The sequence below is a fragment of the Thunnus thynnus genome, chromosome 3, assembly GCF_963924715.1.
Source record: "Thunnus thynnus chromosome 3, fThuThy2.1, whole genome shotgun sequence".
Lineage (NCBI taxonomy): Eukaryota > Metazoa > Chordata > Actinopteri > Scombriformes > Scombridae > Thunnus > Thunnus thynnus.
The window spans coordinates 29196048-29340226 of record NC_089519.1 but is presented as its reverse complement, the minus strand read 5'-3'; the positions used below and the strand labels follow the sequence as shown (position 1 = coordinate 29340226).

Genomic DNA, 144179 nt, shown 5'->3' with positions numbered 1-144179 from the left:
AAGAGAAAGAGAGGGAAAGAAAGAAAGACGGAGGGAGAGATGGAGAGAGTCACCAACACAGAGTAAAAGATGAGGATGAGAAATAGAGATAGAGAGCAGAAGGAGCGATGGAAGTTGATTTAAAAAAAAAAAAACTGGAGAATCTGAGGAGAGCAGAAGAACAGGGAGAAACACACTGCACGCAAAGTAACACACATGCATGTACACACACTCTTACACACACACACACACACGCACGCACTAGTCGCAGATCACGGAGCAGTTAAATAGGATCATCAGAATTAATAATTTACAGAAGTGAGTGACATGCCTGCGGTATCCCGATGTGTGTTTCGCTTTGAAGCGCACACTCTCACACATAAATGTACAGAAACCATCAGCTCAACTCTCTCCCCTCTCTGATGTGCATCTACGCACTGAATTCTAATTGCCTCCTTTACCAGCCAATTAAATGGCAGTATCTGTCACCATGACAGCTCATTAGCAAATCAGCATTCAGCTTTCAGGCAGTGTGTTTTCAGGCATCTGTGTGTGTGTGTGTGTGTGTTATTCTGTGGATGCGTGCAGCCCGTAATGCCTCATAACTTTGCCCAGTACGCAACACCCTGACCGCTGACCCGACCGCGTGAACGTCTGTGTGTGTCTGGGAGTGCTGCTATTAGCAGGAAATGGAATTTTTTGTTGTTTTTTGTTTTTTCCTGTGACTGTGCATGTAGATAGACAAGAGAAATGTGAGCTCCGATTGGTGGTGTTTTGTATCTGCAGTCGCTTCTGAATCCATTTTCACTTGTTTGGAGAGAGAGATTAGCTCCATGCCTGGCAAAACATCGCCAGGCAATGCAGGGAGCGGGTTTGACACCCTGCCAGACAGGGAAAGACCCAGTAGAGCATGCTGGGAGTAATGACTAAGAACAATGGCATTTGCCTCATATCTGAGAGAGTTCAATTATGATACTGTACTGCCGCAACTCCGAAATTAAATTGCAATGTGTTTTTCTGCTATAGCCCACAGATCTTCTCTGTAAATGACATTACAAAAATTAATACCCCAAAGGAAGAAATTAATATTCTATATTTTGTGGTTTCATGACAGTGACTACAGTCTCTGTTTATACCAGTTTGAAATCCATGGCATATACTGCACTGTAGCCAGTCAAAACATTTTTGTATTTGCATAAAGCAGTCAGTTACTGCTTTATACTTTCTTATAACTACTTTTCTGGTTGACAGTGGCATTGACTAACTGCCAGACAACCACGACACAACATAAAAAGAGACTTTTAGCCACCATCCATGTTAACTTTCTGGCTTATTTTTTTTTACAAACACAGACACGTTTCTTGCCCTGCACCAAAGCTTGCTGAAAGATCCAACAAACAAACATCCACCTGGGAAGAAGTGCACTGACAATATCATTGTGCAGGCGAGATAAGAGTCATGGATAAGAGTAGCACAGGGAGCAGCTTAAAAACACAAGCTGCAAATGTTAATTGGTGGTCAGTGTGCTGAATGGTCTTCAGAGCTCCTGGATAATTTAACAACAACACAATACGTGGCCATTATTAAAGTTAAATACTTGAAATGACATACCATTTTTAACTCTGATTAACTTAACTTTTAGTATTTTCAATTATTTCAACTTTGTTTCTGAGAAATCATGTCCTCCCCCCCCCACCCCTGTTTGCTATGACGAATGGCTCTAAATACAAAAATATACTAATGTGCATCAGCTTTTGTTGGTTTGGAGATGATGCCCAAATGAGAGCAGTAGCAAGTTCAGAATGCTTTGTTATTGCATTTTGGAAAAAACAAAACAAACACACAGCTGATTTAAACTGCTGAATGTTTTTTTCAGGTTCCTAGAAACAAGGATTTTTAGCTCCAGCTTGCCATTAGTGGCACACGTAACAGTAATTGGAAGTTCAGTATCACAGTGCTCCTTGGATTGGAAGGCATAGTTGTTTTCATGTACACATTGTATAGCACAGTTGCTCATCTTTTGTACTGATGATTCAATCAGAAGAGTTTCATCCGAGCCTTGTTAGTACTCTAACTGCCAGTCACCTATGTAAAAGATAAAAGGAACTTCACTTCTGGAACCCTGAATGCCCAAAATAGCTTCTCTACTCAAATTAAACACTATGTGTTGTGGCTGTTATTACACTGTATTCTGTTTATATTGTGTCTGAGTGCTTCAGTTGGCTCAGCTGTCAATCAAACACATACAGCAGCCTGCCCACTCAGAGGCTTAAAGGCTAAAGATTTTCCAGAAATCGGTTTCTCTGCATTTTAATTATAAAATACTGTTCACAATAAATATGAAAATCACTTTGACATGATTTATGACTGGAAAGGAGTGACTTTTGTAATTTCTTTTTACTATAAAATGCCATGCCATGTATCTACACAACGCTGCCATCGGTTTGACTCTTGTGACTGTGGAGTAGGAAGAGAAGGGTCATCAAGTCCAAGTGCTAGCTCCTAGTCAGCATGAAAATTTTACAAGCTAGCTGTTTCCCCTGTAAGCAGTCCACTTGTTCCTCTCTTGGCTGGGCCTGGCTGCCTGCTCGACTGTTCTCATCTCACTCTGCGCCTCCTTCAGACTGTTTGCTGCAGATTGTTCTCTGTTCTCTCCTGGTAGGTGTTCGCCCCATCCTCCATTCTCCTCTTTAGCTCCCTCTGGATAGACTTAACTTCCACTCTGTCCCAAAGCCCTGAAAGCTCTCTTCTTCCTGTTTAGAAGGGATTTGATGGCTTTTGTCATCTAGAGTTTGTCCTTTGAAAAACAGTTTTTCTGTCGGAATCTGAAGTGTCCACACAGACACTGAAGTAATCCGTAATACCGTGGGAGAGTCTTTTGATGTCCCACAGAGCAGGTTCGAGTCTATGCATTCATTAACAGTCCTGTAGACCGTCCTCACACTCTCCAGAGAACAAACACTCACAGTCCTGACAGAAACAGGCTTCTGCTGATAACCAAAGAGGATCTAGTCTTGGTCTGATTTGCCAGTGGAGGAAAAGGTTGTAGAGGTGTATGTACTGCTAAGACTGACAATTATATTAATGTTCTGCTTTTGAAGGTGCATTAATTAGATCAAGTGCCAATAAAAAGGATGACGCGCCTTTGAAACTTGCCTAGCTGTAAACACTGACATACAGTACATCAGCTTTATAAAGTTGATATAGTCAGATGTTAGTAAACTGCTAACCATTAACACATTTAGAACACGCAGAGCAACATTAGCATTAATTTGGAGCCACTTAACAAATGTCTAAGTCCAATATTCGCTCTGCTTTCAGCTCTGTTTTGGTCTCCACCAACAACTGAGGGAATCCACATGTGCATCAGAGAGCCCCAAACTTTGTGTCTCTGCTATTTAGTGCTGGACAAGTAATTGCATGTGAGGTTGATGAGAGCATTGACAGTGAACCAAAACATTAAAGTCACGTGTTGTTAAAACCAAAACAGAAAGCTGAAAGGTGCTAAAAACAATAATTCTCTGTGGGTTCATCACTACAAATGAGCCCATTTGACATGACAATTATATTATATAATATTTGATGGTGACCTCATCCTGTACTAGTAGGCATGAATATAAAATCTAACCAATCCCTGCTCTACTTTTTGGGGGAGTCGAGGGTCTAAGGGTAGAGGATGTTGTATGCTGTACAGTATGTACGGGAAAATTTGGGATTAGTGATATTGGCCTATATAAATAAAAACTGGCTTGACTTGACAGTTTTTTTCACCCACATTGATATTCCATCGGTTCACACCAGTGCCAGTTAGACGTGGTTTTGACACATGCTGCTTAAACTGACCTGAATCTATGGCTATGGCCAGTAAACATGCACTAAGAGCACTGTAAACAATACACATATTTCACATGGCTTGTAGTGGCAGAACCCACATTAAAAGGGTGTCTACTGCCTCTTCCAACACTTTAAAGCTGTGAAAAGATTAAATTGAAGTTTGCCGCAGCATCTCCAGTTCCTGCTGCTGTTAGATTATAAACTGATAGAGATTTAACACCATAAACCTTACCTTATATACTGCCTGCACTCTGTTTGAACAGGTTTCCCCACCGTTACATGCCAGAATGACAAAATAGAGCAGAGCCAAAAATCCATATGTCTGAATTGCATCTTATTAAGGAAGTAAATGTCATATTTTGTGTCTTTAAACTGTTATTGTTGTTGTTCAGTTTCGCTGAATTTTACAATAACTCAGCATTCTGCATTTCATACATTGGGTAAAGCTGTGCAAAATGAAGGAAGGGGAGACACGGGTGGAAAATGTTTTAGTCCAAACAAACATGTGAGGAAATTAACTCTCAGTCATGGTGACAGCAGGGTTAATCCACCAGTTTAACCCCCTTTCAATGTTGACATAAACCTTAATACTGTAAATCTATATGACACATTATTTAACACTACAGTAAGCGCTATCAAACTGATTATTATTATCAGAGTAGACGTTAAAAACAAGATATTTCTGAAAATCCATTTGATCTGTCCTCATAAAACTTGCAGTTTGCCATGTTATGATCAGTAATTGCAGAATTTATTTCATCCTCCTCTCGTAACATATTAAAACAACTCGTTTTAAACATAAATCACATGTTAAATTACACATACGTCACATACGTTATTTAACAGTTAAGAGCGATGACATTCAGAGGAGTCTGACCGAGGCTGCCATGACTGGTTCAGTGCGCCCTGAGCTTGCCCGCGGCCAACCTAATTTTTTTTCTCCTTTTTTTCACAACAAATCAGATATCCCACACTGCAGACCTCCCACTGATGGAGACCAGCTGAGTCTGACTCACTCACACCGCTCCTGGGCTCGCTGGTCACTGTGTTTTTAGCCTTTACAGACACTAGTCTGTGAGGATAACAATAAACACCCAGCTCCTCTCTCTGCTGTCCTCTCCATTAGCAGTCAAGGGGACTACTGAGGAGCAAATGCACTGCTGATGCATAAAGAATAGCTAAAAAGCGCTGTGTGTGTGTGCGTGTGTGTGTGTGTGTGTGTGTGTGTGTGACAGTTCAGTAGTAGTTTCTATGTTTAGCTAATTTGCCAGCAGTAATGCATCAGAGCCTCAGTTTTTAGTTGTTCTTTGTTTTTCTGCAGGCTTCTCATCCGTCTCTCCCCTCATGTTCTCCTCTTTTGTTTCTCTTTTGTTTCTCTTTTTTTTTTCCTACAGTAGCTACAAGGCCTCCTCTGTTTCCCCTTTCCTCTTCATGCCGCTTCACCTGAATGATTTTGTCGTGTGTTGTTTTTCGGTGAAGTTTTTTAATGTCAAGTGACGTAAATAGCGGCCAAGTGGATGGATGCTAAAAATAACAAGAGACAAAATTGTCCTCCATGGTTCATGGCACAATATGTATGCGTGTGGAGTTTGTCTTCAGCGCCTCCGATGATTAAAAACGTTTTTGATGTTTGTGATGAAAAACTGATCTCCGCAGTAGAGATCAGAGCTCGGGAGTTCAGGGATGTTGACCGAACGTCACACTGTTTGTTCTGTCCGGCAGACTCATAGGACTGTATGGACACACACAAGCACACGTCGGTATCGCTACAAGTGTTAACAGTGTCATTCAGCTGTCAGTAACATTCAACAGCTACTCATCTGTAATAGTTTGCTGTATTGCCTTTTCACTCCTCATTTCCCAGCATCCATCTCTTCCTCTTTCAGCCTCTCTCTCTCTCTCTCTCTCTCTCACTCCCTGTTGGTTCAGTCCATCTCTGTATCCTCAGGCTCAAACAGCTCTCTTGCTAATAAAAAAAAAGCATAGCTGCAGTGTGTGTGCGTGTATGTGTGTGTGTGTTTGTGTTGTTCAATGGTGTCATATGTGTAGCACGGCTGTTTCGTACCATCTTTTTTTATTTCCACTCTTTTTTTTTTTTGATTGTACAAGTAGCAGGAGATTTAAAGGAAATATTTTCAAGTTTATCTCAATACAACACAGCATACAGTATGTTTGTCAGAAGGTTATGAGTTGCTGTGATCATTCCTCCTCACCATACTGGCTGTGAAGTGATGCCGTCTGAGTGTGACTACACTGCATGAAGTGCGGGGGACAAAATCCACAGTCCTTGTTCGATACAAAAATGAATTCTTAACTCCAGTCGAAGCTAGTATGAAGCTTATCTTTCTTCTTGCAGTTGTGTGTAGGTTTATTGTCGGTGTTTTGCTGTGGATATGTGTCCACCAGGAGGTATCTATCTGCTGCGGCTCAGCAAGGAAACTGTCTAATGAAAAAGTAGAATTTTGTATGAAAAAAAAAACTAAGTTTGGAAGATGCCCACTTTCTAACTCTTTCAACCTGCATATGAGTACGAGATTAAGATATATTGTATTGAGATATACTTGGAAAAATCAGAACCTATATCCTTTAATAGATTGTACACCTTGAATATTGAATGATTTGGCCTATGCTTTGAAAGGATGTGGTCTCATCTATATGGAAATATTTTTACAGTAACAAACTTTTAAAGGCCACTAAATGACACTGCACTTCAACATTTTCTTTTCAGAGACCTAAAAACACTGCATCTTGATTGCATTTTGTTTATAAAGACTTACCACTTGATTTGAGCTTATACTCATATTGCAGATTTGAAACCTGATTCGTGACTTGGCGTCAAGAATGACATGTTGAACTTTTGAAATAAACAGTATTTGCATATTTATAGATTATGGAAGGAGAAGGAGGAATTTTGTAATTTTAAGAATTTGTAACAAGATAACTGAACTTTTCTTTGGAAAAACCGTATTAGAAAGAATATTCAAAGCAGTGTTTTTATATGTCTTTAAACACGTGTATTAGGGATCTGTACCATTAGAGATCTGTATGCAGTGGGTTTACAATGGCAAGTGTCAAATCCGAGGGTCCAGAATGAACCTCCATGCTCAAGACTAAGAGAGATTGAGAAACTTGACATGGACTTGTCTCAAAAGACCTAAAAACAACTGTGATAATCAACTAGTGATAGTAAGTGTCACTTTGGGAAACTAGAGACAAACTTAAGATACACATTTGGTGACTGATGGAGCACATGAAACAGATTTTCATGAGAATCAAGCATTTATTTACCCTTTGCCTAAAGATTTAACCATTACCCAACAAATGCCATGTCAGGAAAATGCTATCAAAAGGAATTAACATGGAAAATCTTTGTTGTTGTAATTAGAAAAGATTCATTTTTAAATCAAAGACTGATCTTGAAGCCAGAGTGCTGCTCAGATGACAACCTTTGCTTGTCAAATAAACCATAAAGAGGTTAAGATGGAGAAAAGCACATTGACAGAAGACTAAACTAGTCGGAATAGTGCATGCATTATATAAACATTCATTCAATTTGCATTCAATTATCCTACAAGATAGATGCAGATAATCAGATTATGCAGCTGAAATGATAATGTCATGATTTTTAAATCTAATTTATCATTTTGCAAAAACACTTTGTATTTGGAAATCTGCTGCGGGGGGAATCAAATAACACTTATTAACATCCTGACCAGGTTTAATAGAGTTACTGTTGAGGACGAAATATGATGAAGACCAGAAACAACAACAACAACAAAAAACAACAAAAAAACACTTTTCAGTTTTAAAAGCTCTGCAATAAATGTGCAAGCTTGAGACAGTGAGTGTGTGTTGAGTCTGTGGGTTGTGTTGTTTAATAGGCTGCAAGGAGGAGTGCCTTATATTGTGTGCAGGAGGTGGACAAAATAGCAAGAACACTTCTCAATGAAGGTCATTTTTTACTGCCATTTTTTACTCTTATTGTTTTGTCCACTCTGTATTATTGAAGCCTCTTTCATATCCCTTTAGAGACTAGACACGCACACACACACACACGCACATACAGAGGTCTACTCGACACTTGAGGACGAGCAGTTATGTGACGGAGAGGACAGAGAAGGTTGTAAACTCTCTCTGTATGAGATTGTGTTTTTTCCTGTAAGGCAGAGTCATGAATTAGCTTTGGAAATAGGAGCTCTTTCTCTCCGTCCCCCCTCTCTCTCTGTCCATCACTGACTCGCCAACTGTCAGCTGTAGCTGTCATCCTCAGCCATGCCTTCATCTGTCTCTCTAATGGGAATCCCCCCTCTGTTTTCTCTTCACACAGCCCTTACTTCAACAATCCCTCTCGGTTTTTTTTTTTTTTTTTCCTACCGTGTCCCATTTCCCAGTCTCTCTCTCTCTCTCTCCATCTCTCCTCCCCCTCTGACACACATAGAGCTTTGAGGTGCCCTATTAATTGTGTTACATAAATCAATTTTTTTTTATTATTATTATTATTTAACAAGTTTCACTTTTTACCACAGTAACCATGGGGGAAAAAGCTGAATCCAAAGTTCATTTCTTTCCTGATGAAGCCTAGCTGTCCCTGTTTCAGGCTTTTAATGTGGTAGACTGTCCTGTTTCCAAACGGTTTTCAGAAATCCTCCACCTGTGTCATTCTAACCACGTCTGTCTTCGCCCACCCCTCCCTGTTCCCACTTTCCTTTCTTGTCTTTTGATAGAGAAGTGAAAAAACTCGCCGAGACTGAAGGCTAAGTTGGTTCGGAGAGGTCCTCCATCTGCAAAGGTAAAAAAAAGTTTTCTTCTCTCCTCTTTGCCTCTGCCTGTTTTCCATTCTGCTCTCTGTGTCTGCTTCTGAACGCCAGCCTTTGCTGCTTGATGGGAAGACGTCAGCAGAATATAAAGCATTGCTTTAACAGTCCAGGCAGAAAATGGCATGCAGCAAATATTAAGAATAAACTTTACACGCTTGCATGCAGACGTATAAATGCACACACACACACACATTCACGCATAAAACACACGCATAGACTACGTTGAACAGGATATCCATCATCTGATTTACCCTTTATTTCCATCGAGAAAATGCTCATGACACAAATACATGAGTGGATTTTGCGTGTGTGTGTGTGTGTGTGTGTGTGTGTGTGTGAGAAGGGTGTGTTTCTGTTCCCTTTGTGAGAAATTGTGAGCCGTCAAAGGTTTGAGGGTCACAACCACCCAAGCACGGCAGGATTTGTAACCGAAAAAACAGAGATGCTTTCCAACCGAAATGAAATTGGATGTTTTGTTTCTGCATACTGTACATATCTGTTTTGTAAGTCACTTGTCTCGTTCTCTTTGAACGGATACCAAAAGAGAAATATTCATATTTTATAGTTTTCGGTTTCCTGATGGCTCCCTCTATTTGTACATTGATCCATCAGAATACTTTTAGTTTTCCATATACATAGACGGAGACCTTGTTTAATACAGCCGGTTAAATCGCTTCATTTTAAATCATATTTGCATAAAGCAGTAAAGTTACCAGTCATACCAATTAACAGCCAGACAGCAGCCTCTTAGACAACAAAAGAGCAAAAGACCTTCAACAACCACACACATTAGCTTTTCTGCTAAAGTCTCCTTCTTATCTAACTTGAAAACATTAACACATCTTATCCTGTAACTTAGTTTGTTGAACGAGCCACCGAACTAATATTCTCTGGGGAAAAGTGCACCGTTAACACCAGTTTGCTGACTAGATAATTATCTGTTTAGCTACAGCACATTAAATAGTATGTAAACGTACCTGCAGATGTCACTTTGGGCTGTTCAGATGCTGGAGTGGCTGCTAACAACAAACTGTCCGCCTATCGCAGGATCAAGTTTGGTTAATTTGTCTCTCGTTCACCTGCTAGAGCTCAGCCTGCCATCTGCTGTCAATCAAACGCAGACACGCCCCTATATTTTGTCCCCATCTGTAGTCTGACAGTCACAGAGCCTGCAGGTAGCAATACAATTTTTGAGAATATGTACTCTCAAATCCCTTGATTCATTCCCTCGAACATGCACCGGGTAAGTGTAGCAGTATGATGTGCATTTCAATTTATGATGTTGAAGCCAGCCCGGTGTTAGAAGCAGGTCAGCAGCTGTGTTTCAATGTCAAGGCTCCTACAAATTACTTTAGTCTCTTAAAATTAATATTTTTAGGTTACCAGTTACACAAATTCACACCTTGAAGCACATTCACAACCAGTGTTTGAAGTGTTGGCCACTGAGCAGCTCAGAGCATTTGGTGGATTAAGAAGCTTGTTTAAAGGCATCTTAGCAGCTGTAATGCTGCTCCTTCACTTTTCCTGCCCAGATTTATGCAGCTCGTCCAGGAATCAATCAAGTGGTCACTAACCTACTTTGATAACATTTGGGCCACTGCTGCTACAGTGGATGTCGTAAAGTTTGACTGCTATCAGTTAGATGCAAATGTCATTATAAATGCTTTTTATATCTTATAAGAAAGTGGTTTCCAGTTTAATTTTTGACTGATATTCCTGGATAAACTTTGGGTTTTGGGTGTTAAACACAACATTGTGGTATCTTTAATGTCTCTGCAGAAAATCAGATTTTTTCTGTTTTGTTAATTAGTGTTATATTATCATATTAAGCAATTTAAGTGTAGCCTACAAGTTTGCTTGAATTTGCATACATTAAGGATTAAAAATTGATGCATGCTGTACGGTACACATTACATTCATAGTCCACTGTAGCATAGCTCGGCATATATATATATATATATAAAGACAAAATTAGCAGCAGCAGCTTTTGCAGATCTTATTATGATTAAAACCTACTCGTCTGTGCCATGATCAATAATCTCAGCAGCTGCACCTTGGACTCTAAATTGCAGTCATGGCTGCACTGTGGGGAGTCGTCAGTCAAACCTGGAATTATCACAGAGGCCATCAACAACATTCATGTGCAGCTGGAAAATAGTGGTCTTCAGCACCGAGGGGAGGGACGGCAAAAGATTTCGAGAACATCATCATTATCATTATCATCAGATTCATCGCTTACATTGTCACTGTGACCTTCATCATTCATTGGTTTAATCATTATCATCATTATTTCAACTTCCACAACTGTGCACACCATTGTTACTCCATCCGTCCCTCTGTTATTTCCATCTTCTTCCTGCCAAACAGTGTCTCTGATCTTCCAGAGTCACATGTGGCCTCCCGCCCTCGTCTGTCAGCATTTACACACCAAATGATGTTTGACCAGGATTCAGGGCTTTTCTATTCTCATCCCTAATGCATGTAAATGACCTGTTTGTGCATGTCTGTCTGTATATGTGCGTGTGTGTGTCTGTGGGGGCACATGTATCTGTAAGGGTTTGGGTAATGAGGTGATTTTTATTCGTCCTCCCTGTCCTCTTGCCCTGTCAAGACCACAGATTCAATTTGTGCGTTGAGATAGAAAGAGAGAGATAAGGTGTGTGTGTGTGTGTGAGAGAGAGAGAGAGAGAGACAGAAAGAGAAATTCCTTCCAAAGGATTCTCATCTTTGAGCCCAGATTCAGAGATGGATGCGGAGATGAACGCTATTTTTTGCCAGGCTGTGTGTTTACCTTTGTGTATGTGTGTGCGTGGAAAAAAAAAGATAGAGAGCTCAAATTTAACAACTTGGCACAAGAGTGTGTAAAAGAAAAGAAAAGAGATAGAAGGAGGAAAATGGGACATGAGAGGGGAAGAGGGGTTATTGCGGAGGGACGAGTGATTTTGGGAAAGTGAAACTTCAGATTACAGGAGGGGAAGATATCTGACAGGAGAGACAAGTGTTGCTCTGTGGGTCTTGTCGAGCCCAGCGGGCAGATGAATAAATGATACGCAACAACAATGCGTACTCCACTTTCCACTCAGAAATCTGTACTTATATTTTTCAAAAGAATATGTCTTTCATCAACGCATACACAGATTTCTATTTGATATAGAAGGATGCAGTCCAAGAGGGAATCTGGCCAACCTGTTATTTGTTATCTTAAATGTGCACCGTGAGGTCAAATCAATTTTATTTATATACTGTAGGTTAAAATCACAATCACACATTTGCCTCAGAGGATTTAATATGCAACACCCTCTCCTTAGACCAACAGTAAACTATATGGACAAACAGAATGAAAATACAAGGTATATTAAGGTATAGCTAGCAAGTGGCATGTTTCCAGCCAAGATAAGAATAAGAATACCCTAAAAACTCCTAGAAATTAGGTTTAAATACTAATAATTTATACAACATAATTGGGGAATCAAATTAGTCGTTATTTTTTAACAGACCATGTTGAACAAAGTGACAGGCTAAGTTGCTGCCTCAGAGCTCCCGCTATTGCACATTATCCATAAAATAAATCTTGATAACACATCTCTTACACTCTGCTTTAGCGATGGTGACTGTGCCGCCTGCAGACATGTGAATTAAGCAGAGTAGGCTCGAGTCAGACTTAACTCACAAAAATAACTCGACTCGAGCCTTGACGTGGACTTGACCGCTTCAAGACTTGACTTCTTAATTTGAAGCAGTACACTTATTTTCTGAGGACTGTCATTTCACATGGGGATGTCTCTCAGCTGAAACGACAATTGTGATGAACTGCGAAGAGCACAAACCTTCTTCTTTTGCGATAAGTCATTGAGAACGACTGCTGCTGCTCTCCATGTTTAACAGGTCAAGACAGTCCTCCAACCGATGAGTTTGATAAAGACATTTATCATTCCTTATTGTGTCTTTGTACTATCTTGTCTTGTAAGTAAATAATAATCTTATTGGTAAAAAAAAGACGTCTTATTTGAGACTTGATTCCCCGAAGACATTACTTGAGACTTAAAGCAAAAACATCCAAGTTTGAGACCTGACCTGGTGTGACTCTGGAGCTATAAAAAGCAGCAAAAAAAAAAAAAAAACCCAAACAAAACAAAACAAAACAAAAAAACTCACTACAAAACAACTGTGAGAGGAAAATATTCAGATGCAGTGCTATTTTAATTACCAGCACTCCGAGACCTGAGAGTCTTTCATCGTGATTTGCAGTTTGCTAATGAAGACCTGTGACTTGACTCGACTCGTGCTCGTCTGCTGGAGCTCGAGCCACAAGAAATTCCCGAACCTGCTAATCAACATCCCCACCGGTGGTTAAAAACTCCACAGCACAGTTCCTTTAATTTACACACTGTCAGTCCAAACGTGCAGTAAAACACAGATCGGATCATGAATTATACTCCTGCTCCTGAGTGATCAATCATGAGGCTGTTACAGTATGAATCACGGTATGTAACGCTGCATAACGATACAATGGCTGCTGCAGGAGCCTGTTAGAGGATGCTGACGTTGCAAGAGTGAGGACGAGTCTTATTTTCTGGCCCGTGATGATGATTTAAGTTTATGCTCGGAGCAGGTTTAAGAGGTGTGTCACTGTTCATTTATAGACCGTGTGTGAGCTCTGCATGGGAGGAGCTCATGTGATTTTTTAATGCAAATTTTTTTAAAAAACCCAAAGAAATCCAGTAATTAAAAAGTAGAACAATATCTTCCGCACTGATACTTTTTGCTTTCTCTGTTTATTTTTTAATATATTTTTTTTTACTTTCCTAGAGGGAATCTTGTGAATAATCAGCAGCTCACTAATGTCTCCTCCATGTTTCTCTCTCTTCGCTCTGAAACCTGAAACATTTTATGAACTGTTCTCATCTCAAGAAGACAAAAACAAAAAAAACCCCCCAATGAATAATAGTAGAGTGAAAAGTAGCAGAGAACACGACATTTTTTGGGAGCTTGTGAGCAAAATCAATTTAAACAGATCCTTTTCTTTAAAAAAAAAACCCATATCTGATATCTTTTAATTGAAATTGGTAAAAACAAACAAAAAAAACAAAACAAAACATTGAAACCTATGGGAAATACTGCATATGCATGGCTTTATATTTCACTTGACTCCCTCCTTCTCTTCTTATTCTGACAGCTGGACCAGTAAGCCACGATAAAGAGTGAGGATTTACCTTTGATATCATTCATGTTGATTAAATGAAATGCGAAGAAGTGTGCACAGCCCGATATCACATCATTTAAATCGTCTGATATCTCTCAGGTCGGGTGTAGACGCCAATAAACATCCAAATTAGACGAGACGGAGCGGCGCGCAGATCAGATCCATCTTGATTTATTGATAAAGCAGACACACATTTCAGCACTCAGCCATCATCAGCTCCACACTCTAATTATCCATGTATACCTGACTGACTTAACGGGTGTAAACATCAATTAATTGCCACATCTCGGTATAAATATAAGCAAGACCATTGTAGACACCATCGGGACCCTTATTTTCCTTCTTCCTGTCACTGTTTGTCAAAATTGAGACCACATTTCACATAAATATTGTTGTAAAGATGTTTGTTCCTGTTTTTCTGCCATTCTCTGGTGTATATCTGTATACGTGTATCGGCTCTCTGGCTTTTCTGTGACAGATAAAGATGTTCAAACGTATTTTCCTACAACTATTTCAGCGCCTCCACATTCAATAACAGTAAATCTGTATATGCAGGAAAAATCTCTCCATCTTATTTAGTCATTAATTGTCTTAAAAGTCTTATTTCCTTAAAACAAGTGAAAAATGTGGCTAGATTGTGGTAAATCAACCTGTTTCAGTTTCAACCTGTTTTTTATACATATTAATTATTCTTACAGTTCTGTAAATCAGCTGTGGTGGAAGAAGTATTCAGATTCTTTACTCAGGAATAAGTGCTATTAATACTTTGTCACTTACATTCTTAAGTAAAAGTTGTAGTAATTAGTAAATACAGGTGACAGATAAATGTAGGGAATTAAAAAGTATAATTTGTCTCTCTGAAAAGGGCACAGAAGTATACTCAACTAAAGTGCAAACTCCTCTTTTAAGATTAGCACTTCAATGTACTGAGTTACTTTCCACCACTAAGAATCAAATACACCAGTTTTTGGAAAATTCTTGAAAAAAGTTCATTTATACTGGAAACAGTATTCACTTGTTTTAAATAAAGAACAACTTTAGAGGTCAGTTACAGACAAAAAAGACTAAGATGGAGGTTTTTGTGAGGTGTCACCGTGACAACAAGACCCAGAAGTAGACAAGAAATAGTTACAGCAAGTTAATCCCCATAAAAATAAAAAAATCACAACTTGTTGTTTTTTCATTACTGTTTGTGTATTGATTAACCAAATGAGGCACAATATTTTAATAAAGCTTTAGGTGCTGGTAGGTATATCTTTCAACTTTCAACAAGCAAGGCTTGTTGTTTGCAGTCTTTACCCCAAGGTAAGATAAACTAAAGCCACACGGCTCCATCCGTAAATTACACACAGACATGTAAGTGCTATTAACCTTCTCATCTAACTCTCGCTGAAGGGGCTGCCAGTCCTCTCGGTGATAGTTTGTTTTGTTTACGCTGATTATGCCAACGTCTCAAAATTAAGGTGGTAATGATGTGTTCACTTTCAAATGCTACTCTTAGCAAAAGCAATAACATTTATGTGAGAGAGTATTGTCCCGAAAAGATCCTGTCAACATCCATGTGGCTCATTTGTCTCCGCAGCGTGTGGGTGACAGATGTAGAGAAAGAGACAGACAGAGCAAAAGACAGACAGAGAGAAGTCGATGGAGATCCCGCTGACAGCTGAAAGAAGATCAAAATCAGCCACGCAACTTCTGCTCGCTTTAACACAAGGCCCACACATCCACGTCGCACGTGCACAGACGCCTCCGAGATGTGACAGATGATCGTCTAGCAACTCGACACACGAGGAAAACAAAACGGAAAACAAACAAAACGAATCACAAAGTATGACGAGGTGCATTTTGTATGCACAGTAACTACCAGGAACAAGACAGAAGGATAGAGAATAACAGATGGAGGTGTGTGTGTGTGTGTGTGTGTGTGTGTGGGGAGGGGGGAGGGAGGGAGGGGGGGCTCGGATAAGTTGAGACAAAAGTGTTTTTTATCCACTGAGTTCTGCCAACAAGGAAAAACCAATGAACAAATAATACAAACTGAGTGATAAACAGATAAACAGAGCTGCAGCTGGAAATTTTCCAACTGAGGGTTTACCTTGATACACTTTCATACAGTAAACACACACACACACACACACAGATTTACATGCACTTCAAACACACACACACTTTAAACAGCTATGGTTTATTTTTGAATTAAAATCAGATTTCAAAGTGCGTGCATGGTTTGGGGCGGCAAAGATTAGCCTCAAAATAGCAGATTATCTGTTGGAAATTAGCATCACTCCCTGTATGTGTTTGCAAAAGTCTGTTTGTGTGTTTTGTCCCAAAGCATCTCATTTGAATTCTTCAAATGATAAATTTCCAAGGTGGGACTCACACTCAAAACACGCACACGAAGACACAGACAGATGTCTCTCGGGATTATGCAAAATGGTCGAAACCTTGCTGTAAATCTGCAGCCTTGTCAGATCTTTTTCACCCAGCACCTAAAAACATATTAAATCTCCCCAGTACATTATTTTGGGAAAAAATGACTAATAGAATAATCCCTCGTCATCGCTTTAGAACCTCATTCTAAGCCCGTCACAAATCCAAAACAATGCCCGTCTGAGGCAGAGGGAACCAAAAATAAGCTGTGAAGATGTTGCTTTTGTAGTGGAAAAGGCAGGTGAGGCTGCAGTGAAAGAAAGAGCTCATTTCCAGCATCAAACCGTTTGAGAGATAAGTCCTGTGATAACGTGCATACATTTGTGGTGCTTCATTTGGCGTAGACTTGTAAATGCGCCTAACCAATTTTCAGCAAATGAATATTCATCTAGGAAAGCTCTGCTCTTTACAGTATGCAGTGGAGTATTTCTGGGATTCAGGCGCATTTTTATGATTTTGAAAGCATTTTTGTTTTACTGTACGTTTTCACAGAGGTGGAAAAAGTGTTCAGATCTTTACATAAAGTGGCTATAATTAATATTTGTATATTAGGATCAAATGATTGTTTAATCAGAAAAGAGTCACTCGAAGTGGAAAAATTATCCCCTGACTCTGCAGTTCCCTTTAGCTCTACAGAGCCTTATAGTATCTTTAAGTCCATTGTTTTGGTTCAGTCATACCGTCCTAATAATGTTGTTTCCAGATGCAGCAGGCAGCTGTTTTCAGCACTGCTCAACATGAATATACAGAAAGAAGTATGCGGCTAGCTGGTGAACATAATGAAGCATTTTGCAGCTAAAGAGCCAGATATTACCCTCCAAAGCTGGTGGAGACCAAAAACAGAGTTAAAAACTGTTCCCTAACAAGTTCCCCATAACAAGTTTATACCACAATCTAAAAATACAGATGAAGACCTGCATAAAACACCTTACCAGTAAAAGTACAGATGTATTATCAGTAAAATATATTTAAGGTTTCAAAAGGAACAGTACTCATTATGCAGCAAAAAGGTTTAAAATCAGTATGTTAATTGGTTATTATGGCTGTATAAGGTGAACTTTAATTGCTCTAACTACCTTATATACTGTTAGGTGGTTTAACTTTTATAAACTTTTATAAACTGATCATATTATATATTTACTTTAATCTTACTCTGTAAAGTAACTAGTAACTATAGCTTTCTAATAAACTTAGTGGAGTAAAAGGCAGAACGTTTCCCTCTGAAATGTAGTGAAGTAGATGTATGAATTAGCAGAACATGGAAATTATATCAAGTAATTTACAAGTAAATTACACTGAATTTGTATTTAAGTACAACTCTTGAGTAAATGTACTTAGCTACATCCCACTGCTGCATTTGAATCAGAGCATGTTGTTGTGTTAATAATAGCCACATGTTGAAACATTAATGTAAAGGTCGCTGGCTGCTATAGGAACAGGCTGTTACAGTGATGTGTGTGTGTGTGTGTGTATGTGAGAACTGTTAAAGACAGATTTCTAATACTCAGCGGGAGAATATTTGTAAGGGTCTGTATTACAGCATATCACATGTTTTCAGGAAAATGTGACACGTCAAAGAGAAGAGAAGCATTTTCATTAAATGTAGTGGAATTTCCTGCTTTTCTTGAAGTGTTAGCATCACAATTTCAAGCCTGTCAGAGATGAATTATGAAGAAATATCAGCAAAATGGCCACAGAAACAGTCTGAGGTCTGAGGTCTGACTTCTAAAGGAAAAAAAAAAGTATTTTTTGATTAAAATATGAGCAAAAAACATTGATACATAACTTTAAAGAGGTAGTGTAACTTAACTAAAGAAGATGACACAAGCAAACAATTTGAAATGTTACATCTCATTGTTTTATTTGGTGCTTCTAATTTGATTAAATGTCAGTTTTGGTTTTATTTAATACTCTCAAGTTAATTTTGTGGTTTCAGTGCTACACAACCTCTAATTTCATGGATGTACTTTATCTTCAGTGGAAGTATGCAAGTGTAGCCGTCATCTCAATGTTATGCATATCTGACAGGTGTTGAATGGCCCTTTTAATATGAGCATGTTTGCCAAGTATTCAACTGCAGAGACATAATGCACTGAATAAGAGGAGGTTGGAATAACAAAGAGAGACACGGTGGTGAAATATGATGGTGGTCAAACAGATTATTAGCGGCCCATTGTGTCTGAGTGGAACGTAACCGTGGAAATGAAGCTCTGATGGGGTACCTCGAGCTCACTCACAAATGTCAATCAAAATGTGTTGTGCTGGTTGAGTAAGCAATTCTTCACAGAGCGTTTGCACAAAGAGGAGAGGACAGCAATTATTTCTCAGCTGTTTTGAATGTAGAATTGTCTTATTGTCTTTTGGGTGATTCTTTGAATTGATTTTTCATGAGCTGCATTAATGAACAACCCAAGAAGACCAAAACCAGTAGGCTTATTGTCACCGACCACTTTGAATACACTGCATGACCAAAAGTATGTGGACACCTGAACATTACACCCACATGTGATTAAACAGCAGTAATGTGTAGTGTACAGGATTATAGTAATTACAGGGAATTCAGTATTTTACATTACAGCTACTAATTCCAGTAATGATCCTTTTCTTTGACAATTTGGGTGTCGATTTGTTTTACCTCATAGCTTGGAGCAGGGGCTGGAGGTGATTGGAGGTGGTTAGCGTGTACCAAAAGTTCATCACAGTGCAACTCCAGTTGTTGTCTTGCATGCTCTGTGTTTAGCTGGTTTGCTAACATCTACATATGCAGTTGTAAATAGATGTATAGAAGTCAGGTTAGGACTTACAGTATTTATGGAATAGGGTCACAGATTTGTAATGAAATCTTCAATGACATTTTTACTCAAGCCATCGAATTGTGCTTGTAAATTGTGCTTCAGTATTTTGATTCGGTTATTATTTTCTATTTAACCTGTGGTGCTGTGCTTTTGAATTTCAAGATTGTCTTCTTTCTTTAAGTTTCTTTGTCTTTTAACATCTTGGGACTATTTTGGAATGTGTTTTCACTTTAACATATTATCCCATGGATTTTGTTTTGTTTCTGTAATCCAGAAATAAATATATATCATATATCATAACCACTGATAAGCTTACATTTTGGAATCACCAGGTTTGCGCTGCCTTGTGCAGTCACCAAGACTAAAATAGCTGATGATGGTCAGTAAATACCTTCAAAACAAAGGCTGGCTGCTTTTTAAAACCACAATGTCCCATTTTGTATTTCTACATTAAATACAGAAGATGTGATGTGTGAGGGTGGAGGATTTGAAATGTTTTAAATGAATCTCAGAAGGACCTGTTCTGAGTAACATAAGTGATGTAACAAGTAATCAAATGGATTACTACTACAATATCTCTGAATATTGTCCTCTGACTGTCCATCTGCTAAAATCCAGATGAGAGATACAAGGCGCTGACAATATTGTTGATATAGTGAGGGGTCAGATTGGGCCGAGGCTGTCCAGGGCTCAGCTTTAAGGCAAGATAGTTTGTGGCAGGTTGCCTCCGATCTTTGATAGCTCACTGTTACATTAACCTCGCTGCCAAGCTCTAGTTCAAGTTAAACTGTCAAGCAAGCATGTATTGAAATCTCTCAGCAGTGTCAGGACAATCGTGGTTGGAGCAGAATATCAGAGCAAAGTACCTCGTTAAGCAAAAAAGTCTTGTCTTATTGTGTACCTCAGACCGTCAGTTGATAGCTCAGAGCTGTTGGCCTTCTTCTTAAATCTTCTTGAACTAAAGAATACAACCACAGATTGAATCACTGGTGAACTACTGAACTGCCTGCTGAAACATGGCCTTGATGATGCTTTTCTTAAAGAATGTCTGGTGCGATTCTGCTCGGATTGAGCCTCTGTAACGGTCGGCAAATAAAAAAAGGAGTGTACTCAAAACTGAAAAGTAAGTTCCCAGGCCTTATAGGCTGGCATTATCTGAACCACAGGCTGGATTTGTCTGTATCAGATGTAGTTAAGCACAGCACAGAGACCAACCACTTCACAGCTTTTCTTGACAAGTTATACTGTCTGTATAATCAGTCACCAAAGAGCCTGATGCTGTAGTCTTTGAAGTAGGTGTATGTTTGAGAAGGGTTGGCTGAGTCTTACAGATAAGGTGGGTGGCTTCATCTTTCAGAACAGTAAACGCTGTTTGGACGATACATGCTGCACTCTACAATCACCTTACAGCTGCAAGTAAAGATGTGAACTGAAATTCAAGTGAAAATTATATGTATGAGGGGAAAGCAGCAAAGATGAGTACAATTGCTCATGTTAAAAACCTTGTGCTGATGATGGACACACTTGAGGAGCTTAAAGACCTGTCTGAGGTTAAGCAGTCCAGAGACATTAGACTGTCTCAATCAGTCACTCTGATAAATAAAAAAAGGCACCCAGGAACCCAGACAGTGGTCCATTCTACAAAACTGCATGTGAGGCTGTGCAGCAAGGTGCTTTTAAAGGCATAAAACTACAGAGTGACAGCAGCCAGAAGGTAATAGATGCCAGAATGTTCTATAAAGCACTATGCAAAAGCATAAAGTCAATGAGTTGGATAAAAATGCATGGTCAAGCCCACTACTGTTCATGTATGGGGAAAATGAAGTAAGAGAGCTATGCAATCAATCTGAAAATAGGATTCTTGGTTGTTAAGCAAAGTTATAGAAATTTTCAGGAGAATGCCAGTGTACCAATGCTCACATGCCTTCTGAAACATGCAGTGGAAACCATTGCTGTGAGCAGTGCAGAGTGTAAGACAGGTTTCTTGGAAATGAATGCAGTTTTGACTCTGTTGCTCTCACAACTGAAAATGTCTCTGCTTTAATGTTCATTAAAATGGTTGGACTCTTACCTCTTGGGATGCCAAAAAACATGTCAGGAAGTGTGTAGCTACCAGAAGGTCTGCAGACCATTTAGCGACCAGACTAGGATGCGCTACCACACAGGCTTCCCCATATCAGCCCATCTGGAATCTGATGAACAAATTGGTCTTACGGATACTTTTACAGTAAGATGCTGCGCACAACATTTTTAGGAAGTCATGGAATTTGATTGTGTTTTTACTTTTTTATCGATAGATTATTGTTTGCAAGATTGTGAGGAAATGGTGATTGAAATTTTATGAGCCTTGGAAAGTCATGAAAGGTGTGGAAATTGAAAAGGTGTTGGCAGCTTGTGTATGTAATATTGTAAGATTTAAATTAGTTCCAGTTTAATGTAACTATTAAAACAACTGTTCTCTTTATATTACTTTGTTTTATTATCCTCTCTTTTAGTGGTAACAACACCGTTCCTATATTTGATACAGATACGCAGGAGAGTTCACCAACAGAAAGATTGTATTGTCATCAGTCTGACTTTGATGAGCGTTTTATTGTTCAGAGCAGCTTGTTATATTTTATTTACAGTTTGTCGTTTTGTAGATTTTGTAGTCAATGCACAAATACGTGCACTCATGACAACCTTGAAACCACAGAGCCCCCCATACATAACAAATTCCAATTTAATCCCTGGATATAGTCACCTGAGTTGCCTTGAATTATTCTCCTGCACTCACAGCAACACGCTTAACAAGCAGCAGTGAGTTATTTGCTGACTTTTCTTGCCCTTGGTTTTGCCTCTCAGGCTACATACAGGCTGCCCTGCTTTATTAATGGTGGGTGTTGTGGTGGGACTGTATGCAGCCTGAGAGGAAGTCTGCAGGCATTACTCAGGGCTATTTAAGTACTAAAAAAAGAAATCAATAATTTATTTATAATTATATTTATATTAAATACAGTATATTATTTATAACATTCTCTTAAAAAGATGCTAGAATCCCACATCAAAATGAATGTAGTTAAGCTCCAAAGATGCAAATGCAACCTTAACTTTAAAAGAGTATCAGATCTCTTTTAAGGAAACTAAACCTGATTTTAAGAAGAGTTAGTGCATAAACAATACAGAATACATAACATGCTATTGCTAACATGGAAAGCATAATAACTAATTTCATTATAATCATATGTTTTTATTCTGTCAGGTGTAGAGCTGTTAACCTTGTAACTACGACACAAGAGAAAAGGATTGCGGCTGTGTGAAAACTCTGCAGAGCTGTAAAATCCTGCCTCATGGTATTATAAACTTCTTTGCAGTGTTTTGGCTCTGACAAGCTTTCGGTCTCATGAGTGTGTTACACAAACCGGACTCCCTGGATCGTATTTCATCTTCTAACCAGTGCCAGTAGCAACACATCCACACCTGCGCACAGTTATTTTGTACAGTGAGAGATTTTGCTGTGATATGAAAATGTTACACTACGCCTGCCTTTACTACAGTCATTAACAGTTTTCTTGTGTGACAGTGCCATTCCTCAACGGTTTCTGACACTTGCAAAATAAAAATTCCAAAATCCACAAAAATGGTCTTTTTACAAATACCTAGAAATGTCTACAGTAACAGAGATGACAAGAATATTTTGTTTCCCTCATCTCACTCACAATCTCTTCTTCCCTTCCATGACAAACCTGCCTCTCCTCTCTCTTGTGTTCTCTTTCAGCCTCCTTCCTCCTCTGTAGCTGTGTTTATGTGTGTGAGTTTTTGTGTGTCTATACGGGATGTAAGAACACATTTATCACACTGCGCTAGCCATGGCTTGCTGCCTCCTACTTCTTTTCCAAGTTGTGTGAATGTGTTTATGTGTGTACTCAAGTGCGTGAGCTTGCTGGTGCGAAGGCATTTTGTTTACCCAAAGTCATGTTTTATGTATGTAATGCATGGAAGTGTTGTGGCTGTAATGCATGTCTTAGTAAATCAACAAGCTATGCATTAAATTGTGTGTATGTGTGTATAGGCTGTGTGTGTTTTTGTTACTTTATTGGGACCTTTTCCAGTATAAACACCGACCTTGTTGGAACCGGTACTCATGGGGGCTAAAGCCTGGTCCTAATGAGGCAAAAAGTCATTTCTGAGGTCCTGAGGTCCTGTTTCTGAGGTTAAAGTTAGGAGTAAGGTGTGAATTGAGGTCAGGTTAAGGTAAGGGTTAGGCATGAACTGGTTATGGTTAAGGTTAGGGCTTCGTTAGGCTGTCCACAATGAATAGAGGTGAATGCAAGGTCCTAACAAGGATGGTAAACTTGTGTGTGTATGTGTGTGTGTGTGTGTGTGTGCTGGCGTGAATGTCAGTGTTTTATTGGCCAATTCAGTGAAGCAGTGTCCTTAGGTCAACAGATTTTATGAGGTTTAGACAAAAGGTTTACTGAGTCTCATCGGATTTGTTACACACACATACCTGCAAACACACACACACACACACACACACACACAAACACACGCTCACCCTCTCCATGAAGGGCCATTCCAATCACACCTCTTGAGTCACAGTTGCTATGAAATGACCTTGGCGAGGTTTCTGTAGGTTTGTATGGAGTCGGATGAAGCTCCAGCGTGATGAGGTGTTGACCTCGCCTCCTCCTGGTCGGTAGCTGCTTTGTGTCTCATGTCACACAGCAGCTTTCCCACACACACTCACAATACAAGCTAGGAGGCGGATACACTGTTTTTGGTTTTTTTTTTCCTGTTTCTGTACACTGAAAATAATGAGGCTGCTGGTTCTCATGATGCCTGACTGGCCAGGTCCCCCTCCCCTCATGGCCAATCAAGTGGCGGACACCCACTCATTACAGCTTAAGCAGGCATCCACACATTGATGTACACACACACACACACACACACACACGCACACACACACACACACACACTCAGAGACTCTGACTCCACCTAATGCTGATTTAGCAGCACATACCATCTGTCTAGAATGATTAACCTTTCCATCAATCACTGGTTTCTCCATTATCCAGACACACATTTACAAAGCAGGCACACGCCGACTCTTAAATCTACTGAAAGGGAGCACCAACACATTCATATCAACATGAAATAAGATTTTTTGTTTCAGTCCTTACTCTTTTTTTTTAATCTATTAGCGTCTGCCACTGATACAGCTTTATGGAATTTTTTAAAGGCCTTGAAAATCTATTTTCTCTATCTGGTTTTTAATATCAGTGATGGGCTCCGACATGAACAGACCATTATCTGATGAATTTATGACATTACTGGTTGTTTCTCAGGGGAGTTTTCTATATTTGTGCCTCGTCTGCACTCTTGTCGGTTAGAAGTGGGCAGGGCTCTGTTGTAAATGCACCAATTACAATTTAAGAACATAAGACTCAAGCTGCTCTCATATAGCGAGCTACCGCTGCATCTGTCACCCAGCGACATTTGTGGTCTATATTTTAAATGGGTGACAGCAGGTTGCAATCTCTAATCCTACTGACGACCTTTACCATAAACTACTGTTTACCTTCTGCTGTTTACCTAGTTTTATACTCATAACGTAGCTTAACAGAGAAAAGGATAAAAAAGAGAGCTAGCAATATGACATGACCACTAAAGCAAGTTTAGGTAACTAATATCTTAAACATCATTAATTGGCCCAGACTGGATGATCAAACATTGAAGTTAATTTAAAGTCCCCCTCCACTAAACAATGTGTTTTCACTAGAAAGCTGTTTTCACATTCATCCGCTGAAGGGGGAAAGTTTCTCCGTTCATCTTGCATCCAGCAGTTTAAACTTTTGTAATGAACGATATTTGCATATTCATAGATTGTGGAATTTTAATGAGGGAGGAGTAGATGTAGTTTTAATTAGGTAATTGAACTTTTCTGTTGGAAAACCACATCAGACAAATTATTATTCAGAGTATTTTAAAATGTCTTAAAACATATCTGGAGGCAGCCTTTAAATTGATATGTTTCTTAAGCATGAAGGTTCATTCTTGACCTTGAACAGAAGAATACGTCACACATCTATTTCATGAGACGTGCGCGTAGGAGAAGGGCGAATGGATCAAAAGTTGCAAACAACCTCTCGCACACTGTCTAACCTGCAATGATACATTTATTTGTGATGTTTCGGTGCTAGACTGATGCCTGATGAAGGTCTAGCAATATAATGCTTTATATTTTATAGATGCGAAAGAAATAATTTGTGTGACTATACAACTGTCACTGATGATGCAAAATGACAATGATGTATAAGTGCCCATTACACTGCTTACTACTGAGTGGATATTATAGGGAAGAGTGAGTGAGTGAACAAGACAATGATATTAGACAGCTGATCAGCTGATGGAGTTTGCTCAGTTGTCATGGTGATGGATCTGTTGAGATGCGAGCTCGTCAGCTGTTATGATTTCGTCAGTGGCACTTAAATAACTTCTGGTCCATGTTGGCTTAAAGTTAAATTAATTATTGACCTCGAGCTAGTAGTGCTACAAAACAATCCAAAACTCAAGATCCACTTACAAGCTTTTTCTGGCACTTTCAACCATATCACATGATCTTCACAAGCATTAACAGATGCATCTCCATGACAACTGAGTAAACTCCATCTGCTGATATGAAGATGTTTAAAGATCAACAAAAAGCTAGAAAGTGGATCTTGAGTTGAAATTGATTTGTCAAACATATGTTTGTTCACTGCTGGTAAAGAGGTGTGTAATTTAGGGTACTGTGGTTTCTGTCATAAAGTGAACCATGGCGGCAATCTTAAAAAGTTCATCCAACATCAACAAGGGAGGCAGATAAACATGTTCATCGATGAGAGCAGCTGCCTTCTCTTTACAGCTGCTGTGAGCAGCAGCAGGTCTGCCGTTGTGTCACCCCACCGATAGCTCTGATGATGCAGATTAGCTGAGTTAAACTCTTATGAGATCACAATGGAAGAAGGAAGCGCTGCATGGTTCTGGTGGTTCATACAACAGGTGAAAGTACAAAAAAAAACAAGATCCAGGACATCTTGCTTGATATTTGTCCTGAAGTGTTGCAGACAACCATGGATAAAAAAAAAACTAAGGGACTCCGTCTTCAGGTGAAATGATACTTTAATTTATTCTTCGAGCATATAGACAACCAAGCAGACCAACGTGTATCAACTCAACACTTAAAACTCTTAGGGATTTATAATTAGAGCTGTTTTTTTCTTACTTAATTGTTAGCCATTCACTCTCAAATGTTTAATATTGCAGAGAAATAATTAAGATGCTTTAATTTATTTAATAAATCCATTTGTTCATTCTTCCAGTCAGCACTTACGCACTCTCTTTTACTCTCAGATGAGTTCAGATTCAATTATGCACCTGAAGGTCCTTTGGGTGTTTCCTAAAAGCATGTGTGTTTGTTTGTGTGCGTACTGTATGTGCATTTTCTGCTGACACACAACTGTATCTGTACACATGAGCAACCACAAAGGCATACTAATGTCTCAAGCCTTGCCTGATTATTCAGTGTGGGTGTGTCTGTGTGTGTGTATGTAGTCTATTGTCCTGTTGTGTCATTGAGATTGTAGGTACATTGCAGCTCACTGTTTGTGAAAATCAGCAGAGGTTTAGTGCAGACCAGGGAGCAAAATACTAGATTTTTTATAAGACAGATGAGACACTTCATGAAGAAAATGCTGAATTTAAACCAGCCAGTCGCTGGAATTTTCTTGATAGAAATGTTTGATTACACTGTTAAAGTAGGCCTGAGCAGGATTTTTGTGTATAACTACTGACATTTTACCAGCCTTAATCACAAACTAGAGTTGCATTAGAGATGAAGTTCAAAATAAATGAGACGCAGAGGATTTGGTCTATATTGCTGTTACGGTATCTGACAGGAAACTACTATATATATACTTGGTCTCTTCAGGTGTTCTGATCAATGAGCATTGGAGCTGAGATTCAAAAGAAAAAAGCAAAGTGTTTGTGCCATTAATATTGCTGAGATTTTTATATAATATCTTAATGATTTATGTTCTCCCAGCATGGCCATTTCTATTTCTTTTTAAATTGAATATCTTATCAAAGCTGCTTAATGAAGCTCCAAGCAAAGCATAAAAATTTCTCTGAGATGAGTCAGAGCTCCATCAAGTGAAAGCTTGACTTTACTAATAACTGTTGGCAAGTATTTTCCAGCAGTTTACTGGCCTTATGTTGCATGAGTACTTTGTCCAAATTGCCAGTGAGCAAAATTGCCAAGTACAACTTTAGACCAAGCACTAAAAACTACAGATGAGTTTTAATGCCAGTGCAGCAGAGACAGCTGCTCTAATTTCATTCAGTGGCCAAGACCCGGCTCCAGAGTGAAACTATTGGAAGTGCATTATGAAAAAAATCAGTAGGGCAAAATGTTAAAATAGAACATTAAAGCCAAATTACCAGTTTGACGAATGAACAACAGATGTGGTATCTAATGAAGGCAGACCAGTCCTAGGCTGCAATGTTACTGATACAAAACAAAGGAAGCCTTATTCTAAGCTTTCAGCTCGCTGTGCAACCACTCTCTTCTGTCACACACTCATAGAAAAACACACACCTTCATATTGCGGAGCTGCGACCACCGCTGTGTATGGCAGGGTATTCACAAATCCTCTTCTCTTTAAGAATAAAATAAACACAGAAAGTTGGAGGCAGCGTTAATGCAACATGCTGCAAAGAGAGTTATTACATGTCACCATTGGTTCTCTAAAAGTCAGTTTATCAGTGCACATTGAGCACCCTCCAGGTACTGCCACTAAGCTAACTAATATCAACACATTAATACTTCAGCACGTAAGATATCAAATAGTGCTTTTATTAAAATGGACTAGATTTACCACTGTTGAAAAAAGAGCAACAGTCCTGATTTAATCTAGACACACAGGATTTAAGCATTTTGTATTTTTTTTGTACAGGGGGGGGGCAAATCAGTTTACAAAACAACTTAAAATCCACCTACCTCCATGCAATCGTTGTAGCCAGGATTTTAGAAACACTGAGTTCACAAGTCACCGCAGTACAACCCTCACGTCTAAGTGAGTTTTGACCAGAAAACATAAAGATCTCTAAATGTTTTTTTGTTGTGGAAATTTAAAGATGAATTCACAGAGAGCAACTTGTCTTTCAGGGTTTTATTGCCGATAACCGGAGTTCACATTTGCGAATGCAGATCTCCCAGTTTGCTAGGCTGAAGAGATGCCTGAATGAATATTCAGTGATTATTTGTACATGAAGTTACATGCGTCATAACACAATGCGTCACCCTGACAGTTGTCCTTTGTCCATTCATAGCTGTAGCTACAGGGGTTTCTGCACCTGCGTCTTTATCTGCTGAGTTTTAAGGTTGAAGGCCGAATCATTGCTTTGCCTTTGTTAACATTGTGGGAACCGGCAGAGGAAGAAAACACAGAAGCCTCACACACTGATTCTTAATATTTTACTTATTCAGTTAACTTTTCCATCGTACTTCATGTACATTTTATTTCCCAACATGAAGGCCGACTGTAAATGCAAAGTCTTCTCTGCCATATTTGCCTTTATTTATTTATGTGTCTATTATTTGTGAGCATAAAGTAATGAACTTTAAACATGTTGGAAATATGACATTCCCATCATGTGGAAGTTTCAATAGTGGAATATAAACTCTCTCCAGGTTGCTAATCTTTCAAATTCAAAATTACAGATGACATGACATCAATGTTAGGTACCACTCTTAATCTAATAAATCATTAAAAATGTCAAAAGTCAACACATTTTTTCATCATGGAGTGTCTCAGTACTTTGCCTTCCCTTGCTGACTTGTGCTACGGTATGATATTATGATATAATATTGCCTCAGATATGTTTGACCTGTCCTACTTTGGCTCTACCAAAGGAGTTTTTACAGCTACAGAAATGAATCATGAAACAGTCTCCTCACTTATAATCATCCATTTAGAAAACAACAGGTGAAATCACACCAATTTCATATCTACTGTTATTTACAGCAGAATTTTAAAGAGCTGTAGCATTTTTGTAAAGTCAGTTTTCAAGATGTGTCACTGCAGAGGTGTTAGTCTGTGTTTTTTCTAAGGTATGTGTGACAGCGATCGTACAACTGTGAGAGATTTAAAAAAAAAAAAAAAAGTTTATAACACGGTGGTTCCATTATTTCCATCATTTATCTCAGTTGTTGTTCCTACCATCACAGCAGAGGTTGTCTCTCTCTCTCCGTCAACACAACAGCAAACTAGATTGCAGGTGAGCAACATTTCCATTACGTTCCATCTCCTAAATTCAGTCAACAACTCACTGTCTGTCACACACAAACACACACACACATGCAGACACACACAAACAAAACAACACATGCTGGCAGACATGCAGAGACACAAAAACACGACGGTGTTAAAGGTCATATAAAATATTTTTAACCGTAATGTGTTCATCAGGAAGTGGCAGTGAAAAAGTGACTCGTCTTGTGTGTTTGTAATTCCGCACATGCTCAGCCGACACACTGATGTTGCTTTTATAACATTTTACAGTTGGCTGCATGTATCGAGAAGGAAATGAATAGCTTGAGGTGTCTGAGTGATGCTTCTTTGGCTGCTGCTAGCAGAGTGTGTGTTTGTGTATGAGAGAGAGGGAGAGAGAGAGAGGGAGAGACAGATAGAAATAGAGGGAGAGAGAGAGGGAGAAAGAGAGAAGCTTCCCTCTATGAGTTATGGTATGTAGCCCCGGTCATTTGTCTGGTGAAGTTCTAAAGCCAAACTTTGCAAAAGTTTTCAGACAGGCCATAACACGGTCCACCTACCAGAGCACATAAGCTCTGCCTTCTATTACTAAGAAATATCTCTCTCTCTCTCTCGCTCTCACTCACTCTCAGTGTAGAGGCCCCATATATTACTGTATGCTCTGAAGACAACAGATAACTATAGTAGAGCTGCTTATTTGGAAAAAAAAAATCAGCCCACTGTTCAGAAAACGCTGGAGACTATTTTTCTGGAGGTACATTAGATTGATCCATATCCTGCCTGACTATTATCTGCCTAAACAGATGAGCTCTTAAAGGAATAATTCACAGAAAGTCCATCTTTTGAGTATCAAATACTCACCTCCTGTTTGTTTGAGTGGTGTGCTCAGAAGAGTTTGTAGCTTTCTCCTTCAAGCTGTGAATCGTCAGCTTGGATTCACAGCATCCTCACAAAATAAGTGGTCCTAGAAACTTTTTTGTGTAATGAGTACAGGACCAAGAAAACACAGTTCACTCAACTCAAACTTCAGCTTTATTATTATACAGAAGGAAATCTGGTTTGCAGACGGGCATAATACCCATTTATTTTCAAGTTCATTAAAGGCAACGTATTTGTTTCACAACCAACTGAGAACCTTGTCACATTTTCTTTTGTGGAACAGTTTATACTCAGGCAGAGAGGGGTTATATGAAATTGGATGGTACAACACAGTTAACCGCAATCAACCCCCAGACATTGCAATTACACGGTATGCGTCAAAACCGCTGGGACATCAGGATGCTCTGCGACACTGCTAATATGGTAGCTTCTTTCATTTTGGGCTGTCAAAGATCAGCACTTTAAAGAAAGTTTGCGAGAGCTCAACAGTGTAACTTCACACATCACCAAAGTTCACCAAAGTTGGATTCTGCCTGGAGTGCGAACACCGATAGTACCTTGCCCTCTATGAACAAATCCACTGATCCTCACAATTCCATTGAAATGTATTGATCTCAGTCTGAAATGTTAGCCTTTAAAAATGCTGGTTTGACTGGGCCTTTACAGCTGATTCTAACAGGAAACGAGGGAGGCAGAGAACATCCACAGAAACGCCTGGAATGACTCCTGCAGCATAATCCATTTCTCTGGCATTGATCTTTATTGTTCAGAGTGCTCTCAACACTCGTTTCTCCACAACTGCAGCTAAACACTACTTTTATGTAGCACTATCGCCTCCTTGTACTGTAACTCTGAAGCTCTGCCAAAAGTATTGTATTTAGTCATGTACTGGCAAAGTAATGATTGTTTGGAGCGTACTGAACACACAAATCAACAATGGAGAAATGGATTATGCTGCAGGAGTGGTTTGGGAAGTTTCTATTAGCGTTTTTGACACTTTATGTATTTGCAATGACTCTGGGTCTCCATTGTAACCTATTGTAACAGCTTTCCAAACTGACTAAAGCTGCCATTTCCTGTATTAAAAAAGCAAGCAACAATTTTTCAGAGGCTTAAGGCTGCAATTATTCTCTACTCAAAAGAAAGATTTTCACTAGAGTGCTCCTTTAACACCACCTGAAGAGTAACAGGTCACAGTGTCCAGTTCAGTACTAATGCAACATTGATGCTGGACAGACACATAATGGCAGATTTGTATGGAGGACACAGTGTCTGTGTGTTTGTGTTCCCATTCTGGCAGGTGCGTAAGGCTGCGTCTTTTGGAAATGAAGGAGTAACAGTAATGTTACTGTGTGGATATTGGAGTCCATTAGTTTTGCATGTGTACAATGTGGGAGCCTGACAAATCCTTTTATATCAGAGAGTGTGCATGTGTGGGTGTGTGTGTTTATTTGTCTGGGATCACACATAGCTTTCAGACATGTTTATCTTCAACATTAGTGTGTGTCCGAGAGTGTGTACGCGTGTGTACTTGGGAGTGTGAAATCCCATTAAGCGTGTTAAAACCCTCTTTGGCCTACTGCCTGCTCAGAGAGGAAGAGACAGACTGCACACACACACACACAGTTATCACACCTGTGTACGTGTTTGTTTTTCTGTGCAGGCCTGTGTGTGTGTGTATGTGTGTGTGTGTGTGTGTGTGTGTGTGTGTGTGTGTGTGTATCAGCTTTTGGAAAAAGTGCTATGTCAGGTGATGGTGTAATTTTGCAATGTACATTTCACACCATCAATACAGTTGTCCGTCTCGCACCTGACACAAGTTTTACCTCACTCTGACATCTCTTCTATGGAGTCTTTAGGGTGCCACAAATATATAACTTGGTGTTATGTTACAAGCAAGTGATACATTACATTTTGTCTTATTTTGTCTTCATATGATGATTTAATACATACACAAAATCACAAAATTAATTTTAAAAGGCTTATAATGCATTTTCTTGGAAATGCAAAATACCAGGCAGACAGTAAATTAAATAACAAAAAGAAAAATGTAAAAGCTTTTTAAAAATAAAAATAACACTTTGCATTTTGATTTTTAAGTTCCCTTTTTATATTACTAATGTGAATAACTGAATTGACGTTTCAGTTCAATTTGCCAAAAGTATATGGATACTCAAATATTACAATGTGACTATTATGGACATTAATACAGAGCTGCCTTCCCCTTTGCTGTTGTAACAGTCTCCACTCTTCTGGTTTCAGGCTTTTCACAGAATTTTTGGAAGCAGGATGCAGGGATTTGCTCCCATTCAGCCACAAAATCATTAGCGCGGTCCAGCTCTGATGCTTGGTAATAAGACCTGGCTCACAATCAGTATTCCAGTTCATCCAAAAGGTGTTGGACGGGGTTGAGGTCAGAGCTCTGTGAAGGGTTTTCAAGTTCTTCAACACCAAATTGGGAAAATCATTTATTTACGGACTTGGCATTGTGCAAGAAGGATTTGTCATGTTGAGAAAAGAGGAAAAGGGATAAACACAAACTGTTGACACAAAGTTGGAAGCAAACTCTAAAATATCATTTAAGCTGTAACATTAAGATGAATCATTAATTTGAACTATAAGGGAACGAGCACACAAAAGACACACAAAAGTATGTGGAGTATGCTTTGTGTGCTTTGGGGTGTCTGTGGATAAAAGGTAGAGTGAGTTGTCTGCTAATCATAGGGTTGGCAGTTCGGCAGAACACAAATTGCTCCCGATGGTCAGGCCAGCACCATGCACACTAGCTTCTCTCCATTGATTTGTGAATGGGTGAACGAGCGGCAATTTGTTGTAGATAAAAGCTATATAAATACAGCCACTTGACTAGCCATTTATTATTTTGGCCATACAGTGTAGAATTATTAAATTTACATTAACCCTACATTTACATTAATTTACATTTCAAATTTTACATTATATTTTGAATTAAATGAACTTGTCTTACTTTTTTTTAAATGAATTTAAATGCAAGTTTTATTAATCAATTTATTATTTATAACCTTTTCTGAATTCATCATTTATTTATTCATTGATTAGAATGAAATACTGACAAATTAAAGTAGTTGAGGTTCATATTTCATTCTTGACCTTGGAAACAGAAGTTGACATAAACAATTTCTCCTCAAAGTCCATTTAGTTGATGTTCTGGAGCTTTCGATGACAACTGAACAAACTCCACTCGCTGATGAGGATCATGTGATGATGACCAAAAGCTCCAGAACAGCCACTAAATGGAACTCGAGATGAAACCTTTTTTGTCGACTGTACAATATTTACTATAGTACAGGGATACTCGAGTCTTAGAGGTCCACTTAACAAGTTTTCACCGCATCAAAGGTCAAGTAAGGCTGCATTACATGATGATATTTCAGTACAAAAACTCCAGAGCTCTGTACACGAACAGCATTTCTGTATCAATAGAAGACGTGAGACCTTCACTGTGTAACCAACTCTTTAAACTTGAACATAAAAAGCTGCGACGGTCAGGCAGAGACACTGGTGTTAAGTGTTCATTAATGAATCTGCTGCACTACGAGCTCTTCACTGCATTCATTGTTGAAAATGATTCTGCTGGAATCTTGATATCAGGACATCAACTGGTTCATTTTTGTTGTTCTTCCCTTCATGTTTTTGGGATCGTTCTGTTCATAACAAGCATGTTTGGTGTCATAGTGGCACTTTGTGTTCCCACTCTTCATTACGGCCACTGTTTCATTGTAAATCAAGTACAACAGTCTTGTACTACCCCTGGGTGAAATGAATGTGTATTTATCAGTCCAGTCATCCTTAAATGCATGTTGTTAACTATCAATCTTTCTTTTTTTTTGCATCAGCTAGTTTTGACATTTTACTTTATCAACTGGAGCTCCAACACTCCACAGCAATCTTACTAACTGATGCAACTAGCGGGTAGCTGAATGATGACAGCCTAAGGTGACGTGATAGTAATAAGCAGTCTGGATTAAATTGTCATTCGTCTGGATCCAGACCAGAGTCTGCCTATTGAGTATGGTATAGTATATAGTATATATACTTATCCTGGTGGAACACTCTACTCAATGCTTACATTTTACTGTTAATTCAGATGACTTGATAAGTAAGAAGAAAGATTTACACCATAATGTGTTTGTCAAGGCCAACAAATGAAACTACATGACATATCCTTCCATTGTGGTCTTTGCTCTCGTTTGTTTGACTCTCTTTAATGTAGCACTGATTCATTCCACCTCTGCTTCCCATCTTTTCTCTGTCCCCGTTCTCTTCTCCTTTCTCCTCTCTGAATACTAAACGCATTATGTAACCATACATCGCTTCGCCACAGAGGATCATCCATGGCATCTCACATGTTCACTTCTCTCTGCAGGGGAGTGACAAGTGGAGCACCACAGGGCCGATGGAGGAGATTTATATCAACAGTGCCTATTATTCTGGCATAACCCCCCCCCCCCCCCACCACACTGCAAAGACAGAGACAGACAGACAGTCAGACAGACAGACAGACAGACAGACAGGGAGAGAGACTCTGCCACAGAAAAAAGACAGAGACAGATGAGAATCACATGTTGTACTGTGAAAAATAAAAGCTTGTATCAAGCAGTGTTGTTATTTTCCCAGTTTTGTCCCAGTTGCCATTCCATACAACACAGCAGTGAGTGTCTCTCTCTCTGTCAACAGTACAGGCTGGATAGCAGGCAGTGGAATATTTCTATAATAGAAATGTCCGTCACGCTCCGTGTTTCCATATCTCTTATAGAAACGTCCATCACACCAAGTCTGGACGTCAGCTCTACCCCCAAACTCCCCCCACCCCTCGCTCCATCACCACCACCCCGCAACCCCCCCCCCAGTTAAAGCTCCCGAGGCGGGAGGAGGAGGGAAAGGGGGACAGTGGAGGGGGGGGGGGGCAACGTAGGCTTTCGTTCCCCATCTGGGACGTGTGATGTTTTGTGATGTTGAAGCCTTATTTCCGTAAAAGTCAATCACTCTGATAGAGGGGAGGGAGGGAGTGTGTGGGGGTTGTGAAAACGGACGAGTGAAGAGAGGTGGGTGAGACTGAGAGTCAAAACAAATTACATTCTCATGGATGTCTCTGAACCGTGCGGACGTCAGACAGACGCACTCCCGCTCTGTGTCTCACGGTCGTGAAAGATGTAGTTGTACTAGCTGCTTTTTGATCTGACTCTTTCACTCCTGTGCTCTCCTCTCCTTTCTTTTTCTCTCTTTTCCCCCTTCCTCCTTACTTCTTCATGTTCCGTAATCTAATCAAATCCAGATGACTCACTTTCATCGATTGCACAAATCTCATGTGTCATTTCTGCCTTGTAAAGTGTGTGTTTGTGCGTGTGTGTGAGTGTATATACATCAGTAGTAGAGTAGTTTTGTATTGCCCAGAACACACTGTGTAATAGTGTTTGATGTGAAGTCCCAAGACATTGAGAAAGATTAATTCTTCACAAGCTCGTCCACAGACTGACATCTCTGCGTCCTGGGGAATCAATAAGCTTCATAGTAAAAACACAGGCAAAGGGAATTCACTCTTCTTTTTTTTTTTTTTTTTTTTAAATCTATATTTAACCACATTATACCTTCTGAGATCCAAAATCTGCAAGGGAGATCTCACCAACAAGGCGGCCACATACTGTAGATGAAGTTTTAGATAAATAATACAGAAAGAAAGAAGGATCTAGGGACAGATAGACATATATGCAGAAGCCTAGCATCCAAAAAAAACAACTTATTCAGAGCAATGACAACTCCCATGGATTCATCTCGCCCAGCTCCAACGAAGGCTTTGAACTCCACCAGAGAAATGAGTTTCTGAATTTTCAAGCCTTTAAGCAGACAAATTTACACGATGAACTCAAAGCATCATAAAGACTGTCTAGTGCATCTCTGTCAGGGCTTGAGGCAACAAAGGCAAAAACTGTACTACTACAGTAGCTGTACTACTAATGTCCATATTTCTGTGTTACATAAATATCTAAATTATTTGGGAGTAATCCTAAAATAGCTTTATAAATCAACATACAGCGTTGAGAGAGGCTGTGTATGACAGCATCTGCTGAGCCACCAGAGAGTGTTTGTGAAGTAAAATCAGGAGCTTTGCAGTTAGCAGAAAGGCAAACATTCAGTCAAGCTAAATCTGAATTTTCCACATTTTTTGTGTGAGGAAATAAAAGGATACTGCAGCTATTGTGCATCATTTCTCAGTTTTCAAGAGAGGATAAAACAGTTTTTTGGGCATATTTGTGGACACAGTGTCTAAGCTTCAGGGTCTGGGGTGCTGTTTCCCTTGACAGTGTTTGACTGACATTTGAGGGCCTGACATTTCAAAGAGATGCACTATCAATCTCTGTGGTGCTACCGACTGGAGCACATCATAGTCATGTATAGGAATGTTGACAACAAGACAGGTTTTCCCCTTTCTCACCAAGCTCACAGAGCACTGGTCTATGAACTCTTAGTGATTTAAGACATCTGTCCCTTTACAACATTAAACATTTGGGACGACCTATTTGTTTTTCACTCATAAAGTAGAAGCAAGTTAGCCTAGCTTGCTATTATTAGTACTGACTCCCACTACTGTAGGTATTACTTTTGGTTAATGCTATTTCAACACCTGCTTTTGTTAAGGTGATGGCAAATAACTAGCCTGTATCCTAACCACTTCGTACGTTACTCTGTGATTCATATCATGGAGTAGGCTAATTAATAGAGAGCTCAAATACAGACATACAGATAAGACCAACAGCAAAAAGCAATGGCCAACGACTGACCCCAGCTGCTGAAAATCATGTTTCGCCGTTGGAACTGTAGCATAGACTGTAACAACAGTCACCCATTGGTTTGTGGACTCCTGTGTTGAAGCCTTGAGTTCGGCATTTTGACTGTTGCTATCTTTGTTTTTTGGAGCCAGAAAAAAGAAGCCATGCCCCAAAGCATACTCTGCTTTATCGTCTATTTTACTCTAAATGGGACCATAATTTTCAAAATGAACATATGCTGTATTGAAGCAGACTTGAAACTAGCAATTGAGACCATTAATTCATTAGGAAAATGTTTACTGAGGTAATAAATCAAGTGAGAAGTAGGGTCATTTTCCCATAGACTTCGATACAATCAGACTTCTTTTTGCAACCATTGAAGTCGCCCCCTGCTGGCCATTAGAAAGAATGCAGGTTTAAGACACTTCTGCATTGTCTTTACTTTTAAGACACAGAGCTTGCTGCTTGTACTGCAGTGATATTATGAACTATTTTTAATGCCCACCCACACAGATATTAAACAAATCGAACTACAGTAACAACATTGTCGGCTATTTCTGAGAAATTGCGTTTTGTTCATCATTTTGGCATGGCATACAAAAAATACTACAGTACCCATGAGCCACTGCTGGAGAAGAAGCCAGTCAAAAGTGCAAATCAGAGTGGTAATGAATTCAAAATTCATCGTTGTTGCAGTTGTAAATAAAATGCAGCACCATGGTTGCTGAATTCACTCAAAAGTGACTCCGAAAATAAAAGTGGACCGAGTAACACTGTTGACCGCAAAATCAGTCTTCTCAGCACTGAATTTTAGGCTCAGTGATTGGATGTTTCTTGCGGAGATGCACCTTAGGAGTCATAGTTTATGTCTGCCTCTAATTTTTTATGTACATAGCCTTATACCTTTGACTGTTTTTATAAAGAACCAGATATTGTCTAACGCAGTTGTTGATATTTTGTATTGATGATTTAGCTGGAAGAGTTTCATGCTGATCCAATTAATACCAGTGATCCAAATGCAGAAAAATAAAACTTTTTGGTAATGACAATATTGACCAAATAAGTACACAAGACAAAACAAACATATACATACTGGAGGAACATACACATTGATTTAAATCTGTTTGACTTTAAACTGCAGTTAATAACACTGTATTCTGATGCCACATCACAACACATACAATCACATCTTCACAGTCACCAGATGGAGAAGCTGCCATCATTACTTTATTCTAAGGGGACTTTCGCTTATATGCATATATACAGTATGGATTTACAGTAAGTGCAAATACACATATGTACAGCATATGGGCATCATGGGTCATTTGTCTTCCTGCTTTCCCTTCACCCTCATCATTATTTTTCTGTTGGTGGCTGCTCAGGGCTTTGTGGGGTGCTGCTATTTTCCACACAGATTTGGAATAGTAATGGGCAGAGTGTGAGACACCCCACTACTCCCTGAGATAGGAAACTATACCGTGTGTGTCTGTGTGTGGCATTAATGTATGTGCGTACATTAATGTGTGTCTGTTATTAATGTGCTCATATTTCAGCCTCGCTCACAACCTGCCCGGAAGTATAAACCATCTCCTAAGTGCTGTTCATCGGTCACATGGGAAAAAAAGGGTTGGTTGGGTATTGGTGCGGGGTTTGTGAAGTGTCTGTTCTTGTATATGTACAACTTTTGTTGCTGGGTTTTATATTTTAGTGTTGGCCATCATTTCTATCGGCAAATATATTACACTCACCAACCAAATTGCTGAGATTTGGGAATTTTGTGACATTGCGAGAAGAAGCACAAGAGGTCAGATGGTCACTCAGGTTTTAAACAAACCTCTAGCTGAGCCAAACATATTTGGCTTATAGAATACTTCCTGATTCAACTTTGACCTTCTATAATTAATGAGGTGGTTTGAATAATTATCATTTACGACCTGCCTGATTGTCTGAATCCTTGTGCTTCTCACACTGTTGGACATAGTTGTAGCAATGTCACCATGTTCCCATTGCAGAAACTAGTCTGGTGAGTACAAGGTTGTCTTAATTGATTAAAAAAAAGGAGGTCAATACTATGAAAATAAGACCTAAGATATAATAACAATTTAAATAAGACTTAGTTTTAGGCTCAAAGTTAAAGCTATAATTAGGTTTGATTTATGCTGGTTGTGACATAGTGATTACAGTTAAAGGAATAGTTGCTGGATGAAAAGATCGATACCTCATGCCCATATAAAAAAAATAAAGCTACAAGAGACAGTTAGCTTAGCTTAGCATAAATACTGGAAGCTGGGCAAAACAGCTACTGTATATTCTCACTTACACATCATATCTTAATCATTAATCTTTACAAAAAACAAAAAACAAGTTGTGATTTAACTATTTCTTGGCCTGAAGCACCCGTTAAACCTCGACTTTGGTTTACTATTCACTTAAAAGGATTTCTTGATGTAAGGTGCATCATTTATTCACTTTTAGTGATATTGATGCATGACCATTTATGTATTCTACAGAGCCCTTTGACTTTGGGAGATAAAAATCAGCTGCTTGTCAAAAAGATATGAACAGCAGCTATGGGTCAAGTAAGTTAATAAGAAAACATCTTGAAACAAACCACAGCCAATTAGAAAGTGCCAAGAGAGTGCATGGTGCAAATTTGACTAGTGGACCATTAATGCAGTCCATGTTAATTCGCCCAAAAATGCAAAAACATCAACTGTTAAGACGTGAGCTGTAAACTACAATAGCTCACTGGGATCACCAGCCCCTCCTGTTATTGCCTTTCAGTCTCTCTTCCTTTCCGCCAATCTCTGTACGTTTATAATTAATAAAAAGATTCATTCACCCATTTCAATCAGCAAAGACACCACAAGTGATCAAGAATGCAGAAACTTTATTTGATAAGATGTTGATGTCGACCCTTTCAGTTAGAGTAGATTATAGGGATGGAGCCCTATACATAGCATCCAAACACAGATCCCCCAGGAGAGCCATAGACAGGGCCTTGACACTGGTGGCGGTGGGGCGGTGAAGGGCTGATGCAGATAAGCAGCATCAACTTCAATCACAGCAGAAAGACAGAACTGGTATCCTTCGGCTAAGATGATCATTGGATAACAGGTCTTTGGATAATAACTGAAAGGTGGAGCCCCCAAAGTGATGATGAAATAAAATATTAATTGTCCTGCTTGAACTTACACTAAAAGATTTATAAGTGCAAATTTTTTTTGCTCAAATTGACACATTTGAAACCAGTGCGGTCACGTCTTCGCATCATTTATGCAAATTCATATCTAATCTCTTCTTTCCATTAAATGCATCTTTCCATTCACCTCGCATTCTGTCTCTTCTAAAAATGAATTTAGTCAAAGGTCACTGGAGTTTGTTTTTGCTTTTTTAGCAGCTGCAAGTTTAGCTGCTTTTTGCTACGTGTTTGTGCCTGTGTGTGTATGTGTGTGCGTGTGTTGAGAACAGAATAGGGAAGTGCTACAGAAACACACACTCCCGTAGAGGGGCTCAGTACCCTGCTGTATGGCAGACTGTGTGAGAAAGGTGACACACTGCTGTCTGTGCGTATCAGGGGACTGTCACCAAGCCCAGTTCTTAACACCCTCTAGGATTTTTGCCATACATACACTGATTTTTTCCTACAGAACCTGTACGTCAAAAAAGTATATTCTGAAATCATTTTATTCTTTAAAGCAAGGTTCAGTCCACTTCAGTCTACCTCCATATGACAGTTTGTACCCTATAAATCTTTGAGTGTGACATGACTAGAAAGCGAGCCGGTCATGATGCTGAGTGCTGGAATATTTCACGCGGCTGTTCTCAGAGGCAGAGGTAGCGGCATGTGTGTGTACGCACAGAGGACGCGGGCGATGAATGATGCAAAATGAAAACGAGGCCGACAGACTCTTAACAGTTCCTTCTGTGCATATCACATTAGCTGCAACAAGTGTATTTACTACAAAAGGAGGTCAAGTGCAAGCCAGTAACTGCAACAGCATCTCTCTCTGCTGCTGTCCTACACTCCTGCTCTGTCTTCTGGCCCTTCAGCTGATATCACTTACCTTGGTATAAAAAGAGGTCAGGTGGAAATCAGCCGTCTTTGCATATTAACTAACCTGTTTGTTCTCCCCGCCTACTCTGTATCCTCGCCAAAGTCCTGTGTTCTCCGTTCTAAACAGTTTGTTTACTCAAGCTTAACCCTTGGTCAGCAAAATGGACATTTCCTGTGCATATGTGTGTTTGTTTGTGTGTGTGAAGCTGGCAGCAGTTCCTACCCTTTTCCTGGTGACCTAACTGGGTAGTTTGTCTCATGCTATGTGGGAGGAAGTCTCACCATCAATTATAGATTGTGCTGACAGGTTGGAAAAATCTTTGCCAGTGCATACACACACACACACACACACACACACACACACAAACACTGGTGTACGCCAGTGTACATTTGTGATATTTATATAGAAAGAGCCAAGGTGAAAATAACATCCAAGTTCTGTTCCAGAAGTTAGAGAAACACATATTACTAAAATTCCACCCCTGAAATATAATCTTCCTAAACAATATGTTGTGTAGTTTGCACCATCTGTATAGACAGGTGGTAAATAAAAAATAAAAATAAAAAAGGGAGTGTCGAATAGTAGGGGTGGGACATAACACAAAATGAAGTTTCAATCCAATGCAAGTAAAACCAAGACCAGAATCACCAATATTAATATTGATACTTTTTATTACTATAAGTGATTAATGTAGAGAGAATAATATGTCATGATTTGAGGTGAATGCAATATAAATAAGCTACTTCTGAATATATTTTCATTACTACCACGAATAGTTTGCCAAACATTAAGCATTTCCTTTGACCATCCTCTGAAGAAGATATATAATCCAATCCTATCACTAGACAAGAACGTTAATACTGGACGAGTCTGCAAAACTCCAGATTACATTCATTTACATTATGTCCAATGCCGTATTAAAAATCCTCTCTTTCTACAGGATGTGTGCCTGGTAACTACAGCATGGGTATGGCTAGGGAAACATTGTGGTTATAAAAAATAAAATATGGTTAAGTTAAGTTGAGGTTAGGCAACTAAAACAGTAAGTTTAGGGAAAAAGTCTGACGTGCTACACCTTTACATTTTGCCTTGCTACTTATAGGGCACACAATTTCCTGTGTTGGCATTGGAGGGAAGCTGAGTGATTGTCCAAAATGGATATAATTCCTAGGGATATTTAAGCAAGTGCATGTTGAAACACAGGAGCGTTTTTAATGGTAAATAACAGAAATGTTTATTGTGGGTCTTCGTCGTATTTAAGGTATCAATCCAGCCGCTTCTACTGAATAATGTTTTTTAGACAGCTGTAGTTACGGTCAAGAAGTTGGAAGGCTGACATATGAGCAGTGTTGGTGGATGTATTACATCTGTTGCTGTGCTGGGTAAACTTGATTTGAGCTGTTTTTTGGTTGTTTTTTTAATGCTAACAGAAATCGTTGTTTAATTTAGGTAGAATCACAAATGATTCAAATTCTAATAGCAAGAAATTTAGAAGATATTCATTAATCTTAGAATATGGATAGTAAACCCTAAGAACACATTTCATTTCTTTAGAAAGACCAATGAAAGAAATCCCCCAATGATAGATTGGATTGACTTACTAGCACAGATGTGACGTCAGGACTCTTTACAAGGACGCAAAATGTTCAGGGAAGCTTCGTCCCTTTCTTTGAGATCTTTGTCTTTCTTTCAAGATCTTTGCCTTCTCCCTCTTTGTCAGATTAGAGGTGACACATCAGCACATCTTTGCCTCTCTGTTCATCTGTAATCAATAAAGAGGGAGCAGCAGCCAAAAGATGCTTGTGAGGAAGGCCGGCTCTTTCGCTCCTTCCCACTCATTCTCCTTCACCTCTATGATGTCACATCCTGTTTGTTGCTCTTATGGCCCAGAAAGAGGCTCTCAAAGAGAAGAGGGAGCCACTATTCTAGCAAATTCCCCCGACATACAGACAGAGAGCCACTCTACATCCCTTTCTCTTCCCAGCCTCCTTTTTCTCACAGAACCACAGCCTCTTTCTCTCCTCACCGCCCTCTCCCTCCTTCTTTGCTCCATCTCGCCCTCTCTATCCCCTCCCCCAAACATCTCTCCTCAACGCTCTCTTGCGCCCACTTTTTCCTCCTCACCATTCCACAGCTCTTTGCGAGTCCTTTTCTTTTCCCCGCCTCCTTCTGTCTCTCCTGTTCCATCAGACATCAGCTGTTTTTCCCAGGAAGTGTTTTATTTAGAGCAGATTAATTAATTAGATACAGTATCAGAGCCATGGCCATTCTTAGCCCAGGCCTATCAAGGCCCCGAGGCTAATGGTGCGGCAGAAAAAGTGTGTGTGTTTGCAAATGTGTGCACATACAGTACAGCAGCAACAAGCTCTGAGTATTTTTAAGATTTGCAGGTACTCGTTGTGTAGCTGCACCAATGTGCCTTAATTGGACGTGTCAAGAAATGTCTTTGGCGTATAGGAAACATGTGTGTGCATGCATACATTTGTGTGTGTAACTCTGTGTGTAAGTGGGTGTATGTGTGCCAGACTGTTATATAAGAAGAAATAGCTACCTCTATCTCAACATGCTGGTAACAGGGTTGTGTTTGTTGGTATCTCACAAAATAAGCCACCGTGTTTCATTAGCGATTCTTTTCTAACACCCTCCTCCCATCTCTCTCTCTCTCTCTCTGCCTCCAGGGACAAGTTCTCACACCAACTACAGAGCAGCAAGCAATGAGGAAGAAAGAAAAGAGGTGCTCGTCCAATCAGAGATGCAGATGGCCACAGAAGACATGAGTACCAGCCAATCTGGCACCAGGACGACGTCCACTTGCCAATTTATACATAACAAATCAAATGTGAACCCCTAATTTAACAATTGATACAGTTTATCTATATACTGCCAATGAAGGGATACATCCCTCTCCTGTGCTCATTTCTAAATTAAGGAATCCTTAATTCCTAACACGAGTTTAACATAATTTCAATTTGAGGAACAATTACATGTGCTGTGTAATTGCTGTGACTCATGCTGTGACTCAACCTCAAGCAGTACAGACACAAATCTGAAGAAAAAGTCAACACCAAGTCATCGTACAAACCAGACCTCACTCCCTTTCAAATGGCGCTAGCCTGCATGAATAAATGCTAGATGGCACGCATGTCTGGACGGCTTTCTCCAATGGATATTGTGGCAACATCCCAAATGGCCCAGAGGACAGGACTGGGACGGCAGAGACAAAACGTGGCTGGAGGTTCTTCATCAGTGGTCCTGTCCACAGTTAGCTCCTTCCTCTGTTGGCTTGCCCTGCTGTCAATATTCCGGTTGCCAATGGTAACAGCTGACTGCTGGCTTATCGAAGGGGAGAAAGGCTTTGTGTGGCTGGCAATCTGCAGTATGAACCAGCCGCCTTATGAGGCCATCCCCTCCCACATAAACAGGTGAGAAACCTTACCAAAGTTAGTTATGTTTGCATTATTTTGCCTCTTTGCCAAATATCTACAGCTTTCACACTTCTGTCAACAGCACTATTGTGGATCTGAGGCTGAATGAGAACAAGATACGGTCAGTTCATTATTCTTCGCTTAGTCGCTTTGGCAACCTCACCTATCTGAACCTCACCAAGAACGATATCAGCTATGTGGAAGACGGAGCATTCTCAGCACAATTCAACCTGCAGGTGAGTGATGTCATAAACATTTATATACACCCACCGGCCACTTCATTAGGAACACCTGTGCAATTTAATGCAATCCAATATAACAGCTCTGACATAAATTCTACTTTTACGAAGCTTATACACTTTCAGTTTTTGTTGACATTAGGGATGTGCAGAGAGCCCAGTGTTTGTATTTGTATCTGTATTTGTTGAGGCAGCAAAATTATTTGTATTTGTATTCGAATAAAAGTGGGAAGAGGCTTAAAAATCCTGTTTTTGTTTTTATTACATTTTTAATTTTAGAAAATTAAAAGTGTTACAATAAGTTTTCATGAATAAACTAACTTACAAAGGAGGTCCCCACACCAGGTCTCGAACTGGAGTCTCCCAGATCATAGATGACTGCGCTGATTACTGAGCTAAAACTTTACTCATCACCTCATGCAGACAGACCTCTTCCTATTTATACACCCATAACACAGAGACAGCACACCATGTAATGTGTAGGGAAGAACTTCAAAGGCGATTGTTGCTTTGCACTTCTCATTTATTGCCTATTTTTTACAACCTAACTTTGTGGAAAGGAGAAGGGGAACAACAGGTTATGGAGAGTCCCTTGGGAGCACTTAGCTTGTGTCAGTAGCTCAACTTTATCTCTGGGGAACACCCACAACTCCAGGACTGATGTCCAAATTAGGAAATGTGCATCATGTAGCAGGTGGATGTGAATCCCCTCGTTGAGACCTGCTGATAGACGTAATAGTGGAGCAGAAAAGAGACACTGAGCTAGTGATGCAACTGAACTGCACGCTGGTATTTGACATGGTTTTTTTTTTCTTCCCGAAAACAAATAATTTAAAAAATATTCTTATGAAAGAAATATTCGTAAAAAAAAACTATTTGTGCTTTGCCGAATAATGTATTTGTATTTGGGCACACCCTTAGTTGACATTGTCAGAAAGGTGATAATTCTACTTGTGTTTATTATTGAGGTCATAGTGAATGGTGATGGTGTGCTGGAGTGCATTACATTGAAAAGTGTTCCTAATATTTTGCCCCCCTCATGTATGTTAATAACCTCAATAATAAACATAAAGTAGAATTATCACCTTTCTGAAAATGTCAGTAAAAACAATGTATAAGCTTCGTAAATGTAGAATTTATGACAGAGCTGTTGTACTGGATTGCATCAGATTGCACAGGTGTTCCTAATAAAGTGGCCGGTGAGTGTACATGTACATGCATGGATACACTTGTGAATGCACATGCACACAATGGTGCAAAGTAACTAAGTACATTTACCATTGACTGTATATAGACATAATTTTAAGGGTACTTGAGTATATTAAGCTACTTCACAACAACATTTTTTACTCCACTACATTTATTTTAAAATGATCGTGTTGGTTAATGTCACAGTATAGTTAATGTTTCACATATAAAAAATCTGATCAACACAAAATATGATGCATTCCTACACAGTAAACTGCCCTATAGTACTGTATATATATTGTAAAATTAGCTCTACCTTTACCAGCTGCAACATAAAAATGCTACTCACATATTAATGTATCAGAAGGCTAACGATCCTGGGTATCAAACCACAATACATCTTGGTACCAACCAAAATGTGTCTGTAGCACAGAGAATCAGTACTGTCAGTAGTCAGTAGTAAGATTTCTTTACTTAATCTTTAATGAGATATTTAAAGACTTAAATCATAATTTTGTCAATTTTAAACTGTATTTTATTTGGGAAAAGTTCTTGTCTGGCTGCTTGTGCTTGTTTAGACAGAAATACAGAAATATGGCTTCTTCTGTTAAATGAAAACAACACTTTTAGTCTACAGCCGCACTCTGTGGCTCTGTGAGGATGTGCCTTAGGCACAGCAGTGCTTTGAACTAAACGTTAATGTCAGCATGATAATATGCTCATGATGACAATGCTAACATGCTGATGTTAAGCAGGTATAATGTTTACCATATTCACCATCTTAGTTTAGCCTGTTAACATGCTTTTTTTTGCTAATTAGCACTAAACAAAAAGTTCAGTTGAGGATAATGAGAATGTCATTAATTTTGCAAGTACTGGAATTAAAATTTTGACATGATTATAGTGCTAGCTGTAAAGTAGGGATCATGGAATTGATTATAATTCATCCTGTGAGGAACATGAATGTCTGTACCAAATTTCATGGCAATCCATCCAATAGCTCTTGAGATATTCCAGTCTGGTACTTTTTTGTACTTTTATACAAGTAAAGATTTGTAATGAAGGACAGTATTTTCATTACAGTGTGGTACTGCTACATTTACTTGAGTAAAGTATATCTACATTATTCTACCATTACACACACACACACACATACACACTACAGACACAGACACACAAGAAAGACAAGACCCACTCATTACGGCTTCCAGAAACATTTGGAAAAAAAACGTTTTCAACAAACTGAGCTGAACGCGGCCATAATGAGCTGGCGTGCTTACATGTCTACCCCAGCCGCTGGAGCTGTGCCAGGAGGTAAAATGTGAACAAGAAAGATCTGAGTAAATTCAGCACAGCATAGCGGCTTAGATCACCATGTGAAACATGAATTGTACTGAACCGTCGTCTGTTTGTTCTGTATGTTTCCAACTTGTAGTGAGTGATGCCTGGCGCTGGCCGGCTCTTCAGAGATTAGAATAATCCCACTTGTCTTTGTCTCCCCAGGTTCTCCAGATGGGCTTTAACAAGTTGAGGAACCTGACAGAGGGGATGCTGCGCGGCCTTGGCAAGCTGCAGTATCTCTACCTGCAAGCCAACCTCATCGAGACTGTTACACCCAACACTTTCTGGGAATGTCCCAACATAGAGAATATAGACCTCTCCATGAACAGGTATTGACCTGTGTCTGTGTATGTATGAGACAGACAGAAAACATGCTGTCTTAGTGCTGAAACAATTAGTTGATTAATCAATTATATGTCTGAAAAAAACCCATACTCTATAGATATGAAAAGTTGGGTATTTGCTACTTTTCTTTGGATGAAAATGGAATTTTAAAGTGTTAGCTGGACAAAACAAGTGATTTGAAAACACTACTTTGGGCTCTACTTTCCTTTTGTTGTTTAGGTGGAATCCAAAAAAATTGAAAATGCAGTTTACTCACAGTCTGACTTATCTTTTTAGGTTCATATTTTGTGGTTAATTGGTGACCTGTATGATGCTAACTGGGCAAATGAAAAAAACAAGTTTAAATATTTCTGGCACCACTGCACCGGAGTTAGATCGGAGATTATACGTTTTCTTAAACACACCCAAAAGATCAATGTTAAATGTTAGACTTGGTGTCATCATCTGAAAATCAAACATCAAGGTCTTGCTTTTTAAATTCCCCATTTTGCACTGATGTTGGGCAAACCTAAAGGGAAAAAGCACTGCAGAAGATGCAGAGATACTAATTTTCTCTCTGAGAGTACAGACTATAGACTGTGATGAAATGCTGCAACAAACCAGCTTTTCAATAAAAGTTGAGATTCCTTCTTTTTCCTCAGTGGGAATAACTGTCGTGTTCTTACTATTGGTACCATAATTCAGCAATGTTACACGAGAGGGGTGTGCTTTACCGTCATTGACAGTGATGTGGTCAGGAACGAGGCTCTTTACCGAAATGTAAAAGCTGAATGGAACAAGTTTAAGTCTTCTTTGAGACTTGTTGAAAGGTATTTTGGGAGATGTTTAAGACCATGAACTGAAGTCTAAGAAGACTGAGGAACAAGTACATTTGATATGACAGCTTGAGTGTATCTGAGGGTGATATTTCCATTCAAATCCATGATTTTCCTCCTGTCTCTTCCTCAGGATCCAGGTGTTGGATGGCAGTTTGTTCTCTGGACTCTCTAAGCTGACCACTTGTGAACTTTACACCAACCCATTCAACTGCTCTTGTGAGCTGCTGGGTTTTCTACGCTGGCTCTCAGCCTTCCCCAACAGGACCAGTGAGCGGATGGTGTGTGACTCCCCTCAAGGATTCTCCGGATACAACCTCCTGAGCCAGAACCCCCGCATGCCCACCCAACGCAATGCTCTGCACATGCTCAGTGTTGTATGTACAGATGACGGCATTAGCGTGACATCCTTCTATGTCATTGGCCTGGCTGACTCCACCACCCCACCACCAGATTTTGCCTCTCCCTGCGGATTGGACGATTGTGCTTCCGGGACCCCTCCTGATGAGGTAATCACCTTGAGCCCCATTATCTCTGACGGCTATCCGATCATGACGCTAAAGCAGGTGCTGCACTCAAGCGCTGTGATAACAGTTCAGATCCCTCATCCGTACAGGAAAATGTACATCCTGGTGCTTTACAACAACAGCTTCTTCACAGATATCCAGAATCTGAGGAGTCAAAGAGAAGATATTGAGCTCAAGAACTTAAAACCTAACACCGACTACACGTACTGTGTGGCCTCTATACGAAACTCCCTACGCTTCAACCACACCTGCCTGACCATCTCTACTGGTCGCCGGGCTGGGGCTGAAAGGATAGCCAATCAGTCGTCTGCCACCCACTACATTATGACTATTTTGGGTTGCTTGTTCGGCATGCTGCTCTTCCTTGGCCTTGTTGTCCACTGCTTGAGGAAGAAGAGGATCATGGAGGAGAAGGAGAGGAAGATGAGCAGGATCCAGAGGACTCTGATAGAGCTCAAGTATGGCGGAGAAGCGGATATAGAGGGAGGAAGTGGAGCATCTGTTTCCCAGAAGCTTGGCGGTGGGGACAGTTTAACCAGAATGCCCTACCTACCTCAGGGTGGTGAGATTGATCCATACAAGCTGCAGGAGGTGATAGAAACACCAGCGCACAAGCCTACTAAACTGAACTACATGGAGGTCAGAGGGTCTGGCGTGGAAAGGGAGAGAGAACGAGAGCGAGAAAGAGAGATGTCGCCACAAGCAAACCCCCAGGGTTCAGTAGCAGAAATCTCAACCATCGCTAAAGAAGTTGATAAAGTTAACCAGATCATCAACAACTGCATAGATGCCCTCAAATCTGAGTCTACCTCCTTCCAACAGGGGATCAAATCTCCCTCTTCTGCAGGCGGAGGGGCTGTTTCAACAGCAGAGCCACAGCTGGTGCTTCTGTCTGAGCAAGGAGAGCGAGAAGAAAGGGGAGGCGAGTTCCTCTCCCCAGTGTATAAAGGAGGAAGAGGAGGAAGAGAAGAGAGGGGGAGAAGCTACCACCATTCGTTGCAGCGACACCACAGCATGGAGGCTCCTCCGACCTCTAAAAGGCCCAGCACCTCTTCTTCTCCTGGCTCTGCCCGCAGCCCACGCTCGTTCCGCTCTGAGGGAGGCTACCATTTGTCAGAAACCCGCTATATTGAGAGGAGCTCACCGGGAGAGAGAGGAGAAAGGGGAGGTGGAGGAGGAGAAGCCATCCGTACAGTCAATCCGGCAGCGGCAATCTTACGAGCTGAAGCGCAGAGAATCCGCCAGTACAATGAACACCGCCACTCTTACCCCGGCTCACAGCAGCACCTCCAGGAGCTGCAGCACCACCCTCAGATCCTGCAGGAGCTCCACCACCACCCAGGGGGCCGTAAACCCTCTGTGTTAGACCCTCTCACCCTCAGCAGGCAGGCTAAGCAGCGGGAGCTGGCCTACTCCCAGCTCTCACCACACTACCCACTCTCGCCCCAGTACCACAACCTCAGCTACTGCTCCAGCCCTGAGGAAGACGAGGAGGATGAAGGGCTCCTCTGCACCCCGACCCTGGGGCTATGGGAGAGGTTCAAACTGCACCGGAAGAGGCACCGGCAGGCATCCATGGAGGACGAAGGATACGTGGCAGCCGGACACGCACTGAGGCGAAAGGTTCAGTTTGCCAAGGATGAGGATCTCCACGACATACTGGACTACTGGAAAGGAGTGTCCGCCCAGCAGAAGGCCTGATCCCACACCTGGAGACCCCAAACACTTTGAAGAAACATAACAATTCTGCATCCATAACATGTTTATACACAGACCTATACAAAAAAGACCTGTAAATACACACAAACACACATGATATACAGGATCTAGAGAATCAAAGTGCACACATACATCTACACACACACACACACACATACATCTACACACACACACACACACACACACACACACACACACACACACACAGGCTCTAAAACTAAGCCTTTGCTTCTGAGAACATGGAGGACCAAACTAATATTATATTGAACAACAAAAATCATAACTTATAGAGAGATTTTTTTGTAATGTAATGAAAATCATAGCTCTGACTTATGTAGCTATTTGTACTAAGTTTTGAATGAAGAAAAAAAAAAAAAGAATCAACATTAAGAACAGAAACCTTAAATGTTGCCGGGCAACCCATCCTGAAATGTCACACTTCTAATCTGCCTTGAGACCGACCTTAAATGAACCTGACCACGGCAGATTGACCTCACCAAACACAGTATTCTCCACCGATGAAGATCTCACTTCGCCGGGGGAGATTGTTTTCGCATCGCGCCCTGCGATACTGCCGCGAAAGCAGACATTTGGAAAGATTTGCCGTGATTTTGGAGATTTAAAACAAGAAAAAAACGACAAATTCAGGATGGGTCGCCAAGCAACAGTATTATTCAACTGTGCTGAGAATGAGTAGGTAGCTCTCACCAGAGAGTGAGTATAATGTGCCAAATCAACCAAGGGGATAGTAGAGCCCTACTGTGTACCAACTTCTCCTCACCACTGTTTTTATATACAGAATTTAAAAAAACCTAGAATGATATGTTGTTATTACTATTAATTATTCTTATTATCATTACTCGTCTTCTTATTATTCCTATGATCCTCATCATTAATATTCTATTATTTGAATATGGCATGGCTCTGTCGTGTGACTGTGTTTTGACTGTTTTGAACCTCTCAGCTGAGAAGTGAACACCAACAGAGACAAACAGTATGATGGACGAGACATTTGAGCTCTTCTTTTCTACCAAGAGGATTGTGCTCTCTGCTGAGCCAAAAAAAAAAAAAAACAAGCCCTTCTTTTCTCTTGGTGAACCCCTGCTCCTCATCCTCCTAAAGAGGGAACGTTGTACAGATGAGAGAGAGAGAAGTTCTATATTTGCAACAGAGGTGACTGTTTTGTTTGTACAACATGGTTTTGAAATCTTTCAGACTTTTCAGAAACCAGAATCCCAAGTTACTTACCTACCTGCTCACTTACAATGGTACGTTTTTGATTTTGAAATCGAACTAAAAATTCCAATCTTCAAATGAATGTCTTCAATTCCCACAGGGGAAACATATCTGCACTGTTCAAAATCAAAAAACGACTCTTAGGAAAAGACCTAAAACTCTCAGCTTCCTTCCCGAAACACTGTAGCTCCACTGTGTTTTATCAAGAATTCTTTTGTTTTCTTCCTCCTCCCATCTCCCATTCCCCAGGTTTTTACTTTTTAGTTTTTTTGGATTCCTCTGGTTCCACTGTGGTGCCATTGTGCCAACTTGATAAATCACAAAGAAGTATTTGAAATTATTTTAAATACTACTATTTACAGACCTCTTCTCCTTCGCATCGACACACATCAGTTTGCCAAACAGAACAACAATTTGCACAAAACGATCCACCACCATTGGCTCACTGCTCCCCTTCTATCCTCCAATCATTTCTAAGACCAAAGTACTGTGGTAGTAAATTGATCCTTAAAGCCCCTGACCCGGCCCCAATATTTTACCCACCATCACCCTTACAGTTACTACTCTAGCACATGCATACACACACACATCCAAGTGTACACACGCACACACACAACCACAACCACACACAGATGAATGTACTCTTCGTGAATTAATACTGTTTAGCAGCTGGATTTTCTGTTTCTAATGTACAAGCTGTATTCAAACAGTGTCTTCATCTGTCTGACAGAAAACTTTCTTCAGATGGCCACTTGTGTTTCAGAATTGGATACAAATGAGGAATTATTGGCTGTCTAAAAGACAAAAATCTGACCAAATTCTGGCCCTCTCGAGGCAGATTCTCACGGATGACTTTCCTCTCACCAGTTGTGTGTCACAAATTGAACCAAACGTTGTCTACAAGAAGCCCAAAATTGCCACTGCAGGCATCTATCGAAGTAATAGCAATGGTTATAGATTTTGGGGTTTCGCCTTATCAAAGGTTTTCAACTGAAAAAAATTCCTAATACAAGAAACGAATGAGAAGAAAGATGTGATTACTATCACTGAGGTGGTGAAAAGAGACTATATGTATATCTGCAATATGTGCAGGATCTGAATACTGGAGGCTGAAAAGAGGAGAAAAATGTGAAAATATTGCTGTTTATTCTATATAGAACTGTGCTACAACAATTTATTTAAGAAGACCATAAACCAGGGATGGAGTCAAGAAGATTTCAATCCAGCGAATTTTGAAAAAGCTTGTAGTATTCACAGTATCGACAAATGATTTGTAACAGCAAACGTTTATACTGACTGAATCGTCTCTGAATTGAAACGCGGTTGACTCCAACCTTGGGACGACACTGAAAACTACACAATAGAAACAACAGAGCTGGCGAACAATGAAAAGTTTATTTGGTGAATGGAAACACTGTATAAAATCTTTTTTCTCTGCTATAATGAGTTCAGAATGCTCAAGTCATGAAGCCCTGTTAAAGCCATAATCGTGGGTTAAGTGAAATCACCACAGCTATTTGTAGCGCTGCAAAAGCACATTTGTTTGTGTGGTTTAAATAAAAATAAAAAAAAAGGGCAGGTTTTTTTCTCTCCTCGTGCTGCAGCAGCTGTGACACGGTTCCTCTGCCGCTGCAGCAAACAATCAAACTCTGATCCAAAAGGAAACTGATGGCTGTGGTTATTTCTGCATTACACGTCCCAGATTGTGGCTTTAACTAAACAACAGCCTTAAAACTTTCGATTTTCTTTAATCTTTTTAACTTTTAGCATTGCTTTGAGAAATTGAAAAATGTCCTGGTTTCTTAACCTATACTTTCCTGACTGCAATTTTATAATTGCTTGATTCTTAAGCCTCACTTGAGCATTCTTTGAGTAACAGTAATATCAATGTAGCGATGTATTAAACTACTGTTTTTGTTTTGTTTTTTTCATTCTGTTTATGAAAAATAATGGCCTGAATTTATCGTGCGTCAGAGAGTAGCAGAGCTCATCTAGAATCAGACAACAGCGAGATGATGGCCGAGGCCACCAGTCGACAGTAACCCTAATCAGCGCTGCTATTCTTTGAAGCATGATGAAGAGAAACTGTGTTTTTGAGACAACAATGCCTAGAAAGTGGAAATAAATAGAGGTCCTACTTGACAACAGACAGAAATGACAATGGAGCACGCCGCAAGGAAAATCCTCAGTGGAAGCTTGTGTTATATTCTTCTAGTGAATGACTCAGGAGCGAGAGAGCAAGAGAGTGAGTGAGAGAGAGAGAGAGAGAGAGAGAGAGAGAGAGAGAGAGAGAGAGAGAGAGAGAGAGAGAATGCTCTGCCACAGGATCTCTCAGAGGCTTTCTTTCTTTATTTTCTTGTCAAAAAATTAAAATGAGCACAATAAAATAGCCTTTCTTTCACTGTCTCCTTTCCTGGAGAAACCATACGTATGCCAGAAGTTTTAAACACACTCAGGATCACATTTCACATTTTAATGTGAGTTGATTACTTTTGCTTGAGTAAATGCTCAAAGGGGTCGGTTATTATTGTCTCACTTCCCTCCAGTGGTGTGTAGTCGTGCAGATAGTTTTGAGATATCTGTCTCTTAGATTTCTACCTCCACAACGATAACATGGGAGTGAATGGAATTTTATTTGCGGTGCTCAGAGCACAACCAAATTATATTTTAAAACTGTTTTTTATAGGAAATATTTCTTCAGTAGAAAGTTATAGTGTTAATAGCTGATTGTGAAACTTATGACTTTTCATTGAACGCAGTTGCCGTGGCGACGCGGCAAATCCTGATGTTCCGCCATTGCAAAATAAGGACAGTGTCAGTGTATCCGAATTACAAAAATAACATAGTTTTTCACTTCATCTCAGGAGGATTCACGCCATGCAGGTGGTTTTGGTCTCACTGTCCCAGGTTTTGAGGTATCAGTCTCTCAGATCTGCCCCCAACCAATGTAATGAAGGTAAAAGACATTTAGTTCGTGGTGCTCACAGCATTGAAAAATAACATTTACAAAATTAAACAGCAACAATGTTACTCTTGAAAAATCCAGTTTTAAAATGGGACTTTTTCGATGGTAGATTTGCAATGAAAGTAAAAACAAGATTCCATTTGCCTCCATCGTATTGGAGTGTATCTCAGAAACCTGGGCAAACTAAACCAGAACTATCTGTATGTCAAGCCACCACAAGAGGTTAATGAGAAACTTTGTTTTTTTATCATGTGGGTGAAGCGACACTTTAGGATAATGACACTGACAGACACATAAAAGTTACTTAAACTTAAATAATGTCCTGTCTGACATGTGGTTCAGTCTGTGGTTGCACAGTGATACAGAGTTAAATATTTATTGCTATATATATATATATATATATATATATATATATATATATATATAACCAATTTCTAGTTTTATAATATCACACAGTAACATGAAGACAACATCACAACAGTAATTCAAATTGGTTAATCCATGACTGACTGATATTTGTGAACCGTTTTTTGGCTTGTAGTTAAATATCCTGTTAAATAAATTGCATAACCATGTGAAAAATCATTTTTGGCAAACCTACACACTTTTTATGCCTCAGTCCAAATAGAATCTGGTTAAATGTAAATATGGGCCAAATTTGCTTTAGGAAAACTTGGATGAACACGGATCCTCCGTCAAGATACTGCTTCGAGAAAGACTTCAAATAAGTGGGGGAAAAAAAAAAAAGAAGTGATGCCATGTTGGATCGGCACTGTGGATGAAAGGCCCTATTCGGAGTGTGTCCTTGGTGAAATGAATTAGGATGCTTACTTTGCTGAATATTAATTTGACAGCAGAAAGTGAATGGACCAAGTGAACCATCTAATGAGGAGTGTCTTGAGACCGTGTATCTCTGCACCGAGCAAGTCAAAACACATTTTGAAATTTGGTACTTAACGTGGCAAGAAAAATGCTGCATGTAAAATAAGTTTGACAGATTTAGGAAAATTAGAGAGGATCTTTGTTGCTGATGTAACCTACTTCTCCAGCAATTTCAGGATGTTTTGCACCAAACAAAAAGGTCTGACGTGGTTGGAGGTTGAACTGTCAGCAGGTTACACATCAGCACAATCTGGAAATCTAGGCTACCTTTACTCACAAAAAGGGTTCTAAACTGTCCCCCCCCCCCCCAACCCCCACCAACACAGCCATTTTCTACATAGTTAGACCATCTACTTTCATTCAAAGGCTTTTAATGAGAAGCTTTACTGTGCATGAAGCAGGTAAGTGCATTACTCTGAGGAACATTTGCAATGCAACACAAGGCAGCAGCTTTCACTTTTCATGCACATATTATAACACTGTCTGATGCTGTGGTTACAAAAGAAGGATGAAAATCTTAAATCGGTCTCAAAAAATACACTGAACACTACTTAAAATATGGCTGGTTATGTCACACCTAATGGAGGGTAAGTACATGTACACCAGTGCTATACTTAAAGTGGAACTCTGTTGATTTTACACATCAAGATGAAGTAATAGGTCATGAGTAGATCTACTCAGCCTGTGAAAACAGTCTGTGAAAGTCTTCTGCAGCTCAGGAGGAGCTTTGTCACGTCTGAGAAAAGAACTCGAGTGACATCACCTGGGTATATCATGTGAACTCAAAGCCTGGGTCACAAACTGGGGCTCTGGAGGAAAAACATGAGTGTTTCACACAGGTGAAGTCTAATGAGAAGACAAAATCCAGTTGCATTGTGGGAAAAGTAGGATCCAAAGTCATATATATCTGAGCCTCTGCTGATTCAGTTTAATTTATATTAAAGGGAGGCGTATAGCATGGCTATAATTACTAGTTACTTTGAGGACTTGATTTTACATTCAAGATTATGAGATGAGGTCATAAAACATTGCTATTGTCTGGTAATACCTCAATAATAATGGGATATAGTAATAAAATATTGCTATTGTCTGGTAATATCTCAATAATAATGGGATATAGCAATAAAATATTGCAGTTGCAGGTAAACTTTTATGGAACTTTTTTTTTTTTTTTACATTTTAGACAGTAAAGTGGTTAAGGGAATAGTTTGACTTTTGGGAAAATAGTCATGACCTTTTCTGATGACTGTAAGATGTGTGTGGGTTCATTAGGGGGCTAGCTGCTGCACTTTGTACCTCTTATTTATTCAGGTCACAGAGGTGAGCATCTCTAAAGTATGAAGGTACTTTCAGAATCCTCAAAGACTCCTCGAACCATCTGGATGAAAAAATATTCCGTCCACTGAATGAAGATTTTAACTTGTTTCCCAAGTTGCACATTTCTAAATCAAAATAAAGGCGGTAAACTGCTAGCTACCCAAACAAGAAACACAAATTGGGAAATGGGTTGAAATAAATTTTTATTATGCAGCAGATGGAATATTTTTCATCCAGATGGTTAGAGTAGTCTGTGAGGATACTGTCAGAACTGGGGTAAATGTTTTTTAAACAATCTTCTGGGTTTTTCCAAACATCGCCCGTTAATTACCTTTTAGAGAAACTGATGGTGTCCCGAATATATGCTAACACCTGAGAGGCACAAACCGGGGCTAAGTAAGGTGTTAGTCAGGAGGCGATTAACTTAGCTTAGCATAAAGACAAGCTGCAAGGGGTCATGGTTGTCAAGGTAAGGTTGCCAGGCAACCAACGAACCCCCCGCTCCCACCCTCGAGCTAATGTGTTCTTTGGCTCCGCTCTTTTAATATTTCAACTTGTGGTGTGTTCTCATACATTGGTGCACATGTGCTTCCTTGTGCGCATTCACAATGAAAACTTAAAACACTGCTCCAAAGCATTACTAGTCGTCACAACCGCCACAGGGTAGCTGTAAAACACAGACATGTCATTCAAGAACATTTTCTCAACCAGTGGTGGAGCGTGTCCTGTAATTCTTCAACTGATCTAAAAGCATGATTTTCATTACTTCATGATCTCCAATTTTGATTTTATAATACAGTTTTGGGGGTAGAGATCATCCACTACCACTCTTATTCACATCCCACAGCACAGTCAAGTGTGCATGCAGGGAATGACACAGACATACAAGGAGCCTGGACCAGGGGCTTATCTTTCCAGGTGAAGTATTGGGCTCTTGCACATGAATTACACTGCCAGCATGAATTTAAAGGGTGATTTAGATTCATGCTGTCTGTGTGATTCATGGGCAAGAGCCCAATACTATCCCTCCCTGAGCTGACGGACTGAAAATTGCAACTTCGGTACAACACAGAAGGTTCATTACACCTTATCTTTAAACTGCTGCAATACAAATGGCTTAGAGGCCTGATGGTGGGCAGCTTCTATCAATACGGAGCAAAGAGAACATGTCCTAACAGGGTCTTTTCATTATCCCTCCATCTCCTATCTGTCCTGTGTGATTTTAACCCAGGGCAGGTGAGTTTGGTATGTCTGCATGGTTACATCATCTGTCTTCCCAAACTCATTTTTCTCCTTTTGTGACGCCTCAGATCTCTCGCTCACTCTAAAACTCACATAGACTGACAGAAGTCCTTGTGTAGTAGAATAGGGAGAGACACTGCTTTTTTTTTTATACCGAGGCATTACAATAGTTTAATTTAAAACTTTTTCGAGATCCGATTCCGTTGCTGAACTTTTAAAACTACACGTGATATTTACTCAAATGCACATAACGCAGTCATGACGCAGGGCAACTTATTAAAGAGCATTCCCGGCCAGCAGAATGAAAGATTTCAGTGGTGTACCCGGTGGGGCAGTTGAAAAGGGCAGCCAAACAACTTCTGGTATTACTGCTGCTCACAGTGGAAGAGAACCTACATTAAGTCTAGTTATGAAGCGCTGTGGTTGAGAGCTGCCCTTTCTAAACGTGGTCTTATCAAAGTAGTCTGACGCACAGCCGAGAAGAAGCCTCCAGCTTGCCCCGGCGTCAGAGTTTGGAACAAGTAGTTGTCAGGCACACGTCACAAACGGAGCCGCAGTGACCACAATATCTGTCTTTTTTAATGCGTGTGTGCTGCTCATCCCCCCCCCCCCCCCACACACACCCTCCCATCACTCTATCACTGTCCACGCTGACGCCTGCTCGAGTACAAAAAGAGGCCTCCCCAGGCACAAACAATAACCCCCATCCTCTATTCTCCACATGGCATTTACAGTGACGCCTACGGCAGGGATGGAGGGTAGGAGATATGAGGACAGAAAGAAGAAAAAAAAAAAATACAGAAAAGAGCAGGAAACGGAATTAGGAATAAGGGGCTAAGGAAGATAAAAAGAGGACAGAAAGACAGGATTCTTTGCTCATTTTCAGAGTTTTGATTTCTCTCCGAGCCCCAGGGGTCGTCTTTGTGAAATAACCCTCTTTTAAAAATGGGAATTAGACTCGCTGTCTCTCTCAAAGATCACGGCCTAATGTGGGCCAGTCTGTGGAAGGAGGCGGCTTGATAGGGCATGATGATAAGAGTAATAATGGGAAACATTCTCACCACTGTATTAACACATATTAAAATCATCCCTCTAAAGGGAGGGCCCTATACTTCACACTGCAACACACAGACGCACACCAACGATAGGCCAAGCAGCATTAATAATGCACGGTCTAAGTGAGAGAACACTGTGGAAAGGTCGAGGCTGGCTCAGAGGCGAACAACATGACTTATGAGTTATTAGGTCAACGGTTACACCCGTTATCTACTCTTTGACTGGGTGAACGTATCTAACCTGCTCCTCTTTAAATATCTTATGAGGCAAACCCTCCAGGAGATAAAAATCTGAAATCCTAGCAGGAACGTATCCAGTTTAAATCCTCTTTGAAAACATCATTAATTGCATTTAGTTTCAAAACAAGGATACCGAGTGAGCAATTAGCGCTAGAGTACTGGAGATTGTTGACCCTGAAACTCTGCTCCCTTCATTAGGACAGTGCAAAGAGTGTGTATGTGTGGTGAAACTTTGGCGCATAATGCACAAAAACAAGAGATGGGATGTGTGCCACATAGGAAATGCTGAAATGCTGAAAAAAACAAAAGAATAAGCAGAGAAAGAGGCATAGAGGACAGGCAAAGTTTGAGGAAGGCTAAATGACAGGTATTTTGCCGTTTAGCCTTCCTCAAACTATCTCACCTTTCTTAATTACCACACAAGGTGACACTGAACTAGCTCAAAATGCACAAACACATGCCAACATGCATTCCTGTGCACGCACACTCGCTCCTAGATTGAAGGAGGCTAAGACGAGAGATCAAGGCAGTGCAAATTAAAAGTGCTCTAATTAGCCAAACTGTCACTCTCCTGCCCTGGCAGCCATATTGGAGTTTGCCTGGAGACCTGCCTGCCTGCACATTTCCACTGGCCTTCTGAACAGCCATATATATACTGTATGGGGGTGAGGATTAGAGGTGGTGGCTATTGAGAATTACACTTGCCAGACGTTAAGCACTGCAATAGCTCCAAAATGTTATAATGAATGGAGAGAGATCTGTTAATGAAGCTGCTCTGTGGAGGTCCATCATCAAAGGTACAAACTTTGCCCTGTTACAACTCCTTCCAAATTAGTTCTCTTAGTCTGGCACCAATTCTGAGTGCATTATTGCACCATTAGCCTTGGATAATTGTTTTGCCAGAAGATGACCATGAGGTAGCCCCTGATAATGTCTGAAAATAACCAAAATTTAAAATGAAGCCACATTTTACTAAAAGTGAATCTTTTAAGGACATACCAGGGCTTTTGCAGGTTTTCATATTATTCTGATAAGTATATTTTATTAATAGGAAAATAAGATAATTCCAATAAAAACTTCAGTCTGTGTTGCTTTCATTTTCTACACATTGCCGCTTTTATATTTTATCTTGCAGGTTCATCAGACGCTGATGCACTGAGTGAATTTCAAACCGACTACATTATACTGCTGCTGAGCATTTTCCAATGTATACTTCAAGTTTTTAGATTGATTTCCCACCTTCCAGCGAGCCTCTGATAAGACTTCACACCAGGAAAGTATGAAACTCAACTTGCGGAAACATGAAATGTTGAGTCAGGTAATCCATCACAATGAGGAGTGCCTTAGCTTTAGTTTTTATCAAAGTTATGTTTGTCATGAGGTAATACAGCAGGGAGCTGAAAGTGTTTTGAAATGTATCCCTGCTGGTGCTTTCAAACACACCAACATCTGACATTTCAGAGTCGACCACTGAACAGCAACTTACGGTAGTTCATGCATTTGATTTCGATTTGTTTTTTTTGCCAACATACAGCTTGTCAGAGTAATGCTTTTTCACCGCCACAGAATGTGGCAGTCCCTGCTTTACAGATGCAGATGGCAAATAAAGGCAAAAAGTGTTCAGTGTAATGGACAAATCTCAATGTTTTATGTCTTTGTAAGTAGACCGTATCGCAAACTGAGGAACGTTGGGACACAAAGGAAAACTGGAAGGTATAGAAAATCAGTGCTGACAGCTATTTAAAAAGGTTTGGTTTGGAAAATGGGTCAACAAAAGTAAACATGAAGCATAGTTGATAGGGAAAATAAAAAAAGTAAAAATTTGGGTCCTTTAACACTTGAATTAAGTGGATCATTTTGGTTTATCACAACCTGGATTGTAACTATGGGAACTGGGATTTCGGCTGATGGGAAAAAACACGAGCAGTCAGACAATCAGACAGGTTGTAAACAACCCAAAAGTTCAATTTGGTCTAATTATTAAAACTACTTCATTAGGAGGAAAAACCAAAAGTGAACACAACTGAAATGTCACTACAAATCTTTCACTGAACAAGAAAACACACATCTATGGCAAGAACAGTGTGTCAGAGCTTAACCAGAAAGTTGGTTGGTGATGAATGCTTACGAAAGACAGTTTAACTAATAATTTTACCATCCTTTGACTTACCGGGGGCTTGTTTAAAACCTCTGAGTGCTTGGTGCCTTGTGCATTTGGAGATGTATGCAAATAACTTGGTGGACATAATGTCATAATTACCATTAGAAATTATGGCTAAAAATACATGAAAATACAAGGGGGAACCCAAAAATTCCTGGAAGCCATCCACAGCATGGGAGTAGGGTGTAGTAATTGGATTTGCAGCTCGGTAGCGTTTGCCTACAGCTTGGTGAAACTAAAACTGGGACTGAAAGATTCACCAACCGTGGAAGAAATCCAGGAAGAATCACTGGAGTCTCTGGACACGGTGACAAAAGATGACTACAGGAAATGTTTCCAGGAACGGGAGAAAAGTGTATCACATCTCAGGGAGAGTACTTTGAAGGGGATTAGAAAGGTGCAATTGAAAAATTTATAATGAGTTTGTTTTTTGGGTCCCCCTTCACAAGATCCAGGGGGTTATAAATCTGAACAATCTTTCAGATTTGATTCTCAGAGCAAGCTCAGCTCAGTGTTGGACTTAATGCAAAAAAAAGGAAAATGCAAATAAAGCTCATACTACAGCTAGGTTTCCATCCAAATTAAACAACATTTCTAGAAAGTCTGCAAAGGAAAACTCACTGCCGTTATGTGAATATTTGGAGTTGCTTCATCAAGGTAAACAGCAGGTGATGCTATCGGAGGCCATGGAACCACTGCAGGTGAAAAAGTGGCAACAAGATGAATAGTCAAAAGTAATTAAAAGAGTGTAAACCTCAAATGGTGTTTGTTTCATGTATTAATTTGAGCAGCGTCTCATCATCGCTCTGCACAGATCTGTTGTTGTTTTTGTCTGCTGCTATTTTACACAAATTTTTCCACCTCAGCCAAGCATAAAAAGCTTTTTTTTTTTGCAATTTTCAGGATTTTTTCTCCATTTCCACTCAGGTTTTTTTAATGTGCAAATTGAAAATGTGAATAAAAACAGTTGGATGGAAACACGCCTACATAGAAGAGTTTCACTGCTCTCTCACCACACATCACCGTATGTACTCTCACAGTTTTTCACACTCTCTCTCTCTCTCTCACACACACACCTTCCTCTGTGAGTACAGTATCATGCTACTTGTACTATAAGGGGAACCCGAGGAGAAAAAAAAGAAAAAGAAAACCTCATATCTGAACTAAAGCGTGACAGCTGCTCTGTCTCTCTCTGTTGGGACTTTAGAGGAGGAGAGAGCGGGAGACTGGAGGAAGAGATGGGAGAAAGACTCACTTCAGAGAAAACGATACAGAGCTTCCTGTGTGAGTGAAAACTGGCAGATGGAGAGTTTAGTGAGGAAGGTAGGGCTGAGGATGACGAGAGGGATGAGAGATGAAAGAAAGATGTGACAGGTCCTTTCTCTCTCTCCATCCCATAAGCGTCTCTGGTCTCCAGCTGAGACTCTCTGCAGAGGGGATGTCTCTTCCCAGCAGGTCTCACATAATATTTTCTGGGGTTAAAAAAAAAAAAAAAAGCTGGAAGATGAAGTTGAAATGTCACTCCTCTATTTTAATAAATTAGACGTGTGCATGAGAATTGCTTTTAAAGATTTAGTGCTGCCATGAAATGATTTTCGCTGAATTTTTTTAAAAAAAATAGACCTTTCAAAGTTGATTGTTTACTGCTTAATGAGGGCTGGTGTGTGTTTTTGATTTGTGTGTGTGTGAAATCTGATGTATGCTGCTGAGTTATAGAGCTCAGCCTCGGCGTTTTCAACTTCAGTCTACCACCTCATTTATAGTTAATGAGATATCAGGGGGTGTACTAACTGTTTTCGACTGAGGGATGATGGGCTGATGAAATAAAGATAAAGGAATGAATAAAAGAGTGGAAAGAAGCGGGAAGAGCAGAAAGGATGAGAGGTAGGAAGAAAAGAAAGGTTTAACAGGTAGTGAGAGACAGAAATGGAAATACGGCCGATGAAAGCTGAACGGAGATGGTCTTTCTTTTTTTTCCTCTTAAGGTAGAACTCAAACAGCACAACATTACAGCCACAGAAGTACATCAAGAGGAGCACCGCGATGTTGCTTTATTTGTTGTTGTCTTTCATATCATCTGTACACATATTTATGGATTCCAAGCAAACATTGGCCGAATGTCAAAAACCGCAACATGCACATGAAACTGAAATTATGAAAATTAAAACCAACTGCTTTTTAGCAGACGTGTGCACATATTTTGAATACAGCTATGCATGTGTAAGTGTCTCCTTCGAATGAATATTAGGTCTGGTCCTATTCCACCTGTACCTGACTTCAAAAACACTTAAAGGATTTGGCTGGCAATTTTTCTATATTTTTGTCGTCAACAAATCTCATGTGCAGAGCCAAACCAACAATGAATTGATCAACTAACAAGTATTGTGTGTGTTGTTGTCCAAAAACTATTAAAAACACATCACACCATTGCACTGGGTAACATGTTCCTTCCATAGACTCTAAAAAATATGGATGCAGCCACTGTGACGTCACCCATTGGTTTCTGAATAGAGGTTTTGAAGCTCAAAGCGGGCGGCTCCAGCCGTTACCATCTTGGCAGCGCCTGACTCTGTCTATCTCCTGGCTAATTCCAAATGGGCAAAGAGGTGGAGCTGAGGCAAGCCGAATGAAGCCTGGTTGCTGAAACAAACCACTTAGCGGCTAGCCGCTAGTAGCTACATCCTTAATTGTGCATAACTTTACGGCTTAATAAAATTTAAACAGGTAAGTTATAAAAAAATTCACCAACCATACAGTTGTCATGAAAGGGGAAATTAGCTATAGAGACCATCCAGGCTGTAAACATGTTTATCTCTGCTGTAAAGTTGGGCATTTTAACATGGGGGTCTATTGGGATTGACTCGCTTTTGGAGCCAACCTCAAGTGGCCATTCGAGGAACTGCAGTTTTTGGCATTTCCTCATTGGCTTCATTTTTCAACCCTCGAGGTTGCCGCTTGGTTGCCGTAACCCTGAAGTCAGTGGTTACCATAGTTTGTTTAGAAATGGCTCCAAAGATCCATAATAGCGATAAGATTTTCAGTCTCAGGAGAGAAGTTCCTTTTACAGCAGACATGTGATTCTGTTTACAGAGCTTTGCTAGCTTGTTGTGCTACATATCACATATTGACTTGAAGTCCTTTGATATGTAGCATATGTGTATGGTAGATTATTTTGTAATCTACCAAGAATGTGAATTTGCGCTTATATGATTGTCCACTGTAACGCCTTGCCAGGTGGCATTGGGATGAAAGTTGAGCCAAGCACCCCCCCGGTGTGAACAGAGGACTTTATTTAAATGAAAGAGAGCGGTGGTTGCATTATTTAATGCAGTGCTAATGTCAGTCTCAGTATGGCCTGAGGCTGATGAGGCCCATGGGTACAGCCCCCCCTGTATCTGTCGGCCAAGTGATGCTGCACTTTCACAAAGACGCTGTTCCACAGAGGTTTTTAAATTACACTTAGCTTGGCTGCTCACTCAGGACTAATAGCCTTTGGAGAACCTACCAATGCTGTTAGAACTGATAACACTGCACCCAGAGTCACCCAACACCAATGTATTTAACCTCAGAGCAGGCACCCCCATTTTTGTGCACAAGGCCAAAAATAATGTGGCTAAAATAAAAAAAAGGTTACTGTTCATAACCCTGGTCTCATTTTAAAGATAACTCATTAAATTTTACAAGCAAAAAGTCAGAATGAGTATAAACCTGAGCCAGAGTTAAAAAGGCTAAAGTGTCCCGATCTTCTAGTTTCTCACCAGCCTCTGGATATCATCTTGCCGAGGTCGGAGATACAGTAGGTGAGTTACTACAGTCAAATGTTGCTGCAAAATGAATATTCTTTGAAGTCAAGTCAATTTTTCAACAGTCACACATATAGTTTATTGATTGCCGTTTCATCTGTAAATTTAAAACAGTAAGGAGGTACAGTCATTTTATGGGATGGCGGCAGTGGCGATAAAGCTTCAAGCACATCACATGCTGCCAATGCACTTCACAGCTTAAATGAAAAATTCTAAAATATGACCTCTAGGTGAGAGCTGTGGCGTGTCCAGAAGATGTGCTGTGTTGTAAAAATGAATGAGTGTGTGCGAAAAACGAAAAAAAAAAAAAACAACAAGGACACTATGTGGCATGTACTGAGCAGGAGAATGTGTTTTCTCATGAGACATATGGCTGCACCAGCTGGAGTTCTTATATTGTTGCTGTGATAAGTGGCTTCATTCTCAGTTCACTTCCTTTTGTTTTATTGCATTGCTCCCATGTGCTTCCTCTTCACCCCCCATGTTTATTTCTGTCATTTCTCTTTATTGCTGCCTAGACATTTCCCTTCGCTTGTCTCAAGCAAACACACACACACACACAAGCCCAATCATTAACTAGTTATAAAAGAATTTACAGTTCATCAAAATCAAATTAACATCCAGATACTTATTTCTGTGTTATAAAGGTCACAACAGTAAGCATAATGGATTTTCAGTTTCTGAAAATGTTCAAAGCATCCCTGGTGTTTTCCATGTGTGTGCTTTGTCAGTTCAATCGCTGCTTTGAGCCACGATAAAAGTTCAAACAGCTGAAAACAAACATGTATTTTGTTCAAATTTATTAGAACACAGGCCACGTAGCCTAATCCTAAACTTATGTATTGTTGTAAACTTGACAGTAATAAATGTATACTCTTACCTTTATCCATAATTTTTCCATCTATAATATCCAAAATTTTCATTACTTCTTAGATGGTTTTGGTTTCATGATTCATATTCAGCACAGCTCTCTAGTTTTCTCCATTTCGCGTTAAAGAAAAGAAGAACAATAGAGTGTTTTACCGAGGGCAACAAACAGGGCAAGCAATAGATTGAGGTGACAGTGCATTTTACCAGCGCTCCCCGTTTGAGTGCACAGCACGGCCTTTTGTGCTTATACACTGTGAATTTTGAATCTTCGCAGATCAAATATTTAATTTTTTTTTCCCTCCATGTTCAAACACGAGTTTGAATTTCGAATGTGGTTAGAGGGAAGCAAAGTGACCTCTTATCGCTTTATTTTCCCCTCTAAAATGTTTCACCTCCTCCCTTCTCGCTGCTTCCGACGAAAAGCACCAGAGAGAGAGACGAGAGCAGGAAACTTGAGTTTTCGTCTTTATCTTCAATTCAAGCACATTTATAAAAAAAAATAAATCAAAACTACAAAAAAAAAGAAGCCCAAAACAATTAAAATCATACCAATTGCATTACAAAATAAAATCTAATGAAAACTAACTTCATTCTTTTAAGACACAAATAAGAAAAGCAGGTGGTCTTGTATTCAGAGGGATTTCTTTAACTCCATTTTTGGATTGAATGAGACTAGTTGTGAACAAGGACCCTGAAAGGGAGGATAAAAGAGTCAACAAAGACTCTGCCTTGGTAAAGACCACATAAAAAAAAACACGTCTGTTGCAGATTCAGAAACCAAACAAATCGCCTCTTCTTTTTCCAGGCACATTGTGTAGTAACAATGTGGTGGGAAGGGTGTTTCAACCTTTTGCTGTGAAAAAAAAACAACTCCAAATTCAAATACCAGTGGCTTTTGGGTACCATTTTCACGACAGCCTCATTTGTATTTTTCCACACTATCATTGTTGAAATATTTCACATACAAGCAGGGAGACCGTGTTGCTTTCTTAGCTTTGTGAATGTGAAAGTAAGATGGAAACGTTTCATAAGAACAAGGTGTTCATCCTCCGCAACACAGCGCTGACTGTACTGTTCAGTTGTTGTTGAGAAATACTGACACATTTTATGAATATCTTAAAAGAGAGACAACAAGTGGCAGATAAAAAAGCAAGAAAAAGAGGAAAAAAAAAAAACCCCAATCCCGTCTTGAATTGTACAGCCCCGCGTATGAGATGGAGTCAAATAACTTTAGATGGTAGTTTGTCGACTGAAGAGGTCGAGGGTCACGGCAGAGAGGAATGCAGGGATGCTCTTCTGGTGATGCAAATGAAGTGTCACCATCTGTCCTAGAGTTTTGGAGAACTCGGTTTCCATGAGCTGCATGTTTCCATTGGAGCCCTGCACGCACACACACACACACACACACACACACACAAACACACAAACATCAATAGACTATACACAATATCAAACAATAAGACCTGGGTTTTCCACTACATCTCTAGAGAAAAACTTTCAAAGTGAAGCAAGATCACTTAAAGTTGTTATTGTCTACGGGGAATTGTCAAGTGTGCGAATGTGTGTGTGTGTTGTGTGTGTATGCATTCACAGCAGGGTGAAGGTGTCTAAATCTGTGTGGATTAATTAAAAGGAATGAGGAGCAGCTCTGGGCGATGGAGTGAAGGAGAAAGGGATGAGGGAAACGAGGGACAAAGTAATTAAAGCATTGCAGGGAGGGAGGAAGGTAGAGAGAAGCGCAGTCCCATGACATGCTGGGAAGATATTGAGACATCTGAGAAACGTCCTGTGTCAATGTGTGTAAGAGACACAGGACTGTGTTTGACAAGTATCTTCAGAAGGCTTATAAAACCGAGGGTGAAAGGAAAATACTGAGAAAAGAAATTAAATATGAAACAAAAGAGCAAAAGACAAAAAAAGAATGAATGAGGATATTAACAAGAAATGTATGTTGCACTCCATTATTTCCCACATGGACTCTTTTTTTTTTACTTAAGGCCAGAAAATGTTCCCCCAAAGGAAGCTAAATAATTCTCCAGAAAAATATGATGAGAATGTTTTGTTTTTTTAAATGATCCTAATTAAACCCGTCGTTATTGTTATCATTAGGAAATCTGAACAGACTTAAGCAATAGAAAAGAATCAGTTGGAAAGTAGAATAGTTTTATATTATTTTATATTTGTTTTATATTGTATTATATTATTCAGATGCAAATTAAAAAGAAAATCCCACTCGACAAACCAATTAGTGTGCTTCTTCACACACAACAGGCTGAGCTGAACTCGGTTGTTCACTTGTGTGAACAGCCAACAAATCTCTGATGGGTGAGAGGAGAGGATAACTGAACTAATGACATTTGCTACCTGGCTGCACAATGCTAAAGCAAGGTTGAACACAGTATGGAGGCTGCTTGAGAGACAGAATAACTTTCTGCTTTAATGTTGTTTTTACAGTAGAAAAATGCACCGGCGTGAGCTTAAGTTCAGAGCTGATTACGAGCAAGTAAACTGCTGAGAGAAGTTATAGGACTGATAGATTTGTCTTTATTTTCACTTAAAGACGTCATCTGGTTCATCTGGTAGAATGAGAGGAGTGGTCACGTTTCCGTTGTTGATTCATTCTGCTTTTTATGAAATTTAATGTTGTCACTTTATTGTACTATTAACCGATTCTGCTTCCAGTTTAAAGTCTTTATTGCGACAGTAGCTGCTTTTCGTTCTTCTAGATTAGTTTTTATAGTATTTTTGCACCTGAGACCCCCCAAAATCTTTGCCTTATACCCCCACCCCAAAAGTATCTGGACAATGTGACCCCCATCAAAGCATATAAAAACAAGAAACCAACTCTGAGACGTGGAGAATAAGTCTGAGATTTAATGCATGTTTTAAATATGTAAGGTGTACATAAAACTAAACTCTTCATACTTGCTAACAAGTTAGATGACCTTAGTGTTACTGTATGTTCTTTTCTTTTACATATTTCTTTGGCATTTCTGCCTTTATTTGATAATTTACAGTCAAGAGGCTGAAGACAGGAAATTAGGGGAGATAGAGAGAATGTGGGATGACATGCAACAAAGCTCCCCGGCCGGATTTGTTGTGGTTACGTGGTCACAAGGCCACCGTGACTCCCAACTCTGGTTTTTAGAAATTAAATGTGTGCTCCTGTCTTTCATTAGACCATTTTATACTGTATATTGTATTACTGTTACTGCTCATTTCTTTAATCTTTTTACTTTCCAGCCCTATCCTTATGGTCTTTTTTCTTTCTTTGCCGTAGCTTTTACACCTTCATACATACAGTACATGCTTGCCTCATACACTCGACAAACACCACCATAACTGACAGTATATTTTATACTTTAAGAATTTAACTTGTAACCTCCCACAGGTTGTAACAATACTGCAGCAATATCAAACTGTTTTGCCATTGCCAGCTTTGCTTTTTTTACACTGAACCAAACAGAGACGGCATAATTGTGCCCCAGTGTGTGATTTTAGATAGCATGCCGGCGTTCAGGAATCAGAGGCGTGACGTGTAACACAACAGTGTCGGCGTCTAGTGTGATGTATAACACACGCATTAGGCAGCAACATTGCTTTCAAACAATAACTGAGTTGAGTGTTGAGGTGCTTTCCCTAGCTGTGCACATTATCAGTCTTCAAATGCAAGCAAAGTTGCTGTGCATCATATACAACATGTTGACGCGTACAATGGTGGATTCATGTGAGGAGATGTGAGAATTGTTTCAGGGCAGAAAGGGCGCGGACCTTAGATGGGGTAGAAAAAGACGTTTGGTTCTTCTTATGCAGCGCGCAAGCCACCTCTGGTGAGGACGACTCTGCACGCACCAGACCAGTAAATACTCCAGCTGGTGGCCAGTGCTGTTTTCTCCATGACTGCTTTTTACTAAAAAGTAATGCTGTAGTTTACCACGGAAACACTGCAGTCAATTCGATAGACGTGCTGCGAGTTGGGCGTTGATTGGTTTTGGCTTGTCTGTTATCAAGCAGGAAAAAATGGAGGCCTGGTCAAAAACTCTCTCATATTACAGCTAAACAATACACAAAAATATGTTTCTGAAAACATTTGGAGGTGAGAATTAGGCAATGCAGTAACAGAATTTTGATTCATATTTGATCAGTACTGCCTGTTTGACAGTTTGATCTGAGTTTTGTGAGCCAGGTGTGTTGTGCTGGACGGACTCATTTGCATAAAGTTGAGGTTGAGTCATGTTTATGCAAATACAGATACGACGAATGGTCTGTCAAACTTGCCGCGCTGTATCCATCATGCACTGCATGGCTGAATCTCCAGCTCTCCATAGAAAATGAATAGAATCCGTCGACTTGACGTATGTCATTACATCCGCTCTGCGCGTTGGAACAACAATGCCCCGCATTCCCTGTTTGTACATTTTATACAGAACAGTGAGGCGGAATAACGGCGCAACATTCCCACCATGAAAAAAGGGGCTTATGTCTTGTGTCATGTAATATTGTATCAATTAAAAGATAAGTAGTATGGTTCTTCCACATGCTACTGAGGCTCCTGTTTGTTAAATGTATAAATTCTTAAATTGCCAATATGTCTTGTTTCTTCAAACTTCAATCATCCAATCGACCAAACACCAAACAAGATTCAATGGCAGAATAAGCCGTTTGGTATTGGCAGAGAAGATTTGGCATATTTTTCATGGGCACAACCCACATACTCAGTTCTGTTGCACATCCCACAAATGCATGTTCCTTACAAATGTGGCACCATTTAAAAGGGAAATAAACAGGCTTTCCAACGGTATAAGATTTATTGCCAAGACGCATTGTTACAACAAAGAAATAATCTACCAAACACAAATTTCCTTACTTTTTGTGCTCTCATGTGAAGTTTGCCATTTTTTGAAGATAAAATCATTTTAAAATATGTTAACATGACTTAAATGAACCTATTACAACAGTGACAAACATTTAACACAGAGAACCATCTCATGCAGAGTACTCCACTGATTCATACTCCTATAACATTGTCGGGCTCACAATTGATGCAGCAGAACCAAACATTCTTCTTTTTTGTCAAAACCTGGTGCCTTTATTACCCAAAACACATTTCTGCTTACAATGTAGGACTTGATTTCATTCTAAAGTCATCTTTATTACACAGTCGTGGAAACTGCAGTGAGACGATTCAATGTTTTCTCTAATCACTCCAGCTTTCCTGTGACTACTTTCCATCGCTCCATCTAACTGCCTCACTCTGTGGCTTTATTTCCCTGACGGTTCCTGGTGTTTTCTTTCCCTGCGCGGCTGTCTGAAAGCTTTGCCATATCCTCAGGCACACACACAAAAACACGTGTGTGCACACGGCTCTAGAAACTGCTGGGGCTCTGGGAACATGGAACACTTACATCAAAGAAAAAGTTACCATGGAGATCTCGGTGTCTGAAACACCACTGAAGTTTGTCCTCAGAACAGACTGTGTTGTACGAGTGTGTGTGTGTGTGTGTGTGTGTGTGAGATGCAGTGGACAAGTTGATGGATGGGAGCTATGGGAGCTGAGGACTGTCAGGACTCCCACAGCCAGTCGGAAAGGAAAACTAAGATAACAGCTTCATTGTCTGATGAAGCACTAGTGCCCCAATGTAACATTTTGGATTTCAAGTGGCCAAATGTGCGTGCAGATGCACACAAACACACGCACACAGGTGGTTGAGCAAGGGTTATACAGCTTTACACAGATTATCAAAGGTTACAGACATTAAACTGAAGTGGCAGGGCTCTGGATCTAAAACAGATAAGGAGTGTTAAGACTAACGTGGAGAGGAAATGAGAGAGAGAGAGAAATGAAGGAAAGACAGGGAGGCAGAAGAGAGAAAATTCACTGATGCCAGCAGATTCACCATTTTGACTGAATACTGTTCTTACAGCTGCATCAGCAACACCAGAATAAAATGTAACATTATAAGTCAGTGAAGCCTTTTCAGTAAATTAACCTTCAAATAAGGAGTTACGCATCAACATCATTTATATGAACTTAATTAGGTGCTTGTGTGTCAAAACAAGCAGCTTAGCTTGTGACTGATGGAGATCTTGCATGTATTAATCTACAGCTGCAGGGTTGCAGGCATTGTAAAATGTAGAGGCGAGCTTTAGTTTAAATGTGTTTGTTAAAGAGGACCTATTATGCTCATTTTCAGCTATAAATTTTTATTTTTGGACTACACTGGAGTAGCTTTGCATGATTCACAGTTAAAAAAAACTCCTTATTGATCTTATACTGGCCCTTTATGCAGCCCCTCAGTTCAGTTCTGACAGGCAGTCTTAGCTCCTGTCTCTTTAAGGCCCCCTCCCGATGAGCCCACTCTGTTCTGATTGGCCAGTTATCTGGAAGTTGCTGAGGGGTAGCATGTATAAGAGTTGTGTTAAGTTACAGCTGATGAAAACCCAACATTTCCTGTTTTCCTGCTTCAAAAGCCTTTAAATGACTAAATAATGGGAGACTTTTATCATGAAGAATTTACAGGAAGTGAAACGTGTTCCTCCCCGAATTAGAGTTTCGTTAGCGGTCAACATAACAACACATGGACATATTTGGAGCTGTTTCTTCAGTGGATCAGTTAGAAATAATGCAGGGAGGAATAGTACAAGCAGAAACAGCCACAGTGATGATGACGTTTGATGAAGAACTGCAGATGACCAGTACACCTCTAACAGGAAAACAATGGAAAAATGCCATAATGTTAGCGGAGCGGTTGCATGCTGTGCGTGGAGCAGATGACCATATATAGAAATCTGTCACAAGCCAATGTCGGCTTGGGCTGAAAGTAGAAAAAAAACACTGGAAACTGAGTGTTCAGAGCAGACTGAAGCTGGTGCTTTTTGCTCCCAGGGATTACTTCATACGTTTACCTCATTATTTGACACGTCAGCCACTTTTAACATTATATATATGACTGAAAATAAGTAGAAGCATAATAGGTCCCCTTTAATGTAAAAGCCATTAGTGTTAGAAAGCCACACAGAAAGTGTTTTCATCTGACTCATATCTGTCTGATGGAACTGATACACCCCTATTATTTAACACAGCTATCCATAAAGCACACATATTAGCCCACAACACTGATGTGCTGCTTTTACCATGCAGGCTGTGTAGACGCCGTCAGAGAAAACAGCCATGCTAGCAGTGCTGTGAGGCTGTATTTAGAGGCACTGACAATGCTAACGTGATGATGTTTATCAGGTATAATGTTTATCATGTTCACCATCAGCTTGTTAAAAGCATGCTAAAAAGTGCTAATTAGAATTAAACACAAAGCACAGTTGAGGATGATAGGTATGGCATTAGTTTTGTAGGTATTTGATATTTGGTTATAAACCAAAGCGCACCTGCAACTAACCTTTATTTTCATCATTGATTAATCTGTGGATTATTTTAGGTCGTCGGTTAACCCTTTTGTCTGTATAATGTCAGAAAATAGTGAAAAACCCAAAGATTATCAGTATACTATAATACTACTACTACTACTAATAATAATATCTTTAGTTATATTAATTAAAAGTTACTAAGTGCTTCACATAAAAACAAAAACACAGCAATAACATGAGAGTTATTGCTAAAATTGAATAAAAGTAAATTAAATAAATTACAAAGTGCGTCACAAAATGAAAACACAGAAATAACAGAATAAAAGTACTAAAAGAGCAACATAACAATTAAGATAATAACACCCATAAAACAGAATAAAAAACTAGAATCAGGTGAAATCAGGGAAGGCGGTGTGATAAAAATACTTTTTGAAGAAGCAACTGACTCAGCCTGCCTTATTTCCTCGGGCAGGGTGTTCCAGAGCCTCGGGGCTCTTATTTCAAAAACTCTGTCCCCCTTAGTCTTCAGCCGAGAGTCAGGAACAGACAGAAGGCCCCATGCCCGAGGATCCCAGGGTATAATGAATGACAAGAAAAACATTACATCATCACATTTGAGAAGCTGATACCAGCATATTTTGGCATATTTGCTTAAATCATGACTGAAATGATTATTTTACGATCAAATATAGTGTTAATTCGTTAACAAAAACTAAGACTAAATATGTTCGTCAACAACCTTTTTTTCCATGACTAAGACGAGAGGATGACGACATGGCACTGACATCATTAAATACTAACTGTGACTATATCAACATGTAATATTGTTGACAAAAAAAGGTGAGACTAAAATGTAGTTTAAAAAAGTAAGAATTTTACCAAAATTTCTCTTTATTTTTGCTGACAAAAAAGAGCAGGCAAACCAGCAGGCATTTACCCCTTGGTTCAATTTTCACACAGAGAAAAATCCAAGTGAGCCAAAATGCTGCACCACAAGCCACATGAGAATATTCACTTCACTCACTGGTCACTGGTCTTGGAGCAAGAACATAAACACAGGAGGAAGGTCCTGAAGGAGGTCCACTGGCCAAATACAATTTACAATGTTGCACTAGTCCAGGTCCGACCTTGATTCATTCTCCTAATGAATGCTAGTTCTTAGCAACTGTTAAATTTGCTCATCGGCATCCCACTGTGCAGAGCTCACCTGGCCACAGGAGCCGTTTCCCTGAAAGTACACCTAGTAGTAGGGTCGGATTGAGGTAAGAAATGGAAAGCAATCCAATATTGAGATATTTCATTCAAAACCACAACTGTGAACATCATGGTGGCGCTAGAGGAAATGTCGGTGGGACACAACAACTGGGAACCATGAATACCTGTACTGCACCATTCCACTGTGCAGCGGTGTTTACACAAACAAGACCTTCATGGAAGAGTCAGTAGCAGAAAACCTCATCTGCATCTTCATCCTAACATCCAACATCAAGAGTATGCAACAGAACATCTACAGAAGCCTGATGTGTTTTGGAAATAAGTGCTGTGGACTGATGAAGTTAAAATAGGGCTCTTGATATAAGATTATTGCTGATTGGAGTAGTACCTGAACCTGATCAAATGAGGACATGACAAGATTCCAACTTTTCAGTACTGTGTCAGAGTTGTATCTATATTTTTGGAGGACATAATCAGACATTTACACAACCTGATTAATTTCACTGTATGAAATCTCTTGTAGACAAGATATTACATAATTAAACCAAAGTCTGTTTAATGTCAAGTCGGAAGCAAGAGTTCAAAGATTCAGTCCAATGAAAATATTGTCTCATCATCAATCTCATTGCACTTTTTAAAAGAGAGTATGTTTAAATAAAATTGCCCCAAATTTTGGAACTGGTGTTGTTATGAAAATGATGAAAGCCCTATGATCTCTATCCCACTGGATATCAATAGAATCAAACCATTTCAGATATCCAATCTGCGTCCAGAATTTTTTTTTCCCCCACTTGCCTCTCAGGGCCTCCGTATCCCAGAGTTAAACATAATTGAAAATCTGTGGGTAGATCTTAAAAGAGCTGTGCATGCAAGAAGGCCGCAGAATATTAGAGAACCAGAAGCCTTTTGCAAGGAAGAATGGGAGAAAATCCCAAATACAGGGATTGAAAGACTTAGCTGGCAACAAAAAGTGTTTGCAAGCTGTGATGTCTGCAAAAAGGGGGTGTTACTAAGTACTGACTATGTAGGGTGCCCAAACTTTTTCACATGCCACAATGATGTTTTTATTATTTAGCATTTTTATTATTATTTTTGTTAAATTTATGACATTAAAAGTAACTATTCATTAATGTGTGCTGGAAATATTGTTTTTTTTCCCCCATATCCTAGAGAGACTGTGTTTACATTTTTTCAATTAAAAAAAAAATCAAAATATGTTATTTGACAGTTTGATAAAACTGTATTTCATTCAAACCCAGAGATGTCAGCCTCATGGTGGTGCTAGAAGAAAAGTCAAGGGATCACCTAAATCAGTATGATTCATCCTGTGGGGCCATGAATGTCTGCACAAAATACCATGGCAATCCATCCAATAGTTGTTGATTTCAGTCTGGACAGACCACCCTGCAGACTTGTATTGCTGTCCCTAGTGCCATGCTGCTAGCATGGCTAAAAATAAAGCAAAAACAGTCCTGTGCACATCTAATAAAACTCTCAGTAGGATACATGCTCGATACATAGGTCAATGAAATAAAATAACAGAATCAGAACTTCCTTAAAGAGGTTTTGGGCAGGGATAATCTTCCTCATGAGAACAAAATGAGAGTGATGTGTACCAGAATTATCAGTGACTACATAACCATTTGGTTACACTTGATGTGGAAAGCCTTTACACAAACATCCCACACAGTGAAGGTTCGGACTCAGCTCATCATTTTTTGAACCAGCACACTCCTTCATCCAAACCCAGCACTGAGTGTCCTCTCGTTCTTCTTAACATTTATTCTTTTCTGTGAAAATGATCATTTTCTTCAGTCTAGAGGCAATGTCACGGGCAGTAAAATGGTACCACATCACACCTCTTTACACAAGTTTCATTTTGAAAATAATACAGATATGAATGTAATCTAAATCCTATTGGACAGAATGTACTTTTTTCTGTATCAACTTTATATTTTCCTATGTTGAGGTTGAGGTGCATCAATATTATAGTGTCAAGATAAACTTCAGTCAAGCTCTCAAGTACTCATAGTTATATCAGTAAATGGACAGTTGCAGTCTTGTTGCTTTAATGACGTGTGTCTACTGAGATGTGAAAATACTGAAATGCTGCCATTTTGCAGATTCATAAGTACAGTGTCAGTTTAGAAGTGGATCCTTTGCTATGTGGACATTCAACCTTCACACTTATTATGGCGACAATCTGATTGCAAAGGCATTCCACAAGTTACTTTGTGATGATGTGCGAGATCACAATGTGATTTTCACTGTATTACTCATTGCCTGCTGCATTCATCTGATTTTATACTCACAGGGCAAAATTTAGATACACACAGACATACAAATATGCACCTGCATACACATATAGTAATACTTATTGCTCTAAATCTTATAATTACAAATATTACATCATTTCATTCATTTTTTTTGTGTTTTGTTCTAAATTTCAATAGTTTATAAGTGTATCTAGTGATCAACATGTATATAAAAATTCCTGGGACTTCCCTTTAATGTTGTAATAGGCCTTAATATAATTTCAAAATAATTGGAAAACTCAAACCATCACTGTGAAGAAGTTGACAAAACAGTGGATCTCCGGTGGATAGCGATGCTTCTCGTTTTTTAACCAGTGTATTGCATTTACATTTTCTGTTTCTGTGTCTGACCTGTGTAAAAATAAAGGAGTTAGTATTTCATTATGTTTCATTGTTGCTGCCATTTTTGTTTTTGGTCTCATTTTTCTTCTATCAAAGTTGATCATGCAGGTACACTCTAGGAAAATTGGAAGTATTAAAAGCTGAGTGAAAAGGGATTAAGTGCTGCTCATACTCAAGTGCCATGAGTGCAAAAAACTGGAAAAAGGCCAGGCTGGAAAAAAAAAAAGTAATCATAGACTGATTGACAGTTGCTATACAAATATAAGTGCATAATTTCATCTAATGAATGACTAAATGAAGTTCATACTTCATACTTGTTGTGGTAATGTTTCACAGAGGGTTTATACCTGGCTGTCTAAATTGACTGTAAATGTAGTTGTATACATATTGGCTGATCTGCCTAATGAAGTACCTGGCAGTAATATTATCTGTTCACATATGGTAAAAACATCTTGCACCAGAGTACATATCGAGTGGTTGAGTCATTTCTGCTTGCTGCCACTACGGAGGCCAGTCTTATGAAGCCATTAATAGTCTGTGATTAAATTGAAAGTGATGTATTATAGGAGGGTTCTTCTAAAAAAACGCAATATTTTTGATGGTAAAAAGAGAAGCAGATTTTAAATAAGTGCAACCCAGAGGGCCACATGTTCTGTAAAACTTGTTAGATTTATTCTCACGTTTCTCTTTCCTTGTGCAGGGAAAAAAAAAATCAAAAGAAGTTAATAAAAGGTCAGGGGAGGTTTTTTTGAAATCAGCTTTATTCAAATACTGACCTTATCAATGCTTATTTGCACATTCACACTACCCTAAAAAGTGTTTTAAACAATATCTGACCTTTATGGAAACAACAAGGTTGTGTTCATATCTGAAAACATCTGGATTTTCCTCATTCAGCAGAGGGAGTGAGATGTAGAAAAAACTGCAGGGTGAGGTCAGAGTAAATAACGGTATGACAGGTTCCTCCTACAGAGTGACACCAACGTCATTCAACGTCGAAACAAAGAGAGAGAAAAATTGTTCCACCGAGAGCGGGGTTAAGAATCTAACAACGCAAACTTGCACACAAAATCTAAGGACAGGCCTCAACAATGGAGAGGAGGAGCGCTATCCCATTCATCCCCTCTTTTCATTTGTCTATCCAATTAAAGGAAATCGATACTTCCTGGCTTGAGATGCAGGGCGGGGCTTTTTAGTGACCTCATCCAACCAAAGAGCTGCATGCTGCCTGAATGACAATCATGCTCCTCTCCCGATGTAGACAGGGTGAGAGTAAAGGTGCACGGCCAGGCCTTTAGACGGTTAGTCAGAAACACATGAAAGACAAGAAGGCAGACACAAATGACTGAAGCCTCTGTTGTTTTGCCAATGAAAAGATAAGAGGCAGCGCTACTACGTGCTACTGTTCTCCTGACCTTGGAATAAGCTCCACATTTGTTGTTTTTTTCTTTTATGTCCAGCACAACACACGTCAGAGAAGTGTTCAGCAAGTTTAATTTAACTTTTTTAATACTACATAGAATACAATATCAGGATTATACTGTCCAAAGCATGAAAGTATGATGGAGAACCAGTTGGGACAATGGTTGGGCAATGTATTGATATTGACTAGTTATCGTCTTATAGTTTGGATATCGTAATATGGCATGAGTGTTGTCTTTTCCTGGTTTTAAAGGCTGCATCACAGTAAAGTGATGTAATTTTCTGAACTTACCAGACTATTCTAGCTGTTATATTATTTGCCTTTACCCACTTGGTCACTATCTCTATATTACTGATGATTATTTATCAAAAATCTCATTGTGTAAATATTTTGTGAATGCACCGATAGTCATCCCTACAATATTGTCACAGTATTGATATCGAGGTATTTGGTTGAAAATATCATGATATCTGTCCATAGAGTCCATATTTCCCAGCCCTAGTGGGGACAATGTGGCCGACAAATATGTATTATTTAAATACAGCAGCAGTATCTAACAATAATTTATAATAATATATTTATATTTAATTCATAAGACCTGGACTCATATAAGCACCAGAATATGGATGCATGGGTTGATTAAGTTAATGTAAGTGTTAGTTAAAATCAACAGTTGCCCACTATAGGCTGTTTTATACAGAGATCCTGCATTGTGGCCATAAAGAAGATCCGTCATTGAGCTGCCTCTGCTTTTTTACACTGAACCAAACAAATCATAGCACCCCCATGTGTGCTTTTACATAGCATGTCGGCATTCTGGATTCAGTGGCGTGACGTGTAACACAACAGTGTCAGCTCCCTGTCCTTTCATGCCAGCTGTCTCTTTTACACTCTGTGACTACCTCCGTAGCCAGCTTATTGGTTGAACAACTCTGCCCCCCCCCCATTCCACGTCCGTACCTTTTATACAGAACAGCGAGGCTGAATAAAGGTGCAGCATTCCTGCCTTGAACAGGCCGTGTAAAGGGGCTTGTGGATTTGATGAGCCTCCTGACTACTGTAGCTACAGCGGCAGTGTTTGCTACAGGTCTGATGGTGCTGACTGAAACCACACAAAAAACCATTGAACAGTCTCCTGTGTGCACACTGCACTGTCAGAACAATCCCAGTTTTAGTTTATAACTAACAGCAATCAGACAGAAAAACATTTTATAATGAAGTTTACTGCCTACAATAGGCAAGGGCAAATATTAAAGACTTTTTGTATGAAAAAATTTGAGACTTGAACTTAACTCAATGCTTTTTAAGACCTTTCATACCTGCAGATACCTTGACAAACATGAGACGGCTTTTCTCAATTTCTCATTTACTCTGTGAAATGTCAAAAATTTGACCAAAAGTTGGAAAATCATATTTTTGGAGAAAAGCAGTAAATCCTCACATTAGAGAATGTGAAATGCCCGGCATTTTTGTTTGATGAAAAGAGTGAAATATGACTATTATCAACATAATGGTTGTTTTTTTTCCTCCTTCTTACTGATAAATAGACTAACCTTTCTGATCTGCTTGGTATTTTGGTGAAAAATGGGTTTTTGAAATGGCACTGAGAACAGATTACCATTTGATGATTCTGTTTACAAGTTATGACAAATAAACACTTATATCACCAGACTGGCAGGTTATTACTCAACAACTTAACTCTCAATTTCTTTCCAGCGATCCACTCTTCAATCTTTCCCACAACTGTCTTTCTTTCTCTCACCCCCCCGTCCGCCTTCCTCCGCTCATCCGAAAGCACCGGGTTACCAGGGGCAACAGCCATGTGTGTCACGGCCCTCTTCCCAATTTGTCTGGCTAAAGTGGTGTTTAATTTTTAAACCTCAAAATAAATGTGTAATTGTGATATGACGTGATACGGCTGAAGTGAAGTTTAATTGTTTTAATTAGATTTAATAGTGGTGAGTCAACAAACAGGTGATCTTTTTTAGTAAAAAATAAATCCGCTCTCTGGATAGTCATAAGAGGAGCTGCGGTTGTCAAATGATGCCATTATATTAGTCACAGTAATGAAAGATTTCTTCACTCATAGTTTTGGCAAGTAAATGTAAAAAGTCTAATTAAAAGCAACCTTATAAATGACTTCAATTATAGAACTTAAGGCAACAAGCAAATTGATAACATTTTTTATTATTTTTAATGTTATCATTTATTGCAGCTTTCATACAGATTATTGAGAGGATTAGTAGATTACTGTGCTGCAAAACAAAACTGCACAACATCACCCACAGGAAACAGGCCCCCTTCGGATATATAAATTTAACTTTAAAATGGACCAAGTTTCATGGGTTTTTTGACCCTGCAAACAGCATGGGGTTCTAGGGATTGCAATGTCAATGTCTGTCAGCCAGTCTACCACTTTGGTTCAGTGACCATTGAAGTGTTTTCAGACCTGCGCTTTTTAGTCTGGTTGATTCGGACTCTGGTTCCTTTTCACCCATTGGGCGGATCTGAACACAATAATAGTACTCAGGTGTGGACCAGAACAAATGCACTGAGGCCTTTTGAGGATGTGGTCTTGGTCCGGTCCCAAACAAGCTCTGAAGTGGTTTTGTTTTTGGTGGGAACATGATAAGACCTCGATCTGTCCCACTACAATGCATACTCTGCAAGTTTGAGCTAAATTGCTCCCATAGATAGGTGTGCTTTGCATACTGGGACGCGAATGAGCAAAACCATCAGTTTCTAGCAGCTAGCTGGAGAGTGAATCGAGGTCTGACCAGGTCCAAACTGGACTGTAGAACAAAGTACGTTGCGTCTTCCTTCCTTCCTCCTGCGTCTTATGTTCGTGCTCTGGCCCCTGACACGTCTGACCGACGAATGGAGCGAACGTTCTCTCATAGCTTGTATTGATGCGTTTTGGTTCACTTGGATTTTACTCCGTGTGAAAAGAAACTGAACCAAGGGGAAAATGTACCAACTCATCCACTGATTCAGACCAGAACAAATGCACTATAGATTTGAAAACACTCTTAAACAGATTGCCATTAAATTTTGTAGACATTCATGGTCCCCACAGGAAGAATCCTACTAACTTTTATGATCCCCTGACTTTGTTTTGTTAGATTTTGGCCCCCCAGACATTAAATGTTACTCTCCTACTTGCAGAAGCTCCAGCACTGCTGTTTGAAAGCTTTCAGACGAGTACAAGACGTGACTAACTGAGAGGATGATGATTAATCACCATACCCTTACAATTTACAGGATATTACGCTTTTCCCAGCCTTTTAAGCATAGAGTGTTACGCCTAAAGACAAATTCACTGTCCTTACGCACATGACATGCTGCTTTGCAATGCGTCTTTGCGAATACGCTGTTAAAATAGAGGCCTCAGACTGTGTGCATGTGTAGATGTGACAGATGGCTCTATATTGGGGTGGTGACATGCGGTTCACAGATCAGTTGACCTTTGTCTCCGTGTTCCACCGCTAATGAGGAGACTTTCTTTGCTGTCTTACCCTCTCTGTCTTATTCTCTCTTCTCTCTGCTGCACAAATCTCTCTCCAATTCATCTCAGTGCAGAGACAGAGATGTTTTGAAATTCAAAATTTTTTTTTAATGCAATTCTCATTTACACCTTTGCTCCCAACACTCACTCCACTCACACACACACACACACACACACACACACCACTGTCCCACCAACAGCAGCCAGCAGCATTGTCAAACAATAAACAATTCCCCTGGATGGCATAGCTGTTGATTGGTCGGGGTGAAAAAACCAGGGCAAATTAATTGAATAATCAGAAATATGCAGATGAATAGCTTTCAATTTAAATGCAGATTTTGGCATTTTTCTGCAGTCGGGAGAAGGATGTGTGTGAGACGGAGAGAGACGGAGGAGAGGCATAAAGTAGAGCTCACACTAAAATAATTAAATCAGCAGCGATTATATCCATATTTATATTCTAATCAGCTTTTTGTTTACCATTTTAAAATGTTGTTCATGTATCTAAGCAATAAAAAACTAATGACTACATATTTCTAAAAGAAAGCTGTTTGGCATCTGGCGTGATGAACATCCTCACTGATTGATCAACCTGATTTACACTAGCATAAATACATAAAAGATGGAAATAGACATTGCTGAAACTTGTGTTGTTGTGCATCTTTGAACTTCTTTCCTTACTTTATCTTCTTAGTGTTTTTGAAATGCTACAAGAAACTCAAAATTGTGAATTTGTAATTAAATGGGTTTTAACCGTGTTGGTGGCCATCAATAATAAATTCAGTTAAGTTAATAACAGTTAAGAATAATTTTGTCAAAGAAACTGAAAGAAACTGCCCTGGTGTCACCTTTGATGTGTGTTTGACAGATCATTAATCATCCGGTTAGAGTTGAGAGAATGACAATGTGCCGACTTCTGTGTACTGTTAAAAAAGGTCTCGACTATTATTTGCTGGATTCTGCACCATTAAAATTTCAAGCAACTTATTCCAAGTGAGGAAGAAAAAGGTTATTTATATGCAGTGTGGACTTCAGCCAGAACTCAGTACAAATGCATTTCAGATAAACCATTTTGCAAAACAAAATGAGGTGCTAAACAAGACTCAGGTGTTGGATTTTTGTGGAGTAACAGGTTAGTTTTCCAAATTAACTGTGAATTGGCAGCAATGCTGTGTTTGTTACCTCGATATTTGACTTCTACAGATAGTAGTTTTAGGCAGACCTGTGATTGTAAAAGGTTGTCGGAATGGCTAACTAATGCATCACTCTCTCTACATCAAATACACACAGTGAAGTAACATACAGGCCGTGTTTGGACTTTCATGGGTTTACATGACATGTAAGCTCATCGTGTTGATACTATACCAACATTTAGCTCAACCAAACTTTGTATTTGGTTACATGTCAGGTTGAACACGGTGAGGCTAGTGTTTTTGGTTCAGGTTACTAAAAATTTCTCTGGCTCATAAATATATTTCATGGCTGTGGGGATCAATTTTTACTTTCACAGTAAAACATGACACAAGTTAGGGCTGAACTAAATACTTTTTGTATTAAAAACGGAATGTGTAATGGTGCAATTTACGGTACATATACAGTTATAGCAACCAAAAGTAGACGGCTAGCCAAACTCAATTCATAAAAGACATGAGAATCAGGATGTAGCCTTCAAGCTCCAAACATTTTTTTGGAGACTCATGTGCATGAAGATGTGAAAATGGAGTGAATAGGCAATGCTTTCTATGGCACAACAGGATGGCAGCAGATTAACTTCTTGTGCTCTAGCTGGGCTGAAATCATGGATGTATTATAGAAGCTATTGTAATACATCCATCCACAAATACTCATAAGATAAGTGACCTTTTGCTGTTTTACAGCATGAAACACTGCAACTAATATGATAGTGAAGTGCATCCTTCACATTTCTCTTATCTGTACTTACAGAGGAGAAACTGAGGAGGAAATGTCAAAATAAAACATCTGTCAATGTGATCTTATTATTCTTGTGTCCTCATCAGTACACAGTAAGGATGCATGATAATATCGGCCTGTCATCGGTATCAGTTGATAAAGGCTTTAAAATGAAATATTGGCATCTGTCCAAAATGAATGTTTCTGCCAATATGACGTCGCTTTCTCCTCCACCGCTTGGCTGTGATTTCGTCCGTGGACCGTTTCACCTTGACAGTCCCAGTGCTTCTTCCACGGGCTCCACTTCCCTTGCTGGAGGAAAGCATAGCCAGCTAGCCACCGCTAGCCTCCCAGCTAGCCCAAGCTCTCCACGTGGATCCAACCAGAGCCCCGGTTTGTTATTCAGGTTAAGTAAGAAGAAGCAGTGGGTCTGTCGGGCAGCTGAGTGAAGTGGAACCTGCAGAGGAAGCACCAGGACCATCACGATGAAACGGCCTGCAGAGGAGCTGCTGTGTTTGGCTGCGTGGACAGGAAACACCTCAGCTGACAGGATGTATCGCCCTGTTTCTTCTTTCCGGTTTATAACAGCGGTTTGCAACCAGCTTACTAGGTGCATTACCGCCACCTTCTGCTGCGGAGTGTGGACCAGAGATTAAATCCTACACATTAATCCTGTCTGTCTCATAAACTCAAAGAAAACTACTGTTCGACCTACTTAGCAGGTTCATTTAAGTTTTAATGCTGAACTCCTGAACTCCAGTCTTCCTAACTTCTTCCTTCTTATATTGTCTTTCTTGAACATATTTACTACAATCAGTGATTGCATGCGTAATTTTCTCCTCAGCCAGGTGGAAAATAATATGTATATATATATATATATATATCGGTATCAGCATCAGAATTGACCAAAATGAGCTGGGAAATATCAGCATATCGGATATTGGCAAAAAAAATCCAATATCGTGCATCCCTAGTACACAGCCCAAGCAAATCCATTAAATTGTGTAAATATGGCTGACCTTGACACATGACAGTCAAACTGATCCAATTTTTATCTTTTTTTTTTGGCTCAAAGTGCCAATAAAATCATGTGACTGACTGAGTAAAGTGATAAAAGACAACACTGATGTGTCTGTGAGCCTGTGACAGAGCTGGAACCTCCTCCTCTTCTTCTCTCAGGAATATTCATGACCTCAGGTGGACTTGGTGTGTGGTTCTGATGTACAGTATCATGTTACCATGGAGACAGCAGACATATGTTCCGAACATCGACCAGAGGAGCTAGTGACGCCGACAAGCACACGCGCGCACAAACGTGCATGCACAGAAACACACACTTTTACACACACACACCCTGAGGGAAAGCAGGACAGGAAACTGTCAGGAGAAATCAGAGTCAACATTCTCCCGTTCTCTTCTTTCTCTGGGATTTTAACTCCAAGATTTCTCTCTGAGGGTTTAAGTACATGAAATCATATCCAGTGAAAATGCAGTTAATTTATTCAGCCTTATATTCCCATCAGCCTTTGTGTTTACTGTTTATTAGTGCTTTGCTCATGTTTATCTTCATAGCTATCAGCGATACATCAGTAAGTGTTTTGTTTCACTCAGTCCCAGCAAGCCTTGTTTCTCTTCCCGAAATATTTCAACACCCACTCATCTTTTTAGTTTCATATTTATTTTATTGCTCTCAACTCTGTCTGATACACATGAACGAGAGATTATGCACGTGCACAGACACAAGATGACTGGAAACGATGTACTGTATGAGAGCGATGCGAGGCGCAATGGAACTTACTGTTATCTCAATAATAATACAAGACGTATTCTGCACGGGAAGAGATTTAAGTTAAACATACGGTAGACATAAGGTTCATCCAAGTACACAGAAACAATGGCTCAGCAATATCTTGAAAGTTTTTTTTCCAGACCATGACCTTATTTGGTAAGATACTACAGCTATAAATAGGTATACTACTGTACTACAGCAAGAGCTATACACCCACACTAAGCTAGTTTTATTTAAAAACACTTTTTTTTCCTCTCTGTTTATGTCTTCCATCCACACTAAAACACAAATGTTCTCACTCAAAAACGAAGTTTTTCCAAAATGGTGTCCACAGTGGATAACAGAGGAAGTGTGTGTTTTGTTTTTCTGTTTTACTGAGGGCAGAGGTTTCCACAAAAACTACCTGAAAACACCAGCGTGGCAAGTTGACTCCACACAAAAACGCTGATTTTTTGTCTAAACTATCTTTCCAAAAATAGTGCAGTTGGCACAGTATTCATGGATGAGTCCTCATAAGCTGAAAAAAAAAACAAAACCTTCAGCAGTATTGTAGCCAGCAGTAAATGAATGCTGAGCGGGGCATTCATTTAGCTGATAAGTCTCCTCTTTCATCCAACATGCTCATACTTTTATCTGAATGTTTACAGGCTAAGTGATGGTACCTTTTTAGGTATTATATATAAAGTTTCATTTTAAAGTTATGATTCAATTAGATTCCTTAGGCATTACTTTACCATGACACCATTATTTATCCATATAATTATAACTCATATAATACACTAGCAGCATGGTATGTTTACTGCTTCTGCTATTAGTGTTGATACTCGGTGTCCTTTTAAACACGGTTAAAGGTTACTGTGCATGACTGCATATCAACTTGTGAATTAAATTACTCATAAACAGGGCAATGGTATATGTCAACTGTTCTGCATCTCTTCATGCTTGTGTACGTTTTGCCAGCAGGTTCATTGTATAATTAACTAGACAAAACAAATGTTCATTATGTATGTTGATGATATAACCTGTTGCACGTTTTCTACTGTTTGAATACAAACATGTTGCCCAGGTAGCACAATGTCGATTTTTACACCTTTAAATTTAAATAAGATGGTTCTCTAACTGTCCTCCGTTTGAAAATCAACTTTATCGACATTTTTTTACACCCTACTGGGTGCTGTCAATAGTGCTTTTGTGGGAAATGAATGCGCTGTAACAGCCGTTCCCTTTAAAATGAGCTTGCTCGTTCCACTTTACTCCGAAATCAATAATAATAATAAAAAAAAGTTTAAAATAGAAAATGCAACACCTTTATCAGTCCGTATCATTTTAAGTGGCTGCCACACTGTTTGCTACAAATAACACTCTTAACACTCAGTGGCATTTTATATGATTGGTCAGAAAAAGAGAGACAAAGATAAGACGGTGAGAAAGGATGACACCAGAAACCTTTTAGGCCACTGGCCCAGCTGGGTCTCACTGTACCAGATCTCGACCCTTCCCATAGCGGCCCTGTAGATACCAGTAACCCTGGCAATCAAGCTAGAACAGACAAATGACTGAACCGTTCAAGCAACGATGGTTTACAATCTGTCTTACATACATATAGACACACGCGCTCACAGGGCAAACACACTTGTGTGGCGTTAATCATTCCCGAGTGGCTGATAAAACAGAGACAGGTCATTAAGACTCGACAGTGTTCATAAACTGTACTTTATTAACTGTCCTCTTCCTTCTCCCGTTCTCTCACACACACACAGAAACAAATTATTAAGCTTTTTTCAAAAGGCACCATTTCATCGCTTCTTTAAACTGCTGCCATTCTTTTAAACCTTCTGCTCTGTCTACGCATCACCTACCATCACCACCACCGTTCCTCCATACATTCATTTCTTTCCCTCCTTCTCTCTCTCTGGTGAGAGAGTTGACAGTTAATTGGGAGTATGTTTTAATGAGCTGGCCCTGAGATTCTATCTTCTCCTTTCATTAGGAAGGGAAGACAGAGGAGAGAGTGTCAAGAAAGTTAAGGAAGAGTGAGAGAGAGAGAGAGAGAGAGAGAGAGAGCAAGGTAGGGGAGGGAAAGAGAGAGGAAAAAAAAAAAAGAAAGAACAGTCAGTCGATAGAGAACATCTTGAAGTTTTTAGACACTGCTGTGGAGAGTACAGCCCTGCGCGTGTGTTTGTTTATTTGTTAATGAGCTAATCAATAGCAGAGGTGTGTAAGCCCAGCGGTGGGTCTGCTTTGGGAGATTATTTACAGAGACACACAACTTGTAAGACTTGTTTGTCTACAATGTGCCTCTCTCTTGTTTTTTTTTCAGCTGCTCTTTCTCCAAAGAAGTTGCTCAACTGAAGTTTCTCAGGTACAAATTAGAACAACATAAACATCAGAGGTCAATGACAAGCTTTCATCTGCCAAATGTACTGAGTACTTTTGAGCTGCTACATGTCTTTAGTCGGTGTTATCATTCATTAAACATTTAATCAAAAAGTTAATATGAAAGAAAAGTCAGTTGGTAGAAAGTTTTTAGTCACCTTAATGGAAATTAAAGGAAAAAAAAAGCTTAACTTGTTATTTTTTCTGGTCTACAGCAATGAAATCACTTTATGTACATAAATAAAACCTCTATCCTATAACGTCAGATTGACTTTTCTGTCACTTTGTGTACAATGTTAATCAGAAACCTTTTTATGGGCAAATGTTAATGTTGTGAGATGCAAGCTCCTCCTTGAAACTTCTGGAAAAAAAAATGATCAAATAGCTCACTCGCTCTCACAGCTAAGGTGTTTATCTCGCTGATTAGCAGCGCCTCATAAATACCTAATCACTGATGCTAATCAGCCGTCTCACCTAGGGGTGAGCTAAAAATACAAATTACACACACACACGCTTGAGTTAGGCTAATACACACAAACGTTTTCTGAACACTTTCCTTATCAAAATAATTTTGGCATCACAACCGTTTTAACATAACATTCATCATTAATTGGCTATTAATTAATTTTCTAAGTTGACTCCCCCCCTCAAGCCACTGACTGCCAATCAGAGTCATGGGTACACAGTTTAGGACGAGGGGAGGACATTTGTCTTCATTTGATGATGTTAAAAGTTAAGTTTACTGTCGGCTTCCTGACTCATTTTTAAAAAAAGACGAGAGAGAGAGAGAGAGAGAGAGAGCAGTGGTGATCGAACGAGGAGAGCGAGCGGTGGTAGTGAGAACAAAGCCGGTGACTTTTTCAGTCTTGGTACGGATACTTTGGCTTTGGGTATCGGCTGATACTGAGTACCGATCCGATACCTGTGTTTAATTAATAAGCTCAATGCCTCACTGTGTGGAAGAGACTGGGATCTTTTTTTATGTGTAAGGCAAAATCAGGCTCGACTTAAACATTGCTTTCCTAACTTTGTAAAACAAAATGTAGCAAATACAAAGATATACATTTACTGAGTTGTTATTTATTAAAATAAGTCATCAATACCCACTCCAGTGATTTCAGTCAGTATCAGACCAATATCAGTATCAGTATCAGTGCATCTCTAATTGTTGCATGTTTCGTTCTAAAGCACAAATAAACAGCCGTTAAACACTCAACAGATGATTTAGTGTGGAAACAGACGTTCTTAGTTTCTGTTTCGTTTTCCTCCTCCTGCACTTCTCCTTTTTTATTCATTCATTACGGTTCAACTCCATGTCTGTAGTGGACAGGTGGTTCGCTGAAGCAGACAGAAGGAGCTTGGAATAAATGCGTGCACACAAACAAACGCCATTATGTTCTTTCTCCCACTGTTCAATCTTAACGAGTACATTTCTGCGCATCTCTCAGCGTTGTCTCAGTTCTTGACACGAGAGCGTATTATCAGGGTCATCCATACTCGCTGAGATGTTATTCTCATAGACGCTGTTCTCTTCTCCCCGTGTATACCAGAGTCTCTGGCTTTACACAAACTATGGAGAATCCTACATTCACCTACATCCATTTACAACATTCATTCACTGATCCAATATACGCCCAATTTTATATTTTGCATATTTGCGTAATATATCAACATGACATATCCATAACTAAAGGAAACCAACCAACTCTAAAGGGAACTTCACTGTTGTTGTATGAGTTATGTATACAATGATTAAAACATCAAAATTATGGAAAACAAAGAGTTATTTTCATTTTTTGGTTGCCAGGCCAATGAAAATGTACAAGGGACCAGTAAAACTCCAGTAAAAATGTTACGTTGGACACTACTACCTTAATGCTGCCATCAGTCTGTCGCTGGCCTTCGTCGGGCCCCCGCCAAAAAGATACTTACCGGGCCTAACAACTTTCTAGGGGAATCCCTGAACAGCAGTTCTGCACATAAACTAGCTATCACTAAGTATCTTCTGGGTCATACTGGTTCTTGTTTTTCAGTTGTCTGTCTCACATGCGTCTGACAGAACAGTACACTTCTATGTTAATCAATACAGCTGTCTTTCACTGAAGCCAATATGACAGAGTCTTTCCCAATACCAAGTACGCCAAGTTCAGACTTGGCAAGTTTGACTTAGGAGTACAAACGTCCGAGGACGGGAGGACGCAGTACAATCATTCAGCAGCGTATTCGCTGACAGCAGCAGCTCAGCTTCAACACAACTACCTGACTGTACTGTGACAAAATAATCTCAACTCAGAGCTCCACTAACACTTTTTTTTTTCTCACAAAAAATAAACTCACTGACAGAGAGATGCAGTAAATTATGTTATTCAGTCTGTAATAAAAATCCAAACTGTTATGTAGCTTTCATCTGTGAGACCAACATTTATCTTCCAAAAGGAATTATATCATATATCAAAATGCTACAAAGACATTAGAGCCAGCAGTAAATTATCAAAGAGCTGCACAGATCAGTTTATCGGATCATGTTCTCCCCGGGATGACAACAGACGTTGACAAGCTGATCATCTCAGGAGTCGGGCTGCATTCGTATTCATCACAATGTCTGGTAGTTTTCCCTTTAGCTGTGCACGTTCCTGTGAGGTGCATGCAAGTCTTGGTGGGCAGACAGCATAACACCAGTTTCACCACGCCAGTGGCTTCTCACGTCTCCAAAAACGTCAGAGCACGTTTCCAAATAGGAGTCATTTGGATAAACTGACCACAGATTGGAAATCTAAATGGTTACTTTCTCGCCTGAAAACATTTTAAAAGTTAATGAAGTGAAATTAACATTCCTAGAGTGAACATTACAACAGCTTTTAGCCTGGCTCGAAATCTCCACCATCGCTGCCGATTGGTGCGAAATGCATTGGGGGATACTTGGCTGTCAAAAGCTTCAGCAGCCTTCGGCCGACCAATGGTGTAACTTCATCACTCAGTCAGTCAGTCACAGATTTTCACGTTTATACTACAACAATTATAAGGCTTATGGGAGCTGTTTGTTTAACTCTGGTGATTTTTGAGGCTGCAGTTTTATGTTAGCTTGTATTAAGGAAATATTCATGTTGGGAATAAAAAAAAAAACAACAAAAAAACATGTGGACATCTCATAAATTTGACCCGTTGCCCCATAGAAGGTAAACCTGGCCATGAGTTGGGGTAAAGGCCGAAGATGGAAAAAAAAAAAAAAAAAAACCCCTTCAACACAAACAAGCTAATGTTTGTTTTCATGCTAATAACGCTGACAGATGACATAAATCAAAGCTTCGATCCAAATATTTCCTCTCAAGTTTTAACCTATGTTTGCATAAGTTATGATCATAAATCTATTTCTTTTTCCCCAAAACCCCACAATTAGCATTCGTGATGAAGACTACAAAAGAAACTGGAAAAAAAAAAAGTATTTTAAAATGACAACATCTGAGCCAAGTCGGTGACAAAGCCTGACTAAACAAAACATTTCTTTCAGTCATAATTACCACTGTCAGCGGGTCTCTCTACAACCCCTGTTGAGATTCACACAGGAATGACTGAGTGACAGAAACAAAAAAGCCTCTCATTTGACAATTGTACTCAAAACCTTTCAATTACCGAATCATAGCAATTTTAAAAAAAGGGCTGAAAAGTAAACATGAATAAAAGGGGTGAAGAAATTGTTTGAATGAAGACATAATGAATACGTGAGAAAAAGAGAGAATGAGGGAACGTGACAGTTGCAGGTTAAACAGCTTACACCATAGGAGGGGGATTTGGGTGCCTCTGCTAGAGGGGGATATTAGCAGGATTATCTGGCAACCCTGTTGCTGAGGTGAATAACATTAGAATCCTATTTGTAAAGACTTCTATCCTTCCTGTCCAAAATCCCCCATTTTCTCTCCACTTACTCCTGCCTCATCCTACAATTAGTCCACTTTATATTCTTACATAACCCAGATTACACTCACACACACACGCCTTAAAAGCGTGTTATGCATGTTATGTATATTGTATTTGTGTGTGTGTGTGTGTGTGTGTGTTCCTTCAAATGCATGTGTGCGGGTGTTGTGTGAGTGTCGTATTCCATTAGTAGTACAGGCCTCCCTGCTCCCACAGGCCACCGGGCGTGTGTGTTATACACAGACAGTGGAGAACACACTGAATACTAATACTGGAGGTGTTAGCATCTGTTTTGTGTGTGTATGTGTGCATGCGTCTTTGTACATCTGTATGCATGTGCACCCGACGTAGAGGGGAGGGGTTGGGGTGAGGGGGGCTGCTGTGTAGTGAAGTGTGGTGTGTGACGGAGAGAGTGTCGAGATTGGAGGGAGTATGCGTGCATTTGAGTGTGACAGTGCGCGCTATGAGGGCATTACGACTGTGTGTGTGTTTGTATTCTTTGGACGCAGTCTGAGGTTAATAAATATTGACAGTGAATTATCTCTTCTGGCAGGGTCGCAGGTGGGTTCGATGGAGCAGATTGGACACACCAGCATGAAAAAAAAAAAAAAAAATACATGTAGGCATGCACATACAAACTCCACTCCCGTCATCTCTGTTTCTTATTCTCCTATTATCCCTCCTCTCTGTCCGCATTCAAGTGCGTCCTTGAGCAAGGCAGTAATGACCGGTCGCAATAGTCTAGCACTTGACCACAATAATTACCCTGCCAAGATAATAAAGCTGCCTTCTACCTTGCCAGTATGGATTCTCCACGGTTTCTGTTCTAGCTAGAGGCCTGCTATCATAACACAACACAGCAACAACACGGTGATTAACTCCTGCTACACACTCAGATCAGAGAGTAGCAGGGAGAGGGGGAGAAATAAACAAGAAGAGAGCGATAAAGAGAGGAAAAAGTGTAGCAGGATGAAGAGAACAGAGGAAGGGAAGGAAGGAGACAAAGAGGTAAGCGCAAAGGGAGCGAAACAGGATGTTTTCACTGTAAAGCTACTTAGCAAAAGGATTTGCTCAACAGCTAAGGGATAGACACACATGCAGTTTTTATTTAGCCCACTCAATGAGTGTATGGGGAGTGGTGATCGATTAATGCGGCCCAACCCTGTGACATTGCCCAGTCATCACTCTCTCCCTCACACACACTCACACACACACACACACACACACCACCATTCCTCCACTCACAAGGTACACGCACATTCAATACACACAGCCGAGGAGAGTTCCTGTCAGCGTAGTGTTCATCTCACTGCATGGCCGAGTCTGGCACAAGGCTATAACGTGGCGTAATGGTGCATAAACGTGGATGTGGTAGATACAGCGAAAAGGGGAGGGGGAAAAAAACGGTGCGTAAGGTCAAATTTGTCACTTCCTGAAGCATTTGTGAGAGCTCAGGGAGACAGATATCGGCCCTCAAGCAGATGCTATAGCCTGTAGGAATTTTGATGTAGAGGCTTTCAACTTCCCGCTTCCATGTCAATGATCATGGTGCGGAAACACACACCAACAGTGAGTATTGTTCTCATTTATTTCTCACAACTACCTGCAATCACATCTGATCTCAGCGAGTGATATAGATATAGATTTATGTATGATTTTGTTTATGAGCAGCAGTGTTTCACCTCTGGAGTGATGTCACAGGGTCCCAGAGTACACCTGTACATCGCTGCAGCATAATGACGAGTCAAACAACAACATGTTAACAGTATCCGTACCTTTTTGAAGAGCAAGGAGTCGTCCATTTGCTCTGCATAGACTGAGCTGAGCCTGTACTGGTTTTCGGTGGTGATATCTATCTGGTAGCCGGTCAGGACGTAGCAGACTCTGCGGAACTCCTGGATTTTCTTTTGAAAGACCTCTTTCAGCCTCTGGTTCCTCAGCTCAGCACTCTCCATCTGCTTACGCAGATCTGCAAGTTGGAAGAATACATGGGTCAGAAATACTGACACTGGTCTGGAATATAAGAATGGTTGGTAGTTAGAACATTATTAAATCACTCTTTATGTACATGTGAGACTCTGAGATTCAGCTACATGTGTAACTCAAGACATCTTCTCCATGGAGCCCCACAAGTACACGCTCAACCCACTAAGCTCATGCAGCATAGATGGACTCCATATCAAATATACACTCCCTGCAGCACTCCATCTGCTAACTTAGGGTCTACAAAACACTATAATGCACAGAGTGTAGTGGTGACTAAAGCGGTCAGCTGCGTCTCCTAGCTGGGAGGGAAGAGAATCATGTGTGTGGAGAGGCAGGGTGGGACTTGGCTTTAATTTGTTGAAAATCAATTTGCAGTAATTACTTTTAATTTGAAGACTTGATTTGAGAGGGCAGAGAAATTCGTTTGTCTGAGGTGAAAAATTAGTCCTTATGGAGGGAATTATTTACAATGTTATCACTGCAGCGGAAGTTAAAAAGGGATACATGCATGTGAGAGTGTGCGTGAATATAATGTAGTCTCAGGATGCTTTAAGTTAAATTAAGTCAATTTAGTAGAGCACCTTTCGTGAGGTCTTCATGAGAATTAAAGTTAAAAATAAGACCATAAAACATACAAACAATAAAAACATAAGCCACAAGTTAAAGTTAGCATACAAGCAAAAACACAGGCCATATGGTACCACAAAAGAACAATCACTAGACATCTTAAGGTGAGACAAAGGCCAATTTGATGGGTCTTCAGTTGCTTTTTAAAAGCTTCTACAGACGCCGCAAACCGTATGTCTAAAGGAAGAGAGTTCCATAGTGTTGGAGCCACTACTTCAAAGGTCTGATAACCTTTTGTTTTCAGTTGAGAGTGAGGGACAGCCAGTAGACCCTGGTCAGAAGACCTAAGTGACCTACTGGTGACATAGAGAAGATCACAGATGTACTCAGGTGCCTGTCCAAGCAGGGCTCTATACGTGAAAACAAGAACCTTAAAAATGAATCCTAAACCTGATGGGAAGCCAATGTAAGGAACTTTAAAATGAGTGTGATGTGAGTCGTCCTGCTCGACCTGGTTAACAGCCTTGCAGCAGCATTCTGGACCATTTGTAGATGGTTCATAGATTACTTGCTGAGACGGGTGAAAAGGGAATTACAATAGTTCAGCCGGGAGGATATGAAAGCGTGAATAATTATCTCTGGCTCCGGTTGTGGGAGTGCACTTCTCTGTTCCTTTCAAAAAAAGGTCCACACAACACTGAAAAGTGGAGAAATTGCTCTAATTAAATAGCCCTGAGTATCACAGTGTAAATTGCGAGGCCTTGTCTTCTTCACACATCATAAACAATTGCCCTCAATCTTGTTCCTGCTATTTACGTCACACAAAACCCCTAAACTGCCTGTTTCTCATTGCTGTCAGAGCTAAACTTTACAAAATTTTAGAAATAAGAATGGGTCTTAAAAATAGGCAAGAGTACCAGAGAGAGGATTATGAAAAGGGAGACAAACAACTTGACCAACATGATAGAGTACTTAACACTCAAAAAAATCTTGCATTCATTATTCTCTCCAAGGTCAAAAGCCTTTCAGTTGCTCAAATATTCAGCTTCCTTAATAAAAAATTACACCTTACTTAACAACCGGCGCTATTACCCTTCAAACACGGCACAAAATTACCACCAGCATCCAGCCAAATGCTGGTAAAATATGCGAGTGGCTGGTAGATTTGCTTCACTCACCAGCCAAAAAAACCAAGAGTAATCTATTGAGTGGGTGGTAAATTTGGAACATTCACTAGTCATTTGGTTGGGCGGGCAAAAAAGTGAACTTTTCACCCCGCCTTCAAACAGCCAACACCAACCGTCGTTGAACCACAACTCTATCACAATCTGTCAATCCTCTCATGCCATCACACACACACACACACAACTTTTCTATAATTACAAGAGCAGTTAATAGTGACAGCAGAAGGTTTTCATAGCCAAGGCTTCTAACTCTACCATGATTGATAATTATTTCTACCCATCATTCTTTTCTTCACACATCTTAGCCTATTACATTTTTATCTGTCATTATTAAACAAGTAAATGGCTAGAAAGTATAATTTGAAGAGTCAGTGAGTGAGCCTGTCTGTCTCCTGGGTGACTGAGTGCCTCTTCAGTGTCAGTCAATGCTGATAAATACTGTTTCAAGACTTTGGGATGGTGACAAAATTGTCACTTCATGACAGCTATCAAAATGCCTTGAAAATAGCTGGTAATTCTCAAGTGACAGCATGAAGTAGAGGCTGCTTAAATTTACTGTAACATGTAGACAAACGGACATGTACACAAGGACACGAGCGTGTTACGCCGAACTTTTACACATTCACACGAAGATATGCCTGTGTGTGTTTAGTCGCTGAATCAAAGTATTCGTAGTTAGAAGACTTTTACAGCAACTGTCAAGTTTTGAGAAAAAGTTTGTGACTTCTGACTTTTGCCCTTAATTGGTCTCTGGGCGGACTGTCTCTTAAAAAGCTGTCAAAAAGATTCCTCTGCTGGGAGAGCTCCTCATTTAAACATCCCCGTCTGCTCATTTGTCAACCTGAACTATTCCCAAAGTTTGCATTTGTATCTGTTTAATTGAACCTAGCAGAGAAAAATGAACAAAAATGACACAGTATTTCTTGTTTTAACAACATAATACAGCAGAAGTTTATGACCTGTGACCTATCTACCCAGGAAACCCGATATTGTCCCGACTTTGCTTCTTGTGACTTCTGAAGACGACTGAAGTTGAAAGGGAGAAAGGAAGCACATTGTAATTGTTCTACAATAAAGAACATTCTCAACCAAGACACGATAAAGTACAAATGGGTGAAGTCATTATAGAGCGGTATTATGGGGTGATGATGGCCTGGGTAGACTCATCTGTAGGAAGTGGTATGGTGCACGGACCTCTTACTGAAATAATATCTATCTAGAAGTCCTCAAGCTGTAAAGGCAGGTGAACTGTGTGTTCAAAAATCGATATATAATAGATAATATTTTCACTTTCCACTACAGATGAACCCTCAGGAAGCTTCCGAGATGCAGCAGCCGTCCAGAGGTAATGGAGCAAATCAATCTTATTTCACAAACTGCGTCCATGTTTAAAGCTTGTAAATAATACTCAGTGGTTTAATTTAATAACATGTATTATATAACTAGAACAATAGAAAGATTGTGCCAAAATGTTTGAAATTAAAGAATAATTTCTGTCACCTAAATACTTGATCTTATTTCACATTTTCTATCATAATTGTTTGAAATATCATTAAATACTTCACTGTAGAGCTTTACGTACCTCCGAGGTCACCATTAGCAGTGTTCACCTACAGACATAGCACCAACTCAAAAAGCCTACTACTAATGTTAAATCATATACAGTTCTTGTAGCAATACTTCCATGAATAAGTCTATACTATATAAACCTGTGAAAATCTCTAAGACGTAGAAATAATTCATTTTATCTTTGATTCTTTTCCAGACGTTCCATTAAATTACGGTACATCGACCCTGGTCTGAAGATAACCGATATCACACATTAGATCTTGCATTATCTGCTAGAGTTTAAATGGAGTACATTGGTAAGAAACTCAATTATCACTTCATATGAAAGAAAAGGGGAACTACAGAGGAACGGTTCAGGAACAGACTGGGCATGACAAGGAGAAGACAAGAGTGAAAGGAAGTGTAAAAAGGAAACAGTGAGGGTGGTCAGAGGAAGAGGAGAGACGATAGAGATGAGACAGAGTCTTGGCGAGCGAGAGAGAGAGAGAGCAAAGTACTGTAGTCTTCAGAAGACAAATTAGCCAACAGACTTCCGGAGCTGAACTGCCCTGAACTCCAATTAAATATTTAACCCTGTCATAATTAAACTACCACCCTCTTACTGTCTGTCATGTACTCACACCTAAGAGGACAAAAGGCCTCAGTAGCCTCAAAGATCAATGCAGCAAATTTCATCTGACTTTTGGTTTAGAAAACGCAACCGCAAGAGGGCACACATTTTTCCTTTCATTTTTTTCCAGTAGCCTTAAAGGGAACTGCTTCAAAAAAAAAAGGCAGAAAGATTACATTAGTCAAGCATGAGAGAAAAAACATTCACAGAGAGCCGAGCGGTGTTAAAAATCACAGGAAAACCTGTCGAAATGTGAAAAGCAGAAAAACGCCAAATAGCTCCCTGATGCAAAACATGGCAGCCTTTCTCTCCTGCATTAATCTCAATCGTATTTATCCAGTCAGACTGATCATGATTAATCCAGGAATCTGATTAGTCAGCCGCTACCTCTATGAGTACTCCATTCCTCAGGCTGACACTTAGAAGATCAAAATAGATTGCGGTGATTGGCTTCTACGCAACAGTCATAATTTGCAAAAGATTTAACGCTTCGCCATGGAAACTAGCTATAGCTCATTACAGCTCTAGTTGAGTCCTTTATGTGCATGTACTCTGTGTGCTACAATAATGTGGTCTGTGTTGGTCAAGATTTATTTCTCCTGTAGCCTTTGCTCCGCTCCCTTATTTCAGCTGGAGCACCTGTGTTCAGCTCCATAAAAAATTAATGATAATGGGAATGTGATGGACAATGGAAAAGTCAATGCAACTGACCGACCCTGTTTAATATATTATGTGACTACTACTAGCTAATGAGCCAATTCAGTACAAGTGTGTGTGTGTGTGTGTGTGTGTGTGTGTGTGTGTGTGTTGCAAGGTCTTACCCAGCACCTCCTTGGATGGCGGCAAACTGAAGCTGAGGCTTGAGGCGTGCAGACTGGCGTCGTCTTGCGAATGGACCAGAGCGCCTCCATCCTGCAGCGAGCGCACGAGTTCTCTGAGACGTGTCACTTCCTCCCGGAGAGCCTCCTCTTCCTGCTGGCGCTGTTGCTTGGCAACCGAAGTGGGGTTCATTTTGAGGTGGAGAACTCGGGTTTTGACAGGATCGTAGTCTCCCTGAGATAGAAAGAGACATAAAGAAGAATCGGATGGTCACCGACTGTGCAGCGTTTCGTTAGCTTTTATGTTTGACTGTAAATTTGATGCATTTTTCTGTTTTCATATCATGCAGTCGCCCTTAAATTGGTTTCTTATCTGACTGCAAATTTCAAACATTTGCAATATGAGGAAACTAGACTTTCTTTCAGTACAAACGTTTATTTGTGTATAACAATTAATAGGCTAATTATTTTGTTAATTAGTTGTTTGGTCTTTAAAACTGCGATAAATATCCATCACAGTTTCCCAGAGTCAAATGTGACATCTTCAAATGTTTTGTTTAGTCAGCGATTGTTAAAAACACAAGCATCAACAAAAGCAGCAAATCCTCAAAGTTACAAACTGGAGACAGAGAATTTTAACATTTTTGCTTGGAAAAATTGACTTCAGCTGTTAATCAATTATCAAAATAGTTACAGATGTATTTTCTGTTGATCGACTTATCAGTTAATCAGTTATTTCAGCTCTAACTAATAGCAAAGGGTCTAGCTTTGTTTTTTTAAATTGTATCTTGTATTGAGATGCATAACTTTAGTTCAGTTTGCTCACTCTCAGTTTACCTTGTCTTGGTTTACAAAAAGAAGACAAGGCTACACAGTATTAGTATACAGGAGGGAGATTTCTTCTCTATGGACATTGTTTATCCTATTGATCAGGTGAACACCATTATAAGCCATCACAATCACTCCCAGGCCTTCAGTGTTCTGCACGACATTAGTAGACGTAAACACACGATACGTCGGTGAAAGAAATGAAACCGCTGATGAATCTCTGTGAAATGCGAGGGGTGAAAACATGAAACATGAAAAGCTTGAACAGACTTTCTTAAATCACAAAGCCAGATAGAAATTTCTAGAACCCATCAGAGAGTGTGTGTGTGCTGACTGCTCAGAGAAGGACATGAGAGGTGATGTGCATGCACAAAAGTGCTTTCCAAGAAATCCATGCTTTCAGTCACAGTGACTATAGAAAGCTTGTACCTTTTTAATGTTACACACTGTTGTAATGTTGCCATTCAGCATTAAACTGCATTTTTTCTTTTTTTTCCATCTTGTCGACTAAACTGCTGCTGAGCAGAGTCTGGAAGCAATAATAGCAATGTCTACATTACCTCTGCTAAACGCTTGGATCTTTGAGTTATGTGACAAAGAAGTGAGGTACGGTACAACGACATACACTTCCTGCACGGTGCGCATGCTATCTTGTAATTAATTTTAGCAGGTTAACACACAACAACAGTCCGGTTGTTACTTGTAATGAATTCAAATGCAACTCATCAGTATTTTGGTGCATTCTTTGTTCAGAAAGAAAAATACAACATTTCTGGGAGAACAATGCGTAGCACAGATGGATGAAACACTCTAACAGGATATTTCAACAGTTTAATAAGTCGCTTTGTGGCTTACATTCACATTTATTTGGTGCAAATAAATGAGGATGCCAACACTGCATAAATAAAGCAGACCTGCTGCTAAACTGTTGTGTAGGAGAGGAAATCTGCAATTTTTAACACGTAGCTTGATTTCCAACTTTCTACATCTACAGATATATTTATTTTCTGTGTAGCCAGCGTTACCTAGCCTGCCAAAATCTTCTCTACGGAGGCTACAAGGAGCTTACAGTGAAGTTATGAGCAACAGACTGCCTGCCTGCTTTATTTCCCAGTGTGCTACTCTTTGCCCTCGGAGCAGAGCGGAGCTGCAGACCACAGCAGCAGAATATACCCTTCACTGAAATGCAGCACATGAAGTACATTTGATATGTTTGTGAAGAAAGCTTTTCTTGCTCTTCCATGTGAGCAGAACTGTTGGAGTTGGACTGATGAGAGGTGAAAACCCTTTTAGCAACTAATTGAAATTATTTCACATTAACTGAGGATGTATTTATGAATTTGCTCTTGTCTTTAAACCTTGGAAACATGATGTGAAGGTCAACACGTTTTATATAGTAAATATGTAAGAAATACAATAGTTTCACTGTTTCATAGACTGTAAAGTTCAACGAATTACAACCTGCCACAATGAAAACACCAGCAACAGAGTTTCAGTAAAAGTTTCATAATATATTGATGCCATTATTATAGTTCTGCAGAGTCCAACAACATTTAACAGTAGCGGTGTAGGCATCTTATCAGATGGATGTTAGTGACAAACAGAAAAAACAAAGAATAAGAAGATAATATCAAAGTAAAACATGATTTCCTTCTTTCTTACTTTGTTTTCTTCTGACTTTACAAGGTCTGGCTAAATGAGAAGAGTCTATCTTAGCTTAATGCCGATATGAGTAGAAACACACAAAAAGGAACACACTCACGCACACACACACACACACACACACACCAATCTGAGCTCTTGATTACTGGCTAAATTAGATTCCATTTGCCCCCAAGCGACGGTTGCCAAATAAACTGCAGGCGTGGGGGACAGCGAGAGGCAGACGAGGAGAATGGGGATATGAAGATGGGGAAACGGTGAAGGACAAAGAAAAATAGAACATGGTAAAAAAAAAACCCAAAAGGGTGGATGGTGTATCATTGCCTTCAGCGTAGAGGAAAAGTAACATGGAAAGAGGGGAAAAAACGCCTCACACGCTTATAAATAAAGCTTTGTATAATTTAAAAGGAACAGAGGGATTGAGCTTTGCAAAACGAGGAACAGAGAGAGAGTGTGTGTATTTATATCGGAATTTTCAACTGGACTGCACAGACGTCACAGCCGAATAAAGTCCCGGTTTATTTTCTACCTCCGTAAATCTTTTGAAGTTGTGCATCTGTATACGGAGGGTTTATTCCAGGATGCGTTCGTATGCGTGTTTGTGATAAACAGCGAGAGGAAAAAATGGAAGGGAGAGCCAGATAGTGTGAGACAGATATGTAGATTAGAGCTGGAAAACCCAGCAGAAAAATAAAGAGTATAGTCCTCAGAACCTAGCCGACAGCTACACGCTGTCAAAAACCCCCCAAAACTCTTTCAAACATACTTCTTTAAAATTAGGTCAAACAAAAGAAAATTAGAATGATTTGGCCGTGGAATTATTTCACTTTTCGGATGCCTGCGCTGAGCCGAGGGGAAAGATTTTAATTGACTGCTAAACAGAAAAAAAAAAAAAAAAACATAATCAGTTTTTAATTGGTTGAACTCTCTTTAGATATCAAACTGAAATGGGAAAATGGAAAATCTTGTTTTTATCTATTTTACCTTAAAACGCAGAAAAAGATGGTACAACTGAGGAAAAAGTTAATCAAGTAAATGAGTATGATCCAATAAAATAAAAATAAAAAAGAAAATCTAAGGATTCGCACAAACCAAACAGGAACAATTACCTCTTTCACTGCATATGCCAGTCTGCAGGAGAGAAAGTGGTGCCCTACAGTACATGTATATATATTATAATTCAGTTCACTGATGCAACAACGGGAAAAAAAAACGCCAAATTACGTGAGTTTCAAAGTGGATGTTCACAACCTGCTTAATATTACAGTGTTTCAGTTGGCCTGTTTTGCATGTGTGTGCGTTTACGTGCATATATAAACAGCCTACTCTTCCATACAGTATTTACAGTGCGGCAAGGTGGAGTGCCGTTCTAAGTGCCTGAGGCCATATATCTCTTATTCATAGAACAACAATAACAAAACATCAAATACCAGGGCGCAGAGCCGGTTTTAAAAAAAAGAGAGCAAGAGGCAGGGAGAGAGAGAGCGCAATGGAGCAAAAGTTCAAGAGCATAAGAAAGGGAGAGTTTGTGTGTGTGTGTGTGTGTGTGTGTGTGTGTGTGTGTGTGTGTGTGTGTGTGTGGGGTGGGGGGGGTTGGGAGGGGCATCGAAGTCCAGGGAACAATGTCTGTTTTTAACACAGCTGAACAAATCACTCTGAAACATCCACTTATATACTCGACACGGCACCGACCACAAGGGACACGAGTCACTGATGGAACAGGTGACACACTAATGTGAGTGCGTATGAGTACGAGAGTGGATGGGTACTATCACGAAGTAAAGATGGAAAAAAAAAAAAAAGCACACACACACACACACACAAAAACCATTAAACCACTGAGATAAAGTGAGGGTGAGTGAAGAGACGATCTGTCTTCTGAGTCACATTATCAAAAACAGCTTGGAGCTTCTTTCTTGATGTTGCCTTTTTTTAGCTTCTATCCTTTATAAATTGTCTTTACCTGTACTGAGGTCATTACAAGTGCATTTAAAATATTGGGTAACCCTAATTTTAACCAAAAAATAAAATTATTCTCACTTTCCCCTACTGGTACTGGTCTCCCAAGACAGCAAAGGTTTAAGGAATTTCCGTTATGGATCACAAATCACTGGAAAATTCAAATAATGATCCAACGTCTTTAAAAGATAACGTCCCAGTTAATGCAAGTGTGGACAATGCACAGGCCTTCAGTACCAGTTTTCTTTTAAAACTACACTGAATGGAGTAAAAATTGAGGGAATGGAGTAAAACTGGATGGAGCTTCAGCACAGAATTCCTAATATAAAGTCCTTTAAACTGGGCCCAGGGAGGGCCTGGTGGAGTGTAAACATACAGTTAGCCAACTGGAGCCTGAAAACCCCTAGATGGAGTTCAGAGTAGTAGTAGTGACGCAACAGCAGCCACTATGCTATGCACTGAGAGCAATTTTGTTTGGTAATGGGCTTATCCCTGTAAGTCTTAGTCCAGGACACAAGTATCTGGTCTCCTTTGTTAAAATCTTCAGTTCAACTCAGACACACATGCAAAGCACAAACTGGGAATAACGTGTGCAACCGTTCCTGTTCTGATGAGCATTAAGGCTGCAAGATCCAGAGGTCAACATAAGTCATGGTCACAAAATATGACTGTGATATTATTGATCAATATCGATGTTTATCATAAAATATATATAATTTGATCATGCTGCCATTTGAAGAGTATCCTGATAGTGACTGAGGCCTGAAGAAACCAGAGAGTTCATTAGTTAAACTTTAGAATATAGTTTAACATAAAAATAGAAAAACATAATATAAACATTTAACTGCGCAAACTTGCTTTATCTGCCGTAACAAAACAAGTTAGCTTTCCTTGTAACTTATTGAAATTATGTAAATAAAACTAAAGCTGTGATTACTATCACATCAAATTCCTTTAGCAGGGCAGCAAACATCTCAAACTTTCAACCAACCAAGGTACAACCAAGACAAAAAAAGTAAGTTCACTATCATTAGATACACTAGTTTGCTTTATGAGACAACACTAGTGTTAGTGGGTAACTAGCACTTTGTTGCTATTCTGTTTTAAGCTTAGCCTAGCTTAGCAGTTAGCTTTGTGTATTTGCAGTCAAAGCAGACTTTGTTAAAACAACGGCATGTGATGACTGTTCCACAGTTGCAGACAGGATGTCTCTACAAGAGAAATGTGTTTGTGAGTTAGAGCAGCTTTTTCCAGTTAATGTTACTTTAGACATAATGGGCACTCCAGTCAGTGGTCGCCCTGCTAATGATAGCACTAGCGTAGCCTCATTGGCTGCGATAGGGAATGGGCGTGTGCTTTGATGTGCAGGCCAAAAACTGCAGACTGACTGGCTGTTGTCATGTTTATTTCTGCTGTGTGATAGGCTGTTAGATCTATCCATAGTAAAAAAAAAAAAAAAAAAAAAAAGAAGTAAAAATGTTTTTATTTAATTTTGTTGCAATCACCAATATCACCATATCACCAATATGCTTCTGTGTGATCAAAGCCAACAACAAGGATGTCTTCCTGTCTGTGTCTTCAGTTAGGGCCTGCCGTCTTCCCTCCAAAGCCAACATGGCAAGAAGAAACAGCACATAATACTTATTTGGGTGGATTGCTAAGACTTCAACTGACCTGACCTGGTGACAAGACTAGCCGAGTAGCCTTTGTGTAAGTGAGGTTGAAGAGCTTTTTAGACTAAGTAGAATTAACGTTAGCATCTCTGTTACGCTCTGCCACAGGGACCCAAAGCCTTAGGGAGATATAGATAGGCAAGAGGAGGTTGAGGTTATGCCTGGAAAGTATCAAGGCAAAGGTCTGCAGAGTAGCAGGATCCTCCATGGAAGACTGAGCTGCGAGGCCTTCTCCTCCTCCTCGTCCTCCTCCTCTTTAGTTTCACACATTTTCAACATGGAGACAAGCGCAGTGTAGGAGATTCACTCAGATTCCCTATGGAATGTGCAATATGTCATCCTCTTCCTCATCAGACAAGTTGGTCACGTTGAACCATCTTCACCTGTAGGAACCAAGTGTTGGAGTGACCTTTCTCATGTCTTTTGGCAGTAATTGGACTCTTAGTTGTAGTGTGCCAGCTAGTGGATGATAGCTTTTCTGTTTTCTCACTAAAATATTTATGTGTATAAGAAGATATAGCTGTGATTTATACGGTAAAGAAATCTCTGATTATGGCTTTAAAAGGTTTGTAAAGCGAAGATTTTACAATATTCCAAGTTTTTAGAAACTTTTCCAGAGAAATTCTCCCCTGGGAAGTCTTGGAAGTGGAAGCGAAAAGAATACTTGTATGTTCAATCAAATGTTTCACCATAACTGTCATTACTGACATTTCTCCCTCAAATTGCATCTTACTCTGAGCAGGCTGAAGGGGGATGAGGCACTCTTTTCTGACATCTCGAATCATTTCACTGATTTACTGGATAAGAACAGAGCTGCACTGCCATCATCTCTTCTGCTCAAAAGTCAGGCTGCTATCAGTTTTATTCAGAAATGTCATGATTATTTTTTTCCCCCCTACATGCTAGACTTTAAGTTTGCTGGGAAGACAAATCGACTAGTCGGAATGAAGCTCAGCCAACAGCATACAGTAACATTAAGCTTTACGATGATGCAGGGAAAGACCTCATAAGTTTACAGGAATTCAAAACTAGAACGGCATGTGAAACGATGATGCTACGTGGGACTCTTCCAGCTTCTTCCGATTGTGGAAGAGACTGTTCCTTCTCGTCCTCCTTTGCAGCTGCCATCCTTCGACCGATGTGTTCAGCCAATATCAGAATCAGAATCAGAGCATGGTGTGTATTTTTGGAAAACACCCAGCCTCACTCATTAAAAGGATTTTGCAGTGATCTTTATCTGTACACTATTTGGGGCATAAATTTCAAAATAAATAATAAACTAATAACGTGACTAAGAAGATGTTCATGTTATTTATTACCTGAGCCAGAGGAAGGGATGTGGGCTCTCTTATTATTTTCAACACATACTAGTTCTAAGGTAAGATCGTGGTGAACTGCTTTAAAAAAAAAAAAAACATTGTCTTTTACAAATATTGCTTTTAACACTACTGTATTGTCTAAGTGACGTATGGGCAGGGTTCCCCAAAGTAAAGTGGTTATGAAGGTGGTCAGAGTTCATGACACAGTTGTTTAAGAAAGCTACAATTTTATTTTCCTTGCTAGTGGGAGTGTCAAGTGCAGGCAATTTCCTGTTCTGTCCATCTACCCCAATATTATGGAGAGCAAAATGTCTAACAACTTACAACAGCTACTAGCCACGTTGCCGTAAAACCTTGTATAAATGTTATACTTTTAGCTCCACTATCAGTGAAGCAAAACCAAAAATGCACTGCAGCCTCTAGGGATTGCTCGCAGGCTTTAAAACTTCAGTCGTATTTTTACATACATTTACTCCTTTAATTACATGAATGATTTTCAAAGGTCTTTTAATACATAAGAAAGACCATGAAAGAAACTGGATGAAGTCTTTTAAACAGATAAAACCGCCATAAACATACAAACATTAATATGACATCACTAACACAACAAAAGCTTGAATTACATCATTATCCGGGCTGTAAGCATGCCATGGTCAGGATATTAATATTTTTTTTTTATTTAGCAGCATTTCTCTTTCTATCTGACAGTAATGTGTAAGCATTATGATGCAGTGGCTGAGTATTGTAAAATTGGCATGCCCATGTAAGCACATGCACAGCAGATAGACTAAGTTGATGCAACCTCTTGCAACGGCAACAATTATCTCCATCTAGACTCAGGCATGACAGCAAGAGCGAAGAAGACAAAGTAAAGCAGTGTTAAAGGTAGAGTCAGCAATTCTCATCCAGTACACTTTTTTGTCAAATTCAGCGAATATCTCCTCACAGTCTGCTTGTTTTCCCTTCTGTGTGTGCGTGCTGGAAAAAAATCCAGTGTGCATACACAACACTGGCTCTGTAAATAGGCATGTTAACACAGTGGCTCAGACCACACAGTACTACTCTGGCCAATCAGCTGCAGGGGACAGGATAAGAGGAAGTCATCAGAGCAGCTGCCTGTGTGAGGACATGACAGTCTCCCGTCTCCAGCACCTGTTGAATGGTGGAAGAGGGCTGGCGAACTGGAGAGGTTGTAGCCAATTCACATAGAAAGTGTTAAATCACACTGCATTTGTGCTAGGAACTTATTAACCGTATCAATTACTCAATAAATACAAACACTGTCAATTTCTTCCCATGGAGTCAACATGCAAACCATTTTGGTTCAATAAATTTCAGCTGTCAGTCAGCCTGGTAAAAGCAGGTCGATTGAGAAGCGGGGAGGCTGCAGAGAGGCAGAGTGTGGATGGACTGTTGTGCTCACATGAATCAAGAGTGGTTTTTTTTCCCCCCGCTCGTGATAAAGTGTGAGAGGAACAGAAGTGATTCTGCCATATTTCTCTTATGATCATTGCTTTGGCAACGTGCATCTGTAAATTTGGGGGGCGGAGCTTCTGAAGGAGCACGAAGGGAGGAGTGTATTTGTTTGGGTGTTTAGTTCAAATATCAACAATCTTTCTCCAGAATGACTTACTCTACCTTTACTTTATAGTTGTTATGGTCTCTAGTGCAAAAAAAACAGCGAATGAAAACAAACAAGACATTAAATCGTAAAGTATGGTTTGATATGGGACAACATATTTTTTATTTGTTGTTGCTGTTATGAGCTAAAAAATCAAAACAGCTGTAATTTTACTGTATTTGTTGAAGCCATGATGGTAATGTCATTCCTCTCCATGTGCTAATGAAAATGATTTATACCCAGAAACACAGGGTCCAAAACACAGCGGGGCTTCCTTAAGAGGAGAGCTGAACAGCCCTTTACGCCCGTTTGCAAATAACATCATTAGTAAGACTGAATGGAATACTGCAGGTTACTGGAGACAGCATTGTCAGACAGATTTATAACAAATATAAAATACCCTTATTATACCCACCAAAAAATCCCATTAAAACAATCGTCAACACAGTCTGTTCAAATCACTGTTTTTAAAGTACAAGAAATAACCCGTCAAGTTTATGTTTCACTGCTCTCTGCCATCAACTGATAACAGATAACTCACAAAGCCTCAACATTTACTGCTCTAAACAAATGGTTAGGAGGAAAAAGAAATCTGGTGCACAGGACATAACGCATTTTACGTTTCTGTCACCATCAATAATGAATGTTTGGAATAAACAGAGAATCTAGTAGTTCTGAAAATGAAAAAGACTGAAGCTTTTGCAGTTTTGCAGTTCTGCTTCTTCCAAACACATTATCTTAAACCTGACGTTTCATATTGAACCTTTCACACAAAAATCTCATAATTTAGCATGATCGACAACAGCAACCATGCGTGAGGAAAAAGGAAAAAAAAAAGCTGAGAAGACACACGATTCAAAAAAAAGCATCCAAACATATTTAAGTCTCCGATGTGATAACTTTGAATGTGAAGTAACTTCTTTAAAGTGTAGCAGACAAACATATATGTAACACAACTGCTTTCAGAGATGTGGCAATGACGACATAGACTTTATTGACTACCTTTTATAGCAATTAAAAGGTCTTCAGAATATGTTAAAAATGTATCAGCCAATACTAGCTCATTGCAGATCGCTATCGCTAACGGTGTGTATGTCTGCTGTTAACAAGAAACTGCAAAACAAAAATGTCAAACTAGGCTTGAAGTTATTTAGAAACAGTATCAACATTACATGGTTTGTCCACCAGAGAGACCAGACAGGTTCATTTTTCACAAATAAAATGTTCCACTTAGTATATACCGTAAATAAAAAATATATGAAAATCTTTCCTTCTTTTTAAAATAATTACAAATCGGCCTATACATCATTTTCAGCTTTTTTAAACTTAGTATTGGCCTCAAAAGTCCAGTATTAAATTATCTGAACATTTTTATTTCTCTACTGTGATACAGTATTCTTAGGTAAGATAAGTACTGTACTATGGAGAGTGGTTTTGCATGGAAAATGTGAGGTGAGAGACCACCTCTTTTAATTGCAAATAAGTAAATTTATAATCAAAAGGGCAAAACAATACTTTAATAACATACAACCATAGTATATTATGTAAGCTGAAATTGAAAAATACTACTTGTAATGCATGATGCATACCAAACCTGGTTTTGTATTCACACAATAAAAGATGCACTGGTCTTAAAAAATATATATATAAAAAAATACCTATATACTTGAAATACAGATGTAAAAATCATAATTTTCCAAGAGGGCTTACTAACAGATTATTACAGAAATCTAATTACACTGGTAATCTCAGTTGCTGGCAGTCATACTAGTCGGTATGATCTAAATATAAAGACGGGGCGGAAATTATGGGTTTGGCCACATGAATCTGACGTGCGAGATGATACAATGAAAAAATCCCATTTCCAGTCTATTTAAGCATTAAATTCTGTAAGACATTCATTTCTTTTCATTCAGCAGTTCACTCCTTTCAAACGCTTCTCCTTTCAGTAACTCATCTCTTCACTCAGTCTGATGTAGAGGTCTCCTGGTGTGCAGTAGACCATGTAGGAGTCATAAAAATTAACTCCTAAGAACTGACCTGATCCATTGACCATGCAACCTTGAAACCCCTGCGCAGGCACACACACACACACACACACACACACACACACACACACACACTCCTACGCACACTCAGTTGTCAATTGCCTTAAAAGTGGTGGTCATGCCTGAGAACACATGGATTCCATTCACCACACAGCTAAATGGAACCAACACGCTTGCCCACACACGTTTCATTAAAGTGCCCTGGTAGGTTTAGTTTGGCACAGTATGAGTCAGAGGAGTTAGAGGACCTGACTGAGATGAAACGCACACACACACACACACACACATACATACAGAGCCAATTTAAAAAGGAGGGATCAGGTGTAACTGAGGGAGTTAGTTAAGTAACTTTGCAAGATGAAAGTAGCTGGATTAGATGCACACAGTCATGCGTGTGTGTGTTCGTGCATGCTAAAGGTAGATACCGACCAGGATTCATTTCATTTCAGACAGTTTCATTCCCAGCTGACACTGGGGCAAGTCTACATTTATTTTGACAATATCTCTTCCCCCCCCTACTGCTCTGTCCATTCTAATCCCTTCAACCAATAAAGGAGGATTTTAAATCTGCCACAGGTTCTACAACTTTTCCATTGGACGCTGCTGGAATCACACCTGGGTCCAATTGTGCTTGAAAAACTGTCAGATACGGGAAGCGTTTGTGTGAATCAATCTCTACTGTCATACAGGCTCGGCTGCTGCCCTTGGGGTTATTAAATTGGTTCCTTTGTGCTAGACGAGTAAATCCATCACAGAAAACAGTTGGAGGGAAGTCTCGGTACCTACCTGTAGGTTGTGTCTCTCCAGTCTCATCTCCAAAATGTTATTCTGCTCCTCCAGACGCTGCCGCTCCGCCTCCAAATCTTCAATTTTCTGTCTGAAAAATGCACGCACACACACGCTCACTGACTGCTTTCTAACATGTAGAATAACGACTAATGCACATTGTTGGTTTCAAAAGGTTAATCCTTGATGCGTTGCTCTTCTCACACACGAGGTATGAGAGCTTTACATGATTTAATCCACTAGGCATATGCATGAATCTTTCATGTCTTAGGTTTTCAATTGGTAGTCTGTGTAACAGGTAGCGTGTGTGTGTGTTGTGTGTGCTAACTACCTGAGTATAGTGACCTCTTCTTTGGTCACTGCAGAGTTGCTGCCAGTAATAGAGGCTTGCTGTTTCTTCAGAGACTCCAGTTCCAGCTCCACCTGGGAGAGAAAGAGGAAAATGGGCCTAGAGCACTTACATCAGACCACCTTTGGCCATGTGCCTGGCAGAAACCTTTTGGCTGCAGATTAATCCTGAGGACTCTATTCCATTGTGCCGATATCTTCTTGAGGCAGACATCCAGACAAACAGATATATCCTTTATACACCATTAGATGACTCATTTTATATTTCACAATGTCCCGATCTTTTTTTTTTTTTTTCCTCTAGTAGTTGTTTTTAGTCTGTGTCTGTGTCTTAGTTAGTTTCACCATGATCTTGCTCCCCTCTCTGCAATTATCCCTCATTTCCATTTGCGCACCCGTTTTCCTTTTTCTGTGACAGCATCTGTCTGTCTCTCGGTTCATCCTCACTCTCAGTCTTCCCAAGACGGATAAGTAATTACTGCTATACCTGACAGGTGGATTTCACGCGTCAATACTCATTGCCATGGCTATGTTGATGTCTCCTCGGCAACGGGGAGCCATGAAAAGATGGGAGATCATAGGAGTGAAGACAAAAAGGCAAAGTCACGGGGTGTGTAAGAGAGTTGAGGTCACACCTGCCAACTCTCGACTGTATCCCTGTTTCATATCGTATTTGAAAGCAGTCGACTATTTTATAACTTCTCTATTATTTCACAATCCTGTAGGTAAGAGCAAAATATGTATATGAAAATGAATAGATCAATTGTGTGATTTAAACTTTGACAGATCAGACCAGAAAAAGAGAGAAAAAAGTGTGCTTCCTGTCACCTGTCAATTACTGTCAGTTCAGTCAGGATGTAATAGGAGGGGGATCTTACAACACAAGAACACTAGATGAACTTGTACAATAAATACCTATCCAGCTGGGAAATAAAAGGTCTGTCGGACCAACTTCACTGTTGGGCACAGTGGAAAAAATTACGTCAGCATGTTGGTCACAAAGGCATTAGTGCATCTTCGACTCATAAACAAGCACAGTGCACCTGCCAAGAACACAGTTGTGACCGAGAGGGCATCCGAAGCAGATAAAGCGCTGAGGTAAAAATGTCATAGTACTGATAGTAATAACTAAAGGATATGGCTGGCAATTTTCTATATCTTTCTTTTTGTCAACTAATATCAAACCAACAATGACCTGATCCTTCTTAAAAGTATTGTGTGTGTATCCAAAGCCTGATATATCATATCCCTCTATGCCGTAGACCTCCGTTATTGTCTAAAACCTATTAAAAACACATCAGTAAGCCACTCCGTTGCACTGGGTGTCATGTTCATTCACCCCTAAAGAGTATGGGTACATTTGTTTGTTAAGAAACAGTTTCAATGACTAATAACACAATACTTGTAAGTAGGATCAGTTAAGTGTTGGTTTGATTTGTTGACCATAAGAAAAATAAGAAAATTGCCAGCCTTACCTTTTTAGAGGCCTTTAGCAATAATAAATGTTCTGCATCCTTGTTTCTTAATTTTTAATTCACTGGTTAAGTATGAATGCATTTTCATTAGGGTTAAATGTTATCCAATGTATGCTTACTGTTTGCAGCTGCAACTTGAGAGTCCCCGTCTCTTCCTGAGCTTTGGTTAGCTGGGCCTGAATGGAAGCACAGAGCAGGGAAAGTTACAGACACAGAATGCAAAAAAAATAGAAAAATGACTTCCTGTAAGTGTCTCGCTAATATACGGTATTGACAGAGACAAAGCATGCGAGTGGAGCATGAGTCGAGGAGGGTCTGGAGCAACCATTTATAAACCAAAGTGGACAGTTTATTTAGAATCTCAGAACAACGACAGCAGCTTTCTCCATTTCGTTCCAGTGTTGCTCACAATGCCCCTGTGTACCATGAGTACAGTTTTATCAGTTTTCACAGTGCCTTTAGCTATGAGCAAAGTGTCACTCAGCAACATGCATATTAAACTGGCAGAAGCTAAGGGAGTGCACATCAGTACTTTATATTCAAATTTGGTTTGAAAATAATACACAAGGCTATATGGAAGATAAAGTAGGATAATATAAACACAAGTGTTGTGAGTGCATGCACACCTCCATCTCTGTATTGTGGTTCTGTGTCTTCAGCAGTATGTCCTCTGCCTCTCGGAGCCGTCTGCTGAGTTGAGGCGAGTACTCCGTGGCCCCTAGCTCGCTGTCATAGGACTCTAAGATGGCACGCATCCCATCACGCTCCTGTAACACACACACAAACACACACACAAACATTAACATAACCCTTACAAAATAGAAATCCTGCTGTGTACATAAAGTCATGACATTACACAATTCCGTGTTATCGTCTGTGTGCGTGTGTGTGGGTAATGTTTGAGCTTTATCAAAGCTCTTTGATGTTTTTTTTTCTGATTTGTCTGTTACTTGTGTATGTGTGTGTGTTAATATGACATGCAAATGCCTTTGTAAATGAGGAACAAAGTATGAGGCAGCAGATGGCAACAAACGTCTATGTAGACAAAGGATAAGGAATAAATCAAGAAATTAAATCAGAGTCATGACAGAGAAATATCTTTGCAAATGAAGCATATGATATTATGCTGCCTCCTCTCTCTTATCTTGGATACGATAAGATAATTAAAAAAATTAAAATGATGTTTTTCTCCTCTGTAATACCGGAATGAAAGACACGTCCTCGACACTGTACTCTGTCCAGTAAATCAACACACCGAGCAGTAGCTTCTCTTAGAGACGAGAGGATAAAAACCTCCCCAAGTCAACATCTTCACAAGTGTCACTCAGACTGACACGGCATCTACAAATAGCTCACTATTCTCTGTCAGTCTGCGTCTGTACGCTTGATGCTTGTGTGTGTGTGCGTATGTTCATTTCTTGCACATGAAAATCACGCATGTCTTAGTATAACTCCAAAAACAGAAACTAAAAAGTATCACAGAGGAAGTCAGCCGCTCGCGATGCCTCTTAGAAATTAAAAAACTGTCAAAAAAAAAAAAAAAAAAAAAAAAAAAAGAGAGAGTGTGGGTGATGGAGCAAGAGGAGAATAACTGGAAGCCGACAGACACATCACAAAAAATTGCATAACTGAGCTCTGAAAATGTCACTAAATGATGGTCTGTGTCAGCCACTCGACTTTGAATAACAAGTCTGCGTTCACCATCTGCATGACAATTTCATTACAAAAAAAATGTTAAATAGGTGCTAAATTAACCGAGAATATTTAGAGAGACGGGTAAAGTAAAAGACACTGTAGTCAGCTGATCTGCAGCAAGTGGACACAAAAAATAGATACTTATTTTTGTTTACCGATATCTTAGAAACCAACAATGTCAGTAGTATCAGCCACTGGTTAGGAATTTATGACACAAGTAATAAACATTAATCTTAAAAATGCTTAATCCATAACACATCTATAAATTTAAGCTTTTAAGAGTAACGAATAAATATTACATAGTAAATCTGTTGCCAGGCAACGTCATGTGTGAGAACAATGTAATCTGTTTAAAAACTGGCTAACAGCCTATTTATTTATGCAAGGTCACTGTCAGTCAAGAATGTTAAAATGATGCGTCTCCTCCCCTCCCTTGCGCTGCTCTGGTCCTCTCTGCATTATAAAGCAAAGCAGGCGGCGTTTTATAGCGATCGGGATTTATAATAAACCTCTCACAAACATCCAGGCTGCTTAGGACCGTGCTTGAATTTTGAGGGTCATTGAAAGCTCAATAGTCTATTATTAACGAGGCTAATTTGGGGAAGCGCGTGACGGTGAGGTTCAAGTCAGGTAATAAATACCAGCTGAGATAACGGCATGTAATAAATGTTAATTGCTAAGTATTACTGTCTTTTTAAGAATTGCTTAAAAGCATCTGCTAAAAGTAAAATTCTATGAATAATGGGCTGCAATCGCCCTGTCAGATTAGCTCATAGGCTAGTATATGAAAACAAACCATGATTAGGGTAATCTAATTCAGCCTGTGATTAGCCAGATCAAAACCAACGTAATCCATTTAAAGATGACTGAGTCGGGTTCATTTAAAAACACTATATTTGCAATCGTCCTTAATTCAACTTTATTTGTTTTGGCACCGAAGTGGCATCATTTGTCATACGACATTAGACAACCGCCTGACACATCCTGCGAGAACCTCGGAAAGGAAGGAAAGGGAAGACAAACAGGACTGAACAGAAGTACAAAAAAAGGTACAAATACCTTTAGAGGTCAGTAAGTGTTAGTGTATGTGTGTATGTTTGCTGCCAATCCTTAACAGCTGGGCCTTTGGCTATTTACAGTCTATTAACGTGCAATGAAATTCACTCAATCTAAATCAAAAATCTGTCAGCTCCTCTCTGATAAAAACTCTCATTTTAAAAAACACACCAACAAACGGTGCAGGACAGAGTGACAAAACTATCACTATGGTTTTCATCACCTTTTTTTTTTTAAATTGCTTTCACGTCAACTGTAACTGTTCCTCTAATGGGTCAACGAGTCCGTCGAGCAGGCAGACTGTAGACTAAAGGAGACGTAGGCTTGTGAGCCGAGAGGGAAGGATTCATATCACTGCGAGATGTGTGTGTCTCAGTTGAATTCGGTCTCCTCTCTACATCCTTAACAACTGCTTTCAAGGTGCAGCTGAGCAAGGCATTTAATCATCATCGATCTGTGGCGGGGTCACTGAAGATCTGCTTATGTCAGGGCTGAGACAAATAGTCGATTAGACGAGCGGTTGACCCGTATGAAATTAACTGACAGCGATTTTGATAACTAATTCATCGCTGAGGTCATCTCTCAGCCAAAAATGTCAAAACACTTTCAGCCTCTCCAATGTGAAGATTTGCTGTTTTATCAGTTTTATTTCTCGGTTGATCTTTGAATAATGAAACACAGTTGAATATCTGTAGGATTTAGACTGTTTATCAGACTTGTAGCAAAATATTTGCTACAAATATTGAAGATTAGGCAAAAATCCAACAACGGATTAAAAAAAACGACGGCAGTATTTGATACACAATTTTCACAGATGAGGAAACAAAGTCATTATGTTGTTCTTTGTATTTACTGTGTTGTGACTCTGATGTCTGATAAGATCTAACGGATGAATGAAAAGGAAACATACAGAGGTAGAAAAAGGAGACAAATGTAGATGATGTGCTGAGTGTTTGATGATTTTATGGTTATTTCTGCATTATTTATTAGTGATTGAAGCTGTACACAAGTTGCATTAGCTGCAAATTCTGTGCAACATTTGGCCCTGTAAAGTCTGCCTCAACAGTTCCCAAACTATCAGAGAGTGCTAACCCCGAGGCGGGAACATTTTAGACATTTGGGACCATCGTAGAGGAATTGAATTTAGCCCCGAGTGCCTTCAATCAAACTGCAGGTAAAGTTCCTGAGTTCCTAAAATGTTCTTATTCCCCCTGGGAAAAAGTTCCTGCTGTGAAAATTCCCCCAGAAAAAGAGTAATCTGAAGATCACTTTGGCCTCTGGAGGAAAAAAATAAATCATTAGTAGCATCCCAAGCATATCTATTAGATTATTATGTTGAGGTTTTCTTAGAATGATAAATGAATGAGAGATAAATGATGAATAAAACACTAAATGTGCTTGTGCAGTTGTGCATGAACATATTCAGCCACTCATTTAGCTTTATAGATATTTGGCAACTCAGAAGTAAAATGTTCAACAAACCGCCGCTGAATAAATATAAAAAGGTCAAAATTTTAAAAAGCAGAGTATTTAACAACAACTGCGATGGATATTTTTTTAAACGCATTGTGACTGGACGATAAACAACGATTATCCACACCCGCTGAACGCTTGATAAAGTGCAAATGGTTGAATGCCAAAGCGGTCTTGAGCCAAGTCATACTTCTATCATGCCTTTAGTATTGTTTAGTTATGGTTGTGTGTGTGTGTGTGTGTGTGTGATTTGTGTACTTAGAGAATGAGCATGTTGCCCTGAGGAATTACACACACACTGAGAAATCAATACTGCAGAGAGGTCTAGTGCGAAACTCTCGCAAGCCGCTTCAAAGCGTTCTTGTCTCACTGTTTTATGACGTGACAATACTAAGGTTAGGGTCTGGTTAGGGTTAGGGGAAAGATCCATAGATATAAAACACTAGATGCGACGTGTCATACTGACTTATCATTCTGGGATGGATACACATGGCAGCCATCTTACCTGGGTCCAGTTTTGAACTTGTTGTAATTGGAAGCTATGGTGAAAGAGGTTTATGTTGTATTTATAATCTTTGTCTTTTTCTACCAATATTGTTTTTTATTCAAAGTAATAAGCATAAGACATCTGTGCCTGTCTAGACTGAATAAAAAAAAACAAAGATTCTGATAGAATTTTGATTATTATAGCTCTAAGAGAGAAAATCATGCTTTCAATCATGAAGATAATCTCATAATTTTGCATTTATGTTGCAGACAATGATTTTGTTTTTTCAATTTTGCCTTAACTTAATATGCAAGAAATATCTTTGGTGTTCTGAATGGATGATATACTACGTTAAACAATATCTTTTATAAAGACATCCTAAATAGAGTCAGTATTATGTAAATTACAACCAGAAACACACCTACTGTAATATAAAATATACTTATAAATGTCATAAATTGTACATAAGGCAAGATATCTCTCTCTCTGTCTCACACACACAGGTTTACTTAAGTCACTTTTGGGTTATTTACATAGACTTACATTCATTTCCTGGAGACTTACCCTAACCATAACCACTCCAAACCTACCCTAACCTTAACCACTGACCCAAAAAAATCAGTCTTTTACAAGTTGGGGATAAAGCTTTTGTCCCCAGTTGCACAACCCGTCCCCAGTCAACTGGTCTTAAGTCTGGTTTGTGTACCTGAAAGTGACTTAAGTCATAATGTCGCATCTAGTGTTCTATATCTATGGAAAGATCATGGCTTGGGTTAAAATCATCACTTGAAATGTGGTGTGGGATAAAGGCACTAATTCCTTACAAATCTCCAGAGAGTTTCGCATATTTTTGCAAATCCTGGGTTACTATCTAGACTTCCTCACACCTAAAGCTGGAGGGAAAATACCTAAAAAACCCTAACTGCACTTGCAACAGTTCGTCCCTCCAGCTGATCCAACGTAGCATTTACTATGTCTAAACCTAACCAACCTAACCAATGAAGGCAGTGAGTACTAGCCAATCACAGACAGATTAGGGCGGGTCTTCACGGAAACAATTTGTCACTCTTTAAAACAACAAATTTAGTCTTGGTTTTCTCCCCGTACAAATGCAGATGCACTTCGAACTCGTCAAGACAAGAATACTTTGAAGCGGCCATTGCTACTGTGTGTAGAGTCACGCACTACTGTACTACAAATCTAGGGTTACCATGTAGACACAACTAGCTCAGGGGAAGCGAGACAGACAGACAGAGGAATCACGTTACATTTACTGACCAATCAGGAGGGAGAGAGAGTAAGGGGGGGAGATTAGGAATTCAATGCTGGCTGTAAGATCCGAGGGCTCCCTGAGTGTTAAAAGCAGAATTCTGGCATCGGGGTGATGCTGGAAAGGTCATGTCATGAGTGTATGAATACCTGCTGATGTGTCTGTATTTGTGGCTGCGTGTATGTGTGCGAGGCTTTGGTTTTCTGGGCACCTTGGTTAATAACAGCACTCTCTTCTGTAGCCGACGGACGAGCGAGTCCTGCGTCTCCCTCTTCTTCTGCTCCTCCAGGGTCTTGCTGCGCTGCTGGGACAGCTCTGTACGGAGCTCGGACTGCGAACGCTCCACGCTCCTCACGCTGACGGGACAAGATGAATAAATAGGCGGAGAGTAGGTGAGTGTGTAGGTTAATAACAGGGGAGAGACAGGAGGATTAGTGCTTAATGTTCAAACAATCTGAGAAAAAAAAAAAAAGCACTGCGTAGTCAATTTAGTATAATACTTACCTGACTGACATCAAATAATTTCTAGACAAGTGTCCAGAAATTATTTGCAGCAGCGATTTCTGCCGGGCCTGATCAATGGGACCATAATTATACAGGAGGACAATAATTACACCACAAGCTCCCTTCTCCGTCCCCTCCCACACCCACCCCTTCTTCTTCCATTCTGCTGTTTCTAATATTTCATAATGAGCCCAATACGCTCAGCAGAAGAGAGACGCTTGTTAGCTAATGAAAGCTTTCTTAGCTGGACTGAGCTGCGGCATGAATATACCAGAGCATGCGCACACACACACACCTCCCTACAGACATCACCTCTGCCTAAACAGGACAAGTTTAATTAGTGAATTTCCTCTCTCTCTCTCTCACAATCTCTCGCACATACACACACACACACACGAAGACACGCCAGTGGTTACTGTCAGGAGTGCTATCAGAATCAGGACCAGTTTAATTAACTTTGTGACAATTAAGGACTTCTCAGAGATACGCTCTAATAGATACACGGGGGGGAGAAAGGCATGCAGGAAGACAAAATGAGAGAAAAAGGTCTGAAGGCATAGAGAGGGATTTTGTGTGTGTGTGTGTGTGTGTGTGTGTGTGTGTGGATGAGTGTCTGTTACCAGCTGTTGAGTGTGTAGTTCTGCTCTTTCAGTGCAATTTCTCTCTGCTGGATCTGAATCACCTCCCTGGACAGATCCTCTGGTTTCCTACGGACGGACGCGGCATAGAACAGTTAGCATACACATGTGTACACACACACTCACGCTCACACAGACACACACACACAATGAAAAATCAATACGACTGAGAGAGCAGAAAGGACAGAATAGATGAAAACGATGGCGTTTCCATATTCCTTTTGTTAGGCGGCCGGTGGGGAGCTGGGAAATAAAATGATATGAGCAGCAGAGGGAGAGATGAGGAGGATAGTGGGCTAAATACTGGTCACAGTTCTACAAAACAAACTCACTCCGTGGGAGAGATTGACAGATTACAAAAACACACACATACACGAGCGCGCACAATGGGAAGGCAACAATGCAGAAGGTCACATACTCAGAGAGAGAGACGCGCCGCATCGCTTCCTCTTTCTAAACCCTGTGTGTAACAATGGATCTGTCTAAACATTAACGCCGTTATCTCTTCATCTCTTGTGAAATGGGCGTAAATTAGGGGACTTTAGCTCCAGATGCTACTTATGCTACCACCTAGCAGTTGGAATTACACACCTGAAAACTGATGCAGCAAATATAACTTGACATACAGGCGACAGACTTGATACTTTGGACCTATAAGAGGTCAGAGTGACACTGCTTCACCTCCACTAAAACTGAAGCAAGTCATCAAACTTTAGGTCTCACTAGAGACGGTAAGCAGTAGCCTGAGACCTGATCTGGTATTTCTGCTCTAACTGAGTCATATGACAAATTAGCCATGTGACAGGAAAAAAGGCTAAGATGTCAAGGTTACCATCAAGGCTGAAAAAGTATGCCATGTGAAAGTTGGGTGACGTGCATTTATCACCGCCTCCCCTCGGCTGGGTGGAGCCTTAGGTATGGGAATAATCTCATGACTAAAATATGAGTTCATGAATCATATGATGGAATAACTGTGTTACCAAAAGAAGGTAATTCCACATTGCCCTGAGCATAGAGGGATTAGCCTTCTCCTGAGCTTATATGAGAGGCTGTGGGTTTTTTTTTTTATGTGTTCTGCTGGGTTTTTTTTGCAGGTCATGAGACATTCGTTCCTGTTGATGTTGCAAATGACAGGTCTGGTTGCATATTATTGGGTGAGATAAAGTGAAATACTACTCTCAGTGTAACCCTGTCAAGAGTAAATGCACTCTGTCTGGATAGTGCAAGTCTACTGTGAGTCTGGTTTTCAGCACACATACTAGAGTGAGTATAAAGAGAAGTGGCTCTGATACCAGAGTTTAGTCCGGGGTCTTGTTAAAGTTTTATGGGTTCAGTTTAAGAAAACATTTGTGACCTGAGGATCCCATTCAATAACACAGAGACAAACTCTTACAACTGTTCATGTGTTTTCAGACAAATAAGGGTACCTTTTAGCTCTTTAGAAACATACTGCCAGTAATTTATCCATTCAGTCATCTATGAAATGACCTCACATTGCATTCTATGTTCATGTTTTCTAAAATATGAAAATATCAACTACTCGAAAATAAATTCAGATGACATCAAGTCATTTGTTATCAGCTTTCGTTGGAGAAAAAGAGAATTACTACAATTTTGAACAGCAATTGAAGCAATAACTTGAAAAACAAGATCTGAGCAACATAAGATACAATGTTTTCATTAAATATTTGTCACTGATGCAATTACATTGTGATAAACTGTTATAAAAAATAAAAAATCACAACTTCCCAGAGCCTCTGGTGACTTCTGAAAATTCCTTGAAGCTAACCCAAAAATATTACGCTTACCATGACACAAAAAGGCAGCGAGTGATTGCCAAAATTGCTGACGACTAATCAAAACAATAATTTTCTTATTACTTTTATATTACTCAGACAGACCTTATTATAAGATTATTTGGTAGCACAAAAAGACTGTCAACTATGACACGGTATTCCTGGAAAAACATAAGAAACATGTTGACTGGAGGAACCTGGGAGCTGCTTAGAAGACACAACAAAAGACAAACATATACAGTACATATGAACACCACAAACTTCATCATCTCCATCTTTGAGTCAAAACCATTCCTCTATCAGTGAACAGACGCACATCCATCAAACGGTCTCCAGTCACCCATTAGCTGGTGAAAACTTCACCGAGAAGGAAACCCATTTCCTGAAAAACCTCATCGCATATTTTCATTTTGTTTTCCTCGTCTCTCCCTTCGACATTGTTCCACATAACAGCCTAATTTTACGAAAATATTTTCATTCCATGTCTGTCAATTTTATTTTTTAATTGTCGACCACATGGCTACACGCGTAAGCGAGCACAATGTTATCAGACTGTGTGACAGAAGGACAGGAAATAAACACCAGCGACCAGCCAACTGCTGGCAAAGTGGAGCTGCGGCTGCGGAGCTTGTCTACTCCAACAGGCAGCTACACTGATGATTGTTGTTGGGGACAGTTAACTTCTGTCCAAAAGTTATTTTCGTCTGGCAAAACAGTACAAACGGCTGGTGAGGAATCAAATCCTGGGTTGGAGGAGATAAACTCCTCAACTACAGCAACATGTGTTTACTCCTCATTAACAACTGCTCCACTCCGTAGTCTTTTCACACCGCTAATGACCACCCCCGAAATGCCCGGTGACACAAAGAGTCACAGTATGTAAAGTAATGCAAAACAATATCTTAAGCAACACTGGCTTGCGGTTGTGAGAAATGACTTACTGGGCAGCAAAATTAACAAATCAATAACACAAATAAACACTGGTGTGCCAAAACACTGCAGCCCTTATGAGATATTTCATATCTAATGACAGAGCGAGAAACAGCCTTCGCATACTCTCTAACAGGCAGCTTTGTTTTGTTGTCAACATTAATTCAGACACTGCTATTGATGTTCAAATAATTTATGAAAGTGATATTATTATACTGTCGGTTCTGTGTCATCAATTTTCTCTTCTGCTGAAACTTGCTCGTCGTTAACGTCAAAATAAGCGGTTTAATGACGTAAATCCAGAGTCAGTATCACTTATTTCATCATTCTTACACTTTCTCGGAGAAACTTTGACTGAATCAGATACCTGAAAAGATTCCCAACAATACAAATTATGAAATAATGACTGCTTAACAGGCTATAAAGCAATCACAATATCACACTAAAGTCTGAGTCAATACCAATTCTCATACAGCGCTGTTATTGTTAGTGCAGTAAAGGTGAATAGATTGTGGGTTGAAACGCTCTTGTTTTCAATTTCCCCTCTACATCTTGGCATCGTATCCGGGAAAACCACATCTTGACCCGCCTGACAATTAAGTTGGACATTTAATAAATAGTTAAAACAGCTCGGAGGAGTTTCTAAATGTTTATTTGCAAGCTACATTAACCTTTACTTTACAGCAGTATGAGCCTCACACATATGGCTGCCCTTTTGCAGCCGTATGTGCAACACAGTTTGTTTGTTTGTTTGTTTAAATCAAGAGCGCTCGTAGCAGTCAGTGACGTGGCAGTTTGCACACCTGAATTCTGCAGAGTTTCAAATTATTAACTCAATTTAGCCCGGATGACAGCCTTGTCTGACTTAAGTTTTCAGATAAATGACGGACAGCCCGACCAAATCCTTGTGAATATCAAACCGAGGTTGTTATTATATTCCTGTGATCCTCTCCTCTGTGATCTTTTAATAACTGAAAATTTAACAAATGCTGTCAGGTCCCATAACGTATGAGATAAGACTAAAATTAAAGCTTACATGAGAAAAGATTTCCTTTCATTTCGTAATTTATACAGTGTGTCTACCTTTTTCTTCTCGCCCTGAAGGTTGAACACACATGACGCACACACACACATGCTTACAGTATAAGACAAACCGGATACGACTGCGTGGATGGGTTCGACTTAACATTCTGTTTACATCACAGTCAGAGTTAATCATAGAGAAAATGATGTGTATGCGTGCGTGTGAGCGCGCACGTGTGCATGCATGCGTGCGACGGACAAGGCTGCAGTGTTTATAATCTGTCGGATCTGCTCCACCGCTCAAATGGAAACATGCAATCATTCTCTCATTACCAGTTTTGACTGGATGCATTGAGACACACTCAAGCGCACACACACACACCTGCAGGTATAAGACAAAACACACACACACCCCTATACATGCTGGTGGAATCAATCCACAGTGATGAGGCAGATTTATTTGGAGTGACCACAGCTCCACCTGGAGGCCTTTTTACATATTTCATATTTTATTAAAAAAAAAAAGCAATGATATAACTTTGAAGAACAGACATGTATACCTAACAATCACACACACTCTCTGACCTTATGTTGAGTCCAGTAGATTGTCCGAGGTTCTCCCAGGCTTGGAGCTTTTCTGACAGTTTCTACAGAGGATTTAAGAAACATTGAGAGAAATATTGAGTGTTGTCTGTCCGACAACAGGAAGTGCATAATTTATGACAGCCATCAAGTGCAGAGAATTATAACTTCATACGTTTGAGCCTGGCCAATGTGTTGTTTTTGAGGCTGATAACAACAAAACTTAATTGTAAAAACAACTCGATCATATCAGAAAATATTGCTTTTTTTTACACAAAAATGTAACAACTGTTTTTAGCAAGAACTGCTAAAATTACTTGAATTAAGAAAATTCAGTTTTAAGAAAAAACAAATAAAGAAAACAAAAGTGAAGCCTAAAACACATCCAGCAAGTAAAGACATTAATACAATATACTGTATGTAATCAGCCAATATAATCCAATGATTTAGGCTTTTCAATATATCAGACGGCTCTGATGATTTCATGTTTATAGAGGTGAAGTGTTATAATCATATGTTTCAGAGAGAAATGCACAATACACACAGTCTACCTCTTTTTCCAGTTCTATATTGACCAGCTCTTCTTTGGTTTTCTCCATCCTCTCCAGCTTCCTCCTCAGCCCCTCCACCTCTTCTTTTAACAGGCTGCAATTCTCTCTGCTCTCCCTGGATGGAGCGAGGAGGGAGTGAACAGAGCAAAGAAAATAAAAAAAAACACAAAATAACTTCAAAGCTTAGGACTCGGTGTTTGATGTAGGAATGGCATATTTTTAATCCCTGGTCACATTCATACTAACATGATTTTAAAAACTAATTTTCAGACGTACTTTTTTTTTTTTACACGCACAGAAAACAGTTTGCTGGGAATGATCAGGTAAAAAGCAGAAAAATATGTAACTCGTTATCATGTATTGCTTTAATCTAATCACTCTAAAACCCCAGATTACATGCAGTTTCTCTCTGAAAAGGGATCAGGCAGTAGCAAAGATAAAAGAAAATTGCAGAAGAAGAAAATTGCATTATGATTTTTAATAATTACGTATTTCAAAAGCAAATTACAACCTTGTAGTGATGTTTTCAGTGACACAAGATGTCAAAAGGTTTACATGGCCGAGCAGACAGGTTTGTCTAGTAGAATTCTTGCTCTGTTAGCAATGTTATTCCTTTCCATTAAATCATAAAAGGAAACTGAGTTTCGCATTTTACATATATCAAGGTTTTTCCTACCATTATAAGACTTAGGTGCAGGGCCTAAGTGTTTTTCACAGCGTCTAAGCCGAATGAAAAGAAAAAACACTATGCTGAGAGTTTTCTACCACATTTTGCTGTCATTTATGATCGTGCTAGCTTCTTGGTCCTCTGCTCTCTGTCGGTGTTTGACCGAGGTCAGGGCTCACCTCCTCCACACACACACACAGAGCGGAGAGCAGAGCAGACAGGACGTGGTGGACACAGTGAACCAAGTGAAGTGAAAGCTAATGTTTTACTCGAGGTGACGACAGCTACGCTCATTACTGTAAGTGCAATAAAGCCCTCACGAGTAAAAAAGCCAGTAAGTGATTTATCAAACACCCTGTTCAACAAGCATGAACACGTAGAAAATGGATATTTCAATCTGCTTTGTCCGCAGTCTCTCGGTATGTTTTACACAACAACAATGCGCTTGTTAAGTTAATAGCAAATTGTTATGAACAAGCTGAAACGAAAGCTGTCTGTATGTAGTCAAACTGTTTATCTTAGTTTGCCATAAATCTTAAATTCTGGCAAATTCTTGTAAACTAAGCTGCTGGCTGAGACGGCAGCCCTTCCTCTTCACCAGCAGTATCTGCAGCAGTGAATCACATCAGCAGCAGAGGGAGGAGGACAGAAAACAGACTGATGTCTCTGTTCCTCATTCATTCTAAACTTCACTCAGTATTTTGATGTCAAGAATATTATTTATTTTACTGACATTTTAGATTTGTTTCCAATGAGATATTTTTGAGTTTATATAGTGACTTTGCTGTTGTAAACATTACTGTTGCTGCTTTAGAAACAGTATTTAGTTGTATTTAAAACATAAATCAATTCTAATCCTATTAAGGACCATATGAGGAAAGTTACCTGTCACCTAATGTCCCCAAGTTTGGTAAAATGACACAAGTCACATTGAAATGTAAACAGATTCAAGTCCAATTTCTTTAGCTCTATGTGCTTGTTCTGGGCTGTAGTCTTTAAAAATGGAAGGCTGTCTATTTGAAAGTCCCAACCACAGAGTGTGAAGTGAAACTTTTTGCAAGGCATTAAAAACTTCAAAAATGTATTTTACCTGAGGAAGGCATTGTCATCTCTGAGGCGCTTCAACTCCTTTTCCAGATCTGGAACCCGGGCCACCTCTGACTTAACAATCTTCACAATAGAGATGTCTTGCTCTTGGATGGCAAGACGCCTCTCCAACTCCTACCAAAACAATGAAGAGAGAAATCAGCCTAAAAAAAATATCAACAGTATATGTGTGTCTGTCTGTGCTCTTGCATTTGTTACACAATTTATCTAAACCAGCATCCTCTGAGAATTAAATTATTTGGTTTGTTTGTTTTATTAATTAACTATTACAACTAGTGCAACTCTGATTTCTGGACAGGGGCATGTTGTGATTTCAGTGTGAGTGTGACAGGTCATTTGGTTGTCAATGATAAAGTCCACTGTGTGTGCATGTAAAATACCTTAATCTTGATGATGTGCTCTGAGCAGGAGGACTGAGCTGCTTGGAGACTCTGGCAAAGCTGATACTGATCCTGGTACTTCCTGATAATAACACCAACAACATATATTTTATCAAGCAGAGTTACATAAGTGGTATATTGCTATTATTTGTCTGTTTGTGTGTGTGTGTGTGTATGTGTGTGTGTGTGTCTGTACCTGCGTTGTAAATCCAACTGTTCCTGCAATTCCTGGTTTTCAAGGGTTTGAGTAGAAATGGTCGAGTCTTGGTTCTGAATCTTCTGCTTCAGGTCTCTGATCTCATCCTTCAAACAACTGATGGTCTTGAAATATATTAAAGAAAGCCAACATAAGATAAACAACTTGACCACAGTAACAAAAGTATTGCGTGTGTGTGTGTGTGTGTCAGAGAGAGAGAGTGTACCTGGTTAGCAGTGTTCAGTCTAGTATCTCGCTCCTCCAGTTTCTTCTGGAGGCCGTCCAGGTTCTTACGAAGAGCACGATTTGCCTCCACCTGCTCTGATAGGTTCTTAGCTGCCTCTGTCTCTCTGTCCTCCAACTTTTTTATTCGCCCCAAGAGTTCCTGGTTCCGGTCCACCTCGTGCTGCAACGTAAAAAGTTGAGAAACAGGTTTTAACTGATGTCTTTTTTTTGGCATATAACAGTTCAGGTGAGATTCTCTGAATAGTGAGGAAAAGCTATCGATATTTAATTGATCGTCATTATATACACTCTCATTTGATATGACCTGTACCTCCAAGTCTCGTGCGCTATCAGATGCAGCCTTCTCTAGTTCAAAACGAGCTCGCTTGTGACTCAGCTCCATCTGCTTCTTCTCCTGGTCCAACTGAAGATAGCGATTCTTAGATTGAACTCTCTCTGCTGCTTCCAACAACTAAAAGGGAGAACAAATCAGTCAGTGCCAAGGTTGCATGTTAGTACTGCTCTTACACAGTTTACTGTTAATGGTGTAAGCGTCTGTATACCTCCATGCTGCGTTTGTACTGAGTCTGCAGGTTTCCACTGCCTGCTGAGTGCTCAGACAGCCGCTGCGGGTGTTCTGGGCGGCTGATGAAGGAATTGAAGGACTTCAAGGTTGTTAGCACAGTGGTGTCGTCTTCTAAATCCATTTTAAGGGTCTCTGGAGTAATACAAACAAAACTTTACCAGAGAAGTTTGAGCTATTTGCTACTTCACTTAACCACTGGCTATTACTTTCTGATGGAAATGATCCTATTGCATTATGTTAACCCTCTATTACTCTAACCATAAGATTCAGGTTCACCAGTTCAGCGTTATTTAAAACGCCAGAGGCTAATGTTATTAAATGTATGATATCCGAGAGATATGATTGATAAGCAGCGGTATCATAACTGTAACAGCTTCATAAACACAAACGGTAGTTTACATTATTTAAGCTACACTAGCAGCTAAACATCAAAGTTAATATAGCTGCTGAGCTAACCTTTACGTTTACCTTTAATTAAAGTAATTCTGTCAATTTGCGTTCCTATTTTCATGTAACTTAGCTACATAAGTTAGCTGCTGTTTAAACTGACGTTCTTGCCGGCTAAGCATAAGTTCGTTTCCACCACTATTCACAGGATATTGGCAAGCTAATATTCTTAAAAGAGCCAGCTGGGAATAACGTTACTGAAGCATACGTCCTCACCTCAAAGCTGACTTGTTTGTGAAGAGGAGCAGGCTAGTTGCAGATAAGTTATCTTTGCTCTGCTAGCTTGATAGCAGCACAACTTAAAAATACTGAAATCCCTCCAGTTTTGGTGGAATGAGATGCTCGTAGTATCGCGAGACTTCAGAACATCGCGAGAGTGTCAGTTGAATATAGCTCCTTTGCTTCCAGTTAAAAGGTTAGGAGAAATTAATGCAATTTGTAACGTTGTAAGTTTAATTTAAATATCTAGATGTGTGTTTCTCCTTTAGCGTATGAATGCAACTCATTAATGTAAGAGTCTGTAAGCTTCAGGCTGTTAGAAGCAACAATTATAGCTCTCTTCATGCATTTTCATGAAGGGACAAAATTAGACAAAGTAGGTCTAACTGTGCAAAAGTAAAGTGAGGATGCTTTCAAAAATAATTCCACGAATAGTGAGAAATGAAGTGATAAATGAATTCCATGAATTATTTATCACTCAAATTAATACAAAGTTCAGTAAACAGAAGAAACCTAAATTAAATCTATATCAGAATCAGAATCTGTTTTATTAGTCAAATAGGCCTATGCAAGCATACAAAGAATGTGTCTCGGCATTTTACTCCCACAAACACAACATAAAAGAATAAAAATTTAACAAAGTAAGGTAGTAATAATAATAATAAATAAATAAATAAATAAACAAACAAAGTAATATTAAAATTACATTTAAAATTTAAAATCTATTCGCAGAATGGAATGATAATAGTTTTGAAATGGGATATAAAACTTGAAATGAAATATTGACTGTACAAAGGAAATATGGACTGTGCGTACAAATAAATGAAGTGTAAGAAATATATGAAGGTGACAAGTCAAAAATTAAATGTGACATGTGCAACAAATAATTCAATTATGTAACAGTGGAGGTTGAATGCAATGTACAATGTTAAGCCCACTTTACCATGCTGCAGAATAAATATGGGACCAATCAGACACTTCTGTGATGGTATTGTATAATGAATAAGAATCTAAACATCAAAACTTTTGCACAGTACTGTATATCTTCAGACAATGTCAGTAGTAACCATGAAGACTGAAAAAAGTTCCATTATTCCAAAGACCATTAACATCCTCATCACCACCAGTTTAAGCTTTATAGGACAGATGATATAATGAAGAAAATAAGGAAAGACAATACAATATTGGTATGATTTCATTGTGTTTTCTACTTGGCCCTCTAGTACCTGAGTATAGTTGGATGTGGGTACCTTTATTAATCCTATGGTGTAATTTCATAGTTTCTCCCACAGAGAGCAGCACTGCTACACTCATCACTCTGCATTTTACACAGCATGATAGAGGGAAAGTGTTGTGTGGGGTACATCAGCAGGCTAGTCATACCTACAGCTTTACGTGTCTCTTTGTAGATCTTTTCATTATTTTTTTATAAACATTTAAGATGTGGGGCCATGCCTGCTAGTCAACAGCAAGGTATGATTGACTATTCTTCAGTGTAAACAAGTGGATATGGGTAGTGTACACACACAGAGGACTAATCAGGCCCCGTTATGGACACAAGTTGGCATTAATTTGGCTCTGGCATAAGGCATATAAACCATAGACCGTCTATGATATAAACCAAGTGTGACCCAGGTGCGGCACTGATGACAGTGTTTCAGATGGCAACAAGATATGGGTCGACTGTTGATGGAAGTATTGCCCGGGGTGACGTGACATAAGACCATTTGGGTCGTGATGTTATAGCCAGAAGCATTAAAATGAATGCGGAACTGAATCAGCACAAACTACCACAAATTATGCTCCTGATCTGAACTTGATTAAGCCACAAACAGCCAATACTACCAAAGTGACCTTCATTCTTATGCATCCAGTTTGCTTTTAGTTAAATACTTCAAAGAGCCCCATGGGGGAACTTCATGGTCTGCATTTGACAGCCACAGCGTAGCGCTCAAGGACTAAGTCCAGTTCTGTGACAAGTGCTGTGGTCTGAGGCAATGGCCAGATTATTGCTCATTCCTAGCATGCATTCGTATCTTTTGGTGTGGGAAGAAACCGGAGGACTCAGAGGGAACGTGTAAACACAAAGGGAAGACGGAGGAAAGCAACTAATAGAACAAGAGCCTCACTTATAAAATGAGAGAGCTAATCACTGAGTCTCTGTACCACCAAAACAAACAAAAACATGCAATACATAGAAATACACACAACAAGTCATCAACATGCAGAGATTTCTTTATCTTGCTGTTAACAGATTTTGAAAGTGATCGTGCCACCTCATCACCTCCCAATGCAATTCAGCACTTGTGACAAGCTGGGAAAAGAGTAGATACAGCTCAGGAGCTACACTGTTATCTTTGTTATTATCTGGCGGTCTTATCCAGAGCTGTTTGAAGCAAAAGTAGAATCAGATTTAATAATTTAAAGCAGCAGCGGATGAGGTCAGGGCTGTTAGCCTCAATCACCAATATTTATGCGAGAAAAAAACTGGAAAACATAAAACAAAAGCTAGGGGGAACCACAGAGGGCGTTGGATGAGATCCAAGAGGGAGAGGGTGGAGGGGTGTGAATTCGTCTGAAAAGGTCAGACAGAAGACATGTCCTCTTCAGAGTGACATAAGAGCTCCCGTTCTCTCTGCCGCTGTCTCTTTCTTTCTCATCCTTTCACCCCCAAGAGTATTCCGCCTGTTTCGGTCCGCTGTTCTCGCACTCACCCCCCCCTCCTCCCCCCCTCCGTCTCCTTTTCTCAGACCCCCTATCTCCCTTGCTTACTGGTTAATAACACTTTTTTTTCCACACTGTCTTTCTTTATCTGTCACAGTCTCACTCATTCGCTCCCCCCCACTCCCCCCTCTCCCCCCCCTCTCTCGGGTATTCTTTCGCCCTCCTCGCCATCTCCACCTGTCCTCGCCCTCCTGGGGTCAGCCTGAACGCAGTGATCTCTGTAAAATGATGTGAATGTACAAAAGCACACATTCAGAAACACACATGTACACACACACATACACCATAAGAAGTAAATCAGCAGAAGTGCCTGCAGATGTGCCCTTCATTGCCATCTGTTGTGAAAAATGTGAAAGCAGCTCACAAAAAGCCCTCTTACATTCAATGGCTTTTCCACACACGGCATGTAAACATCACCACAAATATAAATATTTCCTTTTTATGTAAACTGTGAAGGGTTGTGAAGGAATTCTTTGTTTTCTCAGTAGCAATGTCAGCTGCAAAATGAGAGTGAGATTTCATTATCGTGTAATAAATAGCCGTAAAAAAATTTTTTGCATCACCAGTCAGAGACAGTATAGTAAAGTAATTAAACTGATGCAACATGTAATTTCCCATTGCTTCCTTACAATTGAATAGTCTTTTTATTTTCAGACTGCACTCATATTCATATATTATTGTCAACTGTAGCTCTTGATTTCTGACGTCTCTGAAGAAAATATCATTCATGGGAACTGCGGTGTTGAGGGCATGAAATAGAAATACATTCAAACAGATTCAACTCATGTTTCGCTCACACTTGGCAGAGAGGTCACTCCAAGGTCACCCAAACACAATGTGTTGCCCCAGTAACTACTGTAACTGTAAATCTATGAGGGAGGAAAGTGGACAATCAGGAGGGAAAAGAGATATTAAATAGATAAGAGAGAGCAGAAGGCGACAAAGAAATTGGAATTTGCAGTCATGAAGGGTGCATGAGGTGGCAGGAAGTGAGGGATGGAAAAAAAGGAAGAAAGAAATGGATACAAAAACAAAGAAATTGGAGAAGGAGGGAGAGATAACAACGTTAGAGAACAGATGAGGCAAAGGTTAAAGAGAAGAATCAATAAAGTAGTGATTTTATACTCTTCTAATGAAGGAGGACAGAGTCAATAGCTGAATCAGGCTTCCTGTGTTCTTGAGCCCCAGGGAATACTTTAACAATATTAGTTTATGGGTGACGTGCATGATAATGCACATGCGCACACATACAAACAGAGAGAGAGAGAGAGCAAAAGTGATGCAAAGGCACCCGATGATGCATGAAGAAACGACGATCAGAGAGGACAATAAGAATAAATTGCATTCACTAATCAATAAAATAATTTGGTGAAGCAGTCGAGATGTGGAGGAGATGAGTGTGTCACATGATTTTCCGAGGTCTTTTCCCGGGGATTTTCCAACATGTAACACATTTCTGCAGACTACAGGGAAGCCCTCCAGAGAGCCACAATATCATCAGTGCAGGACACATCTCAAAACTATGAGTGTTTTTCTTCTGCAAGACCCTAAATGGAAATAAGCCATAAGTAATACACAGTAATTTCATGAACATCTGTGGTATATTCTGCATTACTGCATGTGAGTGTTTGTGTACGTGTGTAGTATATACCAGTATATATACCAGTATGCATTATACTTCCATGAACTCCTGTCACTCACCTTTTTACGATCAATAATCTACCCAACACCATTCCACTGGGACTCACTTGCTATGTTATGAAAGGTGTTAGTGTATATAGTTGTGTGTGTGTGTGTGTGTGTGTGTGTGTAGTTGTCGCTTATGTGAGCCATCAGCTGGAAAACAACCAATTGCACAGATGTGTTTTTATCTGCAGGGTGGCTTGATTGACACACGAAAATAAGAAGCATCAAGGCATCGCTGCAGGTAAATGGAAGGAATTTTTTTTTAAAAACACAGTCGGAGGAGAGGGAGGAGGCGTGATGGTGGTACAAAAAAGGTGGGATGGAGGGAGAAGAGGGGAATAAACAGAGTAAGCAGAGAGGGACAGATGAGGTGGAAGAGGAGAAGCTGTGGAGGTAAGAAAATAGAGGCATGTGGTGAGGACTGAGAGCAAGATGTGGGAAAAGAGCTGCAGCCAGTAGTCAGATAAACAGCATCAGAATTCATTCCATATGGAGTGATATGTGTTGCGAATGTAGCATGCTGATACTGCATTTCCACCTATATTGGATTTTAAAGGCTGATATGAATGCCAATATCTACAGAGTCAATAATGGATGCTATCATCATCAATAACCCCAGGGTAACAAAATTTTGTAAGAGTGGCAACTGTTTATGGCACGGTGATCCACCTCATTTATTCTCATGTCTCAGTCGTAAATTTGTTTTCCTGCTTATTCAGCAGTAAAACAAATGGGTTCATTAACATCATCATAATGTTAATAATCAATTAATTCAACTTTTATATATACAGAATGATCCAATGAGAGCAGTTCAATCTCCTTTGCATGTGTGCCCTTTGTACAATACTATTAAAGTATGAAAGGCTAAACAATAACTGCAAATAAAGTATAGAGATAAAATTGAAAAAGAGTAAAAAAAAAAAAAAAAGGAGGGGGGGGGGCATAAAACCAACGACACTAATAAAAATGAACATAATAATGTGGGATAAAGGCAGAGTTAACCTTAAAGATGTACACTTTACTCAGATCTAACTAACCTTTGTAGGTACATGATCAGTCAAACTCAATAAAAATTTTAAATCTTCCAAAGAGGTGATCCAACTTCCATCATTCCAGCTGAGTGAAGCATTTCTTTTGAGACACTCCTGAGATCTAAAGCAGTAACCTTGCCTGTACATGCAAGATTTTTATTTTATAAATCAGAAACCACTACTGTGATTGGCTGGCATGCAACATCAAGCAATACACATTAAGAGCAAACTCAGCCCCAAAATATGTTTTGTTTTATATAACATCTTCTATTTAACAAGAATAATTCCAAAAAAAATTTATTGCGAGTGTCAATATTTAAGGTTCAGATCACACTGACCAGCCTGTCCAACATCTGAAGCTCTGATATTCACCTCAATACGTCATCCACAGCCACTTTTTGACTGCATAATAAAAAGCTTGCACATGCCAGTTCATTAAATTAGACTTAAAGAGTATTGTTTGGAATAAATAGTGCCGTTTTAAAGATGTTAGAAACAAATACAGACAAGTTACAGACATTCATGTGTGGGATTCATTAGTAGAATTGAACCAACAGGAGTAATGCAATAAGAGAAAAGAAAGGGAAGGGTTTGTTGTTATGTGATGTGCCTGTTAAAAGCTTGGATGAATGGGGGTGTAGTCCTGCCTTCTCTAATTCATGGAAGAGAAGATGTGCATTGGCCAAGGCTCAAGCAGGACTGGGGTTGCCTGTTCATGAGCTGATCACAGACACCCCCACCAGATGGGGCTCTCTGCAACAAATGATTGAAAGGGGCATAGAGCAGGAGAAAGCTCTCTCTCAGGTTCTCCGTGCTCACAAGAAAACACATGTGGTCCTAACTTGGCAGGAGTTGGATGTTCTGCAGTCCATAAACAAGGCATTGAGTCCTCTCATGGAGTTTACAGATGCTTTGTCAGGGGAGCAGCACACAAGTGTTTCCTACTTAAAACTGGTCCTCCATCTTTTTAATAACCAGGTACTCAAGCTTCAGGATGACGACACTCAGCTCACCACAACTATCAAAGGGAGCATTCGAAACTAGACTTAAAAGAGAAGAATGATGACCAGACCACTGAGGAGCTGCTTGACACGGCTTCTTTTGTTGACCCTCGGTTCAAAACCAGATACATTAAAGATGGGAGGATGGACTACATGAAGGCAAGAGCAACTGCTGAATTAGAGCCTTGTGGCTGAACAGACAGCCCCCCTTCCATCAGCTTCAGCTGCAGCTGCTACAGATGAGCCAGAGGTTCCTGCTGAGAGGCAAAAGAAGAGTTTGAGCAGCTATTTTAAAAAAGCAGCAAAAAAAAAAAAAAAAAGCCAAACGGCCCCTCAGTCAAGCAAAGAGTCTTTTAAAAAGGAGCTCAACCTCTATCTCCAAACTGTGGAGGCTGGTCCAGAGACAAACTCACTGGACTGCTGGAGGCAGCATGAGGCACATTTCCCACTTGTGGCCAAGATAGCAAAGAAGTATTTGTGCATCCCTGCCACAAGTGCCCCATCAGAGCGAGTTGACCAGCTTGTATTCCTGGCTCTCAACCTGTGAAACTATCTCCCTGAGATCCGGCAACACAAGGCAAACATTTTGAAGCACTGTTGCAAAATATCTATTTTGTTTGCAGCACTTTGTTATGAAATTACCTACATTTGGATATGAGAATTTGGTCATATTGCACAGCCCTAGTACACATTTTGTTAGGATGTCAACTATACTTCCCCCTTCCCTTTGTTTTTCCGTTGTCTCTGTTTCCTAGTGTTTCATGTTTGTCTCCAGTCTGTCTCTCTCTGTGTTTGTGTGTGGGTGTATGCTGGGTGTGGCCTCCTGGTTTTGCTCTCCTGTTCAACCTGAGCATCTGCAGCTGATCTACTAATCAATTCTACAAGCCACAGCAGTATAAAGCCCCGGTTCATCTCTCCAGACTCCGTCAGATTATTATCTGCTAATTCTGTTCTCTGCCCGTGCCTCAGGTTCACAACGCCAGATTCCAGTATACCTACCACGTCAGCCTCGTCCTCGTCTGCTGCTTGCCAGTTTGGACTGTGGATTCCCTGTCCTCTCTGCCCCACCTTGAGCCCCTCTGCCTGCCTCAGTCCTTCGCCCTGCACTGCTGCCTGCTCCGCTCCGTCTTTACCAGCCGCTTTTGCCATATCCAAACCCAAAGAACACTCAGCGATGCCATCAGATCTATCTACAACTCAAGATACAATAAACTGCCCTTTAACCATTCCTGTGTCTCCTGAGGCCTGTTTCAGAGTCTAACCCTGAACTCTGAGTTGATGAACCCCGAGATGGGAAACTCAGAGTTTTCAGTTTCAGAACAACTGATCAGAGTCAATTCAATCAACTCTGAGTATGTTCACTCTGAGTTAAGCGTGTGCATGATGAATAAAAAAAGCCATCATCAATGGAGCTCTGACACTTTTCCCGCCCTATGTCAGAGCGGTGTCAATAAGTTAAGACAATAAAATTTTATTCAGTGTTGTCCATTAATCCATCATTTACCAGATTTACATTTCCTTAATGATGATAAAGTAGAATCTGACTGTGTATCAGGCTGCAGCTGCACTACATTTGATTTATTTATATTTATATTTATATTTATATTTATTTGTTCAGCTTTAATCTGGTGGACAAAACACAGGAGGCAACTGAAGATGAAAAATATAGTTAAAGATTTAAAACATACATACATCAAAGACATAGAGACATGACTGTAAACTCACAGTTTGATTCAGTAATAATGTGTTTGGTGATTTGCACTTGAAAAGGCATCGAAGTTAAAATAAATTAATAATATTTTAAATTTTTAGATGTCTATTTGTATCTCAGCTCAACAGCATTCAGTGACTTTATTTCAGCTACTTCAACAAATGTAGTAAATTCAAACATTGTCACTGAAATGCTGTTAAAAAAGGTTAAGACTATGCTCCCTATTTAAAAATCTCACTTTCAAACTACACTCTGCAGCCGCATCACAATCCTGCTCACTCAGCATATTAACATATAATCTCCAATATTATAGGAATTATGTTCCATCAGTGAGACCGATCACATCATGATTATAGAGATAATTACTCATTTATCCCACCTGTCTAAAGCTTCATATAGATTGTTTAAATTTAAGCTGAGATTACACATTATGTGCAATAAAGATTTCAGTGCAGGAGCTGTTCAAACAAACTGACAGAGTCACAGAGTTATAACGGAAGGACATGCAGAGGTTTTATTCTGAGCTGACGCTGAATTCATGCTGCGTTATATCTGAACGTGAAAGAAAAAAACGCTGTTCAAAGAAATGACTGATGCACATAAAAGCGGTAACTTTAGAAAGTCCTTGAGTAACTAAACTGATTTCCAACTAGGATTTAGATCCTGACAGATAGTAAACCTCTGCTAATGAATGCGCTTTGATATTGACTGAATGAATGAGGAAATGAAACAGCATATTTGGCTCTGTAAGAGGGAGGAGACAGAGAGAAACATAGGGTTTGGTGAAGAAAACCTGACAGTGAGCAGGTTAGCTTCACAGAGTCAGTTACTGCGGTAACTGACCCCAAGTTTAAGTTAGCTCTCTTTCTAAAACTGAAAACCCAGAGTTTCCCTCATCTCAGGGTGAACAAACTCAGAGTTTTCACTAAACCTGCTTTCTGAAACAGGCCCCTGTACTACGAAGCAAGTTCAACATACCCAGGATATCTGGCTTCACTGAACCTAACACTGGCCGTCCAGATAACCAGAACTACGAAGCTGGTTATCAACCAGCTCAGTCAACCCGGGCTTTTCCTACCCAGCTACAAGCACATTCATGTTAAAGAGGCAGGGTTAATTACAAGTGACATCATCAGAACCATGAATGAAGTGATATGAGATGAAACGGTGATACCAAATACCTGCAGAAAACCAGCAAAAAGTTATATTCAACGAAGTGAAATGTGAATGACAGCCTGTAATCACACAACAGAATAAGAAAATGTAGAAACACTAGCAATAATTTCCACATATTAAAAGTAGGCTATGGCTTAAAGTACACGTGGGAGTTATTATATATGACTTAAGTACAGAGGGAGTATGTTTTGCTATTTAGTTGGACGATGAAGAAACCATTCTGAATATACCACATAAAAAAGAAACTTAAAAGTAATGTCAGACTATTTCTGCTACTGAAGCAAAGAGTGGAAAAGTATTTAATGGCTGATGAGGTCCATCTGACCCAAATGTTGCATTTATAATCATGGGAGCCAATTAACAGTGTGTGGATTATTTTTCTAATAAAAGACGTTTTTTCTTTCCAGTTATCATCACACAGTTTTCTCATGTTATTCTGAACTGCAGTGATAGAATCAGAGTGTTAAATCATCCACACTGTCAGCAATCACTCTGGGGATAAAATCAACTTTGCATAATTTAAATACAGCTAAAATCATCATGTGTTTAGTGTCATAAACAATCTCTCCACTTGTTAGAAACTCTGTTTTAAAACCAGAGTGGAAATAGAAAGCCTGGAACAATGAAATGTTTCTACTGACCTCGTTTTTACTTGTCACTTTATCGCAAACAAAGGACTTTTGTCCGTGTCAGGATCTTGTAGGAATGATGACTCTTTTTCCAGTGATCTGATTGGTCAGTGGCCAATCAGTGTGTGTGACGGGTTGTGATCCAATCCACTGAAATGAACCTGCTCTGGAGCAGGTTAATTGTTCAGCATAAGTTACCATGGTGATGTACCCTGGTAAGAAGTGAACCACTGTCATAGGACTGAAAACCCAGAGTTAAACCTGAAGTTACCTCGCTAACCCCAAATCCTGCTCCGTAGTACACTGTGTTTGTCTTTGTGTCCTAAATTGAACTGTTAAAACACATTGTGTGTGTAATGGACCTTGAAGGAAGGTTTATCGGCTGAGATGATTTATGTTGGACTGCAACTGAAATGATGTGAAAATGATTATTTCTGTATTGTTAATATGTTTTCTTCTTTGTCAGCAAAAGTTTGAAGCATTCTCCATTAAGATGGCAGAGAGTGAACATGGTGAGCAAACTTCTACACGCTCCTTAATGTAACTACTATCATTCTCACCTAGTTATAGAGGATATGCACATGATATCACTATGCAATAGACAGCATGGCGACTCCCACCACAGTGGCAACATGTAGCAGCCAGCATCTGTCATTGTCAACTGGCAAGGGGGAAAAAAACATTGAAAACCATATTGAGAAAATGATAAAAAAGCTGTTGTGCAATTAACTGTGGAAACACACTCAGTGGGAATTCAGGCAGAAGTTTTAAGAGACTGCCGGAGGCTGAGGAGAGGCATCATAAAGCAATACTGCGTATCATTAATTAGTCAGTTTTTTTTTATGAAAAAAAACAAGTAATAACATCAAGATATTTTTACAAACCTGCTGTAATGTTACAAAAGTTTGGACACACCTTCCCATTTTATTTTTTCAAGACACTGGTTGGTTTTCCTTAGTTTTTCAACGGGGTCAAAACTCATAGTTCAGATTGTATCACGGTTTTCAGTCAAGCAAGGAACTTTTTCCCATGGTCTTAAATGAAAACAACATTCAAGACATCCAATGTTTAAAATCTTATAGTATATAAAATATTCAATACTCAGTTGTTAAATTAAAGTGCAATATGAGGCCTGATGCCTTCTTCCTTTAAACATGGTAGTGAATGAGAAAATAGCCTGTGTCCACATCATCAAAACTTGATGATAACTTGCAAATGTCGGTCCAGTTAGATGCTGGTTTGGTCGTTGCTCTTTAAAATCCCTGTTAGCGACGCACTGTTTTGTAGCATGACTTGTAGCTACAGCAGTTTGTTTAATTTGTCTCCAATGAGACATTAACTTTTCCAGTTAATCCAAAGTTCATGTGCGTGCCAAACCATGCGGAGCGATCTGTCTGAATCAACTGTTCTGTTACACCACTACTTTTTCCCATTCATAGCAGCCGTCTGGGGGTTTGTTTAACTACTCAGTGATGGTGAGGGGGTGGTAATACATGAAAAAGTGATATCACTTCATACTGTAGAGCTAGCAACTAGCGATTGGAGGAATTTTCCTAAAGCATGAGTTCACATTCAAATGAATATGTCCCAAAGTTAAAGACTTTTTAGTATTAAATTCCCTCTTTTTGTTTCTACAGGCAGTGTTTCTGTGCCGAGCTGTGGTGGAGGATTACTAGCACAAGGAGAGAACTTTAAATTTAACCACTTGATTTGATTGACTCAGACAACTGAAGCCTCATAAAAACTTTAGAATGCATTTTCACACGGGAGGACTGTGGATTTATTCCCCAATCACTTACTCTGGAAGCTCATCAGAGAGGGATCTTTTAATGGCCATTATGAACAGGAGGAATCAAAAACTTTACAGCAGGCAAAAACTGTTTCAACGTTCATATGGGCACCTGACAATTACTGTTTTAAGACAAACGTGAATAATTGTGAGCCTATCCTTTAAGGCATTTCTGTTTTTAATATTTTATCATAAGATTTTTATGATATAAGATCTAATACACAGATACAACATGATTTACATCACAGTAATCTATTTTCTTCCTGTAGTTCACTCTCTTTTATGTTGTCTTGTGTTTACACTGAATATTGTGTGTACACTGAATATTGTGTGTACACTGAACACTTTACACTGAATACTGATGTCACAGTTTGGCAGGGACTATTCTTGGTAATCAGTGAACCCCCCCAAAATTGCTTCCCTGCAATCTGTGTGACACTGTTTAGAAAATGATTCCTTCCTCCATGACTTTTGCGAATCTGATTACTCCGGCTGGGCTTGTCAGATAGAGGCCGACGTGTCTCAGAGTCTCACAACAGTGAAAACGAGTGGGTTAACGTGGGAGGGATCGACTTCTAATAGAAGTGAGGTCCCTCGTACCTCCATCAGTCAGTTCATTAATCAACACTTTCGCCCTATTGATTTTCTCTTCCCTACTCCTCCTTCATCCACGATGAAGACCTTCAGCACAACAGTTGCCTTTGCGGTGAAACTCACATGTAGATGGTTGTACAGTCCTTACAAAGGCACTGTAAAAGCTATAATGTATGAATAATGCTGATGCTGCTAGTTCACAGAACATCTGGAATTGGATGCACATTTCAGCAGAGGGATACAGCAGCTATTCCAGCAATGTATTAGAATTGAATCAATATGTGGATGGATGATTTTGTCTCTACAAGAAAAAAACATTACAAATCACAGCAGACAGTAAACAGAGGAGTAAATCAAAAAGAGAAATTAAGATCATTATTATTCTTCCAACTTACATCAATTATTGCCTTTATAAGCTTGGTAAACATATTAAATCAGTGAATTGTGAACCAAATAAAATATGTGGGAAAAAAAGACATCTTCACACACCGTATATGGATAGCTACTCAAACACTACAGGTTTTAAGTGGTGATTAACGAGAGCATACGTGTTTTATAATAGTGCTTCATATGAAATACATTATTCCATATGTCATAAAACTAGAACTCAAATCATTTAAGCCTTTTTTTCACATTACACACTTGTCAAACATAGATGGTACCATTAAATCCTCTTAAAGTGATCCCCGTCGAAGTAATTCCTTATGTTCACATGCTGAATCTTGCCCTTATGTCCAAATATTTAACAGTTGTAAAATTAACATCAAACAGAATTTCAATCAGAAAACAACTAATTTAGATTTTGATTGGATTGGATTTATCAAAGCAGGTGCAATTAGTAACATTAATGATGGCTGAATCCCAGTAAGTTTTTTCCAAATTCATGATTCTGGTATGGCTTCCTTGGACACATGAATGGAACTGACCCATTGTTAATATTATCAGTTCCACCTTATACTTATCTTATGCTGGCCCTGTATGCAGCCCCTCAGTTAAGCCTCTGTCTGAAACAGGCTGTTTTAGCTCCTGTCTCTTTAAGGTCCCCATCTTGATGAGCCTACTCTGTTCTGATTGGCTAGTTTAACCACGTCTTGGCCAACTTCCACCAGCTCCGGAGGCTACGTAGACAAACGGCAGTAGGATTTAACTTCTTTTTCTCGTTCTTTTCTCAAAATATAAACTTCTCAAATACATCAGTACACGTTCAAGCCCGAATCCGAGCTGAAATATGTGAGTAGACAACACGAAAAACCCACAGAACAACGTTAGCAACAAAGACTGACTATTGAATGGATGGCTGTTTGTGGGCATGAGCATATCTGACATCAGTTCAATGTGGACGAAGAGGTCACATTACAAACAGCGCAGGCTGAAGCCCTGGCTTTTGATTGGCAGGGATCATTTTTACATACATTGGACCATGTTAAACGTGATAGAAAATCACAAAAACCTAGTGTCTCCTTTAAAAGTTCTCTTCATTTTGTCCTTTATCACATTGCACCCTTTTATACACTGTTTTATGTCTAGCGTTTTGTGTGTGTGTGTGCCTATATGATGTTTTATTTCTGAGTAATGTACCACTTCAGCTGGCTAGCAGTGGGTTCATTCATCATCAGCCCACTCCAGCACAGGAGAGAGTTGAGAGCGTCATTGGACAATAGTTTCTCTTCAGGCTCGTTCACACACACACCAAATTGAAAGAAACAGCAGGAGAGATTAAACCTCAACAAATGAAATATGTCCTCTTTGTATCCCGAGACACCCCCTCCCCCCTTCCTCGTCTCTTCACACGCTGATGATAATTTCTAACTTTTCTCATTACTTCCCTTGTCAATGAAAATGGAGAGTGTGGAAGTAATGATGAGTGGTGATAGTTCTGCATCGTCTAAAGGCTCATTTTTTAAAATATGGGTCATATGAGCGTGTTCTCTCAAATTAATGTTGAAATATAGGTCAGTTTAAAAAATTGAAAGGTGTTTTGTATGTGTGTGTGTGTGTGTGAGTGTGCTTGCTTCTATCTTTGTGAGGACGTTTTTTATTTTGAAACTATCATTGTGAGGACATCTCTGCATTGTAGTGCATTTTAGTCTGTCCTCACAACTTCAAAGTGCTCTAAGAGTGTTTAGACTTAGTTTTAAGGTAAAGGTTAGGATTAGGTTTTGGTGTTTTGGCCACACTAGCAGCATGGGTCTGTCAGTCCACCATTTTGGTTCAGACTAAAATATATAATAACTATTGGACAGACTGGCGCATAATTTTGAACATACATTCATGTTCCCCAGAGGATGAATCCCTCTGACTTTTGTGATCCCCTGAATTTTCCTCTAACGTTACCACAAAGTTGACATTTGTGGTTCTCAGTAAAATATCCTTACATATATTTGGTACATCCATGTCCCCCTCAACATGAATTGCAACAACTTTGGTCATATCTTGACAAAATACAGGCAATATTAGTAACATTCCTAAAATCCTTAGCTTTACTCTTTGTTTAGTGCTAATTAGCATGCTAACATGCTAAACTCAGACAGAAAACATGATAAACTGTTAACAGTTGCTAGTGGCCTGTAGCAGCTGTGTGTAGCATCTGTGTCCTGCAAATCATTATTATTATTATTTATGTGTTTGAAACCTAAACCAACCATGATCCATCACTTGCCCTTTAAAATTACAGCATATGCAATAATTTTGTCCCTTTTTCAAATCTATTTAATTCAACTGTAAACAGGGTGTTTCTGTAAAAGAGCCTACCCTGTATAAATAAAGGTTAAATGAAATAATAAATAAATAAAATTTGAAAATGTACTGAAGTCCAGTGTGATAGTTAAACGGGTAAGAACAGAGAGATTTACTAAAGTTTGTCCATTTTTTTATGTCTAACATAGATTATATGTTCATTCATTGGGTTTACAGCATTTCCACCTTCTCATTTCACCT

The 144179-nt window shown here is 39.6% G+C and overlaps 2 protein-coding genes across 2 annotated transcripts; one reads left to right on the top strand and one right to left on the bottom strand.

The window, feature by feature from the left end:
* The first annotated feature begins 43779 nt into the window (after positions 1 to 43779).
* On the top strand, positions 43780 to 51124 carry elfn1b (extracellular leucine-rich repeat and fibronectin type III domain containing 1b). Its single transcript, XM_067585242.1, has 4 exons — positions 43780 to 44515; positions 44601 to 44754; positions 47449 to 47615; positions 48580 to 51124. Exons 1-4 carry the CDS (start codon positions 44226 to 44228, stop codon positions 50672 to 50674), a joined length of 2706 nt encoding a protein of 901 aa, XP_067441343.1. The 5' UTR covers positions 43780 to 44225; the 3' UTR covers positions 50675 to 51124.
* A 14519-nt stretch (positions 51125 to 65643) lies between these two features.
* mad1l1 (mitotic arrest deficient 1 like 1) lies at positions 65644 to 129049 on the bottom strand. Its single transcript, XM_067585240.1, has 18 exons — positions 128899 to 129049; positions 128213 to 128367; positions 127981 to 128121; positions 127651 to 127830; positions 127425 to 127549; positions 127229 to 127310; positions 126832 to 126962; positions 125075 to 125189; positions 124527 to 124588; positions 120175 to 120261; positions 119262 to 119406; positions 113696 to 113836; positions 113189 to 113245; positions 111578 to 111669; positions 111247 to 111337; positions 99354 to 99585; positions 94392 to 94585; positions 65644 to 67843 (listed from the first exon to the last, which is right to left on the bottom strand). The coding sequence occupies exons 2-18, from the start codon at positions 128354 to 128356 to the stop codon at positions 67694 to 67696; spliced, it is 2169 nt and encodes a 722-aa protein (XP_067441341.1). The 5' UTR covers positions 128357 to 128367; positions 128899 to 129049; the 3' UTR covers positions 65644 to 67693.
* Positions 129050 to 144179: the final 15130 nt, after the last annotated feature.

Excerpts from the sequence above, each read along its gene's own strand:
- elfn1b (XM_067585242.1), top strand. The coding sequence starts at position 44,226 with ATGGCACGCATGTCTGGACGGCTTTCTCCAATGGATATTGTGGCAACA. Across the intron at positions 44,755-47,448 it reads CAGCACAATTCAACCTGCAG|GTTCTCCAGATGGGCTTTAA; the intron begins GTGAGTGATGTC and ends TTGTCTCCCCAG. Across the intron at positions 47,616-48,579 it reads ATAGACCTCTCCATGAACAG|GATCCAGGTGTTGGATGGCA; the intron begins GTATTGACCTGT and ends TCTCTTCCTCAG.
- mad1l1 (XM_067585240.1), bottom strand. The coding sequence starts at position 128,356 with ATGGATTTAGAAGACGACACCACTGTGCTAACAACCTTGAAGTCCTTC. Across the intron at positions 119,407-120,174 it reads AACTACACACTCAACAGCTG|CGTGAGGAGCGTGGAGCGTT; the intron begins GTAACAGACACT and ends TTGTCCCGTCAG. Across the intron at positions 113,837-119,261 it reads GAGTGCTGTTATTAACCAAG|GAGCGTGATGGGATGCGTGC; the intron begins GTGCCCAGAAAA and ends TGTGTGTTACAG.